Source organism: Myotis yumanensis, unplaced genomic scaffold (genome assembly GCF_028538775.1).
Source record: "Myotis yumanensis isolate MYYU_CA2020_CCGP unplaced genomic scaffold, mMyoYum1.0.hap1 SCAF_13, whole genome shotgun sequence".
NCBI lineage: Eukaryota > Metazoa > Chordata > Mammalia > Chiroptera > Vespertilionidae > Myotis > Myotis yumanensis.
Window position 1 is genome coordinate 9,683,310 of NW_027223764.1, and position 139,384 is coordinate 9,822,693.

Genomic DNA, 139,384 nt, shown 5'->3' on the forward strand with positions numbered 1-139,384 from the left:
CTTTACACAGTTCTCCAAAACAGTCTCCCAAGCTTTCACAGGACTCCTACTTCCCCTCTTCATGTTGTGCCTGGGAACGTGAGGTTCGAAAGGGGTGGGTGACTTGCCCAAGGTCACACAGCTAAGGGCTGGATGGGCTCGAACCCAGATGCTGAACTCTCCGGCTGTGTGTAAGCAAAGTCTTATTTTCTGACTCACATGATCATTTGAAGAATATGTCATCTCTATCTCTAGCTCATCTTCACTGGGCAGTGGCTTCCCCACATTGACTCTGGTTTCTCTCTCAGCTCACCGTGGCCTCTGTCCAGGGGCTGCTCTGTGACTGCACAGAGGGGACTGGGTCGGGGCTTCTGTCACTGCCACGACGCTCGTGACACGCGGGACGGACATCCGTGATCTTTTGCCTCCGAGGCCCCGAGCACAGCGACACCTCTTTGTAGTTTCCTTATAAGCACATGTTGGAAGGTGGGAGGGGAACCAGGAGAGTAAGCAGTGGGAAGAGGAAAAGTCTAGAATCTGGAAACAGAGGGGTATTTGATGTGATCTGGTACTTTTGGGGGGAGTAATTTAGGTGATCAGTTTCTTTCCCCTGAATTTTATTTTTAACTGTGGTGAAGTAGATGATACAGTTCAAAATAATGTGACAAGGATGGCAGGAAGCCACATTTTAATTCCTTGATTCACTCCTCCTTTTCTGAAATCAACAACTACAGGGGTGGGCAAAAGTAGGTTTCCAATTGTGAGTTTATTTTTTGTTTTTGTTTTTTTAAAGATTTTTAAATTAATTTTTATAGAGAGAGGAAGGGAGAAGAAGAAGGAGAGGAGGAGGGAAGGAGACGAGAGAGAGAGAGAGAGAGAGAGAGAGAGAGAGAGAGAGAGAAACATTGATGTGAGAATAAAATCATCGGCTGCCTCCTGCATGTCCCCTACTAGGGACTCAACTAGCAACCAAACTCCTCTGTGCTAGGTGCTGAGGATCCAGAAATGAATGAAACTGGGTCTCTGCCCGCCCAGAGCCCACAGTCTAGAGAGAAACAAATCCAGGGTGCACAGGCCAGACGTGTGTATACAGTACAGCCGCGTGGACAGGGTCAGTGTCAGAACAAAGTGGGTGGCCATCAGTGTTTCCTTGGGCGGGGACATGTGAGATGCTTGAGTTTCATGAAGGCCTGGGAGGCTGCACAGGCGGGGGGCAGGTGTCGGGCGCAGGGAATGGCCTGAATAAGGCTATTGCTGAAATAAGGGACCTGGGTACTGTACGCGGTGGTGTGTGTGGGGGGAGGGGAGTGGGGGGAGGGTGTAGTTGTTGGGAGGGCAGGTTTGGTTTTGAAGAGCCCTGTGTGTTATGGAAAGGAATTTAAATTGTCTCCTGGAGGCAAGGAAAAGCTATTGAAGAGGTTAAGCTGGAATGTGACATGCCAGGGTTTCTATTTTAGAAAGTCACTCTGGCCGCTGTTGGAGGATGGACGGGATGATTAGTGAGGCCAGCCTCCAGAGTCATTTAGGGGAGGGCGTCAGTGATCAAAAGAGGGTCAAACAGCACCAAGTGTCTGCAGAAGGCCCCGGTGGAGACAGAGATGAGAGGATGCATGCACTGAGATATTTAAGCAGAAGAAATAAAGGAGTCAAGAATGAGTACTAACATTTTCAACCGGGTGTTTGGGAGGCTGACATGCTAAGAAAAAAAGGGGGGGGGGGGTCTCTTAAGAAAAATGATAAATTATTATGGAATATAGGATGTTAGAAAAATAGAGAAAAGGAAAAAAGCATTAATCTTATTATCAGAGCGCAATCTGTACGCATATTTTTATTTACTTCCTTCCAATATTTCCCTCAGTTTATAACCCAAAGTCAATTTCGTAGGTGACAATTTTTCTTTTCTTCTTTTACTTGATGTGAATATTTTATTTACTTAAAAATGATTGTTAACATGCAGCATTCTGTTAGTTTCAGATAAGTAATCCTTTCTCTTGAGTGTGGGATGGTTATTAGGAAGCACTGTGCTTCTTCAAGCCTGTGGGAGACTCACTTTGAGACCCAGTGCTGGCGGCTCTGTCGCATTTCTTACTTTGAGGCGGGCCAAATCTCTCGCCTCTCTAAGAGCCATCACTTTGATGGAGGACTTAGTCATGAGCGTTTTACGGTTTTGTTTGTTCCATAGCTTGGTGCCTCCCATCACTTATTCCCTTTTACCTTCCCACCGACTGTTAAGATGACAAGATGGTGAAACAGCTCATGCCTTTGTGTCCTGGAAAATTCAGCCAGAGGCGCCAAGAAACGACAGTGTTCACTTTCATCCTGGCTGTGGCTTGTGAGGCCCACTTGTTGGAGAAGTCGGTGGGTAGAGCGGGAGGTTTTCATGTAGCCCTCTTGTCTTCTCCCTGACAGGATATTCTCAGAGCACAGTTCAGCTCCCAGCCTTGCTCCACGGGGAGTGTCCAGCTTGGAAAAGAAAAAGTCATTGATGGGAAGTCTCCAGAACAGTTGTCCTGGCTCTAGCTGGCTCTCGTGGGTCAGAAAAACTGGCTATTGGCAAGCTCTGGGCTCTGCATAGGCCCGGGGAGAAAGCCGCGGCCTTCTTTGGGAACGGTATTATGCAGGCTGTCAGCAGCCTTGGCTTTGAATGAAAGGCCTCGGGGGACAACCAGACAGTGGCCTTATTCTGTGTTATCAGGCTGAAGGGTGATCTTGGGCAGAATAGATATTCAGTGGAGAGAGGCGAGCTTGGAAGGGGAGCCAAATCCTTTTGCTGACCTGGAACGTAAGTGTGGTTTCAGTGGAGCTCGGCAAATATGAGGTCACTCAATTCATTCCTTGGGTTCTCCCAGCCCTCCATGGCCACCAGAACCTTCTCTCTCCGGGCAGCCACTGGGAGGAAATGTGACTGTCCGTGAATCCAGGGCAGGAGGGGGATTAGAAGCAGGAGAGGGATCGTGTGGAACTGGGAGAATGCTGAGGAGCAAAATCAGGAGTTGGAACCATTTTTATCTCTCACACGCCCTTGTGCAGGGGGAGCGGGATGGATTCCAACAGTATGTTCTCTGGGGCTCTGCCCAGGCTAATTTTACATGACAATGGCTGCTCTATGCTCTTTCATGGAGCATTCTAATCACTGCAGGCCCCATGTGACCTGGCTCTGGAGCTGGATTTCCGGCCCAGGCCAGCAGCAGGCAGGGGCCACAGGCTGTGTTACCCAGGCGGCCAGACAAGCATTTCCCCCAGTCGCTCCTGCTGTTCTTACAGGAGGGGACCTTTATCGGCCACAAGATCACTGTCCAGGGCATGGCAGGTCACTGTTCCTTACCGTGGACTGGAATGAAGGTTGACCTTTCCCTCCATGTGGGTCACTGAGAGATTTTGCAAGACAGTATGTGGCTTCCTGCAGGCCTGGCCCTTCACACTCTGTCCGTGTCCAAGTGCTGGGTGCAACCAGAGAGAAAAAGATGCTGGGGAGCCAGTGTGAGGGTGGACCAGGCTGGCAAGAGCAGGAGTTTAGTGGTAGGCCGAGTTGCAAGCTGGTTTTGAAATTTACTGGTCTCTTGGACAATAAAGGAAATCAAAAGACTTAAAAAAAAAAAAAAAAGCAAAGCACTGATAAAGGAATTATGACATAAACAAAGAGAAATGTAAGCACCCTGTTCTTTTGTGAGCAATAAAGGCAGCGGACAGGGAAATGCCAGAAGCCATGACCCGTAGTGCACACTCATCTCTATGTCCTTTCCACTCGCACACAAAGGGGAGGTTCTTGTTTTCCAGTCGCCTTCAGGAAACAAACGAGCTGTGATTATTATTATTTAGTTTGTTCTTTCAATCAAAACAGCTCTTAGGGTAGCCCAGTGCAACTTAATCTCTTATGTCAACATGGAATCCAAAGAGGCTGCCCGGGCCCCACACTCACACCCAGGGCATCGATGTCAGGCGGGAATCTCTCCAAACTAGGGAAATCAATCTCTATGAATCCCATGGAACCCTCCACTCACAGGGCTCCTGGGCTTCCTTTGTTTAAATGTGTGGTTCCTGAAGGTAGAGACAGACCCTAGGAGAGCCTTCCCAACTCTTTTGATAGCAATCGACAGAAACCAAATTGAATCTACTTTATATACTTGAGAAAAGGCTGGGAAGAAGTAGTGGGAGGGCTTGAAATTGATTAGGTCATGTAGCTGGGAAGATGCAACGCCTTTCCCCAGCCCAAACTTTTGTTTCCAGAAGAAAGAGAAAGAGGAACAATGTGGGCAGAAATACCTGTCATTCACCACAACCTTAGCACCAAAGGGGGCAGTAGCGTCAGCCTCCTCCAGTTCTCCCAACCCAAGATGCTACTGCTTAGCTGTTGTCACTGGGCCATCTCCCACTCAGGAACTCTTCTTTGATCTCAGGTCCTCTTTTCCTCCTTTGAGTATTTTGGTATACATCCCAGTGGAAAAAGCTGGTCTTTATAATGCATATTCTAGAAAAACCAAGGCCCTTAAAATAGTTCTGGACTTGTATTGATCCAAGAGTACTGAATGGATAGGATGCTGCAGTATTAGAATCTTACTACATCAGAGCTGAAGCGGGTGCAGCAAGCAGTGCAACCAAAAGTTCATCCCTCTCTATCTCAGTAAAATTGCCCTCATCCATTCTCAGGAGGTGGGCTTTTGACTATAGTCAATTTGCATAGATTCCAATCATCCCACACCCAGTAATTATTGACTTCTTCCTGTGCTGGTCGAAGTAAGCAATGGAAGACGAGACGAAGGGTTTTTGTTTGATTCCTGGTTGCAAGGAACAGAAACCTACTCAGATGAGCTCAGATAATGATTTCTGTGGTACAATTTCATGGAGGTCCAAGAATAGGGCTACATGAGCATTGAGTATCACAGACGGTGGGCATATCAATAGTAGGCTTCTTGACCAGAACCTGGGACCAGAACTTCACTGGCATTCCTGACCAGAACCTCGCTGGAGGTCCTGACGAGAACTTTGCTGGAGATCCAGACCAGAACTTCACTGGAGTTCCTAACCAGAACTTCTCTGGAGATCCTAACCAGAACTTGGCTGGAGACCCTGGTTAGAGGTCCTGGCTAGGCTGCTGATCAACTGAAGGCTGTCTCCGTGTCATTCCTTCTTCGCCGACTCCGTCCATACCTTTGGGGACCCCTGGACCTGCTGGGGTTGGACCCCAGCATCCATTGTTCTTTCTATTTATAGATGTGTACAGTACTTTACAGAGTATCTATACTGTTATCATAACTATTGGGTAGTATGTATGTGTTTATGATGTAATTGCAGTTTTTCTGTGTTTTTTTTTTAAAAATGCAGTGGGAGAGTATTTTATTTGTACCGAAATGTTATTGCATTAGTTGTGAATAGGTTAAATACTCTCATGTGAATTAGCCTGGACATCAGCCGTTAATGTTTACACATAAAATGCAAAGTGCAAAACAAATTTAACTCAGCTTAGCAGAGAGCATTGATCACAAATGTTGCAAAGGTCAGAAGAAAAAAATTTTTACCAGACTTTATCTTCAACGATTATTATTATTTTTTACTTCAAATCTGAAACTGGGGTTGTTCTCTCCTGCCTCTATCTAGAATTGATCTAATTTTATTTATAATATTATTAATTATTTTTAAAGAATACTATAATTTAATAGATAAGAAAACAGTCAAATAACCTACCTGAATGAATAAGGCCAAACATTTGCCTAGTTGCATTAATTAAGTCTGGATATGGAAAAAGCCCTCTACCCTAATCTTTCTATTCTCATTCTGGAACTAAGTTCCCACAAGTCATTTTAAAGATTAAGATATATAGGTTTTCACTTAGTAAAAGATTTGGGACCAGTTTTTCATTATAAAAAAAAATTAGTAGGCTTCTTCCTCTTTATAGTACTCACTGGAAATGTGTGTGTGTGTGTGTGTGTGTGTGTGTGTGTACACATGTGTTTATTTAGCTCTACACTCCTGCTAGGCTACAAGAAAGGTGTTTATCTCTTTCACAGCTGTATCCCGAACAAGCAGCCCAGAGTGTGCCACAAAAGAAGTGGTCCTTGTGTATTTTTGTTCAGTGAGCTCATGGATCCGCGCCTTATGCTCCACCATTTAAATGACAGCTAACTCTGTGCCTGCTTCTATCAGGTCTGATCTCAGTTGATTTCTCCAGTTCCTCCACTTACCCAAGTTCTTTTCCCATTACTCACGATTCCACCTGACTTGTTCATGTTCTTTTCAACCTCTTCTCCATCCTGACCTTTTGATTTTAGCTTCTACCACTAACTGGCCAATTCTATCCTAATTTATTAGTTCAAATTCTTAGGAGGGAGGGGGAGGGAGAGGAGAGGGAGAGTGATAGAAAGAGAGAGAACAAGCAATTATCCAGGTCATCTATTTGTACCAGGTCATGAGTCAACCAGAAGATTGACTGTCCTTGGGTCTGATGCTCACTTTGGTCATCAGCTGAGGTGGAGCAAAGGTCAGTGTTAACTAGTTCAAAACATAAGTTCCTAGTCAGCAGGGTCTGTGGACAAGGCAGTGTCTCAGAGAATGGAGTATGAGTGTGGAAGGCAATTTTTGACCTCTCTTGTAAAATAAAACAAATTCTCTAGAGAGCTTATTATAGATAGAGAGATGACTTCAAGGCAGATCAATATAAATCAGTATAGAATCTGTTCTTGTGCTTATCTAGCAACCCTTTCTTCCTTCCTGTAAGATCCATCTTCTCTGGCCACAGAAGAGTTCAGGTGACTTTAGATAGGCTAGTTACTGAATGTCAACTCCCTCGCTGTAGTGATTGGGTCAAGGGTGAGCATGGGACACAACCAAATCAATGAGTTATTTCTTAAAATTTTTAACAATAAATCTGGAAGAGAGCATTCCTTTTGTTCTCTCTGATGATGGAGCAGCTGGGTTATGAGGCTAAACTGCCAGTAACTGTGTTCTCCATCATGTGGAGGGAAAAATAAAAGTCTGAAGTGAGGACAAGATGCAGAGATATAAAGAGAGAGGGAGAAGGAGAGAGAAAGAGAGAGAGAGAGTCTTGAAAGCCCTCACTCCTAACAGCCTTAAGGTGAATCCCACCCTTGTTCTTATTATTGTTGTTGCCATTGTTTAGTTTAGAGGTCCAATAACCACTTCCCCCTCCTTCTTCCTCCTTTCTCTCTTTGCTTAAGCTAATTAAGTGAACTTTTTCTCTTTTGCAACAAGGTAGTTCTGAATTACAGCAAATGCTAAATTTGGTTGTTTAAATTAAATAAACATTTGTTGAATAAGCAAAACTCTGAAAGGTATATAAATTCCAAGGGAAGAGATAGAGAGAGCAAAGTAAAAAAAAAAAAATTTAAATCCAAATTGCCTTTGTTAATTGAGGTCAAACATTTCTGAATTCAGTACCTAACCCATAACAAACCTAACCCTTGAGATGTGAACTTTTTCTTCTTCTTTTTTCCCTTTTTATTTTTGAGAGTAAAGCACATGTTTCCCCCTGCGTCAGCAACCAGGGCAAACACCACGTTTAAGGCAACCAAAGGACATGAACTTGAACTAAAGGTTGAAAATATACACTGTCCTAGATAGAATCTCAAGATTAGGAGACATTTTGATATAGAGCTGAACATAAGTCTTTTCTCTTCCAAAGAACCAGTTACCCTTTGTTCTGGAAGCAGAAAGGAATAGTCCACATTTCCCAGAATGAAAAAAAAATGTAAGGCTCCAATTGAGCAAAATTCATAGTTTTCCCAAGGCTTATTTTGCTTCTTTATCTTGAAGCAGGGAAGACATGGAGGACATTAGACCTTGAGATGGAAGGTACACCTGTACAGGTGAAGGTGTTTCCAGGGATGGTACTAAAAGTACTTAGTCTAGAATTTTCTAGAAATGCACAATGACCCTTGATGGCTGTGGTCCCGTGGCATTGTGAATGAGCATGTGCAAAAGAGTGAAGCAGGCAATATAGCAACGAGCACAGTCACCGTCTCTGCACTGGTCCTTTGATGAGACAAAGGGGGTTCTAGTGCTTACTCTGCTCCAGATCAGGTCTGGAACCTTCAGAATGAGGCCTGAGAGAGTGGGACAGTCCCAAGGGCAGGCCCCAGCCCCAACCGGAAAGTCAGTCTAGAGCTGAATGGAACTTTGCAGAGCATCTGAGACACCATCGTTATTTCACAATAGGGGATGGTGAGACCTGAGAAGGAGCAGTGTTTTTTTTTTTCTAACTATATTTTTATTGATTTCAAAGAGGGAAAGGGAGCGGGAGAGAGAGAGAAACATCAATGATGAGAGAGAATCATTGGTCGGCTGCCTCCTACAAGCCCCACACTGGGGATTGAGCCAGCAACCCTGGGAATGTGCCCTGACTGGGAATCAAACCATGACCTCCTGGTTCATAGGTCAACACTCAACCACTGAGCCATATTGGCCGGGCAGGAGAAGTGTTTTACCCATGGCTTTGTGGTCACTGTGTTAATCCAGTTCTCCAATAAGCAGACTCCAAGATAGCATTCAACATGTAGGGATTCTACTAGAGAAAACACCTGAGTGTGGGAGAATGAGGAGAGAACTGGAGAAGGCCACAATGTGAGTCTGATCTGAGTAGAACATAGAGTGGAAGTGTCTTAGACTGCTGTGCACTCCAAGGACGGTTCGGCAAGGCAGTGCATGGGGTGGGAGTAAGGGTCCTCCAGACAAAGTCGGCTGAGAGAGGGGTCTTCCGTCTCTCAGGAAGGGGACTACCTTAGAATCCCTACCATGCTATCCACTGGCCAGGAGCAACCCATGGGATCCATGGGATGTGTGGCTTCCATGTGAGGCTAGCAATGGATGTCAGAGGCCCTTGGTTCATGACTCTCCCTGTATTTGGAGATTTACTGACATATTCTCACAGCCAGTTCAATGCAGATGATCTTGGAGTCACAACTGGTGACTTGTCTTCCTCCTCCACTCTCCATTCTAAATTTCTCTCACCCTCAGCTTCACCTCAGCAGGTCTGGATGGCTTACTTGTTGGCATGACCCACGCCTTCATCCCTGGGGGGATCTGAATGCTTGGTAACATGCCTTTTTCAGGTTGGGGTTGCTGCTCATAGTTACAGGGAGGCAAGGGAGAGCCAGGTGGCATCCACGTGGATCACCTGGATTCATACCTAATCCCTCTATGCCTCTATCATGTAAAAGCATCCTTCTGTTCTCTGAATTACCAAGCTCAAAAGTCCCTGCCAGTTTAATGATTTTTCTCCTTGTCTGCTGACCCTTGGGCACAAGGAATTCAAAGTACACTGGTGGCAGCCATAAATTATAGGCCAGTGGGACGCCTGCTGTGTCCCCTGCCGAGTGAGTCCCTTTGGGAGATCAGGACCTTCCATTAGGCAGAGTCCAGAGTTTCAGGGACAGGAATCACAAGATCCCCAGAGGGTCAAGGGAGTGATGGATGGTAAGTACGGCCACTGTTGATTTCTACCCCTTGGTTTCCAAACTCATGCATCCTTCCTACTAGAGCAAAGCGCCACAGAGGAGTCTCTGACTTAATAAACTCGCTGCATTCTGAAAAAGGTGCCCTATCCTTCCTGAGCATTTCCTCTGAGCTGGTGCTTCAGCAACACCTTTTGAAGGCCGTTCCAGCATTCTGAGAGGCAGCCTATTCCAGGACAAATCACCAGGCCAGCTGCTCAAGCAGATACTCAATTGGAGAATGACATGCCTGTCTCTCTGTAATGCAGGCACCCCCAGTTTTCAAGAGTGATTTGGTTGAATTCAGGGAAGGTGTTATATGATCTGTAACTTACTTTAAACTACTCTATCCTGCACAGTATGATACATATGATGGCATTAGTATTACACTCTGGGAAGCTAGTCAACATTCAGAATACACTAATTAGGATCCCCCTCTCTAGAGATGATTAATTTGCATTTGAAACCTCTAAAGGTTACCACAGCCTTCAACTATTTTCCATCCTTCACATTGCTGTATGTGGGCCCTAACCGCTGACCTTTATGACCTGCATCAACACAGCTCCCTTACCCCTGGCTTCCTGAAGGATTCAGCTAGTGGGAGGCACCACAAGAGACTGGAGGCTGGAAGGAGAGAGAGAAGCTGGGGTATTTATCCCTCCTCCCCAAGCACAGTCCAAGCAAGCCCTTTGGGGCTACAGATTGGCAGTGGCCGAACTCTACTATCTAAGGCTGCAGCTGCTGTTGGGAACCCTCTGCTCCAGCTCCAGCTTCTTCAGGTTCCTGGTATCTCTCCTTCCTATGTCCCTTCAGGCTTAGGAGAAGGCTCTCACAGTGGCTAGCCCTCGCATGCTTCTCCATCCTTTGTTATTTTCTCTTAACCCTTCCTCAAACTTTCTTCTGGTGCCCCCTTTGAGCAGGCTGTCTGTTTTCTGCCAGGTCGATGACAGATAGATGTACTTTTATCTCCAATCAATACCAAAGAGTTTATTAATTAGCATAAAGATTTTTATTTTTTAATATCTTTTTATTGATTTCAGAGAGAGGAAGAAAGAGGGGGAGAGGGATAGAAACATCAATGATGAGAGCAGCATTGATCGGCTGCCTCCTGCACGCCCCACACTGGGGATCAAGCCCACAACCTGGGCATGTGCTCCAACTGGGAATTGAACCATGACCTCCTGGTTCATGAGTTGATGCTCAACCATACTAGTCCGGCTAATATAGGGGCTTTTAGAAATAATTCTTATATTGGTAAAATGAATGATGTTCAAGCTATGTGCATTAATTGGCTAGAAATGGTGTACAGGCACCTCTGTCCTTGCATAAATAAAATAAGAACCCAGAAAGTTCAACAGCCTAGTCCTTTTGGATTGCCATTTGGGCCTAAGGTCCACTTAACTGTTTGGCCTCTTAACGTAGGAATCTTGAAGATGCCTAGACAGTTGGCTGAAACTTGCCAGGTGAATACTTCTGCATGTGCCTCAAGGGAACCCAAGGACAGAGTGCAGGGACGCTAGCAAGCTTACCAGCCAGTTGGGTGACTGTGTTGGGTTTGTTTTGCTATATCTACTTACTTATAAAAATTAGTATGTATGTCAGAATTTGGCTAGGACTTCTGGATTGTGGGGTGGAGAGACTTTTAGCCCTCCCCTATCTCAAACCTTTAAAAACTACCGATACCTGAAAAATCAGCTCAGTAGTTGTGAACCACCAAGCTGGCTTAGATCCGGCCATGAACGAGAGAAGCAATCGTCTTTCTTCCCCAGAGGGAGGGAAGAAAGTCACCTTTCCCAGACACTGGGCCTTGCCAAAGGCCAAAGACCACAGTGGCATTTCGCTTCCCATGCCCTTTGTGGGCTGAGTGTAGGAGGGAGTGTTTGCCATTTCTTAGTAAATGCTGGAGGGGGGAGCCTAGTCCCTTATCTGATGGCTCTTTTCAGAGGATGATGTCCATGGCAACTCTGTGTTCATCTCTCGGCCTCATTGCCCATTTGGGGCTCCAAGTCATGTCAACACATTGCTACAAGCTACATTACAAATGCGGCATTTCATTTCAGAAAACCTCCCGAGAGGTCATATGGATAACATCCTCAAATTGCAGGAGAGGAAAAAGAGGCCCACAGAGGCTGAGCACTTGTCCAAGGCCACTCTTATTTGGTGGACAGAGACCTAAAGGGAACCCAAGTTGCCTCCCAGATTTAGTGTTCTGTGTGGAGCTGAGCTGACTGTTTAGGGAAGCTGGTATAAGGAAGTTCAAGGGCAGGGATGGTATAGAGGCACATTGATCAATCACCAGGCATTCACTCAGCAGTTACTAGGTATCCAGGACAATGTTGTATGGGACAGAGAAATAAGAAAAGACACAGTCCCTTCCCTGGAGAGTTCAGTGTCTGATTGGGGGCTACAACTACCATGGGAAAAAGCCATGAACTAGCTCCCTGGAGTGGGATGGCTCTGGGAACTCAGGAGCACAAAGAATGAGCATTCACATGGTGGTTAAAATGTCCACTCCAGACTCAGACAGGCCTGGTTCAAACCCTAGCACCCCTTAGCCAGTCCACCTAACCTTTCTAAGCCTCACTCTGCCTATCTACATGGGAAGTATACATGCCTCTGTCCTACCACAGTGAAAACTAAATAAGATCTTGCCTGCTAACATGCTTTGTGTAGAGCTGGACAACATGGTAAAGGCTCTCTTGACTAATAAATATCAGTTCCTTAGTTTATTTAGTAACCAAAGAAGAGAGGGAGGGGCACCATAAGCATATACCTTGGTCAAATGCCCCAGGGCTTATAGTATTCCAAAGGCACGTGTGTGTGTGTGTGTGTGTGTGTGTGTGTGTGTGTAATAACCTTGAAGAATGCTAATTAAACGACTGTCCAAGTAAACATAATCTAGAGACAGGCTTAGCCAAGGGTCAGCCAATTCTGGTGGGATTACTTGGCCGCTGCTTTGTCAGGGCTGATTGAGTGCCACGTGGTGTTTAGGGGGCAGTAATCACCTGCTTTCGTACACCTTTCATCTTCAGCCTTTCCACCAGCCACACATGCAAGCACAGAGCTGGAAATGGCCAAGAAATCTGTGTTCAGAGTTGTCTGTGGAGCAACTGCCGTGCAGCTGTGTAGCAATGGATTAATTGTTCTTAAGGCTTCTGTTTGCTAATCTCTTTACCAGCTTCACAAATACCCCAAGGTCACATTTAGTTCTACACCAGTCAATTGTAACACAACTCCGGGGCAGTAACATCAGGAGACCAGCATGCACTCCTGTCCCTGAGTTCTTCATGAGTTGATTAAAAAAGCCGATCACCAGGGCACCTGTACAGAGGAAACCAGAAAGAGAATGCTTGTCTGTCCAGCCGAAGGACCCACATTTCCACATCAGGAACATGGAATCCAGAGCTCCAGGAGCCTGAAAGGGAACTGGCTCCAAAGCCAGCATGATTGTAACGAAAAGATGTTATCGCCAGAGAACAAAGCCCTAACCTGGTGTAAACCCTACAAGGAACCCCATGGTTCAGAGTCAGTTATAAATTCAGAATATGAAACCATTGAACTGTGGTTTAGTTAGGTCCATAGTCTCACTATGAATACAGAGATGGCGTGTATAGTTCTCTTAGCACCTGTATGGTGACAAATGTGGCCTTTTGTGTTTTTTTAAAATTTTATTTGTAGTTTTGTTTATTCTCACCCGAGGACATTTTCCCATTGATTTTTTTAAGGGGGTGGGGGTAGGTAGAGACAGAGAGAGAAACATTGATGTGAGAGAGACACATCGATTGGTTGCCTCCCACTAGAATCAAACCTGGGACCCTTCAGTGTGCAGGCCAGTGCTCTAGCCACTGAGCCAAACCAGCTAGGGCAATCTGTGGCCTTTTCAACCTACCTAGGAATTGACACTGATTTAACAAAAAATAAGAATGAAATTTACCATGGAGAGAAATTCCACCCCTAGATTTGTCCTGAGAGCTTCGAGACTTACCATCCACCTCTAGGAAGTTTTTACTTAGAATGGTTTAGCTTATTCTAGTCATTAGCATTGCAATTTCTCCCAGGAGTCCTTTTTTCTCAGTTACCTGGAATAAGGTTAACTTAAAAAAAATCGATGTAATAACCAGTTCACATCCATTGGGATGGATACTATAAAAACAACAGAAAGTAGCGAATGTCCGTGAGAACTGGGAGACACTGGAGTCCTTGGTGAGACTGTAAAATGGTGCAGCAGCCACGGAAAGCAGTGTGGAGGGTCCTCAAAAAAACTGAAAACCGGTTCTTAAAGAGATATTGACACGCCCATGTTCATAGCAGCGCCATTTATAATAGCCAAAATGCAGAAGCAACCCATATGTCCAACAGTGGCTGAATGGATAAACAAAATATGGTATATATATGAGACAGAATATTATTCAGTTTTATAAAGAAAAAAATAAATCCTGTCACATGCTACAACATGGATGAACCTTGAGGACATTATGCTAAGTGAGATAAACCAGTCACAAAGAGACAAATGCCGTATGATTCTACTGATATGAAGTGCCTAGAGTAGTCAAAAGATAAAAAGTGGGGCGGTAGTTGCCAGGGCTGGGAGCGAGCGGGAAGAACAGATATTGTTCAGTGGGTAGAGAGCTTCAGTTTTGCAAGATGAAAAGGCTCTAGAGATTGATTCCACAACCACGTGACTAAACTCAGCACTACCGAACTGTCCACTTAAAAATGGTTAAGATAATAGATTTTATGTTGTCCTTTTTAACACAATAAGAAACATCAATGTACTCAATGCCTGCAAAAGCTAAGATAAATGGACAGATGGAGAAATGGCCAGATAGGTGACAAAGCAACTATAATAAATGTTAATTGTAGGATCTAGGTGGTGGGTATATAGGTATTTTCTGTAAAACTCCAACTTTTTTGTCTGTTTGAAATTTTTTATAATGAAATGTTGGCAAACAATGAAAAAAATCAATGTAGTAATTAGAATTTATATACATGCATTCTACATGTGATACATATACTATATATATGTAGCTAATATTTTTAACTGTGACACATTTTTCTTTTTTTAAATATGTTTTTATTGATTTTTAGAGAGAGAGGAAGGGATAGGGGGAGAGAGATAGAAACATCTATGAGAGAGAAACATCATCTGTCTGCTGGCTCCTGCATACCCCCTACTGGGGATTGAGCCCACAACCCAGGCAAGGGCCTGACGGGGAATTGAACCGTGACCTCCTGGTTCATGGGTTGACGCTCAACCACTGAGTCACACCAGCCGGGCAATGGCACATTTTTCTTAAAAATAATTAAACCTCTCTGGAAGAGTAGAATATTATAAACATAAAAGAGGGACTCTTCATGACATACATCTGCTTAACTTTTTTTTCATCAGATAACATACACATTGGTTTTTAGAAAATCAATGACGAGGCCCCTAGAGTGAATATAAACTGACTTCTGCCCACCCCTCTGCAACCCCAGTCCTATCCCCCGAGCTAACTGCGTTTCCTCACTTCTGTTTTTTTGTTTCTCATGGTTGTTTCCCTATCTTTAACTAAAATGCTGATACCGCTATTTCTCATTTTATCAACTTTAGACATTGTCTGCTGACTTCCTGCCCTGAGAGATGTAGATTTGGCTCCCATACATGACCCCGCCCCAGACCCCCATCCACTCCACCCCTTGCATCACTACCCTCCCCCTCTCCTTCCTTCCCTGACAAATACACTACCCTCTGAAGACTTGGGGGTAGGGGGGTAGGGGCTGGGGGAAGAGGGGTAAAGCAGGGAGGAATGGGAGATATCTGTAATACAATCAACAATAAGAAATATATTTAAAAACAAACAAACAAATACACTACCCTCAGTCCCTCCCCAGTTAGCTCCCCAACTCCAAATGTATACCCAGGCCTTCATTTTTTTGTGCTATTAACCATGCCTGTCATCTCTTGAGCGTGTGTAAGGTGGAATTTTTATATTCCCATTCTCTCCCGTCCTTCTCCTCCCACGCACCTTCCACGCCTCAGATTGTTCACCATGCTTGTACTTTTATAGCATGACATCAGCTTGAATGTGTCAAAACAAGAACAAAAACCCCCCACAACAACTCCCTGTGGAAAATTCCATTCCAACATGGTGAGCACGCACAGTGCTCAGCATACAGTAGGCACTTTATAAACACCTGGGCAGTTGGGTATTCGTCATGTTTGCCAACACTAAGCTCACAAAGCAGGGGCCTCCCCATGGCCTCCTTACCCCTGGGAGGCAGATAGCAAGTCCATCATGATCTCGAGTGGGCACACAGAAGGCATTTCACAAACTCCTTTCAATGCTATTTAAACATCGACTCCGCATCCTTTCAGGGTTCTGGAAGGTCTATGTAACTGCATTCGAGTTTTTTAAAGGAGATTAAATACATGAAAGAAAGATAGAACCATGATGGACTATTGGAGGGAAATTAGGTGGAGTGGAGGGATGTCCTCAGTTTGTCTGAGCTGTCCCCCAACCTGTTTATTTGTGTGTCTGTATCAGAGAGAGGCACAGAACTGGACGGATTAGAGGCATGAACCGGGTAGCAGGTTCCTCCTGACATTGCAGCCCTATTTCATCCTGCCACGAGTTCGAGTCATACATGTGCTGATGCAGTCCCTACATTATATATAGCTTGAGTCCAGGGATTCAAGGGTTTCAATGATCTTTGCCTCCCCATCACAATCATCCTTCTCTTGCTATTACCGTTAGAGCCCAAGTCTCCTAAAATGCAGCCAAGTTCCCTCTACAACCTTGCTTGCTGATGTCAAACCCGACATATGGACTCAGTAGCTATTTTATCAGAGGTGGTTGTTTCTGATGTGTCCTGACATGACTGGGCCCCCTGTGCCCTGCTTTCCCCAGGACACTGCAAGCAGCCCCGCCCCCACGACTTCCTTTAATGCTTCACGCAATGCGACGGCCTCAGACTGCTGTCTGACATGGCGAGTGAAGTAGAGAACCCCTCCTGTGTTTCTAATTTGACCCAAGGAGAATGCAAAAGTTCAGAGCAATTCTGTGCCTTACTCTAGTCATGCAAGTGTCCTACATTCTGAAGGGTGTGTTGGCCTCGGTCAATCCAAGTCTAGAGTCCTGGCCTCTATCTTCCCCCGAGTGATAGCCACCTTCTAACCCCCCAAAGCTGTGAATATGTTAGCGTACAAGGCATGAGGGGCTTTCAAATATGATTAACGTTCGAAACCTTTGGCGTGGGGAGATTTTTCTGGATTGTCTAGGTAAGTCCAATTTAATCACAGGAATCCTTAAAAATGGGGAGCGAATGAGACTTCGGGAGGAAGGGCTCAGATTGATGCAGTGTGTGAAGGACTCGGCCAGCCTTTGCTGGCTTTCAAGATGGAAGGTGGAGGCCACGTGCCAAGGAATGTGGGCGGCTTCTAGTAGCTGGAAAAGGAGTGGAAATGGCTTCTCCCCTAGAGTCTGCACAAAAGAACACAGTCTTGCCAACCCATTGAGTTCAGTGGGACCTGTTTGGGACTTCTAATCTACAGAACTATAAGATAAGTGAGTGTTATTTAAATGACTTAGTTTGTCGCAACTTGTTTTAGCAGCATTAGACAGCTAGCCCACTGCCCTCGTCCGGATTGGCATGCCCTCAAAATATATGAAAGCAACCAGTTTTTCATAAGTGAGAGTATTAGGGAATTGCTTATAAATCACGCACGAGGACATCTCGATCACTGGGAACTCTTGCAAAATATGTCCTGGTGACAAATGAGTTCTTGTAAATAGCTGAAGATTTATTCCTTTAAGACATGACACATTTTTTATTTTAAACATTTTGTAAGATGAACATTTTTAACTTTTAGAGTGTTTAAATTTTAACATTTTAAATTAAACATTCAAGTTAACATTTTAACCTTTAGAAAGGTTAAGTCTTTTTTAATCCTATACATATATATCTCCATGTATATTCCTTCATATATATATATATATATATATATATATATATATATGGATATGTGCACATACATATATATTCCTTTCTACTTAGACGGAATACATTAAACTTCATTTAACATTTTCATGATGCATAGGGGGATTTTTTTTTATTTTAAGCCTTAATTATTACCCAATACTATAGCATTGCCCTTGGTGATGACTAGGTATTGGAAAACTTCCATGTTTCAGATTTTCTGGAATGACTCTAACTTTAAATATTCTGTCTTGCTCTCGTTTTCCTTGTCAGATTACCTTTGCTGGTTTTCGGCTCAGTTACTACAGTCATTATGGCTATAAGGGTACTTGATTTCGCAATAAAGGGCCCCAGGCACTAACCAACAGGGAATCCTAAACCATGTATTTGCCTTACATTTTTAAAAATATTTTGCATTTCCTGCTTGTTACCTTTCAACCCCGATAAATAATTTTCTGCACAAATGTTTCAGTTGGTGGTGTCCTCCACATGGGACTGCTGGCATGGCGAGCAGAGGTCACTGGGGCTGTGGGAAGTTAACCGGCAGTGATGTCCAGCAGTGGATCTGTAGCAGGAAGTTAACCGGCAGTGATGTCCAGCAGTGGATCTGTAGCAGGGAAGTTAACCGGCAGTGATGTCCGGCAGTAGGTCTGTAGCAGGGAAGTTAACCGGCAGTGATGTCCGGCAGTGGATCTGTAGCAGGGAAGTTAACCGGCAGTGATGTCCGGCAGTGGATCTGTAGCAGGAAGTTAACCGGCAGTGATGTCCGGCAGTAGGTCTGTAGCAGGAAGTTAACCGGCAGTGATGTCCGGCAGTGGATCTGTAGCGGGAAGTTAACCGGCAGTGATGTCCGGCAGTGGATCTGTAGCGGGAAGTTAACCGGCAGTGATGAACGGCAGTAGGTCTGTAGCAGGAAGTTAACCGGCAGTGATGTCCGGCAGTGGATCTGTAGCGGGAAGTTAACCGGCAGTGATGTCCGGCAGTGGATCTGTAGCAGGGAAGTTAACCGGCAGTGATGTCAGGCAGTGGATCTGTAGCAGGGCCCCAGAGAACACTCAGAATCCCTTAGGTCTCTCTGTTCCTTGAGCTGGTGAATCTGCCATCTTGCCTTTGACTTGAGTAGCAAAGTTTGCATCTCTCCTAAAAAGTTCTTCACATAAGACTAGAACCACCAGTCACCCAAACCACTGTGATTATGATCTTCCTCCTCAAAATAATACTTCCTTTCTAAACCCCTCTCGGATAATCTAAACCAGGGATGGGCAAACTTTTTGACTCGAGGGCCACAATGGGTTCTTAAACTGGACCGGAGGGCTGGAATAAAAGCATGGATGGAGTGTTTGTGTGAACTAATATAAATTCAAAGTAAACATCATTACATAAAAGGGTACAGTCTTTTTTTTTTTTTAGTTTTATTCATTTCAAACGGGCCGGATTCGGCCCGCGGGCCGTAGTTTGCCCACGGCTGATCTAAACCAACATAGGCTCCAAACTCCAACAGAACCATCTAAGATATGAGGCGTCCCATTTCTTAGCGCTCTGGCTGCTAAAGTCACCACCTACTCAAGTGGCTGATATAGGAGGCTCCTCTACAGGGGTGTGTGGCTAGAACCTGTTTTGTTTCAGGGCCCCCCGCAGTGTCTTGGCCTTGAGCCTTGGACCTATTTGATTAACTGAGACACCCTATGGTTACTAATCACTTTGAATACAAAGAGGTGTCAACAGCTGTGGGTACCAATCTAGTCTTCTTCTGAGGTTAACTTAGCCTGGCCTGCAGAGGGCAGGGTGAGTGTGGGTGTGCATGTGTGTGCACATGTATGTGCATGTGTGCATGATTTTGTGTATGTGTGTTACTCAGTATGAGTGTAAGCTGTGTGGGGTTGTGTATGTGTGTGCATGTGTGTATGGCATGTGCATGTGGGCATGCATGTGTGTATTCATGCATGCAGCCAAAGGGCAAACAGAGAGAGCGGGAGAGATGGAAACACAGAAGGAAAGAACCAGCAAAAAAAGTCAGAGAAGTAGAGACTTATAGGGACTAGAGAATGAGTGAGAGAAGCACAGGGGTGGGAGCGGGGGGAAAGTGAAGGGCAAAGGCAGAGAACAAGACAGAAGAGAAGGGACTAGAGGTGCTAGGCCTGCGTCATTTCCAGGGTGAGGAAATGCCCCTTCGGGGAGGCAGGCAGAGTCCAGCACTCAGAAGAGTGAGGATGTTCCCTGCGTTTGTCTGTCTCCTTGTCACAGTGTAGCTGGTGGTTCTCATCTCCTAGCCTCAGCCCGGCTCCACCCCTGTGGGAGACGGTACTGACCAGTCACACCTCAAGCCTCGGTGTGGAGCCTGTGGCTTTATTTTTTCTAAGAAGGTAGTAACATCAAACAAAGGAAGTCACACTGTCCTCTGCCTCAACGAGGCAAACAGTGGCTGCCAGGCCTGGCTGCCTCCCTCCCACGCACAGATGAGGCCGGGCCAGAGGAGCTTGCCGGGGGGCCTCGGGTGTGGCTGATGCAACAGGGGCCTCAGTCCCAGAACAATAAACACCGAGTCTGGCCCTTGGTGCCAAGCTGTGAAGTGGGGAGAGGAGTTGACCTGGGAAGGGATGTGGCCCTGCAGGAGCCGTCTCAAGCCTGTGGGACAGGCCATCTGCTTGGGGACGCAGGCGGGACTGGGCCCAGCATCCCCACAGATCATGTGGGAGTTGGAAATGCGGCTTCTCCATCAGGCCTGGGTATTTCTCATGTGCAGATGGAGTTGCCCTGGATCAGTGGTTTCCAAACGTCCCTGGGGGTCCCTGGGGATCCCAGGGGGTTCCATGGACCTCCCTCAGGGCCTGTGGATGGTGGTGAGTGACTGAGCAGGGTGTCAGGTCTGTCCTCTGCGCTGACCTAAGGGACTGGATATTTACACTTGACTTTGAAGACTACAAAGCAAAAGCAGGTGTGAGGCCCGTCTCCCCAACTCCAGCTGGATGAGGTCAGCATCCCTGCCAGCCTCAGCACATGACTCATCTTCCTACTGCAGGGGCTAGAGCAGGGGGTGGGTGGCGCTTTGGGGACCCTGGGACAGAGTTGGCAGTGAACTTTGGCAGGGGAGAAGACTCATTTATTCACGTGAACAGGGGGTCTAGACACTTCTTGGCTGGTCCCCAGTGCTGGAAACTCACCCACAGAAACGGATTCCTTGGGACTAAGGCACATCTGTACACTAGCTAGAGGAGGTCAAATGCTCCCCACTGAAAGGCACAGTCTGCTCACTTTGGAATTTCTGGGCTGGGCTGGTCACTTTGGAATTTCTGGGCTGGGCAGACCATTAGTTGACACAGTACTCGGCCATAAGGAAACAGAGAAGTGATTTCCTTGACATCCGTGCTACCTTGATGACTGTAAATCCTGCAGAAAACCAAGGGGAAACCCAGATGAGATGACTCGTCGGGTGAGAGAGTCAGATTCAAGCTCCATTAGATGGCAGTGGCTGTGCCTTCCTGCAGGCTGGCTCTGGTTTGTGTGCCAAGGCCAGCTCTGCCCTTCCACGGTCACCTCGCGGTGACCCACCCACGTTGTCAACAAGCAGATGCTATCCCTCAGGGTATGTCATGTAGGCATATGTCATTTCTGGGCTCCTGAGCTGCCCACCCAATGTCACAATTGGATTGGTCACTGCATGTTCTGGAAGGATCAGAAAGCAGTCCACTCGTGGGAAAACCAACCCTCCCCTGTTGGTTCTCTTTGAGCTTTTCTATTTATTTATTATGTATCTATTTATTTATATTTAATATATTTTTATTAATTTCAGAGAGGAAAGGAGAGGGAGAGATAGAAATATCAATGATGAGAGAGAATCATTGATCGGCTGCCTCCTGCATGTCCCTCAGTGGGGATGGAGCCTGCAACCCGGACATGTGCCCTGATCGAGAATCGAACCATGACCTTCAGGTCGACGCTCAACCACTGAGCCACGCCAGCCAGCCGGGCTCTTTGAGCTTTTCTGTTGGACTTGGGAGCTATAGGGGGACCTCCCTGTTTGCGGGAGGCGGGGCGGGGGCGCGGGGAAGCATTCACCACCAGACTGAAAAATGACCAACTGCTCAAAGGCCAGGTGGGTAAATCTGCAAGTCAGTGACATGGCATCCCGTTCCACGCAGAGGCTACAGCCAACACAGATGCACGAAGCAGAGCGGTAATGACACCTCAGAAGAAGATGCGAAATATTTAAATGCCTGCGATTCTTACGAGAGGGGATTTTTTGATATTGGGTTTTACAGGCAGTAAACTTGTGTCCTGAGTTAGTTTCCCCCTCTCTCTTTAGAAGTGCCATGTCCATGTTTTACATGGTACCAGGTTAATAGCTACGTTCCCCTTGTGTAAATCGTTAGCTACCGCCAACCTCAGCCTTCGTTCTCACACTGGAACGTTTGCTGCAGCTGTCTCTGCTCGGGGAAATGTCTTCATAATTGGGCCATAGTTTATTTCTGTTTCCAGGGGCAACCACTTCAGATTTCTAGCATGTGGGAGGTTTGCATACATGAGTCATGCAGATGTTTCTCCTAAAGAACCAGCTGCATCCTCTGATCCAGGTCAGGGCCTTCACCTCCAAGCTCTGTGCCACCGCAGGGCTCACCAAGGCTTTGCTTACCTCAAGGGCCTGCCCGACTGCCCTCTGGACACGGTCCAGTGGCCCTGGTGTTTCAGGTCCCAGCTCACCTTTACCTGCCAGCCACCCTAGCCCTGCCTTCCTTCTCTCACACCCACGGGGGTTTTCCCGCGAGGCACTCCTTCCATAAACCACATGCCTCAGATTCCTTCTCAGGCTCTGCCTTTGGAACCTAAGACACTAAGTCTCTACATCCATGGCCCTGAGAGGAGAGCCTGGCATCCCAAGGGGAAGATCCCCTTCACCAGCTAAAATTCAAAGCGATGAAAAGTATAAGTTGCCTTTTGATCACAACCCAGCGTCACGACTTTACGTAGGTTTCATGTAGATTAATTTCAGGATACTGATTCTGACTCCGCCCCACTGTACCCTTCATGGAAACATGACCAGCTTCCTTAGTAGGCAGCGGAGATTTTGGCAATGGCACAGGTTTTAGAATCACACCCTCCTCATTGCACCCTATTCAGTGCCAGCTTCTGTAATTAACATATTGTCATCAACTGGAATGTCTGCCCAAGCTGGAAAAACGCAATGTGTAATTCATGGTGACTGGTTTTCATAGAATGAAATAGAAAAGAAGTAAATGGGCCATACATTTAGAGAGATGGCACATGGCGAGGCTTGATGGAAACTATGCCATTGGCTGTCAGAGGAAAGGCCAGCTCCCAGAAACACACGAGTTGGGGGGGCGGGGATTTACTTCCTGGGACGCTGCCCCAGAACCTGGGAGTATGAGAAATGCTGCTGTGAGCTTCAGACGGGTAAGGACGGTGGTTCTAGTTTGTCTAAGGGAGAGAGAAATGACATGGTGAAGGCTCTGGGGTGCGCAGGGCTGAGAAGGGCTACCCCAGTCACGGGCACTCAGCAAGGAGCTAATGCAACCCCAACAGAGCTGTCTGGAATTCGTGCACGTGACTTGCCAGGGGGCTTAGAGGCAAGACCCCCTGAGAGGTTAGACCTTCAAGCCTGGCTAGTGCAATTATGGTTCTTAGCTCAGGCAGCTGTAACACAATGCCACAGACTGGGTGGCTTTAGCAACATGCATTGTTTCTCTCAGTTCTGGAGGCTGGGACGTCTAAGACCAAGTCAGATTCGGATCTTGGTGTGGGCCCTCTTCCTAGCCTGCAGATGGCCAACTTCCTGCTGTGTCCTCACATGGTGGAGAGAGGAAGCTCTGGTGTCTTTTCCTCTTCTGATAAGAGCACTGATCCCACCATGGGGGCCCACTCTTATGACCTCCCCTAAGTCTGATTCCCTCCCAAAGGCCCTACCTCTGAATACCATCATATTGGGGGTCATGGCTTCAACAGATGAATTTGTGTGTGGGGGGCGGGAGTGGGGGGAACATTCAGTCCATGGCTCATGGTATCTTTCCTGGGGCACAGATAACGGACCTTCTGGCGGTTGTTCTCCATACTCCCTCTTTGCCAGCACCGGGTGAGAATATTCTAGTAGATGGTGAAGAGGTTAAGACAGCTGTCTCCTTTCGCACACACCAGGCTTTCAGGAGACAAAGTGGGAGGGGCAAAGTGTGAGCAGTGGCATGATCGATGCGGGCCTTCAAATGCTATTTGTTGGGATGCGTGTGTCTGGTTCCAAAGAGCATTTAAGGTGGCTTACAGAGATAAAAACATTAGAAGTCAGTAGGAGAGATGAGGTAAAAGCACGACGAGAATAGGCACAAAAAACACGGGGCCAAGCCTTAAAATAGAAGGGAAATGAAATCTATTTTGCTTGAGCAGGGAAAAGTGCCACGTGTTCTGGGAACCCAGTGGCATTCTGTTCCATGTCTCTTAGAAATTAAGAGTAAGCAGTGTTTGTCTCAATTTAGGGACCTGCATTTTGATGAGTTTGTTCTGTTTTCGTTTTGTGTGGTTCCCTGACCTTAAATCTCCATTTCAATGAGAAAACTGGGCTCCATCACAGGGAGCTGACAGTGTTCTTGTAACGGCCTTCCTCTGGGGATCTTTTGGTGGGGAACTTGGCAACTTATGAGGGTAGCAGAGGAAGTCAAAGGTTGAGAAAGGATCGGAAGGCCTGTACAATACAGGAATTGAGAAAAGAGAATTCTGGAAGGAACATCCGTGTTACCTCTAGACAGGGGTTCACAACCTGTGGGTCGCGACCACTTTGGTGGTCGAACGACCCTTTCACAGGGGTCACCTAAGACCATCCTGCATATCAGATATTTACATGACGATTCATCACAGTAGCAACATGACAGTTATGAAGTAGCAACGAAAATAATTTTATGGTTGGGTCACCACATGAGGAACTGTATTTAAAGGGCCAGAAGGTTGAGAACCACTGCCTAGCATTTGGATGGCTCAAGATTTAATTATTTTCTAAAAGGAACGAGGACTAGGTGGGCCACCTCCACGAGAGCTGGGAGCTCCATAACTAAAGCAGGATTAGCTGGGTAATTGACTTGCCTTTTTGCTCTGGCTGTGTGGGCACAGGGAAGCCCAGGAGTGTTTATTCAATTCTGTGATATTTTTATTTGATGGAACAAAGGCTATCTTTTTTTTTTCCAACCTCAAGACTTGTTTGCCAAGATTATCTTTATTTGAATGCTCTGTATTAATAAGCAACACCTCTGAGGTCTCACGTAGAATCGTCATTTTTAGCCTCCAGAATGATAAAAAAAAAAACAAAGCAAATAAGAAACAAGGAAGTTACACTAGTATTATACCAATGCTGTCTAATGATTTTCCATTATCTACAGGGTCAAGTTCAATTTCTCTGCCACAGGGCTTAGAAAAGTGCAATGAGTTTCTTTTTGGAAGTCATCGTTTTTCTGATTATTAAAGTAATTGGGATCATTAAAGAATTTGGAAGACACATAGAAAAAGAGGGACTATGAAAATGAAAATCACTCATAAATGCCACTACTTGGGAAAAAATGACTGTTAAGGTTTTGAAGATTTTGCTTCCATTTTAGCAAACTGATACTGAGAACATTTTCCCTTGTTGTGAAGTGGTTCTTTAAAGCAATTTTTAATGCCGTAACAATATTCCATTGTGTGGATTTACTCTATTTATCAATCTTACCAGTCAGCTATTAATGGACATCTGACTCCAATTATGATTATTAATTATTATTACTATTAATTTTAAGTAGTTTGGCTTATTAACTCTGCATGTAAATCTTTGTTCAACTTTCTGCTAATTTCTTTCTGATGGATTCTAAGAAGGCTGATGGGAGATGAACTTTGCAGCTCTCGATAGACATGACCGAACTGCTACCCTGGGGCGAGTGCACAACCAGATATGGTTTTCATTATAAAACCATCAGGTACCTGCTACAGTCAGCCCTTCCACTGCTTCGATTTGATAACCCCAAACCGAAAAGAGGGAAAACCTTTATAAGGTAGTCAGAAAACTCCTACATAATATCAGAAAGTTGACTAACAAATAAGTTCTATTTTTAAAATGATTGCACCTTAGTCATGACACATCATTAAGCTTGCCATAATGAAGATGCAAGACTAAAAGATCCGGTGTTTCATTAAGTCAGGAATTTTAACTCTAGTACAAAGGGAAAAGGAATTTTAGAAACCCCCTGTCAACTTTGTAGATGACAAAATTGCAGGCCAGGGAAGTGGATTTCTCAGGTCCTGCAATTACTAGTCAGAGAGCTGGTGTTGGCATTCGTGTTACCCAAGGACCATAGAAAATTCTCTTAGGATATTCAAGTTAGGGCAGCACATAGCAATAAGGACATGACTTATTCTTAAACACTTCCTACCAGAGCTATCCCTAACAGCTGCTTCCCAAGCACCTTCTGTTAACTGGTTAATTAGGAGAGCAGTGGTTTTTACACAGAGGATTCTGGGATAATGAGTAAGAGGTACAGCTGGAAATGAAAATCATCCATTGCAGAAATTACCGTGGCTTGCCTGCAGAGAAAAATGAAAATGTAATTCCTTTCAGAGCTCCTGACAGATGGATGACAGCCCTGTGCTGCCCTCCATTCTCAGAGCTTCTGGGAGGAATACCTAGTGAGAAGTAAATGATTGCTCTTGCTTATCTTGCAACCTGGGAAAATGGATTGAATATCCAAGGAAGGTGGGCAAGGCAAAATGTTGGTCTTCCTTGTTTGAATTTAGAGAAATAATTCTAAGAAAACTAAGGGTGTGTGTGTGTTTAAATATTTTTATTGATTTTTAGAGAGAGAAAGGAAGGGAGAGAGAGCAACATGGATGTGAGAGCGGAACATCAATCAGTTGCCTCCTGCACCTCCCCCCCCCCCCACCCAACCAGGGTTTGAGCCTGAAACCTGGGCATGTGCCCTGACTGGGAATCGAACCCATGACCTCCTGGTTCATAGGTTGATGCTCAACAAACTGATCCACAGCAGTCAGGGCAGAAAACTAAATTTTATTTCAGCGCTAGAGGTCCAGTGCATGAATTTTTGCATGGGTAGGGTCCCTCCGCCTGGCCAGTGATCGGGGGGAGGGGCCACGGGAGGTTGGCTGTGGGAGAGCACTGGCCACCAGGGGGAAGTTCCTGTGTTGAGCGTCTTCCCCCTGGTGGTCAGTGCATGTCATAGCGACTGGTCAACCGGTCATTCTGTTGTTCAGTTGTTCGGTCATTCAGTTCCTTAGGCTTTTATATATATAGATAATCCAATAGAATGTAATGTGAGCCATTCATGTAATTTCAAATTTCCTAGTTGTCATTAAAAAAATTAAAATTAATTTTAGTAATACGTTTTATTTAACCCAATATATCCCAAACATGATCATTTCCATCTGTAACCAATATAAAAATTATGATTGAGCCAGTTTATATTTTTTGTCATATGCAGCCTTTGAAATCCAGTGTCTATTTACACATATAACCCTCTGCAGTTTGAACTCGCCACATTTCTAACGCTCAGCAGCCACACGTGGCAAGTGGCTTCCATGCTGCATAGCAGAGCCTTCGGCACAGAATTCAGTCCCAGGGTCCATGCCTGTGAGTTTTGTCACCCAAGTGGAAGAGGTATATTAGAACAGAAAAGATGATATGGTTGCTTTTATCTTTTAAGTATATATATATATTTTTATTGATTTCAGAGAGAGAGAGATAGAAACATCAACGATGAGAGAGAATCACTCATCAGCTGCCTCCTGCATGCCCACCACTGGTGATCAAGCCGGCAGCCTGGGCATGTGCCCTGACTGGGAATCAAATCTGACCTCCTGGTTCATAGGTCAACACACTCAACCATGAGCCATGCCGGCTGGATGTTTTTATCTTTTTAAATTGTCCAGCAGGCAATGTGCATAAATTGCTATTAAGAGAGAGAAAGGGAGAGAGAGCGAGCTTGGGAGAGAAGTTAATCAGTTTCAGCTGGGCAACTTTGCACACTTGGCTGACAGCTTGAATTCATGTCCCCGAGTCCCAAAAGTTCATCTACTGCTGACCTTGCAGCAACTACCCAAGGCCACCCAGCCCCCCCGCCGCCATTACTCACACCCAGAGCAGCCCTGAGGGCTCCACCAGGGAGAGGAGTAGCAGGGCGGGGCCAGAACAGGATGCCACACTTGGCAAAATGTTTTTCTAATCAAGGACTCAGTCAGAGAAAGAAAGTCTCCCTGTTCAGGGAGGGTGTCTTTTATTTGCTTTTCCTTTCTCTTTTAGCTGAAGGGAGTTCCTGGGAAAGATGAATGCCCCTGGCAGCGGAAATTCTTGGCAATAGGAGAAAAAAAAACTGCCCATGCAGACACATGCCCCACCCAAGCAAGGAGCTCAGCTTCAAAGCAGACAGCCAGGGTCCAGCCCTGCTGCACAAGGGCCAGTCCCCGGGGAGCCGGCCGGGCAGGGAGGCTGTTCCCTGCACTTCCTCTCCCTTGAGAGCAGAGCCGCCCTGGCTGGTTTGGATCAGGGGTAACCAGGAAGGCCAGGGAGGCTCGATGTTCGTGGGTTCTGCAAGTAAGGAAGCCGTGCAGCTGGGACTGAGGAAGCTGGGAGAGGCCTGGAGACCCCCAGGCCCACGAGAAGGGTCCAAAGAGGCAAAAGGCCTTGCCCATCACACAGCTGGGTAACAGCCACCCTGGGAATCAGACGTGGCCCTGCCTGGCAGCCCAGGCGTTTTCCTTCGAATTCAGGCAGTGCCTGCACGTGGAGGTAGAACCTTTTCTGCAATTTGCTGCGGAAGTGTCCCTGTGGATGTGTAGGTGTGGGAAATAGGGGCTTATAGAGGGGGGGCCGTTCACGGGGAGCCCCACCCCAGGTCATCACAGGGCCAGCATGTGGGGCTGCTCACAGCCACCGAGGCAACACTGAACCCCAGACTTGCCACTTCGTCAGTCAGTAAATAAATACACAGTGCCCACGGTGGACCAGGCACTGGGCATACGGCAGTGAACAAAATGGGCAGGGCCCCCGCCCTCGCTTTCCCCTAGTGAACAAATAACAAACCAAGTAAGTAAATTACACAGTAGGTTAGGAGGTGACCAGCCGGCATGGGGGATAAGGAGTATAGGCAAGGGGGAGGGTTGCCACTTAAATAAGGTGGTCAGGGGAGGCCTCACCGAGACATGTGGGCACAGTCTTCCTAGATACAGAATGCTTAGGCAAACTCCTCCCTTTGCTGGACTCTTATAACAATAGTAATCCTGATAATAGATACATCTATTCAGAATGCTTGCTCTGCACCCTTCATATGCATGAAACTCAGTCCCCATCACCCCATGAGACAGGTGCTATTATTAAACCCATTTGACAGAGTAGAAAACAGAGGCAGAAACAAGTGGAGTGAGTTTGCCTGAGCCCACATAGCTATTAGCTCAGGTGGGCGTGTTGCCTCCAGGGCCCGCCCCGTCCTCCGCCAGTGCTAACAGGGGAGATCTTCCACCGGGATCTCGAGTGACCGAATGCTGTCCAAACATCTCCTGTTTCTGAAGTGCCGTGCGGGACTTTGCAGAGGACACACAGGTGTGGCATCGGTCCTAACAAGCGAGGCCTAAGAAACAGATGCCCAGGTTGGGCAGGAAGAAGCCAGCGCATTAAGAAGGTAAGGCAGGAGGACATACCACCGAAAGGCTGTACAGCCGATGTCCCAGGGCAGATGCCGTGGGACGGTGGGGGCATCCGGCGAGGCTGACTCAGAGGCTTAAGGTTGGGGGAGGTACGAGGGTGATTGACTGCCAGGGGGATGTGAGTAGAGGGGAGGGTATCACACAGATGGGAACAGCACAGGTATTGGGGGGCACTGGGCATGGTGAGCTTGTTCATCAGAACAACTCTGTTCTGAAGTCTGTTTCCTAGAGGTGAGGCGGTTAGGAAGCACGAAATTGCTCCCAAGTCCTCATCAGCTGTTCTGGTTTAGGGGCTAAGAAGCGGCAGCATCAACAACATCAACAAGTCCCAACAAATCCCACAGTAATTCCAGCTGGTGTGGGACGCAGCTGACTTGACTTCCCAGTTACATTGCCGCCGTGGACGCACGCGCCTCGGCCGGGTGGGCATCCTTCGTGGGCAGCCAGAAGAGTCATTTCTGTGGAAGAGGGAAGAGCCGGGGGTCCGAGCACAGCCAGGGGAGCTCTGCACGCTTTGTTGTGTGTACCTATACCAAGTGTGTGAGTGACCTTGCCTACGGCTTTCCTTGCGTTTTATTTTTATTTTTCAATTACCGTTTACTTTCAGTGTTTTGTATTGATGTCAGGTGTACAGCACAGCGGTTAGCCAATCACATACTTTACAAAGTGTGCCCCCATGTTTCCAGGACCCACCTGGCACCGTACATAGTCATGGCCATACTACTATCTGCCCTATGCGAGACTTACATCCCTGTGGCTATTTTGGCTGCAGCTTGTTTTTCATCTTAGCTTCTCTGTTCTGTGAATGGCGGGCGGAATCCCTCCTGCCTCCTTGAGTTGTTTAGGGCCCAGCTGAGCTAGCCCGAGTGTAGCAGACGCGGTCGCTGCTGCACCCAGACCTGCTGGAGCCGCCTTACTGGTTCTGTGCGCCTGTCCCCAGTGTCTGAGTGCTTTGCTTCCGGGGGCTCCCACCTGAGACCTCCTTTGGAGATGGCGTTTGGGCTGCACATCCTGAACCCAGATTTTTAACTGCTCTGTGTTCTAAGGCTGCACTGCTTCCCCCACCCCCTTCTTCTCCTATGGAGGCACCCCCTTTGTAAACCTCTTGCACATGAATCTACTCTGAGGAACCCAACTGAAACAGTTTATGAAAGCATTGGGAAAATTTGCAACTGAAACAGACTTTTAAAGAATTACCTGGACAAATCTTTTTTTTTCTTTGTACACCTCACCTGAGGATATTTTTCTCATTGATTTCTGAAGAATGAGTGGGAGGGAGGAAGGTAGGGGAGAGGAGGAGGAGGAGGAGGAGAAGAGAGAGAGAGAGAGAGAGACAGAGACAGACAGACAGACAGACAGACATGGATTAATTGCCTCTCTGCCAGGGCTGGGGAACCTGCAACCGAGGTATGCGCCCTTGACCAGGAATCGAACCAGAGACCCTTAGGTCTGCGGGCCTAACACTAACTATTGAGAAAAACCGGCCAGCGCCAAATCTTCCATCTCTGAGTCACTGGGGTTGGATAGAACAAGAGGTCAAAAGGAGAGCTGAAGCTAGTTGACCCCTAACTCACTCAGCAGGATGAGCCTCCTCCATGACCAGCATACTCCTGACTGTGTTTGAGCCGCCCCATCACCGGATCAACTGGGAGCCTTCATCTTCCCGGCCTCTGGGGGCCTCTACAACTGCTCTGTGGTCTAAGGCTGCACTGTTTTCCACGCAGGGGTCTTCGGCTTATTCCCATGACACTCCCTGCGTGACCTTTCTCAGGGCTTCAAGAGAAAGCCGCAGCCCTGAGCGCAGGACGAGGGCCCTGGCGAGATGCAGTTTTGAGAGCTGTAGGAGGAAGGCACGTGCTTTGGGAAATTGTCGAAGGGGCACATCCTGGACCCAGATTTTTCATCAACAAAACTGAAATAGAAACTAAGGCCATTCATTCTATCGCCGGATTTAGTACTTTTAACGAGAAACATGCACTCTTTAAAAATAGGTCCACAAATTCAAAGTCTTGTTTAGCGATCTCTCCTATGGCTGATGCGTTTCCATGTTTCAGTGACCTTCCGGGGGCCTGGGGACAGGATGCACCCGTCGCCACTTTAAGATCCTCAGAGTTTTCATCTTCCTCAATTAGTGGGAACATTTCAACTCCCTTTCAAAGCCAGATCCCTCTCAGGCATTAGTAATCAAACTGACCTTCTGAGACCCAGCTGCCTTGTTGTCTGATGTCCAGATCCTTCGCACCCTGTCCTGTAGACCTCCCACGCCCCCAGGCAGAGACATCACGGGTGTGCCTGCGGGTTTGTGCAGAGCGCTGCTTTAAACCATGTGTGCCCAGCCTAGCCCCCTTGACTTTCAAAAGGGAGGATAGGCCTCCTCTGGAACCGGACTCAACCAAGGCTTAAAAGAGGAATGGGGGGTGACGGGTGGGAGAGCAGAGGGCAGAACTCACCAAGATTGGGAGGAAAGCCAGAGAGCTATTAAGGTTAGTAGTCCCCAATCCTGGTGCGGCATCAGCTTGGAAATGTGAATGTACCCCCAGGCACTTCACCCCAACCCGGCCCAGCCAGGAGAGCCTTCAACACTGGAGAGTCTAGCCCACGATTGTCCTGGGGTCCAAGAGGTGGGCAGGACACAGGGAATCCAGAACCCAGGACTAGGGAGGTCTGACATAGACAGGGTTATGGGGGACAGTGGGTGAGTGTGCAGATGAGAACAAGCCAAACCTGGTAGATGGTTCTGTTGCAGGTTACCCCTTGGGTGTGGAAGAGCAGAGCATGGATAGCAACCTACGAAATGGGCAGTTGGCCTGAGCGGAAGCCGAGAGCTTATATCCCTCCTGGCTTCTGAAGACCAGGCCAGGACTGAGCCTTTCTGAGGGAGCCAGGCAGGGGTTGAACGGACTCCAACTCAAACCCGGGTCCCCTGACTTTGGTTCAGTGGCTCCATCGAGCGAGGTCCCCAGGACCAAATAGAAAACACTCGTTCTAATCTGTTACCCAATCAGCCTGTCTGGGGACCAGAAGGTGTTTGTCTCTTGGGTCCTTTGTGGGGGTGCAGGAACAGGAGACATGGGCTGGGTGTTTGTGGAACATTTAACTGAGCGTGAATCTGGTAGAGGGGTACAAAACACTTCACCAGGGCGAGCTAAATAAACAGATCCCTTATAGATAAGTCAAAAATTTTTTTCCAGTTGAACACATCAAACCACATGAGTGCAAATTTCAAAATCTCTAGGTTCTGCTGGCATTTGGTTGTAACAAATATTGACTGATGTTGGGGGGCTGTCAATGTTTTGGTTCTCTGGAAACTCTGACGGGCAGGAATGGGAAGCCGCTAACCTAGGGAGTCAGGAGGCCCCGCTGGTTCTGGCCCAGTCTCTGTTACCAGCAACAGGCGTCCTTTGCCGACTCTTCAACTCACTGCACTTTCCTTCTTGGTAGGTTGAGGGTATTGACCTAGAAGATCTCTAAGATCCTTTTTAGTTCTAAAAATGCTTGATTTTGTGATATAAAGGGAGGCACCGTGAATAAAATCATCTGATGTTAATTTGGACTGAAAATCATTCTGATCAATGTTTTCAGGCTTGGGAGGTGGCCAGAGTCGCATTTGCCCGATGCAACTCGACCTCTTCCAAACCCCCTGTCCACATAAGACTCTCGGCCGTGGGGAGCTATTTGGAGTCTCCAGGCTGGGCAGATGGTGCAGAATTTGGTGCCACTGACAATAAAGGTTGGCTCTAACCTGCTGCAAAGAACACATCTGGTGTTTTATTTCCCTTTGGAGCTGGATGGGGCTCAGTGCAAACACAGACTGGGAACTTCAGACGAGGATACAAGTATTTTAATAGACAGTCTGTCAAGAACATTACAACTCCCGCCCTAACTGGTTTGGCTCAATAGATAGAGCGTCAGCTGAGAACTGAAGGGTTCCAGGTTTGATTCCAGTCAAGGGCACATGCCCGGGTTGCGGGCTCGATCCCCAGGTGGGGGCATGCAGGAGGCAGCTGATCGATGATTTTCTCTCATCATTGATGTTTCTATCTCTCTCTCCCTCTTCCTTCCTCTCTGCAATCAATAAAAATATTTTTTTTTTTTAAAAAAAGAACATTACAACTCTAAGGGATGCTCCAGACTCCAAACCACTCTGGCACAGGCCTCAGACCCTGCTTGGAAACATTGGGGAGAAGCAGAGCAAGGCACACATGGGAACTGTCTTGCAGAAAAAACTGGTCTCTGGCAACATCTGACCCTCACCTCAAATATCTGCTGCTTCCCCTGCCTTTTTTTAAAAGGGGTAAAGTGATAACATGATTTTCGTGGAGGGGGTGTCAAAGCAGCCATGACAATGAGTGGCCGTCCTTTTGCATGAGCCCTTGACAAGCCGATTAGTGCACAAACACTATTCACAAAATAAAGAGTAAAAGGGATATTTTCTCGCTTCTAAAGGATGTACCGCAAGTTCATTTAAGTAGGTGAGGTTTCCCAACAGGCTGCTCACAGGCAGAAAAGGAAGCCCATTTCACTAGGTGTGGTGCGTGGTGGTTGGAAGTGACAGGCATGTGCCTTGTGCCCCGGTAGAAGACTTTATTCCAGTTGTAAAAAGATTATACAGTGTATAGACTGTCCCAGAGCTAAAAGTGGGCTCACTGCAACATTTGGACACCTCATTAAACATACCTCTTATCCACAGTGAAGTGAAGGGTGACCCCAGTATTTCATTTATATCAGGCTCACATATGATTGTCTTGTATTGTGTCTAGAGTCCTGTCAGAGAATCACATAGTTTTAGAATGGGAAGATGAGTCTGTTTCCTTCCTTTTAAAAAAATGGTGATGAAAATAACAAATTTACCCTCTTAACAGTGTTTTTAAGGACAAGTAATATTCCATGGTGTGTACATACCACATTTTGTTTATCCATTCACCTGTTGGTGAACATTTAGGTTGCTTCCACCTCCTCACTATTGTAAATAATGCTGTGGTGAACAAGGGTGTGCAAATAGATCCTCAGGATCCTGTTGTCAATTCTTTTGGATAATTGCTCCGAAGTAGAATTGCTGGGTCATTGGTAGTTCTATTCGTAATATTTTGAGGAACCTACATACTGTTTTTCTGCACCAATTTACATTCCCACTAACAGTGCACGAGGGTTTCCTCTTCTCCACATCCTCAATAACATATCTTTTTTTAATAAAAGCTATTCTAATAGGTATGAAGTCATGTCTCATTGTGGTTTTGATTTGCATTTCCCTGATGATTGGTGATGTTGAACACCTTTTCAGGTACCTGTAGGCCATTTGTATGTCATCTTTAGGAAAAAAGCCTGTTCAGAGCCTCTACCCATTTCAAATTGGTTTTTTGTTTGTTTTGTTTTTGTTTTTTACTATTGAGTTGAATGAGTTTTTAAAAATATATTTTGGATATGAAACCCCTATTAAATATATGATTTGCAAACATTTTCTCCCATTATGTAGGTCACCTTTTAAATTGGTTGATGCTTTTTTTTTCTTCTGTGCAAAAGATTTTTAGTTTGATGTAGTTCCACTTGTTTATTTTTGCTTTTGTTACAAATCCAAAAATCATCACCCAAACTCACAACCAACTTACTGCCTAAGTTTTCTTCTACGAGATTTATGGTTTCAGAGCTTATGTCCAAGTTTTCGTTTTGAGTTAATTTTTGCATGTGGTGTAAGATAGTAGTCCAGTTGCATTCTTTTGCATGTGGCTGTCCAGCTTTCCAACACCATGTATTGAAGAGACTGTGCTTTCCCCGTTGTATATTCTAGTATGTTCTTGGCTCCTTTGTCATAAATTAATTGACCGTATTTGCATGGGTTTATTTCTGGGCTCTCTAGTCTTTTCCATTGCTCTATGTGTCTGTTTTTCTGCCAGTACGAAACTGTTTTGATTACTATATATTTGTAAGATAGCTGGAAATCAGGACGTGTGATGCCTTCAGCTTTGTTTTTCTTCCTCAAGAGTGCTTTGGCTATTCAAGAGGTTTTGTGATTTCATACAAATTGTAGGATATTTTTTGTTTTGTTCTATATCTGTGAAAAATGCCATTGGAATTTTGATAGCAATTGCATTGAATCTATAGATTACTTTGGATAGTTATGGGCATTTTAACAATATTTATTGTTGCAATCTTTGAGCATGGAATATCTTTCCATTTCTTTGTATCTTCTTCAGTTTCTTTTATCAGTGTCTTATAGTTTTTGTTGGTTAAATTTATCACCTTGGTTAAATTTATTCCCAGATATTTTATTCTTTTTACTGTAATTATAAATGGGATTTTTTCTATATTTCTGTTTCTGGTAGTTCATTATGAGTATATAGAAACACAGCTGACTTTTAAATATATTGCTTTTGTTTTGTGCAAATTCACTGAATTATTAGTTACAACAGTTGTGTGTGTTTTTTGGTGCAGTCTGTAGCATTTTCTATATATAATATTGTGTTACCTGCAAATAGAGATAGTTTTTAAAGACTTCTTCCTTTTTACTTTGTATGCCTTTTATTTCCTTTTCTTGCCTAATGGCTCTGGCTAGGACTACCAATATTATGTTGAATAAAAGTGGTGAGAGCGGGCACTCCTGTCTTTTTCCTGATCTTAGAAGAAAAATTTTTCAGCTTCTCATCATTGAGTATAATGTAGCTGTGGAGTTGTAATATACAGCTTTTATGTTGAGGTATATCTATTCTATACCCACTTGGTTAAAAGTTTTTATCATAATTTTTTTTTTCCCCTTAATGTACAAAGATGGATTCCTAGTTGGGGAGGGATTCAGAGAAAAATCTCTTGACATCATAAAGTTAGATGACTTGTGGTTTTCCCTTGGTGGATAAGGAAACTGGAGCTTTGCGAACCCCCAAACATAGAAATAAGAGTCCTGGTGGAGAGGGACCAAGGAAAAAGGACACAGAGAGAGTTCTGGTGATGGGAATGGCTGTATCAGGAAGTGATGCCTCATGTTGAATTATTGCCGTTTCAGTGCTGTTCTTCAGTCCATGCGCTTCAAGCCTTTGGTAAAGATGTATTGCTGTGTCCATAGTGCTGTGGGGAAAAAAGGAGGAGCAGTAGGGGCTGATGTGGGGCAGAAACAGGAGAGCAGTGGCAGTGAGAGGCCAGGAGCTAGAACAACAGTGGAGGAGACGGTGAAAGTATGAGCCCCCAGGAGGGCCAGGAAGCCTGGAGATGGTGCTGGCTCTCACGCAGGGGAGGGGAATGAAATTTGTTCAGTTATTTAAGGAAAAGGGGGCTCAGGAAGGCTAAAGGGGGCACTGTGCCTGCCCCTAAAAGTGGCAACAACTCAGTTATGGGGAGAAAAAGTGCATATACACGTGTACACACATACACACTCAGGAAATGACCTGGTAACTAAGGCAGCAAATGCTAAAATGCCCATTTATTGAGCAGAAAAGACAGGAAATGCTATGAGAGTTTAGAATTCAGAGAGATACTTTGGCTGGAGCCAGTGGTGGTGTTGGTAAATGTTTAACCACTAGCTCCCTGGGGAGAAAAGAAAAGCTCTATTTTGTAGCATGTGCCACTTGCCATGGTGTAAATACCACACTTCCACCATGATCAATTTCAAGTCACCAGGTGGGCTTCATGAAACGTGGAGTTGGAAAGAGATGCACAAGAGCACTCAATGTAGTTCCACCACAATGGTGCAACAGATATAAATAAACTCAAGCATAGAGTATAGTCAAGTGTATTATAATACTTCAGAAGGAATGAGTTCTGAGCATTTGCTACCCTTGTCTTTAATATAATTTATTTCATTGTACGTTTATATAATTTAACTTTTAATAATGCCTGAGTTCAATAACCAGCTCTCAAAATTCCTGAGAAGTTACCAATTAGCTTTTATGGACTGGTATGTGCACCCTATGGGCTGGAGTGTCAGGGCAGGCTTTCTGAAGAAGGTGGCACTAAAGCTGGGCTTTGGAGGATGGGTAGGAGTTTGATAGGCTTGACAGAAGGCATTCTAAGCAAGGTAAAAATGTAGTGAAGATGTGGCCAGTAAAGCAGATGGCATAAGTAACAATAATAAAGATAAAAAATTACTTTTTTTAACAAAAAATAAATAAGGATGAAAAGACCAAGTAGGTATTAAATAGTCATAACACACAATGTATACAAGGCACCAAATATTCATGATATATTAAATATGCACAAGTCATATGAGGCACTAAGGTCTTAACATAGGCACACATTGACATTATCCATGCTGGTCCCATGTGTTCCTGCCAGAAAAAACGAACAACAAACATACTGCTCAACAGGCTAATTGACAAGCGCTAGCTGTGGCCATGAGCACTTGTCCCTGCATCTCCTCTATGGAGTAAGTGTGTGTTATTGGCACAGCTGTGTACCTTCTGCCTGTGAGCCCCTTTGCTCAAACTCAACTCTGGTCCTGTAATCAAACCATCAGTTGGGGAGGCAGGTGTGGCTGGGAGATAGACTGGACTTGTGAATATTGCATAATCTAGGGCTCAGGAAGTGCGGTCCTTCATCCCACCAGCACCCTATGTCATCTCTTTCCTCTTGTTTCTCTCTCTTTTTTAAAAATATATTTTATTGATTTTTTACAGAGAGGAAGGGAGAGGAATAGAGAGTTAGAAGCATCGATGAGAGAGAAACATCTATCAGCTGCCTCCTACACACCCCCTACTGGGGATGTGCCCGCAACCAAGGTACATGCCCTTGACCGGAATCGAACCTGGGACCCTTCAGTCCGCAGGCCGGTGCTCTATCCACTGAGCCAAACTGGCTAGGGCTTGCTTCTCAATTTTTAAATTGATTTAGAAAACTGAATTAATGTCTTGGTCTGTTTGGGCTGGTATAACAGAATGCCTTAGATTGGGTGGCTTATAGACAACAGAAACTTATTTCTCACAGTTCTGGAGGCTGGGAAGTCCAAGATCAAGGTGCTGCCAGATGTCAGATGAGGTCCCACTTCCTGATCCACATGGTGGAAGGAGCAAGGGAGCTTTCTGGGGTCTCTTTTATAAAGGCATTAATCCCATTCATGAGATGAATCATCCCAAAAGTCCCACCTCCTAACACTATCACACTAGGGATTAGGTTTCAACTTAAGAATTTGGGGGAGAAGGGGCAGAAACACTGAGTCTATAGCAATTAGCTATCTATGGCTGTGTAAAAAAAATCACTCCTAATCCAGTGGCTTAAAATAATAAACGTTTACTATCTCATAATTTCTCTGGGTCAGGAATCTGGACAGAGTCCTCTGCTCAGGGTCTGTCCCAGGCTGTGATCAAGGCTAACGGGGAGGATCTGCTGCTCTGCTCACTTGGGTGGTATTGGCAGGATCCTCCTGTTTCTCGTGGGCTGCTGACCAGAGTTCCCCTCTCAGTTCTTGGCCATGTGGGCCTCGCCATAAGGCAGCTTACAACATGGCAGCTGTCTTCCATCCCAGCGAGGAAGTGAGAAAGCAAAAGAGAGATGAGCGAGATGGAAGCCAGAGTCATTTTATACCCTAATCTCAGGAATGACAGCTCATCGCTTTTGCCAGATTCACTAGAAGTAAGTCAGTAAGTCCACTCAATCCTCAAGGGAGGGACGTACAAGGGCGTGAGTAGCAGGAGGCAGGGAGCACTGGGGGCTGTCTTAGAAGCTGCCTACCACCTAATGTTCTGTGACTTCCTCTTTAGCTAGCCTAGAAGTAGACTTGGAGGTTGCCATAGCATCGAGGTCATTGCCACAATGTTCACAGTCACTGTCACTCTAGTCTCACAACAACCCCGAGATGTAGTTATTATTGTTGTTATTCCCATTTTATAGTAAAGGCATTGACAGGTTAGTGACTTGTCTAAGTCCACATAACTAAGAAAGAGTCCAACCTTGAACCCAGGTCTCCTGACTTTTAGGCTGTGGCCTTTGCCCTTTACTGGGTTGAGAGGTGTCCCCTCAAAATTCATGTCAACTCAGAACTTCAGAATGTGGCCTTATTTGCAATTAGGGTCATTTTATACCCTAATCTCAGGAGTGACAGCTCATTGCTTTTGCCAGATTCACTAGAAGTAAGTCAGTAAGTCCACTCAATACTCAAGGGAGGGACGTACAAGGGCGTGAGCAGGTATATTTAATTAAGATGAGGTCATACTGGATTAGGGTGGGCCTTACAACTATGGATTTGGGTCTTTGTAAGAAGGCCATGTGAAGACACAGAGACACATAGGAACTATGGCCATGTGATGACAGGGGCAGAAATTGGAGTGATGCAGCTGCAAACCAAGGAATGCCAAGAATTGCTAGTACCAACAGAAGGTAGGAAAAGGCAATGAAGAATCCTGTCTTGGAGCCTTCAAGGGAGTGAGGTCCTGCCCATACCTTGACTACAGATTTCTGGCTGCCAGAACTGTGAGAAAATAAATCTGTTGTTTTAAGCCACTCAGTCTGTGGTCATTTGTTATGGCAGCCCTAGGAAACGTATACATATATTATCTCCCTGGAAGAAGATTCTGGCCACAAACTTCCCCAATGTCTACTGTGTGTTGAAGGGCTGCTGAGAGTGGGTCAAGATGCACAGCTACCCCAGGTTAGGCCCCATTTATCAGCCCTTGAGGTTCCATCTGGAATTCAGTCTGCTGTTTCCCCTCCTGCTCTAGTTCCAAGCCAGTTGCCCTAACCCAGCACTGGGGGAGGAAAAGGGACATAGAGAAAAGATCTCAGATGATGAACGTTAGAGGACACAAGCGTGGTACATGAGGATTTTCTTTCTTCTTCCATGTGATGGGCCAAAGATTAGGACCCCTCTGCCTTTCTCCTCCTCATGCTCTTGAACTTGAATGCACTTGGAGCAATTTGCTCACAGCAGCTCTGTGTGTGGGTGTAGACTTTTTGGGAGTCTCTGCTGCCTCATAATTGTAATGGCTTATAATAAGGAGCAGAGGTCAGGTTTCAGATGGAAAGGAGGTGGGTGTGGTGGGACGGCTGTGGGACACATTGTTCTTTGCATCCAAGTTGGCAGGTTCACGCAGAGGAATCAGCAGCATTGTTTGAAAGGAGAGGGAGGCTAAAAGAATGCCGTTCAGATTCAATGCTATGGCACGGGGCTCATGCTCGTGTTTGCAGAGTTTTTGAAATACAAGCATTTCCTCTTGTAGGAGGACAAATAGCTCCTCATGTGAATTATGATTAAATTTAAGGATTATCCTCAAAATAGTAGTCAAAAATGCCTGCCACTCCAGCTGATCTCCTGGTGAAGGTAGCCTACCACTTGTGCTGACCAGAGCCTACTAACCAGATATTAACAATTTGTGGTTCAATAGGCTTTCAAGCTGGAAAGAGCCTTATAGATGACCTAAACTCACTCCTTTGGCAGGCAGAGAAGCAAAGGCACAGAAACTCTCTCCTGTCTACCCAGAGCCTTCTTGATTCTCCTAAACCAGGTGGCCCAAGGACCTTTGCTCTCCATTTCTCTCCCTACTTGCCTCTCTACTGTCTTCTTAAGTCTACATTGACCTGTGCAATCTCTGTTCCTACTACACCTATAGTTTAAGTTGTAGGTGCCACTAGGTTGTATCCATCCATCCATCATGCATTCATCCATCCACCCATCCATCCATCCATCTCTCCCTCCCTCCCATATTTATCAAGCAAACTGCTATGGGTCTGCCACTATGAACTATGGATGTTGAGATTATTGGGGCAAAATCCTTGCTATCAACGAATGTACAGTCTAATCAGAGATAAACCTTGTATGCAAATAACTAGAGCTCCAACTAGACTCCTTCAATGGAGTACAGACCAGCTCCCCATCTAGCAAACTCTTTGAAGAATTAGAGAAACAATTGTTAGTAGAGGACATGATTAGTCTTATAAGTAGAAGTTAGTGAAACATATATTTGTCAATCATGGGTTTTTCAAAATATCTCTGATTTAAACTATTCCATTCTCTTTTCCGTTGATGTGTCCTGACAGCTGGTCAGGAAAAGCTGAATGTCATGCAGGGTTTTCTGCACCCAATCCATTGCTCTGCCACCTTCCTTCTCTGCCACCGACAGGGTCATTCTTTGCCCTTCAGTCTTATGACAAAGTACCTGTCCTTGGAAGGGGAACATAGGCCAAATATCAGCTACATCTTCACCAATCACTTGAAGCCCTACTTCAGATGGTGTACTCTGTGGTTGACACCAAGACGTTTAAGCGTGTCCAGGAGCACTGGGCTGTGGAGCTGAATGGGAGACTGAATCTCACGAATCTCATGAAATAGACACCAGTAGAATGCTAGGGGGATGATATCACTGGGACTTGGAGCAAATATTGGGGATGATACTAGGAGAAGGCCCTGGGGAGTGGGACAGAATCAGAGAGATCCTCTCAGCCATTTTACCACTATACCCAGTGTCAGCCCTGCTAGGCAGGAGCTCTGGCTAAGGGGGGTGGGTGTGGGGCGGAGACCCAAACCTTTTAAAATCTTCGCACTTTAGTTTTATAAGTAAAGGGAGCCATGCTCTCTCTTTCCCCAAAAGCTTAGAGAGGAAAATAGGTCAGCATTGCTTTTCAGATCAGTGCAAACACCTTTTCTTTTGCGTGGGGACAAGAGGCAAATGTTCACTCAGGGACAGATTTAATCAGAAATTAGGGAGCATGTCAGGGAATGGCCTCAAGGCATCCAGGGCTTTTTCCAGCTGGTAGCCTGACATATGTCCCTCTGCTGTCACAGCTGTTCTCCCCTTTCTCCCCCACAAAGACTTTGCCTACTGGTGTTTCAGCTCCAATTGTCAAGGTAATTTAAAGAGATGCTATATATAATGTGCACATTTAAAGTGACCATATAATATAGAATAGATTTGTTAAAAAGGGCCATCTTCCCTCAATAAAACTTAATTTTGTTCATCCAAATGTTTTTGAGCACCAACTGTATACTAAACACTAATGGGGCTGGGAAGCCCCGTCCCTGAGATGAGGCAGGGCATATCAGCCTTCTGGGCATGAAGCAGGCATTGTGCCTCCTCCCTTCTCAGGGAGTTTCCTGTTTAGACCTGAGACATGCTCTCTAACCAAGTTCAACATGAGCTTCACGGCAAATGCCCTTCAAGTCCATGACAAGGAACCCTGAGGCATCGTCCCAATGCTCTCATTGATATTGTCTGAAATGAGATTAGAAAACTTCTGTTTGATCAATGTTTTGACTTCAGGCACGTGACCTACTGCTTTCTGCAGTGGTGCTTTAAGCACCTGACCGGCTCATGTTCTCCAAGGGCCCAATCTTGTCTGTGGATTCCAGGAAAGACCTCAGAGCAAGGCCGGAAGAAGTTCAGTGGCTTCCTCCAGACTGGACAGTGAGTTCAATGCTTGAGCATGGCCCTCAACATGCGCCAGTTTATATCGTCTCAGGCTGGAAAAGACCTTAGATCCCTACTTTGTGTCAAGGCCTCATTTTCAGAGAAGAAAGGGGAGACCTAGAGTAGGTTATTGATCACCCAGAGCCATGGAGTCCTAGATCCTTAGAGTGGGAAGGCGCCTTTAGCCTTTAGCTATCTAGTTTCATCTCTCACCCGAGGGAACTACACTTTCCACACGCTCTTTGCCAGTTGATCACCGAGCCTGTGCTTGAAAACTTCCGGCGATGGGGAGTGCATGATGTTTTTTTCTGTCCACTCTGTTTACAGACAAGTCTAATTATTGTCCAGCTCTTCTCTGTAACCAGGAGTCTGCTTTCCTGCTGTAGCCACTGGCTACCTTTCAGAACCACCAGAACAGAATCAGAGCCTTCTGTGTCCCAGGAGACTTACTCTCCCTATGGATCTCTTCACCCAACTAGACCATTCAGCTCCCCTGCCTTAGTCTCCTGGAAGGGTTCGGTTCACACTGACTTTCTTAGGGTGGCATGTTTATTTATATTGTTTTTATTCATTAGTAACAACCACCACCTTCTATAAGTCCCACCCATTCCCCCTGCCCCACTTTTTTGTTAATCCTCATCCAAGGATATTTTTTTTCATTGACTCTTTGAGAGAGTGGAAGGGGAGAGACACAGAGAGAAACATCAATGTGAGAGAGACACATCAATTGCTTGCCTCCAGCACATGCCCAACCAGGACTGGGGATTGAGCCTGCAACTGAGGTACATGCCTTTCAGTCCACAGGCCGACGCTCTATCCACTGAGCCAAACCAGCTGGGCCTCCCCGCTTTTTTTCCAGGTGCAGAAGCCTCTCATTAGAACATCAGTGAGTTCACTGCACCCTTTTAAATCAGGGCAACAGAGAAAGCATAAGTGTGCTTCCCCTGACAAGGCTGCTTAAATATAATCATAGATCTGTCACAAATTTTGCAGGCTTATGAGGGGTTGTCAAAGTATTTCCTGAAGTGGGAGATGTTTGGGGAAAAAACATTTTTTAAAGTGAACTGAAAAGGAACAAAGAGGACAACATCACAGTTAACTGATTCCATGAACTTTTTGTGTAGCTGCAACGTTGCAAGCTTTGCTTTGATCCATGATAATGATAATGCTGATGGTTCCTGAAAAAGAGTTCTGAGCGGTCTGTATAATTGGTTTTGACATTTCCGTCTATGAGGTGTTTATTCCCTTAAACTAGGGAGGAAGCAGAAGAAGTTCTTATTTACTGAACCTAGTGAAAGTGTTTCCGTCAATCATTTTCAATCAGATTCCAGCCTGTGGTCTGATAGGGAGAAGACCAAACTGCAGCCCCTTAATACACACCTGGGTTTCTATAGCCACGTTCTGCTCAAATGATTCCAGTTACTAGGTTGCATTCCACACCGTGACTCATTGGGGTTGATGGACTCAAGTATTTCTCTAAAAAGACTTAAACATTATTTCCTTAAGCCACTTGGATTTGTACATCAACACAAAGGAGGAGAATTCAGATCCTCTGGGCTCTGTAGGTGGGACCATGGAAGCTGTGTGAGTTTTCTTCGTTTCTCGGGCAGCCTCTTTGAGATCCTGTGGACATCTGCCCGACCTCCAAATCCTGGGCGGGTTCCTCCCTGGCCCAGGCCTCTGGTTGCTTCAGGGGTCAGCATCACCACGCCCCAGGTCACGTGGCATTTGGGGGAGCAATTTAAGAAGGACATGCAAAGAGTAGACCAGGTGCTGTGGCTCCTCTGTGGCTGTCAGGCTTCTCCGTGGGGCCTTATCACATCACTCCCTCCTCACCCTGTGCGGTTGGCTCTCCCAAGCACTCCGGTGACTTCAGAGCCTTCTGCCATTCCTCGGCATAAATAAGGCTTCAGAACTCTTCCCTGTGTAATCTGTGCTTTTATTTATTTATTTTTAAAAATCCTTCTCTGAGGATATTTTCCCATTGATTTTTAGAGAAAGTGGAAGAGAGAGTGAAAAACAGAAATACCGAAGGATTGGTTGCCTCCTGCACAAGCCCCAACCAGGGCCTGGGCCGAGGAGGAGCCTGCAATCGAGGTATGTGCTCTTGACCTGAATCGAACCCAGGACCTTTCGGTCCACAGGCCAACACTCTGTCCACTGAACCAAACTGGCTAGGGCTAAACTGTGCTTTCTTTGTACTTTCTCACCCGGCCTTGCCCCGAATCAGAAGTACATCAGCAGGCAGGGTCACAGGCCCTCAACGGTCCCTGTGGCACATCTCTGTCCTCTAGCTCCGCAGGGAGCGTCTCCTTCCCTTTTCTTCTGCACACGCCCGGGCTAACTGGGAGCACGGCATTCACACCCAGCTGACGGCCCTGCCTGGAAGGACGGCTCATGAAAAGGAGCCTGCCCTCCCTCCGATGACAAAGCAATCCCACCCTTGAAACTCAGTGATTGCCCAGAGGATGAGAGCAAGCGTGGCAAAGATCTGTTTATAGCTGAGAAGGAGGCACTCTTCCCAGGCCCTGCCCTAATGGGAGACCACAGCTGTTTGATTGAAATTGGTTTTAAAAACCAGGTCGACAATGCCTCCAATTAAATTACACTGTTCCCGCTCATGCAAAAGAAAGGGGCATCAAAGAGAAAATCCGTCTGGATGGCAAACAAGTGCTGGGCACAGACATTGACGACGCCTGGCTTTTCGGCAGCCAGATGTTCGGTTCTTAGGTGAGGACAGCGAGGGACTTGAATGGGTGCTGGGCGTGGCTTCGTGATGTCCTCTAACGGGACGGGGAGTCTGTTACTGAAACCTTATTTCCAGGCAGGAAAGATGTATTGATTGTCCTACTTGTTGCTCTTTAAGACTTCTTTCTTGTATTTTAGTAAAGATAAGTCATCTTTCAGAAAAGAAGTCAAGGTCTGAATGCCCATGAAGTCAGGGGTAGGCTATGTATTATATAGGAAATGTAGTTCCTTTACTTTCAATTGAGAGAAATAGAAATTTGCTTGGGCACGGGAGGTCTTCTGGCAGTTTGCTCAAATGGAAAAATGATAAGTATTTGTACTCTATATGTCATTTTTCTTTTTGTTAATCCTCACCCAAGGATATTGTTCCCATTGATTTTTTAGACAGAGTGGAAGGGACGGGGAGAGACAGAGGGAGAGAAACATCGATGTGAGAGAAACACATCGACTGGTTGCCTCCCACATGCACCCCAACAGGGGCGGGGGTTGAGCTGCAACTGAGGTACATGCCCTGGGTTGGAATCGAACCCAGGACCCTTCAGTCCGTGGGCCGATGCTCCAACCACCGAGCCAAACTGGCGAGGGCTCTCATCTATCATTTTAACACTGCCTCCCAAGATCTTGTTACACTGTGGTTTATGTCTATCTGAAATGCGTCCGATTCTAAATGGACATTTTAATGAAACGGGTTTTGTTGCCCACGATGAGGCATACTGCTGGCCCAGGAGCCGCAGGGGCCTGGGTTTGAGTCTTGGCTCCGCAGCTCTGTCTGGGTACCTCCGGGTGCGTCACTTAACGGCTCCTTGGTTCCGTTCCCTCCTTGGTCAGTGGGATAATGACCGTGCTCTCTTCCTGGTGGTGTTGTGCAGATAAGAGGGCAGAGGTAGCACGGCCACTTACACCAGGGCCAGGCACCAGCAGAAGAGCCTCAGCTGGTGTCCAGGGATTTCTGAGAAAAGTGACAGAGCAAATGCCTCCATCTGAGAACTCTCTGCTCTCCACCACCCTTCCTCGGAGGAAACCGGACGGCAAGGACACCTCCTGTGTGCCCAGGCCGAAGCCCTGAGTAAATACCAGATTTAATCTCGTGGGAAGCGAGCGCATTTTGTTATGGGCACACAAACATTTTATCAGTGTTGAGGCAGAGTAAACAATAGATGAAAGGACGTCATTTTTCCAATTTTTTTCTAATGTGTAGGCCCAGAACATGGCAGTGTGAGTCTCTCAGCAGGGGGGGGGGGGCGGGGGGGCGGGTGGAGACCCGTGGTACAATAAAGACAACCACGACGGGTTCGCTGGGACGAAGAGCCCTGGGCGGCCTATCTGATCCCCTGGGTTCTAAGCCAGTCCTGCCGTTAGCCATGGGACTGTGGGTCAGTCGCAGGCTCCCTGGGCCGGATCCCCCTGAGAACACGATGGATCAGCTACGCGGTCCCCACCATCCTGTGATCTCCTGAGTCCTCCGGCCAGCTCCCCAGGCTGTCCTTCCCCACCTTGGGGGCCCCCTAATACACCCGACCGTCCAAAAGGCCCAAGGCAAGATGTGCTTTACCTACATGGGGGGGCGGGGAGGGAAGCCCCCCACCTGGCTGTGCTCTGAGGTGGCATAAGGTGGGCCAGCCAGCTCTTCTGGAATGTTCCCTGCAAGGCACCACCCAAGAACAGGGTGATGGGAACCAAATGGAGGTGGAGGGGGGGAGGGAGAGGGTCCTCTGCTTGGAGAAGAAAGGATGGGAAGTGATTGATCCAGATGGCCAGCAGGATGTACCCAGTGCTCCTTCAGAGACGGATGGTCTTTACAGGGAGATTTAGAACTTTCCACATTTAGTTGCATTTTGCAAGTGGGCCAGCTGTCTCCCAGTGGGAGTGTGTGTTTCTTCCTGACGTGGGTTCACTTGACACTGTCGTGCGTGCTGCAGGTGAAAACACGCCCCACTCGCCCCACTCGCCGAATGTGAAAATCGAATGCGGGTCTCAGCCGCGCTTAGATGAGGAAGCCGCCGGTGCAGGGAAGGTGTACGTGTCGTTGCAAAGGGCTCCAGAGGCAGAATAAGAGCTTGGGAACACACCTTGAGAATTCGCACAAAGAACGCCTCCCCCCCCCCCCCCCAAACGTGCCCCCCCAAGCATGCTGCTGCCCTTCCGTTGGCTGGCAGCAACCGTGGCCTCTGTAGTCGGGATGCCACGGCAAGTTTGGGCTTTGTGGCCATGACGGGCTCGCTTCCCACAAAATGGGTGATGCTCTTGTGTTCTCTCAGTAATTGTTTTTACTCCACACAACAGACTGGAGTTTAAAGGAGAAGGCCTTTTCGAATCCACCACTTTTTAAAGCACAGGCTGTGTGACGGAACCCAAGTCTGAGTGCCTAATGCTTCAAATGGCCAAAATCACCCTGGCTGATGGGTGGCTCGGTTGGAGCACCATCCGGTACACTGAAAGGTTGCAGGTTCAATTCCTGGTCAGGACACATGCCTAGTTGCAGGTTCGATCCCTGGTCAGGGTGCATAGTTTCTCTCTCTCTCCCCACTCCACCTCCTTCCCTCTCTCTAAACATATCCTTGGGTGAGGATTTTTTTTTAAAGACTGAAACTCAAAACATCAGAGTTTGGAGTAAGATTTATTGATCAAGAAGAAGGCCTAATGGTGCTTCAAATCCATCTTGCTCAGTGGACTAGGTTTGGGGTTTGTAGGGGGTTCGAGGGAGCAGGTATGCAAAGTGCTGACGGGGCAAATTTTAATTGGAGGGACTTGGCCATTTATGGTAAAAGGGTGTCTTCCTGGATCTTCCTGGACAATGAACCCTTTGCTTCTGAAAGGGTTCAGGGTTCAATTCTGGTTTTGTCCCCGTCCTTTGGTTCCATTTGTGTGTGTGTGTGTGTGTGTGTGTGTGTGTGTGTGTGTGGTGGGAGGGGTGGGAGTGGGAGAGATGAGTGAGACTTTGGTTCCAGGTGCATCCGGAGGTCAAAGTTCCCTTCTGCGCATGCTTTGGCTGCATGACTGTGGCTTTGGTCTGTTGTCTCTGAAAAGCAGTTCAGTATCTCGTTTATCAGGATGGGGCCATTTTGAGTTGGTTCTGTGGTTACAGCTGTATTGAGACTTAATGCTGAATGTGTGGTTATAAGTGGCACACTTGGATATAGACAGTTTCTGACTTAATGATGATTCGATTTACAAATTTTGACTTTTCGATGGTGTGAACATGAAAAGCATTCAGTAGAACCCATACTTCGAATTCTGACCTTTTCCTGGGCCTAGCCAATTGCAGGAGGATACTCTCCCGGATGCTGGTCAGCCGTCGGTGGCTGCCAGTCAGGTGATCACAAGGATAAACCACCAGACTGTCAGTGCATGCCTTGCGTTAGATGACGTTGCCTGACCGAAGGCTCCTGCCAGTGTCCTGCGTGCGTTTAAGCTGTGGTGTTTGGTAGGTTAGGTGTATTGTTTTCAACTGGGTTGATTCGGGCTTAACCCCATTGTAAGTCGAGGAGCATCTGTACAGGGCGAGGGTGAATGCAGAATGATGGTAAGAAAGAAAACTCGAACTCTGGAAACCATGGCAACCTCAGGAATCAGTGAGTGCCTTCCGCCCGGCTGATATGGTCCAGGGAGCACACAGCCCGGCCTTCACTCACCTGACCAACCTCTGCAAGGAGAGGGACTCTGTAAGGTAGGCTGAGCTATTGCAGAAGGGACTCCTTTTCTTTTCTTCCTCCCTCCCTCCTTTTTATTTTTCTTTTTTAAACTAGAACTTCCTACCTGTATTAGTTTTCTGTGCTGTTGTAATAAATTACCACCATCTCGGTGGCTTCAAACAACACACGTTTACTGTCTCGCAGACCTGGAGGTCAGAAGTCCACCCGCCTAGTGGGGAGCCTGGAGACATGGGCGGGCTGCCTTCCTTGGGGAGCCGCGAGGAAAGAACGTTCCTGGCCTTTTCCAGGTCCTTGGTGACACATTCATGGTTCAAGGATTGGGATGCGGGCATCTATAAGGGGCGTTATTCTGTCTAACACACAGCCAGGACCACTGAGTGCTGCTGGGAGTGGGGAGGGGAGGGGAGGGCAGGACAGTGATTGCATGTGGCGCTGAGATTCCTATCACACTCCTTTAGCTAGGAGTCCAGGACTTCTAGAATGGATTCAGACCAAACCCATCACTCGGGCTTCTTTCTTGCAAAATCACACAGCTCACTGTGCATTTTTATCAGAACATGAACTCGACCGATGTGACAGAGACAAGGGTTTGTCAATATGTAAAGATTACCCAGCATCATTTACAGATGAAAAGGCACCCAGGAGACTAAAGGAAAAGATTTGCTGTCGCATTTATCTCTGACCTTCCTGGCTAGGCAAGCCTTCCAGGGGAGAGTTTAGGGAGGGGTGTGTGTCTAGGAGGAGAGATGGACAAGCCCCGCGTGCTTTCCAAGTGAGGAAAGGGAGTTTCACCAGTGGCTGCGTTTACCTTGGCCCTTCCCTGGTTCACATCGTCTGTACCTAGTCCTTACCTGACAGCAAATAACATTAGATGTTTCCTTAACCAGAGACCTTGCTGGGTTTCCCTCCATGGGACAGGGGGCCACCATTGCTCCCCAACACAAGAGCAAGAACACTATTCTATGCCTTTGGGACCATTTACATTTTTATTTCATTTTGTTATTTATTTATTTTTAATATATTTTTATTGATTTCAGAGAGGAAGGAAGAGGGAGAGAGTGTTAGACACCATCAATGATGAGAGAAATGCACGCCCCCTCTTCCCTCCCACTGGGGATCAACCCGAAACCCAGGCATGTGCCCTGACCGGGAACTGAACCGTGACCTCCTCGTTCATAAGTCGACACTCAACCACTGAGCCACGCCTGTTGGGCACAGTCTACATTTTTTAAAGGAAATATTTTGGGCAGGGGGACCTCAAGTTATCTTTAAAAGATCCCTTCTCAACCCCACCCCCAATCAGAATCACAACCTCCAAAGGAATATTCTGAAAGGAGGAGGTGGGTGGGATAAATGCTCATGAACCGTCCACGAGGCCGTTCTCACTTGCCTGGGGGCCAGCAGCCAGCCCTGAGTGAGGTCAGGTTTGGTTGTAATCAGGTCTGAGGCCAGGAAGAGGGGAACTAACAGTCCTTTGACAGCTATTCTGTGTCCTTGTTTTAATCTTTAATCTGGTTACCATATGTCGTCTCCAAAGGACTAGTTAATTAAAGGACCTTATTTCCAGAGCAGGCTGGGCTCGCATTTGGCAATAGTCCAGAAAATGAGAAAGAAAGAAATAAAAACAAATAGACTTGTTAACTGCTGAATTCCAGAAAATGAGAAAAAATTAAAATAATAACATTCCAGAAAATGAAAACAAACCTGTTAACTGCAGAAGTCTGAAGAAATGCTTAATAATGTTTTTGTGTATTTTTTATAAATAAATCTTTAGAAATTCATCTGGGCTGGAGAGAGTCTACAGAACTTACTCTGAATTCATGAGCATCTGACCCACAGGAGATGAGTACCCGCAATTTTGTCAGAGATAATTACCCATTGGCAATAATAAAACCAGTGCCTGTGGGGTTGGGACATCCCTAAATCAACTGTGTTATTTAGGTAAAATTTAGGCAAGTACCACCCAGTTAGAAAACACTATTGCATTGTTGTTGTTCTTGTTTTAAAACAGCGGTAAATATTTGCAAAGAGTTCATGTAAATAGCGACTGTAGTTTTTACCTAAGGTTTCTGGAGCAACCTTAAGACAACAGCAGTGTTTTCTCTCCATTCTGGAGGGCTGTAAGTACGAACTTGAGATATTGGTAGGTCCAGGCTGCGTCTGAAGTTCCAGCGTTGTTCCATTTCTTTCCCCCAGCTTCTGGTGGCTTCTGGAAGTCCTTGGTATTCTTTAGCTCTTGATGCATCTCTCAATCTTTGCCTCTGTCTTTGTACAGCCTTCTCCCTGTGTGTCTCTGTGTCTTGACATGGCCTTCTCACCAGTGTGTCTGTGTCCAAGTTTCCCTCTTTTTATAAGGACACTGGTCATTGGATACACCACTCTAATACATTATGACCTCCTCTTAATAAATTTCACATGCAAAGACCCTATTTCAAAATAAGGTCATATCTGAAGTTCCAGGTGGACATGAATTGGGGGGGAGGAGGGGACACTTTTTAACCTGGTACAGTCTCCATTTCACTGGCTCAGCTTCTCCATCCATACAATGGATGGCATCATATGGCTTGTTCATGTCTGTCTTTAGTGTAATGGATAAATTATTAATCATTCTTCAGGAAGGCTCATTCTTAGAGTCTTACTCCTGACATCTAGTAAGAATGGAAGCTAAGCTTCCTCTGGAATTATTTTTATGCAACCTGAAAATGATTAAGCAAGGAATCTCTTTTTCCATGTAATCTCTTTAGCATTTCCTGGAACATACGTTGGGAAACATCAATTTAATAATTTGGGCTCTGTGTCAAGTGGAATTAACAACTAGAGATGGAAGTGCCGTGGTCTGAATGTGTGTGTCCTGCCCACCCGAAAATTCATCTGTTGAAACCATACCCCCCGATGTGATGGTCTTAGGAGGTGAGGCCTTGGGGAGGTGCTGAGGTCATGATGGTGGTGCCCTTGGTAGTGGGATTAATGCTCTTATAAAAGACACCCCGGAGAGTTAGCTCTCCCCTTCCCACCGTTGAGGGTACAGGGAGAAACGGGCAGTCTGCAACCCTGCAGAGGTTTTTTGCCAGAACCTGACCCTGCTGGTACCTCAAGCTTGGACTTTCAGCCTCCAGACTGTGAAAAGCAAACTCCTGTGGCCTACAAGCTACCCATTGGCGATATTTTCTTACAGCAGCCTGAGCAGACTAAAGCAAAATAAGTAGAATTCTTGTTGTCAAGTCTGTGCCACACACACACACACACACACACACACACACACTCTTTGAACCATGGTCAGCCACATGAGTTTTTGGCCTCAGGAGGGCTGTTTTGGAATTTCTACAAGGGCCACTTGACTGTTCATCAGTGATTGGGTAAACGCCTTCTTTCTTTGACAACATTAAGAGACCCAGGAGGACTCTGGAGATGGCTAGAATGGACAATCATACAGGAAAGAAGTAGCTCATGAGTGTGAGGTCCTCGCCTAGAGTTCAGCGCAAGTATCCATGACTCTGAAATCACTGCATCAGAAGAGCGGGCTGACTTTCAGGAGGACTGCGTGAACCCTGCTGATCAGCTCCCAAGTGAAACTGGCGAAAATTTTTAAAAAGCAGCCATTTAAAGTCACTGGGAATGGTCCTAAGGCCAAGCAGGAAAGGAAGAAACTATGCAAGGAAGTCTACAAAAATCTGGTAAAAAGTTGAGAGCCTGTGACATTTGGAACAAGATGGCTCTCTCCCTCGTCCCTCCACCTCAGCAAGGAGAGAACTCCACTCTAGACCGACAGTCAAGAACAAAGAACCCCTCATCCCTCAGCTCCCAGATGGGGGGCTATCTTCCTGGGAGGAGCAGGGCCTGTGTTTCTGACCCCCAGCGACCTATTGCTGAGGCTTCGTCCTGGGCAAGTGTGGTTGAGAGGAGGGGGCTCCCTTCTGCCCGCTCAGCTCCTGGGATGAAGGCTCTCCTTGGGTCACATGCCCTGAGAACTACGGGGCGCCTGACTGCCCCGTCTCTGGCTGATTAGGTGGTGGTTCCTTGCCAGGAGAGGCAGGCCAAGAGGACCTCAGGCTGCTGCCTCCCCACTTGGCACTGAGCACTGGCCCCTAGAGCCGGAGTGTCACTCAGAGAGAAGCTTGCCTTTGTGCCATCCCAGTTCCAGAGCCCCAATGACTGGAGGAGAGGGGGAGAAGCAGGGTGTGAAAACAGCTCCTAATCTCTTCCCAGAGGAACTGAATTCATTTACAACAGAGGGTGGGAAAGCACAAAGGTAAAGGCACCCCCCAACGACAGTGGAGGTTGTGATTAAAGGCCATTGAGAGGTGATTCATGGATTTAATGGACAAGCCTGGACTTACAGCCTAGACCAGTGGTCGGCAAACTGCAGCTCGAGAGCCACATGCGGCTCTTTGGCCCCTTGAGTGTGGCTCTTCCACAAAATACCACGTGCAGGTGCGCACATACAGTGCGATTGAAACTTCATGGCCCATGCGCAGAAGTCGGTATTTTATGGAAGAGCCACACTCAAGGGACCAAAGAGCCGCATGTGGCTCGGGAGCTGCAGTTTGCCGACCACTGGCCTAGACTATAGGCTGGCTAGTCTGTAGGAGAGAACTGAGGAATCAGACATCTGGAAGAAGCCCTCCTGAGGTCAGAGTAAATATCAAATACTGACCTAACCAACTATTCCTTCAAAGGAGTCTCGATTTGATTGGGTTCATCTGCAGAGCAATTTATGCCCCAGGGTACTGTCAACAACAATAGAGCAATTAGCTGGAAGTTAGTATGAGTTTTCCAGCTGGATGTCATCAGCGAAAGAGGAAGGAACCCCCACCAGTACCAGAGTCCTCCCAGGGTGACTGTAGGCCAAGAAAAAGCTGTGCCTCCCTGGGGAGCAACATCGGAGGCTTCGCAAGGTGCGTGTGACTTTAATGAAATAATACAGCCAGTCACTAAAATTAAGCAAAGAATAAGCGGTGTGCCTGTATCCAGAGTTGCTACAATGTGTTATCTAAAATGATCATTTTCCAAAAAAAAAAAATAATTATGAGGCATGCAATGAAAAAGGAGAGCATGACCCATACACCAGGAAATAAGTAGGCAACAGAAACTGTCTGTGAGAGCAACCAGATGTTGGATTTAACAAAAAATGACTTCAAAATAGCCACTATAAATATGTTCACAAATCTAAAGTGTGATTAAAGCACTGAAGGAAGGTGGGTAGGATGACAATGTTGCGTTAAATAGAGAATATCAATGAAGAAATAAAAGTTGTAAAAAAAAAAAAAAAGCAAATTGAAGTTCTGGAGTTCAAAAAGACAGTAATTGAAATAAAATATGTACCAGTCAAGAGAATGAGAAGACAAACCACTGACTGGGAGCAAATAGTTGCAAAAGACATCTCCGATAAAGGACTGTTATCTAAGAACTCAGGTATAAGAAAATGAGCACCCCGGTTTTGAAAAAGGGAAAACATCTACAGACACTCCACCAAAGGAAAGAGACAGATGGGAAATAAGCATCTCAGAAGATGCTTATCATATGTCACCAGGGAAATGCAAATTAAAACAACCAGATGCTCCTGCGGAACTATTAGAATGGCCAAAAGCTAGAACACCGGCACCAACAAATGCTGGCGAAGATGTGGCACATCAGGAACTCTCACTCATTGCTGGTGGGAATGCAAAATGGTACAGCCACTTTGGAAGAAAGTTTGGTAGTTCCCTACAAAACGAAACATACCCTTACCGTATGATCCAGCAATTGCACTCCTTGGTATTTCCAAATGTGTTGAAAACTCATGTCCACATAAAAACCTGCATGTGGAGGTTTTCCACAATCAGCAGGTTTATTCACAATTGCCAAAGCTTGGAAGCCAACAAGATATCCTTCAGTAGGTGAATGAATAAATAAACTGTGATGCATCCAGGTAATAGAATATTATTCGGCACTAATAGAAATGGGGTATCAAGCCATGAAAAGATATGGAAGAATCTTAAATGCATGCGACTAAGTAAAGCAAACCAGTCTGAAGAGGCTGTGTACTGTGTGATTCCAACCATCTGACATTCTGGAAAAGGGAAAACCATGGAGACAGGAAAAAGATCAGCCGTTACCAAGGGTTAGGCAGGAGAGACGAAATAGGCAGATGAGAAAGGTTTTTAGGGCAGTGATACTATTCTGAATACTATAATGGTGGATACATATCATTATGCATTTGAATATACCAAGGGTTTTAGAAGCTCCATGCCAGGAACTTTGGGTAAATGTATTATTATACAAGAGTCATGGCATGTCATTCTTTTCATGTTGCTAGATTCAGTTTGTTAATATTGAGAATTTTTGCATCTATATTCGTAAGAGATATTGGTTGATAGTTTTCTTATGATGTCTTTGTCTTGTTTTGGTATCAGGCTCATAGGATGAGTTGGGCAGTGTTTCACTTTTTGGAAGAGTTTTTGTAAAGAATTGCTATTAATTCCTCTTTAAACATTTGGTAGAATTTACTAGTGAAACCACTTGTTTTTGGGAATATTTTTTTGTGGGACGTTTTTAAGTTACTAATACAGTACTTATTTTTATAAATCCTTTAAAATTTTCTATTTCTTACTGAGTCAGCTTCAATCATTTTTGTCTTTGTAGAAATTTTTCCATTTCATCTAAGTTATATTATTCATTCATAATCATTTTTATTTCTGTAAGGTCAGTAGTGATGTCTCCTCTTTCATTTCTGCTTCTCGGTATCACCCTTCTGAAGATGGGAGTGAGGATCGTGCCCTGCTTTCTTTGGACAGGCGCTCATACTTTGTGAGCATGGCACTGGATGGGGGTGATAGCCTCTGGTCTTTTTGCTTGTGTCTTCTGTTATGGAACCTCTTCCTTTTGAGTGATGTGAGGTGATGGTGTCTGTGGCCCCAGTATTCTTGGCTTGCTATGCCTGGGGTAGAGCCTCCACGGTCTGAGTGTGGCTGGGTGAAGGAAGGGAGCCCTGACCTCTTGGCTGTAGGTACCTGGAATTTAGCCTTTTCAACACAACAGGGGTGTGTGGAATGAGATTGCTGGCAGCTTGCTCCCCTGGGGAACTACTATACCCTTTACTGGGAAGGATGGGAGAGGGAATCTAGTTTTCTCAGCCACACCCACCTAGAGTGAGGCTTGTTATTCTGGTTTGGTGTAAGGAAGGGATTGGGTCATGGCCCTAGTGCCACAGACTTTCAAGATTTTAGATGTTCTTGAATAAATGTTTCTTCATTTGCTGTATGCCCTTGGGACAATGAATAATCCTATATAGTAAAAGGGTAATATGCAAATTGACCCTAACAGTGGAATGACCAGAACAACCGCTTGACCAGCTATATGAGGTGCACTGACCACCTCTTGGTCCCTTCTCCCAGCAAGCAGGCTCCCATTGCCCGACAGTGAATGGGGAACTGGGGGTGGGTGGTGGGGGATGCGGGCGGCGTCAGGCCAAGGTTCCCCGCCCCCCCGCCCCGCACCGGTCGCCCCACATGCAGAGGGCAACCCGTGGCGGGGCAGGAACGGCCAACCTCTCAGTCCTTCCCTCCCTACTGCTCCCACTGGCAGGCTCATATGGGGAACTGGGGGTAGGCGGTGGCAGGGGCCGGGGCTGGCTGCCAGCAGTCGAGGAAGATGGCCTTGATCGCAGGCCAGGCCTAGGGACCGTACCAGCACATGAATTTTGTGTGCCGGGCCTCTAGTTTATAAATAACTGCCATCAGTCATGGTCGTTCACTGGAAAGAGGTCCCCAGAGCGCCTTATGTGACATTCAGGAAGTATGCTTCGTTCCTGGCATGATTTATCTTTCCACAGAATGCATAGCTTAATGTGTCGCTTTATAAGTTTAGGTGGCCATGGACAGTTCAGGGAGGGCTGACAGAAAACAGAAGACTGAGAAAAAAGACTTAGGAGGCAATATGTGGGGACTTAATATTGAAGAAAATGTTAAAATATGAGATGACTAACTTTGATTAGAGAAGGTTAAGGTTATGAAGAGCTAGGGAGGAAGTGTGTCCACTGAGCAACCACCAAATGAAAATCTTACATGCAGCAAAGGTATGTAGATTAGACACAAGAAGTCATCTCTTTGCAAGGTTGTTAAATACTAGGATGCACGGCTCATCAAGGTTGCAGAATAGCATTTTAAGACAAGCTAGATCCTTTAGGTGGCTGCTCTCATGGGCGACTAACATGCAGCTTCTCTCTCACCTTATCCATTCCAGAATTTGGCAGGGGCACTTTATTAACACAAATTATGACAATAACTTCAGTTTTGTACCTTTCACCTACAATACTGAACCATGGCAAAACACCCAAGGATATTCTAAAGTTTGTAACAGCAGGTGCAAGTAAACCAAATAAGACTCTGGGCCACTCGGCTGATTGCCTTGCTCTCCCTTTCGAAAGGTAAACAAAAGCAGCTGTCTTTTCTACTTGACCTTCTGCAAGGCTGTCTAGGTGCCTTGCTGCCCAAAGACTGGGCACAGGGTAAACAGGCTCATCAGAGCCCTCGCAGTGCTTGGATTCCTAGGGCATGTCAGTTTCCGGAACAGGGGCAAGCTATTGTTTTTCCCTTTCCAGGATATGGAGATAAACTAGACTTCAAATATTTATCCTCCTTATCTTGCTTACTCTATCTAATAAGCTGGTGGTATCATTTCAAGTGAAATGCCAAACCCAGAACAATTTCAATTTAAAGAAAGAGCTATTATGTAGTGAGCTGACTCCTTTCAAATGAAAATCTTAACATTAAGGGACCTGAATGCTCTTCTTGTTGGCAGGATTACCCAAGCTGGCCTTTCTTAGGGATCCTCCCATTCTTCTCATGGTAGTTCGGTGATTGCCTCAAGAGGAAGAAGTAGCAATGGATACAGTGATACTATCCGTCAGCTTCTCTTAGCCACATTAAAATAGGCTGTATCTAGATTTAAATTGTGATTTGCAAAGTATGATCAAAGTTACCGCTTATGAAAGTTGTGATCTAAGATTGACTAGAATTTGAATTTAGGGTCCAAAAGGAGAAACAACAGGTCAAATACACACACACAAATTGTGCATACTGAATTATATATGTATGCCACAATTTTAAAAATGTTGATCTATTTTATATAGAGAAATGGATAAATATATAGTAATAGCTAATTTGGAGCAGTCCTGTTTGGAGGATTTATACCCCCTTAGAACATGATCAGCCAGCACTGGGCTGCTTCACAAATTGAAAGGTGAATTTCAGATTGTGGGAGCTTGGAAATTCATTTGCCTGTCATTTCGTTTATCCAAGTTCCTTGATTATATCTGTTCCTTAATAGCTGACAAGATAAGAATTGAGCACAAAATATCATCAATGTGTAATGAAAAAAAATCACATAATGTGGTTTTTTTTTAAAGCTTTAAGATCAACGTCACAAATCTGTAAAATAGCACAATCACTACAAGCTGGGTAGCCCATGATTTTTTTTTAAGCCTTCATTTTAATGGAGTTCAAAATAGTCTGAGTAAAGTTTTGTATATATAAAGGATATGTCAAATCTTTTTGTGGCATTTTCATACAGAAAAAAAGGGAGCAGGATGAATACTCAACCCCCCACCCCCTCAAAATCCTTTTCTTAGAAGTTTCTTGCCTAGTTTGGCGTTTAAAAACGCAATTGAATTAACCAGAGATTGGAGTTAACACAAAATTCTTTACACTAACAATGTTGCATTTGGTTAGCTAAAAGTGTTTTAAATCATTTTCTGAGCCTTACTAAAAATCTGTGAATGCACCAATACTTGAGTTGGTTTGTAGTGTGTGTTGCATTCTAAAAAATATCTTATAAAAGCCTGAAGAAATAAATAACAATTTATTATTTTGAAGTGAAACTAAACAAACTACTTTTCCATATATAATCCAAATCTCAGAATCCCAGAATGGCTCAGAACTCAGGTCATCTGGTTCCACTTCCCACCCACTGTGATAAATACTTGGATCAACTACCTCCCGGCCTCTGTTTGAAGACGTGCATGGGCGGAGGGCTCAGGGCTCTTCATGGCACGAATGACTCAGTGCTGGAGCGTTTACTGGTTGTTAGTCACTGGGCGAAGCACTTTCCTAACATTATCATAAAACAATTCACGAGGTATTAATATCCAATTTTACAGACGAGGAAACCGAATGTCGATGGAGGTGAAGTAACTTGCTCAAGGCCATTCTGTTAGTAAGTGAGGGTTCCAGGTCAGCTGGCACAGAATTGGTGCTTTGGGTATGATATTATGCTGTGTGACAAGGGTACTCCCATTTGACCTGATTTCTCTTCATATAGTCTAGAAAGCACCATAGGCTCCCTGAACAAACATTCATTTAATTCACTGCTTCTCGTTACTCTTCTGGTTATTTGTTTTGGGATGCACACAAACCAAGCACTGCCACTGTGGGGAACAGAAATCTTTTTCCCATTTTAGTTTGCTCTAAAAAAAGATCATCATATGCATTTGTAAAAAGTCAAACAATACAAATATATATGCTAAATAAATACTAGCCCCTCCCTATCCCCTGTATTCAACTCTATGTAGTCATTAGGTGTCTGCCGTGTCTTTGTTTTTCTATTTCATGCACAATTTCATTTACTACAGTTTAAATCAACACAATCCCAAATTCAGTTGCCACAGGATATTAACTTAGAAGCAATCATCCTTCTCTGTTACACACGTCACTGTTAGCTCTTCGGTCCACACATTACTATGTAATAACAGGCGTGTCCCATGATCAGTGACCAGTAAAGTCACTTCTTTCACAGTCTGTTGGTGACTGGCCACTGTGCACGTTGCTAGTGCCAACAGTGGTGTTGTGTTGCCTTCTTGTGTCCCAGTAATAGAGCCACGTAGCAATTTTACTACAATAGATAATCAAAAGAGGAAACTGGCCTACAAGACAAAAAGTAGAGCAAGAAATGAAAAGCAAAAACACTGGAAGGGGAATTTGAATTGAATGCAAAGCCGTATAGAGACAACAGCGGCCCATGGGGATGTGAGATAGACTCTAGGTCTGAACTGTAGTGAAGGTGAACTTATTAACATAAATCAGTGACATGGCTGCGATGAACAGGACGATGTCTCAGAGGAAGTGACTCTGGCAAAGCATCTAACGTTGAAGGAACTCTTGGAAATAGAGCACAGCGTTGAAGGCACAAAGGTTAAAATGTTAGCTGCTGCAAACTTGGACGGAGTATGACAATTTGCCAGGGCAGAGGAAAGATAGCTTGCTCTGTATCATACATTTTATGAGGAAAACAAGCATTGCTCCAATACCCTTGGAAAGTTTTCTTACGAAGAAGTAAAAACTTCAGTTCTCAATATTTGTACTATTTTAGAGTGTACTAGGTATTAGCTTCATTTTTTTGTCATTTTCCATACATTTATAATGGACAGTTTTTAATATTTTAACAAACACTTTTAGAGGTCATTGAATAATAATCATCCTGTTCTCATTGATCAAGATCGCTTTGCAGTTTCAGCTGCATGGTCGTTTTATGGTCTTTTCTGTGCCAAGCAAGGACCATCTATGTATGTATTTGTATAAACAAATATGCACATAGATAGGGCTGTTGTTTTTTTTACTGGAAGCTGTACCATTTTTTGCCCCCCTCCCGCCCTGGCAACTGCCAGTCTGGTCTGTGAATCTCTGAGCTCGGGGTGTTTAGATCCCCACCCCTATGCTCCTTTATTTCTTCTGGCATTTCTGTATTCTTTTTATGTTGTCATTAGTTCCTTTCAAGTTCTGGGTCCTGTTAAGTGGAGCTCTTCTTGTGTTTTTCAAATGTTCCCAATACCATTTCCTCTGAAAAGAGCACCTTTTCCAAATGTTTTCAGAAAAATCTATGGTAACTACGATTGATTTTATTTTGAGTTATTTGCTTGCAGTTTTTTGTTGTTGTTTTTTAAGCTAAGTATCAATGCCCATTTCCACAAAAGTTCAAACAAGAACTCACCACTTCCAGGTTTCTAAGCAGTAAAATTATCTCATAATTTACTTAAAAAGCGTACTGAAAAAACAGAAACATGGCTTTAGAGAGAAAATATTTAATCTGTTTCATGGAAAAAATGTACAAAGCTTTAGAAAACAGCTACTAGGCCTCAGTGCAGAGCATAAGCACATTCTCGCTTTCCACAGTCACGTTTTACACACTGATTCCATGACAGAGGCCACCGCACACTCGTTCCAAACAACCTTCTGTTAACACAGGTTCCTGAAAAAGTCACTGAAAACAGTCTTGAAATAAATGTAGAAATACAGTGTTGTATAAAAATATATTAATCTGGCTACACGAAACGCTTAAAAAATGCAAACCAAGTAAATTCTTTTAGAACTAGACCATGTCTAGAAATATCAATATATGTCCTTGTAAATTGGATTTTCATTGCATTTTTTCATCTTTGGAAAAAAAGAATAAATACAATCAAACCTTTGGAATGACAGGCATGAAGTCAGCACAGCAAACCAACTCTATTCTCAGAAATAAAACCACAACGTTATCAACACTAAAGAGGAGAAGCATTTGTCTTTAAAATTTGACAAATTTATGAATTGTTACAATTTGAAAGTAATTATATGTCACACAGAAAATTTGGATTTGTTCATAATCCACATGTCAAGTAATGACAGCAATTAAAACATTTCTAAACTGGCTTTTAATGGGCCTTAACAGTAAGAATTTAACATTTTTTTTATTAACCTACCTAAAATATAATTAGGAAGGTATACCTCAAAATACAGAAAAATTAATCTCAAAATCACATAGGATACATTTCCTTTGAAAACTGAGATATTAGGAATTCTAGGGGAAAAAAACTGACCACAGCAAAATCTGTATCTGTTATTTCTGTAACCACAGTTCCTCAGCGAAACTTCCATAGAAACTACTGTTGGTTTTAAAGAGAGGAAGCCTTAGGTGTGGAGAGGAAGTGGTAGGGTATTTTTTTACAGGTAAATGTGAATGCTGAATATCAGACGCATGCGTGAACAAAACGTTTCAACTCTATACACACAAAAACCTGTCAGCGTTTTGAACACTGTAATGGGCACAATAATGAACATCATGTACAGGTTTACAGAACCAAAAGGTTTCTGGTGGGACTCAGAGCAACTACAGGTTCTAAAAATAGAAGACTATTACATGACAGAACCCTACATTTTCAGAAAGGAACATTCTATTTTTATTCTTCATTATCACAATTTATCATGTTTTCTCCTACATACCTTAACATTTTTCATGAGCAGAGCATGCTAAAGAATCATACAAACAATGTTTACATTGAGCCTATTTAAATCTGAGAGCTAGTTTTTCTCTCCCCATCAGTATTATGAGGTCTTATCTTGCTTTATTTTGAATGTACTAGTAAATACATAACAAAGTATATTAAAAGCAAAAGAAAGTTGATCATTTGCCTGACTCGGTTTCAAATTTTGCATGTTAAAAAAATCTGACAATTTTGCTGAACTCTGTGTTACTGAACAACTCCTGGCCTGAAAATTGCTGCTTAGGGGAAGAATTCGTGCCACACCCTGGCAGTTACAGAAGTGCCCTGAGCACGGGTTTAGCTGCTGGTGTGGTGCTGTCCAGTGTGTGGGTGCGGGTACAGGCCGGGAAGGGTATTAGAAATAATTATGATTCCTCTTTTTTTTGGTTGTGGAACTTTCAACAGACTGGAACGTCCTTTGGTACGTAGACTTGAGAGGGACATGCCAGCAAAGAGGAGGGACACACCAAACAATGAATACCTGTAACTAGGCAAACATTCCACAAGTGTCTAGGGCTTTCGCTTTCCAACTCCAGCCCTGACGATAATTAAACTGAATCAGCAATGGAAGGGGTGCCGGCAGAGGCTGCCTCCTGTCCCAGCACTGAGGCGAGGCTCTGTAGTCAGAGGATGCAAAGCCCAAAGCAGCCAGGCCCACCCACAGTCTAGCACGGGAAAGAGCCAAGGCTGGCTGGGCGTGTCATACACATGGGGCAGATAAGCTGATCCCCTAACTTTTAACACCATTGGTTATAGTACCCTATTGCAAAGAAATGGGGGAAAAGCGAACTTTTATTTAGGAAAAAAGAGTGACTTATGGTAAGTGTGAATTCTTTATTTAAATTCTTTATGTGCCACACAAGAGGAGGAGGAATCTTGGTGACTAACAGTGAGAGGGGAAATTCTACTTTTAAAGGATGACAATACCCTTTTAAGTTGATGTACAGTTCCTTGTGGACTTTAGAAATAAGATTCAGCAAAATTAACAAATTCTAATATTACTTAATTTAAATTAACAAACTAACAATGAAAAGATGTTTATGTTTTTGTACCTGGATGACAATGAATCACTTGTTCCATTCCTTTAAGCTGGAATAATAGGCTGACTGGGGAGAACTTGACTGTAATGGAATTGCATCTATCTGAGTCACTGTTGGAGGAGAGGGTCTACATACCACAGTGTTATTTATGAAGTAAGCAGAGACCTCTGTGTGTGTTAACAGAATGACCAAATATTATGTTTCTAGAGCTCACTCTGCTTATTAAAACAAAATTTCCTTAAATATAAATGAGTATTTTGGGCTTGAGGCAGTTCTGTGCTACAAATTCAGTTAAACTTTATGATAAGGTCTTATAATTACCTTTTGAAAACCAATTAAAATGACATTGTTGGAACACTGAAAAGCTATTCAATCCTTTAATACACCCACCTGCCAAGAAAAAGTGGTTAGCATCTGGATTTGAGAATGATAGAGAAAATCTTTGGGGGAACAATTACAGATTGTTCCAAACTCTGAAAGATGAGTGCATAATGAAAAATCCCCAAAGCTAAAATAATTGAATGAATTTAATTTAAATATATATTTTTTTATTAATTTCAGAGAAGGGAGAGGGGGAGAGATAGAAACATCAATGATGAAAGAGAATCATTGATCAGCTGCCTCCTGCATGCCCCCAGTGGGGATCGAGCCCGCAACCCAGGCATGTGCCCTTGAACAGAATCAAACCTGGGACCCTTCAGTCCACAGGCCGCCACTCTATCCACTGAGCCAAATCGGCTAGAGCTAATTTAAATTTTAACCAATTATCAATAGGATTTTTTGGGTTCTTTGGATTGATTAGTTTCTAGATGTAACTATGAAAGATTTGTTAAGACAACAACTTTGAGAGGCAATACAGCCTCTTCCTAAATGGGGGATCTATTATGTTTGTGTAACGGTTTATAACTTCGTTGTGTCTCTGTTTCCTCATCAGGGAAATAAGAAAAAATAGTACCTCCCTCCTAAGGTGGTTGTGAAAATTAAATGAGTTAATACATATAAAGCACTTAGAAAAGTGCCAGGCACATAGTAAGCACTCAGGAAATGTAGCTATTATCCTTATTTACTTAAATACTGCAAAGGCTAAAGAAAGCATTCACAGAAGGAAACAAGTACTCCTAATTGCTCAGTTTATTCTCACTCTACATTTAGGAGTAGCGCTAGGAATGAGGAGACCTGTGTTCAAATAAAAGACCCACCAATCACCCCGTTCAGTCATTGGCGCCAGGCACCGCTGCAGCATCAGGCATGTTCTGGGGGATCTGACCTTGATATGCCACTGACATTCTAAAGCTGTTTCCTATGCTGCAAAATGGACATAACATCCACTTGTCTGATTCCTTAGGTTACCTGGAAGCTCAAATGAGGCAAAATGCATGAAGATTTTGTAAAGCACCATCCATAGTATGTTACAAGGATGTGGTTTTGGGTGAGTATGTCTAGACCCTCTCAAAAAACGTTTATGACTCTTAGTTCTAGAAGGTCTTTAAAATAAAAATTAAAAAACTGCAGATATGTTCCTTTATAACTATAATATAGTTTATAAAAGAGTAATATGCTTTATTATAAAACTGGATTTCTCATCTTGAATCCCAATTTCTGGTGAATATTAACATATCAGATAGTTGGTAGAGAAATTGTGGTTGCAGAGATAATGTCATTTGTTTATGGTCATAAATTATTACTAACTAAATCAATAACTAACAGCTTCATTAATTACTAAATGCTTTACAAATACTATTTCATTGAATCTTAGAGCAGCCCCATGAGGCAGGGGTAGTAGCCCCATTTTATAAGGTTAAGTCCAGTGACTGCAAAGTCCCTGCTCTTAACCACTACATCCCACTACACAGCAAAACACCAGCAGAAAAAGCCACAATCACTTCTGTCTTCACTGAGTCACATACTTAGAATTGGTAGATCCAAGAGCACTAAACTATGTTTTGATCTTTGGTAAGAAAAGTTATTTTATAATAAGTGCTTACTATTTAGCTCATTTAAAATCTTTCAAAAACATTTCCAGTTGTTTTTTAAATAACACATTGTTCACTGAAAAAAAGAACACAAAAGTAGAATTAAAATAAAAATATCAATAATTCCACCATTCAGAAAAACTAAGATGACATAGTTCCTCTGCATACATTTTTATGCAATTGTGAACTATGGAATTTAGGTTATTTTTTTGTTGTTGTTAATCCTCACCCGAGGATATTTTTGCATTAATTTTTAAAGAGAGCGAAAGGGGAGAAACACACAGAGAGAAACATCAATGTGAGAGACAACTGATTGGTTGCCTCCTGCACTTGCCCCAACCAGGGCTGGGGATGGAGCCTGCAACTGAGGTACATGCCCTTGACTGGAATCAAACCCGGGGGACCTTCAGTCCACAGGCTGACGCTCTATCCACTGAACCAAACCAGCCAGGGCAGAATTTTGTTGATTTTTGATGATGATTCTTAACTATGATGCCAATATAGTGGTTAGATTGAACATTTTTTAATTTCAATTAAACATAGTTTAATTGCAGATATAAACTAAGGGTAACTTTTGTATAAGCAGACAATTATTATATTACAGCAATAGTATTTTCAATATCTTTCCCAATTTTTTAACTATGGAGAAACAAGCAGAAAATATCTTATTTCAGTGGTGTTAGAGCTCAAAAATATATTGGCCATAAGAGAAACTTCTGTGAGAAATTCCTGAGTTGATCTTTGTATCTGTGTGTATATACACATACATATATACATATGCATACACTCATCCACACATATTAAACCCCTTTTGTAGCTGTAAGATTTATAGTTTTCTCCAGCCTGACAATACTATAACTAAATATATTATTATAATAGTTAAGGAGAAAATTTTTTTTAGTCAATGAACTTTGCCAAAGTTATACTTACGGGTGATTAAACTATCAACTTTTCCCTTGTGAATAGTTGTTAAATATTTGCTTGAGACAGCATATTCAAGATTAGCAAAACTCTTTTCAGGGATCATGTCAATCCAAAGTATAAATGCAGAAAAAAAATTCTACCATCTGTGAAATGCTATAAATAGTGGCAAACCAGTAGAATAATTTAGGGCAAAGATTCCAGGTATTATGTCAAAGTGTGTGTAATGCCACTCACCTGGCATCATGATTAAGGTGACTTACATTGGTTATCATCATTTATGCAGGAGAAAAGCAAAAGTTAAAAATATACACATTCCTATAGTAAAGAGAAAACAGACAAGGATCAAGAAATTTTTAAAAATAAACCTTCTCATACTTCCTCTATGTAAGAGGTTTATGTTAGTCACAAATTCTAGGAAGTTATTTCTATTGCTTTAGTATGATTTGCAAAAAATCCTGCTAATTATATAAATATTTGGAATGTGAAAAAAAAATGCAGGCTGGTGGCTGGGTAAGAATAAGAATGTTCATTAAAACTGTACTTTGAAAGTCAAATACTAACCTAAAACACTGTCTAAACAAATATTTTTGGGTTTTTAATGTACATGAAAATGCATACAATATGTCTGTGTACAATGTTAAAAAATTATTAGCAGATATATCTGGATTATCAAGTTAAAATTGTATAAACTTATTTTAGAGAGTGAAACAGTTTATATCCTTAAATAGGAAAAGATAAAGTAAAAATATTCTCATCCTATCCAACTGGCAATGAGATGTATCATAATCAAATGGTATTAAAAAATGGCCATGGCCTATTTGCCTTTTATTATAGAACTTTTTTTATTTTGAGGAAAGGTTTATGAGGTAAATACATATAATTTTAAACAGAATTCTTTACATTTCTACCTCTCTTTAAATAGCACTAGCAGGTTACAAATGAAGTCCAAGTCCTAATCTGTGCATTTCCTTACTGCAGAGATTTAGGTAACCTGAATAAAGAGAGGTAGGATGTTCAATTATATTTCAAAAAAATAACAGAAAATAGGTAGATGGTGGTGCTTAAAAGATTATATTTCAAATTTTAGCACTGTTTTTGAAGGGGGAAAGGGATACTGTCTATAAATATTTATTGAATGTGGTTCATCTGATTTTTAAAAAACTTGTAAGCTGATTAACCACAAACCTGTTGAATCAGTTTTAGTAAAAATAAGAATAGGCTTTTAAATAGTTATAAAGAGACATTATGATAAAAAAAAAACTTTCAATATCTTTTGGGGTTAAAAAAAACCCAAGTGTTACCAAATCCCTGTATGTTTCAACCTTAATATTTTAAAGAGTAACATATTAGGATATATATTATACATATTAATAGCATGAAAGTGCATTACATGGAATTCACTTTGAAGGCTTAGAAGTAATTTTAAAAAATATCACAATAAATGATCGTTAACTTAAATTCTGAGTATGGGACCTGAAAATCCTGGAACCCAACAAATCTGCATTTAATGCCTACACATAAAATGTGAATTTCTAAAACAGACCATGATTCAGCTGTCACAATTCTTTATCATTAAAAAATATCACAGGAATGTGACTCTAAATCTTTTCTCCTTGAAAGTCCTATTTCTGAGGACTCATTCATTACCTGGTAAGGTTGTTTATTCAGGAAACAGTTCAGGGAGTGAGTCTGTATGTCCTCAGAGACTTTTCTGTATAGAGTTGTAAGGCATTAACAATGGTAAGTTAGAAGAGCAAGTAACATAATAAAAATAGAAATTCTCTTTTCAATGTATTTCAACTGAGAAAACCACAGAAGAGAACGAAGAACACATTTACCACCCAGGTCCTCTAAGCTTCTACTCTGAGAAAAGATTTTGCGGGGAGGGAGAGGCTTAGAACAGACCTTATGCCCTGAATGTCAGGTGTCCTTATACGAACATGTGGACTGGATCTCGGGTACTCTTTAAAGTTATTGTGAAATTACACATTTAAGTGTGCTGCTCGCTATTAATAAAGGTAGAAAAAGTTAGTTAAAATATTTGATATCATTGTTATCAGCAAGCACTGCAAATTATCTCATGATAATATTCTATACTATAAGTGTGGACTTAAGTCATGTGTCAAATAGCAGCATAGATTACAACATAGTTCAGACAACAGTCAGTGACTTAGTTGGTACAGCCAGAACAACGGAATTTGCTTATAATAAATAATTAAATAAGGAGCATAGCTGTACTTTACTATCAGCTGCTAGAACTGAGAATTGGGTTTCTTGGTATCCAGAGGCAGGAGTGAAGTTTCTTGTCATAAGTTACAGTTGACAGTGAGGATGGAGAACAGACGGCTGTGGAGACCGGTTGCTAGCTTGCTTGCTAAAACGCGTACTTGAGCTCTACTGGAGCTGTGCAGCCTTGCTGTGCATCGCTTATCTGTAAAGGCTGACTGAACAAAACTCCCTTCATCATACAGGCACTGCTGTCTGCGCTGCAGTAATAAAGAAACACGCTGACAGATACAACGGCTTCAGGTGACAAGCAATTCCCAGGAATCTGCAGTGAGATGGTTGGTTGATTGGCGATGTTCTCTATTTCGCCAGATGGCACCTGTCCTTGAAGAAGCCATTCATTGCCTAAAAGGTAAAAAGGTAAATTATTAAGACTGTATAAGAAAGATAAAAAGTATTCAGGAAGCCAGAACCGGTTTGGCTCAGTGGATAGAGCATCGGCCTGCGGACTCAGGGGTCCCAGGTTCGATTCCGGTCAAGGGCATGTACCTTGGTTGCGGGCACATCCCCAGTGGGAGATGTGCAGGAGGCAGCTGATCGATGTTTCTCTCACATCGATGTTTCTAACTCTCTATCCCTCTCCCTTCCTCTCTGTAGAAAATCAATAAAACATATTTTTAAAAAAAAAAAAAAAAAAAAAAAAAAAAAAAGAAAAGTATTCAGGAATATAATATGAAAACTACAAAAAAATCTAGGGAATACAAATGTATGTTTAACTCTGCAGTGACTTGCAAATTGAGATTATGATACATTATTGTCTATCAAAAGGTAATAATAAAAAGTAACACTGATTTTTTAGAAATAGTAATACTGCATATATTATTCTAATGTAAAAACTAAGAGATTATGTCTACTTCCTTATTACATAAAACTCTTCCAAGACTTAATACATATAGATCTATATAACAGAAGTCTAATAAACCACTAAAAACTTTAATCTTCTAGTATTTAAAAACGTTAAATGTCTTTATTCATCTAGTGCCTTCTGTCAGAAGGAACACATGCACCACACTAGGAAGCACATGCTTACAGACACTCAGCTTTAGAGGGGGTTAGAGATCAAGAGCCAGCAGATGGGAAGTGCAGGGCAGGCTTTCCTGACGTCTTAGGTAGAGTACACTGAGTGTAATCTAATGACTGATCGATGGCTCCTGAAAAAAATGGAACCACCTATTGAGTAGTGATGAGGTTCTAGGCCTACTCTTTAGCTTTCCTGTCTCTTTCTTTTGACCTCAGGATGAGCCAACACTCAGAGCACCCGTCTTTAGTTTACTGCATCTATTATTCTGTTGACTAAAAAATCAAACTTGAGAAAAACATGCCAAATAAGAGTAAGGAGAAGGGGAAAGGTGAAAATCTAAAGAGTTAAATCCAGAGCTTTTATGCAGGAACTTTTAAACAATTATCTTAAAATGATCTTTAAAATTCTTTGGCCTCCTTTATTTCTGTACTGAGGAGTGTTTTATTTTATTGAATGTTTGATTTTGCTAAACAGCAGGCTGGTGGGAAACTTTTTATATCTTAAATCAAACAGCAAAGTAAACTGGGCCTTTTTAATACCTAATTCTTGAAATAAACACAGAATGTTTCTTTAGATATTTCTCAGATACGTCATACATGCGATTTGTGAAGTTATAATATGCTAGTGGTGCTTTGTTTTTATGCTGGGTATTTTTTGTTTGTTTGTTTGTTTTTGGCTTAAAACCTTCACATATGCTGAAAACTAAGATTATACAGACCAAAATTTAGTTAAAAATAAGTGATTCTGTTTCTAAATAACTGGCCAAGAAAAAATGTCCTTTAATCATAGGTGTATAAATGTACCCTATAAAATAATTTCCAAAAATCTTATTTGCTCCTATACAATAAAAATGGAACCAATATCTTAGACAAGTGGTAAAATAGCTAAGAATTTGCTCTATAAACTACTTCACTTTCCTTTAATACTATCCCTATTTATAGTCCAATGAATCAACATTAATTTGTGTGTTTGACAAAACAGAGTTAAACATGTCAATATCTTATTTTAAAAATCAATACACTGCTCTGTTTCACACAGAGAAGTTAACAGTGATCTCCAAATGATGTAATGCTTCCAGGCCAATGGACACAGGCAGAGCAGCTAAACTGGCTGTTGAGAACTTGCCTGAATTACGGAGGCATGAGGAGTGGTCACGGTCTGAGTACTCTTCTGTCTGCAAAGCCAGCTCCAAACACCCTCCTAGTACTGCAGGACTCAGCCCCCTCTGGTGTGGGGAGTAAGGAGATGTTCCACACAGGCTCAGATACCCCAGAGCCAGACTCCCAAGCTCAAACCCAGCAGTTCCTCCTGGCTAGCCTACCAAGATCTCTCTGTTCTCTTGGTATGGACACCAAGTGTGTTGTTGCAGGGCAGTAGTTGCTGCCTGAGAATGCACCAAGGTAAGAAGGCACAGAGCCTGGATCTGGGTAACGTACAAAAGAAAAGTGTGTGAGAGGGCACGAGGGAGGAGGGTCAGGGAGGAAATGGAAGATTGAGTGAGAACGTGTGAAAGAGCGTGGGAGACTAGGACAGAGGAAGATCATGAGAGACAAGTCAGCATTTAGTTCTGGACAACTAATATTTTACTTTAAAGTTAGGGTCCAGTCTGTTAGAGCGGCTAGAGAGCACTGCTGTAAGGCAGGCAGGTCACTGATTCCTTATTACAAACTGATAAGTTCACACTGATTGAAACACACACTCAAAGCTTCACCTAATTTACAGTAACTGAGTACTTTGAAAATAGGCTCAAACAAGAAGTATTCTTAGATTAAAAGGATACAAATTATTAGCCTGGATTCTGCTCATAGTAATTCATTTGTTTTCAATTACACACCCTCCAAAAATGTTGTATTTTTCTACTTGAATGGCATACTTTTAAAATATGGCTTTGGAACCTGTTTTCTTGTAGGAAGCGAGTAATGGAGCATTAATTCTGTCTGGCATCTCTAAAGAAGAAAATGTGGCTTCAGGCTTAGTAACTGGTAAGTCAAGTCTTAATGATACTATTATATTGAAATAAAATAAACAGCATTTGAAAGCTCTAAAACATTTCATAGATGCTATCTTGAAAAGCAAAAGATAACACAACCAAAGAACTGAATTGGAAAGAGCTCATGTCATTTCTTCAGTGAAAAGCAAGCATATGTTTTTAAAAATATATACTAAAGGGGAAAATCAACTTAATTCTTTAGAACAGAATCTGTGAGATTCTATTACTGAAAGGCATAGTGGCAAACACAGTGAATACTGGATAAGGACTGTGGAGACCCATGTGGACGGCACATGACCTGCCACTGTAGCAAACTACTCAACACTCACCTGCACTGCCTGCACCCTGTGGCTACACTTGGCTGGAGAGAAACAGCCTCCATGTGGACTAGTCTGGCTTTCCATCCTTGACGGGTAGCCTCCAGCTATTCAGCAATCACACTGCTTTTCCTTCATGTACTCACCCTCCCATCCTCCTGGATGACCCTCTTCTCTCTTCAAACCTCCAAAACCTTCTCCCCTCTCACTCACTCTGTTGATGGCCTGTGCTTCCCAAGAAAACAGAAGCATCAGAAAAGGGCCTCCACAAACCCTACCCCACAGCTCTGGGACACACAGGGGCTTTCTCTCCTAACTGTGCAAATGCCCACAATCTATTGTGCACCTGGTCCCACCACATCTCATCAACTCTTTCTCTATTGGATCTTTGCCATCGATAAACATGCTCTCTAACTCCATTCCCTCTTCTAGCAACTGCTCTATTTTCTCTTATCTTTGCAGCTAAACTCCTGAGTTATTTGGATTTGCTTTCTCTAGTTCTCCTATTCTGTTTTCACCTCCATCATTCAGAGGACATCAACTAACTCTCTGACATTAAATCAATGATCAATTCTTAGTCTTTATCTTACCTGATCTGTTAATAACTCTTGACGCAGCTGGACATTCTCTGGGTTTTGCTCCTGCTTGCTTCCCTGGTCCCTCTCCTCCCTCTGTGCTCTGCATGTTGGAGTGCTCTAGCATGGTGCCACTCCAAGGATAGTCCGTGGACTGTACTCATTCACAGACCATGAGGTAAGTACAGACACTGAGAGTAAGGTTTAGAAACTTCCAGAACATCCAAATGGGTAATTGGTGGGGTTTTGAACTTTCTTTTTAAAAAAATGAAATTAATTTTTAAGACTAACAACTCTATAGCTAGTTTGAGCGGAAGTAGCACAATGGAAAAGACAAAACCAATTATAAGCAGAACTGGGTTCAAATTCCATTTTTGGCCTAATTCCATATATGTCCTTGAGCATTTACCATAATTAGTACCAGCAGTTATTATAATCACTATTTCTTTGAGCCATCAGTCCTCCTCATAATAGAAGGTGCCTTTCACAGCTCTAACATTGGAGGACCTATCATTCTGAGACCACAGAGGTCAGCCTCGGGTGATGGACTTGCCTAGTAGCAAATGCAGGCAATTATGATTGAGTAATTTTGGATGAGTTACACTGTTTTTTAATAAAAGAGATAAAAATTTCAAAGACTAAAGAAAACTGCTAAAGTGGGGTTAGATCTAGATCTATTTTGTCACAAGACTTCCCTCAAATGTTGCCCAACTAGAGAGTAAAAATATCATATACAAATGAGAAAGATTAAACATCAAGAATTTATGGAATATTTGCATTTGCAAGATTATTCACATACCTTCAGCTGTTAGAAACCAGCAACTGGGTGCCCCTTCAGTGAGCTTTGTTCCTAACGGGAGGTCTAATCTCAGCTGGAACTGCAGAGTCTGTCCCGGAGATGCAGCCATGGGGGGGAGTTGAACAGCTGGAGCTGATTTCGGCAGTTTGGGTACTGTCTGTTTTTCTACTTTTTCTACTAGGAACGGGCCATCTACCACAGCATTTCCAGAGCTGAAGACCGGGAGCTAGGAAATAAGAAAATGTGTTTATTCAAGCACAGGTACTTTACAATAATTGTAGAGTGAGGGTTTATTTTTAGACTTCAGGCTGAAATGAGGTTTAGAAATATATTTTGTTTTGGCAAAAAAATTACCAACACTTACGAATGAAAAAGAAATTAATTGTTCAATATGTTTATAGATGGCAGAAAATTAAAACTATATCAATTTAAATGTAGTGGATATAATATACATCCTTTTATAATTTTCATTGCCAACTGTATGATGCCATTCATATATCAGCTCTGTATCACAAGAAATTACATGCTTTAAAATAAAAACAAATTGTCATCATAATATACCTTGGAAATTCCTAGAATTTTAGGAAAAACAAACTCTTGCATTTTTAAAAAATTTTATTGGAGACCATGTGTATATCTTTAAAAATTGATGAGAACTTTTTTCTATCTTATTTTCAATGTCTTGAGAAACATGGCTTCTACAGCTTCCTTGGGAAGACCATTTGGTAATGGATTCACCATAGGAAACAAGGATTACATGCTAATTTAAGAATCAATAAAAATAAGACTAAACAACCCAACCCACACAGTATGTGAGGGTAATTGTGTCAGTGTGTCCACATACTTAAAAACAGAGGAGTCCTTTTTTTTTTCTTTCCTTTTCTGAAAGTTCAAAATCTTTCCAACCCCCAGTATCTTTCTCAATCACTCTAGACACAAATGGAATTTTTACTTAAAGAAAATACGATATCCTTCACACAGACATTCACATACTCTTCTACCTACATGCTTCACTTTCACAACTGGAGACGGACTAACCAAAAGTGCAGTCAGTGCTAAACATCTTAAAGTCACTCATAAAATGGTACCTTTAAGATTACTTACCACAGAAATTGTTTTTGTTTCTAAATCCATCACTTTAATCTGATGATTATTAGTGTCTGCTACATATAGTAACTCGCCATTCTCTCCAATACACAGGCCCCCTGGTTCATTAAAGGTCGACTCGGTGAAACTGGAACTGACATTACTTGCATCTCCAGTTCCTGCTAATGTTGTACACTGTTTTGTTTTTGGATCCACAACTTTAATCTAAAAAGAATGAAAAAAAATCATATGTCTGAAACTCAAGCTCATGTTTGTAGTATGGAAAAGTACAGTATCAAGCAAGCCAGAGAATTTTTGCTTATTAGTATTCTTTAAAAAAATCATAGGAAAATAGGCATTTCCACATTTTCTTGAAAAAGCCAAACATTCAAATTATAGTCTAAGGGGAGAGCTGAAAACCATGTAAAATCCCCAGCTACATCTTACCCTCTGGAAATAAACTTGGATGAAATTTTTTTAAGTTTCAAAATATTATTCTCTTTTCTCAAAATGGGATACGGTTGGACTGACTTCTCATGAGCATCTAACATTGGCTGAGGATTTGCTACTTATGTGAACCTTAATGATTTCCTTTGTCTCAACTGTATTAAATTTATAGTCTTTCATCACAAAATATCAATATTAATTTTCCACGAACTTTATAAAAAATAAAAATAGGAATAGTTGGATAAATGAAATGCTTTTAATTCTGTTTTAACATAATTATTTGCTAATAGGTGCTACAACTATGCAACTAAAAAATGTTCATTTGTTAAATGACATATTAATTTCTGTACTACTTACCTTCTCCTTATTTACTGAATTTGTTACTAAGCAGCTTTGATGGGTTGCAATTCCCAATTTTGGCTATATCCATTGGAAGCATGTTTTATTTACTAGTCCTTTCCCCAGCTCAGAGTACCATCATACCCTCTTTGCAAAGAAAGGACCAAGAAAAGAAAAGAGGTCTTATATATAGTTGTCAAAGACTGTTACTCCTCTTTATGTTTTCGAGTGGCAACTGTAGGAGGCTCACAGGTTTTTCAGCATTTTAAATACAACAGATGAAAAACAAGGTGTTATATAATTCTGTCAAGACTCACCTTGTGATTATATGAGTCTGCCACATAAAGTAAATTCCTTTTCTTGTCCCACGTTACTCCAAGGGGGTGCTGAAGCTTTGCACTGATTCCTACTCCATCAACATCACCAAAAGCAAATAAGTTCTTTTTTAAAAAAGGAAAAAAAAAACCACAGCTCATATTAAGATTTCTACAGTGTTGTGTTAGCATATAAAGTGAAAATTAAGATGGTTGTAATGCTGCTTAAGTTAAAGGGGAAAAGGTCTGATTTCATACAAACAGGGCTAGGTATTTGATTCAGACTAGAATAAAAATGATAGAATTTTGAATTTGTATTATTGTGTGGTACTTTATAGTTTTATTAACAATAATCACACATCTGGTCAGGAACAGGCCAAGCTGACCAATCTGGTACTCTTTATACCATCCTGCCAAATATCTAATTTACACTTTCCTCTTATTAATAAATATTTTATCCTTCCTTTCTCTCTGAAGTCTGGACATCTATACATATAAAAGGCTAATATGCAAAGTGTCCCCTTGGGAGTTCAACCGGGAAAATGAGAGTTCAATCACTTGCTGTGATGTGTGCTGACCACCAGGGGGTGGTGTGGAACATGGCAGGCGACCGGCGGCAGGGTGCGGGTGGTGAGGGGAAAGGAGAAGCCAGGGGGAACCGCGCGCTGGTGGCACGTGGGCATTGAGGGAAGAGGAGGCAGGGAACCTGATGGGCCCTGATCACTGGACATGCCTAGGGACCGTACCAGTGCATGAATTTCGTGCACCGAGCTTCAAGTTTATACATAATCAACTAGAGTGAGTTTGCTTTTCTTACATGGTTTTGTTTGTGTTTCTTTATATTCACCTTTCCTTTGACTTGACTTACACTTTAACCTATGATAGGCCAAGAACACTCTCCCCCCAAATTTTACGAACTATTCACAGTTCAGAAAAGTGCATTTTTTTAAGTGTCTGGGCACACTGTGCAGGAGGGATTTCATTACCATGGGATCTCTTTCTCCTCCTACAAGGTGCTTCACTGCTCCGTCTTTTAGTGAAACAGTTCTCACAGTGCTGCTCTCACTATCAGCTACAAACAGACAGCTCCAGGGATCTTCGGAGGCCAGAGAGAGACCTGAAGGTTGGGCAAAACCTGCCTTGTGAGGATATGCATTATTTCGATTTTCTTCATTTCCACTTCCAGCAAACCGAAGGCAGGTTCCTTTTTTTAAGTCACTGAAAAAGACAATTCATAGGTGAAGTCAACATTGTTATATGTGTCCAATTTAGTTATTAAACAAATGAGTGTTAATGATGAAATCAATGGTGGTAAGCATTGTAAAAAAAATAAGATCTAGTGATCTTGGCTCAGTTAAATTGTGCAAGTCAGTTTTCACTGTAGTTTTTCTAATTGTTAACTAACTTATTTATCCACTGTGTAGGGACCTTTCTACATTTTTGAAATACATAAAACTGAAACTATTCTCAGTGGTCAGACAGGAAATCCCTAACAAGGTTAGAATTACAAGAATAGTGATTGTATTATTGATGGTATAGATTTTTTTTTTCCCCTCCAAATGTTCAGGGACAGGTACAGCTGGATCCCACTTTAACTTCTTCTTAGATTCATACAATATTAGGTCCTGAAAGGGAATTAAAAAGATTATCTAGCTCTTGATAGATTAAAGCTGGAGTTTCCATTTTAAAAAGTTTTGTTTTCTTATACATAGTAGACTGAAAGATTACTTCGACAGACAACCAGCTCAAGCATTACCCACTTTAAGAAACGAATACAGGATGATTATGCTGCTCTAACAAATCAATTATGCAAATCAATTTCTTATATACACTATGGAATTTTCTACTTCAAGGATTATTGCAGGATTCCTTATGTAATGCAGAGAAAGTTTTACACCATAGTTTCTGAATTTATGCTGGAGGGATTGTAAGGAAAAAGAAGAAGCTGACTTTGAAGCAAGATAATGAGATTCCATGCATATCACATCCAAATATGGCACAATATACAAAAGTCTAAAATGACCATCAGTCACTCTTTGGTTGATATGTTCCAAAAGCTCAGTTAGGCAGGGAGCAGAGGATGGAGGCAAAGGGATATAGAGTGTATAAAATATGGCCACTTACTCAAGGAACTGGGAAAAAAAAATCTAGTCAGAGAAATACAGGTAATAACTAACATGTCAAACAAATAAATTAAAGGTAATTACTATAAGGAGTCTTAATCTAAAAAGGAGTTCCCTTAAGAGGTAGAAAGAGTGGAAACAGTAACTTCTAAAATGTTAGGAGTCATTCCCACTCAAAGATCAGTAACAAAGATAAAACATCCTTAAAATTATGATACAGGTCAATGTGATCTGGGTGGATACTTTCCTAATAAGAATGAGAGTAAACACTCTACTTATTTGGTATTTAGTCAACTCTTGACCATTTAGGTCCAACACAGCCATCACTTAGAACATTCTGGCCATCTCATTTCTTTCTGCTGTTTAAAATTACGTGTCATGGAAAATGTTTGGTCACTTCACTGTTTAGGCTACTATCATCTCCTGCCTGGATTACAATAACCTCCTCACTTCTATCTATGTCTCTAGTCTTGTACCTCTCCAAATGTCCCCAGTGTTTTTAAAAAAACAATTCTTATTATGTTACTTCCAAGCTTAAAACTTTCTAGAAAGGCATGTAGAGTAATGTTCAAATCTCTTAAAAGGGCTCACAAGGCACTTTGTGATATGGCTTCTACTGATATGACTAGAGTCATTTCTTGCCTGAAAAACCTCCACTCTCCTGGTCTGTGTCCTACTCCTCTATCAGGTTTCAGCCTACTAGTTTCTTCCAGGAAGCCTTCCTTGATGGATATCAGGTGTTCTTATTTACACAAGGGACAATTTCAAGTTGAAGGACTGCTGCAGTAAATTTTTTTATACATAGCATCTTCCCCAACTGTCTTGTTTGTTTGCTAATCTGGTTCTTAGTCTGTAAGCTCACTGAGGACAGCAACCATATCTTTTCATTTTATTCTTAATCAGTGAGTATATTTCATTCCTATTGCCTAGCATAGTGCCTAGCATACAGTATGTTTAATAAATAGAGGAATTAACTGTTGCAAACATCATACAACACAGCACACACATACACACTATTTGAAATATATCTGATATTTTGGATTATGCATACAACTGCTCCTTTCTATTGATAAAGGTAATCAGGATGACAGGCATTTTCTATGGTGACTTGACAGTCTTTCTGGCTAATACTTTCATTCATTTATTTATTCTGCAAACCCTTACTGGCTCCTAATATGTAGTAGATACTGTGCCAGGTATGGGGAACACAAAAATGAATGAGAAAGGGTTCTTTCCTTTCAGAGGCAGTCTAGTAAGACAAAATAGTTAACAAATAAGTGCAACCAAAAACAGACAAGGAGAGTCAGAGGAAAAGAGAGAGGTGGGGAGGGGAAGAGAAGACGAACTTACCAGGGCAGTGACATAACTACGTAAGCAGTGCAGTGAAATCACAGGGAAGACTATGATCAGTTCTACCTGGGGTGTTAGGAAGAAGAGAAAAGGCTCTATCGAAAAAGATATAAGAAACTTTGTAGAGACACTACTTTTTCACCTTTATATCCCCACCAGTGACAACAAAGCTACAACCATTTGCTGAATATGCCAGGCATTAGGCTGAGCTCTTCACACATACTGATTCTCAAACAAACCTAAGAGGGAAGTATAAATAAGAACTCAGAGTTAAAGTGGCTCCCCTAAGCTCGCACAGATAGTAAATAGCAGACCAAGATTCAATCTCAGGCCTGACTACAACACCAAGCTATTAACCACGATGCTTTATGGCACTCAGATACCTGGACTAACGAGTGGGGATGCCTGCACTGTGAGTCAAAAGGAAGAGCTCACCAAATGCCTCCAGTCTTCTTTCTGGACGCTCAGTGGGATTGCTCATCCAGGGTCCCTGAAGTTAGATGAGGTGTGGTCGTGAGACTGACTGTGGCTGATGACATGTAAGTAGAAGTGATGTGTCACTTCTGAATAGAAGCTTTAAGAGGTATTAAGCGACTCACCGCCCCTCTCTCTCTGCCAGGATGACTGGCAGAGCTCTAGATGGTGGCTGCCGCATCAGCCTGTGTGGCAGAGCAGTGCTCCCGGTGCACCTAAGTGAGTGAGCAAAGGACCAAGCCTTGTCTTAAGCCACGGAGAATCTGGCTGTTTGTCATGGTAATGTATCCCAGCACCTCCTGACCAGTACAGTAAGTGTCGAGAGGATGGAGACTTGCAAAAGGGAATTCTGTGAACTCCAAGTTGTGCAGTTTACCCCAAAAGAGATATTGCCACTTACTTTTTCTTTGGTAGTTGGCCACAGTCCAGTAGGAGTGCCCATATCTGATGAGTCCCTGCCATGGCTATCCACAGAATGTCATCTCTTTGGACCTCTGAACCTTTATAAAAGTAAATAGTAAATAATATGTACATATTTTGGTTAATAGAAAAACACCAATTTTTTTGAGAAATTTAAGGGAAGACAGTAATATGTTTATAAATCATCTGATAGAAGAAAATAAAAATATTGCAATGTTTTAAGTTGTTTTTGAAAAATTTCTATTTTCCTTGTGAAAGACATACTTCTTTAGACTTATAAATGTACTGGTAAATTCACAGAAATCCAATGTATTCTTAATAGTAATATGCCCCTGCATCCTGGGCACAATGTTTTCAAACATCTGATTTTTTATTTTATGTGATAAAAGAAATGGATTGGCACATACTTTCTAAGAAATTGGTAGTCAAATAACCAGCACTAACCACCTAAATTATATACTTTAGTAACAGTTTCTCATGAAAACACTGTCTATTTTAATATTTTAAGAAATGTTTATATCTGCGACAATATCAACTTTTAGACTTAGATACACATCACAACTGCTATTTAAAAATCAACTGTTTAATTGGTTAGAAAACTTTTTCAAAAAAGCTCGAGTATAATATAGCTGTTTACTAAAAATTAAATAATTAAAATGAACAAATAGTTGTAAAAATTAATTTATAACTTATTACAATGTGACAAGGCTCTATTTCTCAAATTCATTTTGTTAAATATTTAAATATTTTAATTTTAGATGTATTCTAAGGCTACTTTTACATGTAAGTGAGATATTTTAACTAAAATCATTTGGTCAGACACATGCTCTAAGAAATTATCTTAGTAAGGCTATTTTATTTATATTTTCTTTAACTTCAAGTAGTTTGTATCTAAAAGAAACTTTTCTTCCTTAACTTGTATTACTTTCAAGTGCCTTTCAATTTAACAACAAAAATGATGACGAGGGTTCTCAATGAATGTGGTTGCTATGCGCCAAGCATTTTACAGAGATCATCACTGAACTTTTCTCAAAGCCCCGGAAGACAGGTAGTGCTATTATGTCCTTTTTACAGATGAAGAAACTGACGATGAAAGAGGGTAGGTAACTTGCTAGGATCACAGAGCTAGTAAATGAAGGAAGGAATCGGAACAGGCAATCCAACATAAAAATCTATTTTACATGTTGCCTTTTCTCTGCATTCTTAATTACTATCCTATTAAATATAAAGGAAAGCAGTTTATTTCAATTTAATTTTTTCATAGTCAAATATTGTTATAAACATAAATTGCATTAAAAGTGATAATGGCATTCCATATATTCTGGGGACTCAGTCTCTGTTTAATGTTTTAAAACTAGATCAAAGGCTTTACATAATTATTTTATTTTGCCCCTTCCATGAGAGGATAAAAAGGAAGGTGACTATAAGCCAAGAGAGAGTTCTCACCAGAACCCAGTCATGCTGGCACCTTGACCTTGAACTTCTAGCCTTCAGAACTGTCAGAAACTAAGTTTCTGTTGTTTAAGCAACCCCAGTCTGGTATTTTGTTATGGCAGCCTGAGCTGATAAAGACAGTCCCCTAAGAATAGAAATTAGACAAGGATATCTGCTATAAACACTTATTTAGCACAACAAGAAAAAGTAGCAAAAAAGTATGACGATTACACTTCATAGTATAAGTATTAGTTTGGTCCTGGTTTCTGTATACTTATTTCCTTTAAACTCCTAAGGAATGAGAAGAAGTGACCAGGCTGTGTCAGGTCAAAATTCAGTTGTTGGGATTCTATCTATCACTTGATGATGGTGGTGGGGATGGTGATGAAAACGATAACCATCCAGAACACTTCCTATGTTTAAGGTCCTGAGATGATAAACATTTTACATGAGTTATTCCCTTTAATAACTTAATAATGCCCTCCAACCTTAAGAAGTCTAGTATCATCTCTATAAAGAAAGTGAAATTCACAAGGGTTAAATAATTCGTGGAAATTCACACAGCTAAACCTGGAATAATCCATTAGGAAGTTGAATACAAATCAGCAGTGTTCTGATCAGAATGAAGGGATACAGAAGGCAGCCTATGCTCTCTGGCCAGTTTTTCTGTGGCCTGTTCTTTTCTTCCTCCCTTTTGCCTCTGCCCCATGGATTTAGCTCTGGCTTTAAGTACCCAACTGCAGTATCACGTGTGATCACAAATAGCCATCTGATCAAACTTAACCATGGCTTTCTTACTTCAGCTTCACTCCTTATGCCCTCCTCTCCCTATGGCCTCTGGCTGAGTAATCTTTTACAAGTATATTTTCCCAGTCCCTTGCCTTCCCATCTTTGACTTGGTTCAGCTTAGTAACATCTATTCGTGACTTTTATGAAATGACTCCATTCTTATGGCAAACAATGAAAATAACATTGATATATTAATCATTTCTTTGTACAAGCACTGTTCTAAGTGCTTTCCATATATTCTCAAAATTCTTACAATAAGCCTTTGAGATAGGTACTATCAGCATCTTCAATTTAGATGAGGGAATTGAGGCATAAAGAGTCTAGTAGCTTGTCAAAGTCACACGACCACACTAAGATGTAAAACTGGCTCCAGGCTCCATGCTCACAACCAGCATGCTACACTGTCTTTCAAGAAGTTTTTACTCTGCCTGATCATTTCTCTGAGGACTGAAGAGTTTTTACAAATAAAATGAGAATTAAAAAAAAAAAAAGGTAGTCTGGCATTTATAATGTCTATCAAACTAACGAGAGTCACTTTAACAATTTATACTGTTTATCCTGGATTTAAAAATCTAAAGCACATAACTGTATCACTAAGTTATATACATATATGCATAACCCATGGACACAGACAATAATGTGGTGCAGGCCTGGAGTGGGGGGCGGGTGTGGGGTGGAGGAGGTAAATAGGGAGAAAAAAGGGAACATCTGTAATACTTTCAACAATAAAGATACATTTTAAAAAATTTATACAGTTCATCCTGGTTTTTAAAATCTAAAGCACATAGTTGTATCACTGAGTAGGGTATTACTTTTGTTCCTTCTAACAATTACGAGCATTTCCATTTTAAGTTAAGAGCACACTTAGTACCACTGACTTTCAACAGTCACAAATTAAAAATAAAAAAGGATAATGCCAAAAGCTAAAAAGGTTTGGGAAAGTCAAAACCCCTCATAATCATCAATAAGGATTACTGAAATAGTTTCAGAAAGCAGAAATAAAATCAGCAAATGAAATATAGAAATGAAAAAACACCTTCAATCCAGCTTTTAGATATTCTGTTATTTTAAGTAACTATGATCAAAATAAAGTCCACTGACTAGAACCCTCATAATAGCATCTGTGAAATCATCCATTAGTGTAAATAGTTTTTCTCCATAGTCTCTAAACCTCCTATGAAGCAAAGCCTTAAGCCACTAGGAAAAAGCGACAAAGCCCTAGGCACAGGAAAAGACTAATTTGAGGACTGGAAGAGGGCAGAAGAAAAACATCTCTTCATCTCTGGGAGAGGGGCAGGAAATTGTCTTTGGTCAAAGACTCCATACTGACACCAAGCACGGGTTCCCCACTGCTGGAGGGAAAGGAGGAAACTCTTCAAAACCACTCACAGATTAAAGGCAGAGTTTGGCTGCCAGAGAGAAACAGAACAGAAACAATGAAAAAAAAAAAAAAAAAAGCTCCCATTTCCTTTCATGGACCACAGACACTGTACAGGGGTCCTAAGACTGAGACTGTTCAGAACAACAGAGAACACTCCCTTAGAGAATGACAAACAGCAACAGGTCACCTGTCATGCAGCTGCAAGAGTGAAAGAGAACCACTGTGGTTCAGCTGTACAGGATGACGGAAAGCCAAGGTGGAACCCCCCTCCCCCGGCCCCTAGGTCCCCATGCTTAGGCAACACCAGCCCACAGCTAAAGGAATTCAAAAGCTATGGTGAACTGACAGAACTCACAGCAATAATAACACCCAGACCCAGCCCAGCTTCTGACTACATTGACTCAACCTCCCATAATAGTTGGATAAATACTATTGATCTCAGCCCCTCTAATTCCACACACCTCCTCCCTGTCCCTGCCTCCCCACCCCCGCAAAGAAAAACAAACCCTCACCCAAATAAATACGCACCCAACCCTCATCAAAACCAAACACCAAAAACCCCCCACACATTTTCAAGAAACAAAGCAATCAATAGTAACAGACTAAAAGATTACCTGAAATCTGGAACTATATAACATGGACTTTGAAATTACTATGCTACTATGTTAGAGAATCTAGAGAAAAAGGTAGCATACCTAAATTTGTAAAAAAATTTCAGCAGATAGATGGAATCTAAGAAATAGTAATATGGAAATCCTATAAAAATATCAGATGAAAAATTCCTTCAACAATCTCATCAACAGACTGGACACAGTTGAGGAAACAATGACCCTAATGATAAATCAATAAAAATTATTCACACTAAAACACAAAGAGAAAAAAAGGGTAAAATAAAAAGAGCACAGTATATAAAAAGTGCTGGGTATAATATCAAGAGTCTAATATATGAGTAACTGAAATCCCAGAAAGAGGAGAAAGGAGCAGAAAAAAATATTTAAAGAGATAAAGCGTGAGAATTTTTTCACAGATAACGAAGGACATCATACCACATCATAGACTCAAGAATTCTAACAGGATAACTCCTAGACATATCAAACTGCTGAAAACCAAAGAGAAAATCTTGAAGGTGGCCAGAAAAAAAGCATACACTTTGTTTTGTTATATTTATTTTTTAAATATATTTTTATTGATTTCAGAGAGGAAGGGAGAGGATGAAAGAAACATTAATGATGAAAGAGAATCATTGAACGGCTGCCTCCTGCACCTCCCCTCCACACACACTGCGGGGGTCAAGCCCGCAACCTGGGCATGTACCCTGATTAGGATTCGAACCATGACTGCCTGGTGCATAGGTTGATGCTCAACCACTGAGCCATGAGGGCCGGGCAAAAGCACACATTTTATACACAAAGGAACTAGGAAAAGAAATAAATCAGACCTCTTATTTAATACTATGTAAGCTAAAAGACAATCAAATGACATCTTTAAAGTACCAAAGGAAAAAAGAAAGTCAACCCAGACATATATGGCGTAAAAATACCTTCCAAAAATGAAGGCTGAATACTTTTCCAGACACTCCCCTTCCCCTAAAAAAGGCCAAGAGAAATCATTGGCAGCAGCCATCTGCTACAAGAAATGTTAAAGAAGTTCTTTAGGCAGAAGCAATATTAACCCAGGACTCTTGGGACTGTTAAGAAAAGAGCAACTTTGGAAAGCACTTTGGCAGTTTCTTATAAAATTACACATTTATCATATGACCCAGCAATTTCATTCCTAAATATTTTCCAAAGAGAAATAAATACTTATGTCCACATAAAAACCTATACACATGTGTTTATACAGGCTTTAATAATTGCTGTAGACTAGAGGCATCTGGAATGTTTATCAACTGATGAATAAACTGTGGCACAGCCAAACAATGAAATACTACTCAACAATAAAAAAGAACCAACTATTGATACCAGCAACAACAGCAATGAATCTCGAAAGCATTGTACAGAATGAAATAACCAGGCATAAGAAATGCACTGCTGCCAATGGCTGGAGAGGATGTTGGAGGTGATGGGAGGAAGACTGAGCAAAGGGTCATGAGAGAACTTTCTGGGGTGATGGAAATATACTGTATCTTGATTGCAATAATAGTTATAAGATTGAATGTGTTTGTCAAAAGTCATATAACTCATACCTAACAAGGGTGAATATTACTTTCTGTAAATTATACCTCATTAATTGGACTTAAAAAACCTTGCAAACACAATTCAATGTGATAAGATAGTACAAGAATCATCTCTCAAATTTTAGGCCTATAAATACAACTGCTTTTAGTTTAAGCTTTTGTAACTTGCTTTTTTCACTCACCAGTTACATTGTATAAAATTTATTCCTCAAAAATTCTGTATCATCTGATTATTTTTAGAGGATAAATGTATTGTATAGTATTTTATAGCATATTAACGAAACTCCAAGAACCATATTATCTAAGCACTTAAGTACCAACACTGTAGATTATAAGACTAACATACTAAATAGTTACATTTTGATCATAAAAGGTTGTATAAGAACAGCTAAACTTCTATCTAGGGAAAACACTGATTAAAAGGCCAAGAAAGGTTAATGGGATTCAGGCATATTATCCTTTCTATAAATGATTCTAAATCAGGTAAAGTCTACTTAGTGACGAGTGGGGTTTTGAACTTTAGGATGAAAAATCTCTCCAGTTATTGTCTGGCAAGAGTGAAGTCATGCATTTTAGAAACGTGGCAGAGTTTCTGCTGAAAATGAATATATTGTACCTAGTAACTATTTTTTTTACATTGTGTAGTTCTGACCATATTTAGAGTGATAATGCTTTTATCACTGTAATGGCATAATTAGGTTAAGTATTCAGAATTAAAATACACAAACACATTTACATAGTATAATGGGTATTTCAAGTCCCATTATTTATTAACTGGGTCTCTTGATAGGGTATATATATTTAACTATGTATTGGTCCTTGTTATTTTTCATTTTATTTACCTAATCTATTTTGCTCCTTTGTAAGGTTTAATTTTTAATTAAATATGCATATGAATGGATGCATTATAAAGTTTAATAATTAAGCATCCATATGCAAACAACCTTGCTCAATAAAGAACATTCGTGCATCCTTTTATGACTATAACCCCTCCTCTTTCGGGAAGGAACCACCAGTCTAAAAAATTTTTTTTCACTTTCTTATTTTTCAGTTTTACCAAGTCTGGATTGATCTCTCAAGATATAATTAGTCTTGCTTACTACTAAACCTTCTGTAAAAAAAATATCATAGTGTAGGCTCTTTTGTAGCTTTTTTCACTCAACAGATTCCTTCTGATCCTTGGAAACCTTTTTCTCTTGGCCAGGAATTTGGAAGGTGTTGAACTTAAGTGTATTCAAGAATACGCCTCTTGCCAAGTACCTGAGTGAAGCTATTTTAAACTGTAAGTCAAATGAAGAACCACATGCTTATAAAAACCTGTTGAGCTAAGTAAGGTAGGACTCGCTTCCTTTACTGAAAACTGAGCTTAGTAATGACACAATCCTCAGATTGCATGTCACTCCAGCTGGAAGCTGAGGGAGTACTTGTCAATAGAGCCAAGATTTTCCTTGGAAAGCATTTTGGGTGCATTCTCAATACAAGACAACCAACCAGAAATTCCATGCTATAAAGTATGCCTGAAAAACTTTTAGCCTAGCAAAATATTTAAGCACTCCTTGGCCATTAAATAAATCCAACTTAGAAAAGCATCCAATAAAGTACATCCTGTTTATAAGCCCTATAAAGTCTGATATATGTGACAGATTGAATTACTGGTCTCAATTCTTTACTCCTCTGTAATAATATTAGATACCCACACCCTTGACATAGCCTCATTGTAGGCAAGGTGTCTATCCCTGCCCCATAACTTTGAGCTTAGTTATGTGTCTTGCTTTAATAACAGTAGGTAAGCAGACATGACATAGCTAAGGCTCAATATGTGTAGCTGGGCTTACTCTCTTGTGCTCCTGCCTTTTGCCAAAAGAATATCTCAGGAAGCTACTGGTCCAAGGAGAAGGAGAAACAAATGGAGATGTGCACCCAAAGAAACATTTTGGAACCAAGCCCAGACTCTGCCTTGATCCCATATGTGAGTGAGAAATAAGGTTTAGATTTGTCTAAGTTTTGGGATGATTTCTTATGAAGCATTGTGACAATTACTGACAGATACAGTAACTACAGGCTATAAGTTGCAAAATGTAAAAATTAATTACTGATTTCTATATGGACTAGTAGCTATAAATCATTGGGGGCTCATACACTAAGGGCAGACACTTTTCTTCCTTGTGGAGAGTAACAGCACACCAAAGTAACAATTCTCATCCACTTTGACTATTTTACTGCAGGTATGTTTCAGACTATTTTTCCATCTGTAAGGTTTATGTTGAAATAGCTCAGTGGCAAGGAGGCGGGAGTGGTAAATCCTAGTGGGAATGAATATTTTTAACCCTGAAATTATTTAGAATTGTTTGTGCATAGTGATGAAAAGACTGAGTTGTAGTTAGTTTTTTATCAGTTTTCAAATTCTATATATACTAGAGGCCCAGTGCATGAATTTGTGCACGGGTGGGGTCCCTCAGTCTAGCAGGCGATCGGGGGTCTGGGGGGCAAGGAGGAAGGGCTGCGGGGGGGGGACCCATAGGAGGTTAGCCAGTCACGGAAGATTGGCCGGCTGTGGGAGTGCATTGACCACCAGGAGGCAGCTCCTGCATTGAGCATCTGCCCCCTGGTGGTCAGTTCGCATCATAGCAACCAGTCGACCAGTTGTTTGGTTGCTTAGGCTTTTATATATATAGATCATCTATGTTCTTATTGATTGCACCTGTGACGTACTGCTCCCTCTACCACCCCAACTCCTTCCCCACTATGATTATTGTGACACAGAATTCCAAAAAGGAAAATCTCAAAAAGAACTTGTGCAAAATCTCCAAGTTATACATATTAAGTACAGGTAGTACCAAAAATTCATTCAGTTATTTTATGAATATTAAAAACTCTATAAAATGTTAAATGAAAAAAAATCAAGGTCTTTGAATTATAAGCAAATTGGCATCATGATAAAAAATTATCTCAGATGTAAAGCCATTCAACTAAACTGATGCTTATCCTATATAATAAAAGGCTAATATGCAAATCAACCGAATGGTGGAATGGCCAATCGCTATGATGTGCACTGACCACCAGGGGGCAGACGCTCAACGCAGGAGCTGCCCCCTGGTGGTCAGTGCACTCCCACAGGGGGAGTGCCGCTCAGCCAAAAGCCCTGAGCCTGGCTTACGGGTGGTGAGGAGCAGACCTAAGTCATCAGTTGGACATCCCCCAAAGGCTCCTGGCCTGCAAGAGGGCACAGGCCAGGCTGAGGGATGCTCCCCGCCCCCACCGAGTGCTCAAATTTCATGCAACAGGCCTCTAGTTCACTCTATAAATATAGTAAGACCATCCAAACCATTTAGTCCCAAATTCTATTTTCAGTGTATTCTACTAACTTACTTTTATTCATTACTCTGGTTGTAGATATGTAGATAACCATCCCTGTATCACTGAGGGCCAATGAGAAATATGGACTTATGCTCCTGGGTCATCTTATAGTCAATTAATGTAGGTAACAAAGATTGTAAAGATAATGTCAATCTTATTCATTATTAATACCTACATAATACAGTAGGGCAAAGTGTTTTTTTCAAATTGCTCAAAAGAAGCTATCATGGCTCAATACAAATTTTAATAATCTAAAAAAAGCAACTGTCACTTTTTAATTTCTTTTTCAAACTAGAAAAAAAGGGACATTGTTAAATGGTATAGTTCATGAATAATTGTTTGAAGTTCTGAAACTAATCCTAATTTAAGAATATTCACAGCTACATTAATTGAAAGCTGCAGCTAAACTGAGATTCTTTAACATTAATTCAGAATAATATATATACTATCTTGTGCATAAAACATAATGTGTAATGTTACATGTTATATAAAATATATTCCATCTTGTATACATTACTGCTGGCTTTGCTTTTATACAATAAATCTCAAGACACAGGCATAAAAGTATAAAATTACTAGCAATAGAATTAGTCCAAATGAATGTCCCCAGCATCTTTTTAAAATCTTACATTTATGAAACAATGTTTACTTATATTAAGTATTAGAAGTTTACATACCTGATGATCCCAAAATTACATCCCATGGGGAACTAATGGGCTGTTGCTCTCCTTTAGCTCCACCTTCTTTATCTGTACCTTGAATACCAATGCCAGCTACAGTGCTCACCGTCTCAGCTTCTAGGTCAATCTACAGAAAGGAATATGTTGTATGCAATGCATGTTACCTTTTATTTTCTTTTGTACATGAAGATTTTTAATAAAAACATATAGAAGGTATTAGCAATACAAATACTTTCTTTAAAAACAAAAAAGTATAAATCCCTGGGAATTAGGGGGAAAGAAGGATGAATAAGCGGAACACAGGATTTTTATGGCAGTGAAACTATCCTGTTTGATGCTACAATGGTCAATGGATACATGTCATGGTGCATTTGCCCAAACCTACAAAATGTGCCAACCAAGAGTGAACCCTAATATAAACGATGGTCTCTGCATGATAACGATGTGCAGGTTCGATAAGTGTAACAAATGTATCACATTGGTGTGGAATGGCTGATGGTGAGGGAGTCTTGCAGGGATAGGGGGAAAGAAGCTGTGTTTTATGTTCAATTTTGCTATGAATCTAAAACTGCTCTAAAGAATAAAGTCTACTATCTTATAAAACTTTAAAAGCTTAAAAAAGGTTTAATTAAGCATAGGGTGATCTTGTTATTCAAAAGCACAAAACTAAGTCCTTTTCATTATTAAAAAACAAGCACACAAAACACTACATGTTTTACAAGGTCAGATGCAAATAAAAACATATGAGTTGAGTAGAGAATGACTGCCTGCGGGTGTATTTATGCAGGGTAAATGGGAATGGGGATAAAGAGGAATTTATAAATTAATAAATAATATTCTGAACAAGAGATAGGTCTGCACTGAAAAATGTGAACTGTCAATGTAAGATTATGACCAATCCTCTGTTAATGAGGTTTAAACAAAAGTAAAATACAATAAACATTTTTTAAAAGAGAGGAAGAAATAATAATTCCACTTTATGTCCTATATTTGCAGACACTAAACTAAGCCATATAATATAAAAATAACTTAGGGTAACCTAAATATGTGATTATGCTACTTAAAAAGTATTTGAAATACAGTCAATACTTTAAAACCTGTGGGTTCTAAATCAGGAGATAAAATGGACAATTAAAAAAGGACAAGTATTCACTGAATATTGCAGGGTAAATATTTTACTACTTTAATACCCTGTTAGATATCTATGATATGATAAATTAAAGAAGCATACAACCCAAAATGATATTGCTAAATACTGACTTTAAGGACTTAGTAACAACAGAAAACCACTTTTTTTTCCAAAGTATATACCATGAAATCATTAGACCTATGAAAAATTCTGTCTAAAAAGTAATCCTTGATCAAGTAAGTTTGGAAATACTACACACATATACCCCCAGCAATGTATTCACAATACATTAGCATATTAAAGTCTCTAAAAAGACAGTCTCCAAGACTCGAAAAAGAACTAAATCTGCTTTATTTTATAAATCCATAAAATTCTTTTTTCATGGAACACCTTTTCATATTAAGAGAAATATACACTTTAGAAAATGCATCATTAAATAGATGTTCTTTGCTCAGAAATTCATTCAACAAATATCTATTGAACACCTGCCGTGGGCCAGGCCCTGTTCCAGGTGCTTAGGATTTCAGAGGTAAGGAAACCGAATTTCATGGCCTCATGGAGATTTTCATTACAGTAGATATTATATGTTCTACACATGTTTTTTTATTATATGTATAATAGGTGATAATATTGTCAAATAAATGGGCATAGGTATCAATAGACAAAGAAACAGCAAGAAAATCAAGAAAGTATCTGAAACAGTATGTTTAGGCATGATGGATTAGATCAACTTAGTAGACTTTAGAAAAAGACAGGAACCTACTAAAGATCACTGATTTATAGCCAAAAATCTTCATCAATAAGGAATGTTTAAAAAGGACTTCTACAATGGATATGATGCAGTCATATCATTCATGTGACTAATATAGATAAATAAGTTAAAAAGACTGCAGAAGATTATGTAAGTACAATAGGATTCCACCATTTGTTTAAAAAAAGATTGTCTAGAGCAGCAGTCACCAAACAGTGGCTCGCGGACCACTGTTGGTCTGCGAGGTCCAAAAGGTTGGCGACTGCTAGTCTAGAGTCAGTCTTTTTATTATAAATTTATTTGAGTAGGAAATTTCTGAAAAGACACAAAATTTAATAATGATTGGTTACCTCTAGGGAGCTGGAATAAATGATCAGAAAACTATTTTTTACCTTTATGATTAACTCATTTTTTAAAAACAAGATTCTTTACTTTTATTCAGATATAAAACACCTTTTAAGACTTATTGACTGATATGTATTTGTAGGCAAAGCAAAAAAGAGAAGGCAGGAAGAGGTATGATTTTTTTTCTAGGTTTCAGAAAATTTAACTTTTAAAAGGACAAAGCACCACTTTGTATATAGTGGTTAGGAAAATATCTCAAAACGAGGAGCTTTGGGGTGATTAGGCATGAGACTTTGAAACAAAGGGCAAAAAAAGGGGACTTGACTGAGGGTTTATCTTCTGAGACAACTATACGCTGACATCCAGAAAAACAAGATACTGAAGAATAAAACTAAAGCCAGCACCTGTGAAAACAGCTGAATATGAATGATTTGAGGAACTTAAGCATCGTCTTCTCACTCTAAATATTTAATGTAGCAAGTAAATATCCGTTTTTCTGATTGGAAATATAAAACTATTTAAAATGGAAAATTACCTTTCTTATAAGGTGGTTTTCAGTATCTGCCACATATATGATATTGTTCATTATGGCTACACCCTGTGGTGAATTAAAAGTTGACTCTGAAAATATTCCATCTTTTCTTCCAGGATTGGGCCCTAAAAGACAAGATAGCCATAAGACAAAATTTTTCCATTTGTAAATCCTCCAAAAGAAAATCTGTATTTAAAGCCGAGATTTTAATATAAATAACATGATGTTTCTATCTGAACACTAAAATGTTTCCTAATATATCTGTTTTTCTCAAGAGTAACAAGTGTTGTTAGTGACAGGGTGTATTAGATAATGGCTACTAGTGTACTTTACAGTAACATATATCGGAAGAAAATACTTTTAAAAGCATCTTAAGTATCTGTTACCTACATTTGAAAGAACTAAATATAATTTTAATTTTTAAGCATCTAGATGAGTGATTGAACAATTTGGGAAGATATGCTCATTTGATAATACTATTGACGGGTGAACAACATAGGTTTGCATTGCATGGGTCCACTTATATGAGGATTTTTTTCATTTGTTTTAAATTTAAAAATCTACTTGGCTTTATTGAATGATTCATGAATCAGGCAGCATTCCATCTAATAAACAAAGAAGCTCTCTACGTGGATTTTTTTCAATAAATACTGTAAATGTATTTTTCCCTATGATTTTCTTAATAGCATTTCTTTTCTCTAGCTTACTTTTTTGTAAGAATACAGTATATAACACATATATATATATATATATATATACAATATGTGTTAACTGACTTTATGTTATTAGTAAAGATTCTGGTCAACAGTAGGCTATTGGTAGTTTAGGCTATTAGTAGTTAAGTTTTGGGGAAGTCAAAAGATACATGTGAATTTTCAGCTGCACGGGGGAATGGCACCCCTAAACCCCAAATTGTTGAATGGTTAACTATACAATGAAAATCATGAACCCTTTCCTTATGGAAAAATACACATACCCATAAAATGTCACAAATAATTTCAAGAGGTTCCTAGATCCTCAAGTCCATTCAAGCATTTCTTAAGAGTCCATGAACCCTAGGTTAAGAATCCTCCATTTACTATTTCATTTTGCCACAAAGTTCTATACCTTATAGATACTGTAAAATAAAGAGTTTGATACTGGTCTAGTAACCTACTTCTCAGCTTTTGTAACACATGTGGAGTTTTAAGAGTGGAGAGTAATTAAAATATAATTGTTATTTCTTTGACCAGACAAGCCATTCAAAGCGTCTAAGTAAGCATTTCCAAACTATGTTTTGCAAAACTCCACTGTCCATAAGAGGTAAGACAGGTGGATAGAAACATAAACTCAAGAGCCCAAAAGACTTGATTTAAATCCCAGCTCTATATCTCTTAGCTGATGACCATTCTTTGTGTCTCAGTTTGTCTTCTGTATAATGGAACTAATAATATACCTAACTCACAGCACTATGAGGACTAAATAAATTAATACAGGTAAAGTACTTAGAATAATGCCAGAAGTTGCCTGGCCAGCTGGCTCAGTGGTTGAATATAGACCTATGAACCAGGAGGTCATAGTTCAATTCTGGTCCGGGCATATGCCCCATGTGGGGCATGCAGGAGGCAACCGATCAATGATTCTCTCTTACTGATGTTTCTGTCTCTCTCTCCCTCTCCCTTCCTCTCTGAAAGCAATAAAAATATATTTTAAAAAAGTAAAAAATGCCAGAAGTAAATGTGTTACTATCATATTAACATTATTACTATTATTGACAGTTTTACTGTTATTACTATTATTAGCAATATTACTATTGTTGGTGAGAGTTCCCTGCAGAGGAAAAAAGGGAGAGAATTGTGGTCACTTCAAATTAAGATACTGTGCACTATAAAGTCTCTTGGATATTCATGAGGTACATTAGCAGAGTAAAAGATATGAGAAGTACAGTAAAACCATCACAAACAAAAAATTTGTTAAACCACATCTAACTAGTTTTTCCTGGTGTAGCTGAACACAGAATTCTTTTTCAAAAATTCTAGAATAACTATTAATTTATTACAAGATAACAGTATTCCTAAAAACATGTTTGGGAAAGCTAGCTTGTTGTTAGTTTTCTCTATTTAACAACAACAACAAAAAGAATATTTACCTATACTATTTTGAAAGTTATAGAATCTATTAGAAACTCTCTTAACCATTTAAATTCAACCTGCTACAACATTTTGAGTAACAATTCTCATAACTGCATGCCATAAACCAAAATACTAAGTTACTAAAACAAAATAAACAACATAAAACACACACATACTCTAACAAAAACAACAAGAAATAAAAAAATTCAAGAGCTATAGGAATAATATCTTGGCATATGAAGGTTAGCACCAGAGTTTAGGAACATGATTAGTTTATTTGCACTAGGAGTGCAAGTATGTCTGTTTTATGCCGTATGTGTTACTCAAGTGGGCAGCAGAAATGAATTACTTTTCTCTCTAATTAATATGTTGTTAATAATAAATTATTTTTAAATTAATAAGACTTTATTAATTATGTAGATGTAAATAAGAGCCCTTTTTAGATTTAAGATCAGAGAGATATGAAACAAAATGATCCATGCTTGAATGATACTTATATTTTGCTAAACCCAAAGGGAAATGATCTAGATGTATGAGTAAGTTCTTATGGAAGGAAGAAGAAAATTATATACAAATCCTAGGTTATTTATTTTATAATCTAAGTCTCAAGTTCCTAAGGAATTGTCTTGGTCTTAAAAAAAAAAAAAGATATGGAAAAAAAAAAGATAAGGCTATATTTTGATGGAAAGTGAAATACAATACTTCCATTTAAAATGTCCCAAATCCAAAATGTATATAGAGTATACAGTAGGTCCTCAAATACATTCAGAATTGTTTTATTATAATGTTGATAGTATGCCACAGGCACTTAACTCTTCTTTATATCAATTAGCCTATGGTAAAATTTCTTTTGTTATATGTTTTTTCATTTGAAGCTGCAGAACCTATTGAGGATGTTAAGTGAGAATTTACTGTAATCTTATTTAATAAAAGAGAAACATGCAAATTAACCGTACCCTCGCTACACCCACCAGCCACGCCCACCAACCAATCAGGAGCAAGTATGCAAATAAACCCAACCAAGATGGCAGCAGCCACGGAGCTGGAGTGAACAGGCGGCTTGGATTGCCCCTGGCGATGGAGGAAGCCAAGCTTCCCACCTGCCCTGGCTGGCTGTGGGCTCCGCTCAAGGCTACAAAGTTTCAATTATAGAAGATAAATAAATCCCAGATACCTGCTTCCAGCCGCTGTGGCCTCCGGTCAAGGAGGGCCTGCAAACAGCCATCAGCCCCTCACCCAGGCTGGCCACGCCCCCCCAGTGGGGACCCCCACCCTGAAGGGAGCGTAGCCAGCCTGCAAACCACCACAGGCCCCTCGCCCAGGGCTTTTTTGAGGGAGAAGAGATTACTTTAGGTACCATACATTAAGAGATTACTTTAGGTACCACACCCCAAGGGAATCCCCACCCTGATCCGGGACACCCTTCAGGGCAAACCAGCCGGCCCCCACCCGTGCACCAGGCCTCTATCTATACTAATAAAAGGGTAATATGCTAATTAGACTGGGAGACTTTCCAGGAGACCTTGCGGACGTTCTTCTGGACAAAGCCACGGTGGCGGGGCCGAGGTAGAGGCGGTTAGAGGCCAAGAGGGGAGGGTAGTTGTGGGTGATCAGGCTGGTGGGGGGCGGGGCCGTTGGGGGGTAAGCAGACCAGCACGGGGACCAGTTGGGGGCAAGCAGGCCATCAGTGGGGGTCAGTTGGAGGTGATCAGGACAGCGGAGGGGGGGCAGTATGGAGTGAGCAGGCCAGCAGGGGTGCAGTTGGGGGTGAGCAGGCCAGTGGGGAGGGGAGGTGGGGGTGAGCAGGCTGGTGGGAGGGGCATTTGGGGGCAAGCAGGCTGGCAGGCAGAGTGATTAGGGGCAATCAGGCAAGCAGGCAAGCAGGTGAGCGGTTAGGAGCCAGCAGTCCTGGATTGCGAGAGGGATGTCCGACTGCCGGTTAAGGCCCGATCCCTGTAAGCTGGCTGTAGGACATCCTTTGAGGGGTCCCAGATTGGAGAGGGTGCAGGCTGGGCTGAGGAACAACCCCTCCCCCGTACACAAATTTCATGCACTAGTACTTTCATAAGATACATTAAGTGTGGTAGTTTTTTTGAAAAAACAAGATATACAAATATACTTTAAAAATTACTAACTTAAAGATTTCCTCCTTTTGATTTGAATGGGGTTTTGTAGGGGTTTTTTTGAGGGAGAAGAGATTACTTTAGGTACTATATATTAATTAACAAATTTCATGACGTTAAAGTCAATGTATAGTGCTATAATTAGTTCTTATTTATAAATTTCAATATATTTCTTTGAACTTTTTTCACTAAAAATACATTACATATCATAATTAAAAACAAACTTTACCTCCAATGCTGTACTGAATTTGTCCATTCTTCCAGACGACCAAAATTCTATGATGTCCAGTGTCTGCTATTACCAATCTCTTAGAGAGATGGTCTACTGTTACTTTGCCAGGAAACAGCAATGGTGAAGGTGGCAAAGAATCTTTATAGAGTTTTATTCCAATTTTATTAGCTCTGATCTGGCCTCTGTCTTTGTAATACTTTAAAGCTATTGAAGTATACAAAAACAATTTCTCTTTGTGTCCCTCTCCAATCAACGAAAACAACATGTTTCCACGGGGTCCAAGTATGACCACAGTTGGCCAGCAGGACACCTCCAGTTCTTGCCAAAGGCTGGCATCTGCGTCGTTAACCACAGGGTGGGTGATGTCATATCGAAGAACAGCACTCTTAATGTTATCCAGGACTTTTTCATTTGGAAACTTAGCCGAGTGAACACCAACAATCAGAAGACCATCTAAATGGAAGAAGTTAAATATTATGAAATATTAAAGCCTGAATAGCATCATCCACATATTAGGCATTGGCTCATTAAATATAAATAGTCCAGAGGAAAAAAACAAAAAAGGCAGAACTAAATTAGTGTGTGTATTGGACTGCATTTAAACACAGGTCTAAAAAAAATTAACATTCAAGGTTTCTTTTATTTCTAGAACATTTTCTTGGATTCTAACTTTAGATATTAGTTCCGGTCAGTTGTTTCGATTTTATTCTTCAGAGTCTCCAAGTAGTCTTATGTTGGACCTCTTCTGCTGTCTTCCAATCCAATCATTTTTTAACTCTTGTTACTTTTCTTTAGCTCATTTTTATTCCCCAAGTTTTATCCCCTGCTTTACTTCAATGCCCTTTACTCCATTTTTACATGAATTTATTGTCTGTTTGGCACAATTTAGTATTCATTTCTAATATAATTCTGACCTTTTCCTTCTATTTCTTTTCTGACTTCAATCAGGACATTTCCTCTTTTTTTTCTTTTTCTTTTTGGTCCATTTCTGTTTAGGTTTTGAATTTTGATACAAGTTGCTTTTTCATTATTCCTAAAATGTTTGAAAATATGTAATTCAATTGAAAAATTGTTAGTTTTTGCCAATATTGTGATCATTTTTTAGAGAATTTTCATCGGCATTTCAACTCTGAGTCATATTTTCAACGTTTTAAAGTTTTACATGGATATGATGTTTTTAACATTCCCTTCATGTTACAGACAGGGCTCTCAGTTTGAGAGCGCCCTCTTCTGACAGTTCCCTTTTTCTGTGTAGTTAATCATATAGAACAAAAGTAGGAAGGACTTAGCCCCAAGTGTCCTTTCCCTTTGCTGAAACCTGTGAGTGCTCCTAAACCTGGTGGTGGTTTTAGGAATCCTGACACAAAATGAAATTACATATTGACTCATTAAAAAGTTTAGTTTCACTATAAAATAAAAAATGCATTTTCTAATTTTTAATAAAGTATAAAAATAAATAGTATATGCTACATGATGAGAATTCCAGCATTTATTCAGGTGTATTATGGCATTTACGTTTTTAGAAATCTAATTTAAGTATATATTAACATATACTAAGTAATCACAGTTTAAAATATGCCAAGTTTTCCTAATTGTTTTCTTACAAAACAAGAATACTTTTCCTTAGATAAAAGCCATTCTGCTAAATTCGGGTATTCTATAATAACATACCATTAATGTATCCAGCATGAAAAGAAAAAGAAAAATTTAGAAACTCTAAAGTAGAAAAGGAAAGAAAACCACCAAGGCACCTGTTAGAGTAATATAAATGTGAACTGAACTGTTAAAGAATAACAACCTTAGGATATAACTACATTCTTACACAATGTTTAAAGACCAGACCACTCATTACTATTAAGTACAGTATCTTTTTACTTTAGACTTTGGCATTATGATTTCTCATATGCTACTGTAAACGTGATACTGATCATCATTACAAACCTGACTTTAAAAGCTGTTTTACAGAGGAAGGAGACTGGGTATTAAATTGGACCTCTTTCACGGAGTTTTGAATTAATAAGCACTCCCTCACAAAGCTAAGCAATTCTGGCTTACTGATAAAATGAACTGAACATTCCATGGAAGCTGAAATAGGTGGCCAAATGTCATTTTTAAGAAGTATTAGCATTGCTGCAAATATGTTCAGAAACATATCAGATAGTAGTGAGAAAAGACAGCCGCAAGAAAGCCAATGAAGTTAGAAACAGTTTATTGACCTTTGATGTAATCTCTGGGTATGCCAGCTTTTGTGACCATGAATTGAACTTCTAAAATTAAAAAAAAATTTTTTTCATATGTAGCATATTACTGAAATAATGTCTCTTTGAAATTATAATGTTGAGATCATTTACAAAGTATTTTACTTTTCAGAAGTGTATTTGTATGTAAAAATAAGGTGTTAATTACACTGTGCTATGAAAAGGAGCTTTTCAGTAAAGTGATAAAGAGATTACGAGGATCCATTCTAAGAATGTGTTCCAGGTATAGGGTTAACCAAGAAAGTTAATCAAATACAGTCTTCTAGGGGTAATCTTAAGTGTGGAAAAAGTTAACTCTGGGATTCTTAACCCAATCTGTAGTGCCTCTCTAAAACTCAAATGTTGTTATGATGTGATCATTCTATTAAACAAACAAACAACCTTTAATATCTCTGTATCTTAAATGGAAGGAAAAGCCTAACTATTAAGAATGTTATACCAAGCCCTTCGGTACTTGGTCCAAACCCAACCTACCTTCCTCTCCTTTCGCTTTCCCAGGAGCTCCAAGAATCTTGCCAAACTAAGCTATTTACCACTCCCCAAGAAACCCACGCTCCATGCTTTCCTGCTAGTTTCCCTGTTGCTTCCCCCACCTGTCCCATTTTCATTTTCAGCTGCACTGCCGCTCTTTTTCCCAGTTCCATCTAAATTGTCTCCTTCTCTGAGAAATCTTTTGCAATGCTTGTAGGCAAAGTCAGTCATTTCCTCAGGTTCCAAAATGCTTTTCATTCAACTCTGATACACTGATACATATTTCCCCAGCAGTTAAGCAGAGAACCTTACACCTAACACATGTTCAATAAATGTATTCATTTACAGGGGCTTGAAGAAGACACAGCATTCAAAACCTAAGAGATGAGATACTCATAGTTCTTAAATCAATACAGATGAATTTCTGAAAACATGATTTAGCTACTGGGACTTTTGAGTTCTTGGTAAATCTCATTGTTTAGCAATTTGAAGATATAACCTATTACAATTTAAAAGCAACTGAAGCTTCACTAGCACTGAAGATTTTATCTTTCACTCCTGTTTTTTAAGTTTCAAGATGTCCTTTACCTTGCACATGTATACTCTCTTCTCATCTTTATTCACAAGATCATTGACTCTTTCTCATTTTTATCTTTTATTAAGAGAAGAGCTTCAATTAATTTCAACCTAATTAAATGGAACCTTGAGTTTCATTTACCCCCCATGCTCTCTTTTAGGAAAAAGTAAACAGGAAAAAAAGTCTCTGAAAAAAATCTCAAACTTCTAAAGTAAATATTAAGATTAATCTCTTACATCTTCAGAATTTGAAATACCATAAAAGAGGATTTCCTAGTGTTTTGGAAGATATTTTTCATAAAGCAGGTCAAAGAAAGAGCATCTGTTATAGTATTCTGTATTGCACTGTTGTTCATGTCCATGTCATTCAAAATGAAAAGAATAATCACATTTCCTATTAAGAACTTTAAACCTTTTTTAAAAATATATATATTTTATTGATTTTTTAGAGAGGAAGGGAGAGGGATAGAGAGTTAGAAACATCAATGAGAGAGAAACATCAATCAGCTGCCTCCTACATACTCCCTACTGGGGATGTGCCCGCAACCAAGGTACATGCCCTTGACTGGAATCGAACCTGGGACCCTTAAGTCCGTAGGCTGACACTCTATCCACTGAGCCAAACCGGTTAGGGCAAGAACTTTAAGCCTTTATATCACAGTTCTTGAGAAGAGTATAAAATCAGAGTCACACATTTAATTTTTTTATAGACCAAACTCAGGTAAATCTAGATATATACAATTAACTTTTTAAAATACTTGATCCTGAGAAAAGTACATTATGTCCTATTCTTAGAGAAAAATATACTAAATTTACTAAATGCTGGTTCTAGTATCACTAAATTTAACGCTTCTGAAAAGGTACATGGAGTCCTTAATTCATAGATTAGAAATTATTTTAGAATTACTGAAGTCTAGCCAAACATTCATTCGCCTGTGAGGAAATGAGTCAGCTACTCTTCCAGTGTCTGTGTCTGTTAGAACCAATTGAAGGGCAATTACCTTTATCCGAGTAGGTGTGTTCTAAGGCATGGAGATCAGGCAGTAGGTGAATGCAGTTTATGCAGCAGTAGGTGAAGAAATCAAGGATGACCACTTTTCCGCCCAGGTCCTTATAAACAGAAATAGGCCCCTCCGTGTTCAGCCATTCTAACCCTGAAATTTACACAAAATAAATGATCATGACTAAAAGGACAATTAATCTAAAATCTGAACCACTTATTTCTTAGGAGAAGATGGGTGTGCAGAGAAGACGGGGGGAACAAAATGGGAAAGAGGCTGTAATGAGACAGCCCTGCAAATATAGTAAGGAAAAGCTACCAAATTCTTTCAGAAACAGTATAGCAGTCTGTGTAAGGAAGTAAGATCAACACATTTAGGTAAAAAACAAGAGGAAATATCAAATATTGTTAAGAGGGCCTAAGTACACAATAAGGTACAAAAGGGCTACTGAAAATGAGTCAACCTTAAAAATAGCAAGACATGACTAAATATCAAAAAGGAGCAAAGTGTTCAAAGGTTAAACATACAAAATGCTTAAACCAATTTCATAAAAGAGCAGAAATGCTTGATATGAAGGAGTCCATAAATGCAAAATATTTTAAATGCAAAGAAAAATATGCTGTTACAGATTTCATGTAAACATTAGTTCCCTTCCCTCCAAAGAAAAATAAAATCTCCTTAATCTGCACTTTTGCAATTCAGAATTTATAATTACTTGACCATTATTTACAATTTTAACTATGCACTATGAAGATAGATTGTTAACCTAACATTAAAAGTACTGCATTTTGCCCTGGCCAGTATGGCTCAGTTGGTTGGAGCATCATCCCGTGCACTGAAGGTTGTGGGTTTGATGCCTGGTCAGGGAACATACCTAGATTGTGGGTTTGATCCCTGGTTGCATGCAAGAGGCAACCGATCAATCTTTCTCTCTCTACCTTCCTCTCTTTCGAAAAATCAATAATGAAAAAAAGTAAAGCATCTTCATTTAACCAACTTAAGAAGACAAAGATAATGAGTTTGTTGCTTATAAATAAATAAATGGAGCTACTAAAACTATTAATTATACTTTTAAAGTATAATTGACATACAGTATTTAATTATACCTTAAAACAGGCATTTGGAAATATTTTATAGAAACTGAAAGCCAGAGTTGGGTGGAGTCAGTGCATAATAAGAACTAGTGACTAATAACAGTAACTGGAGTTACTCAAATATAACAAAATTCTAAAAACAAACCAACAAAAAACCAACAGACAGTTGGGGGGGTGAGGGCATATGTTGGGTAGTGGGAGCGGTCAGGGAGAGGTCAATGGGGGAAAGGAGACATATGTAATACTTTAGACAATAAAGAATTTAAATTTTAAAAAAAATTATTTTTTAAAAAAAACACACACCAGAAAACTGCTAATTAAATTACCACTTCTGCCAATTAATCCAACTTAAGGTTTTAGGGTGAACTCTTAATTATCCATTTTAATAAAGTGTTAATTATATGCCAGATCAAGTGATTATATACAATTTCAAGTTAATTAATGTATATTTTATATCCTAGTTGCAAAATATTTATGAACCTGTCTTTTAAATTTTTTTTCTGTAAACAGTCAAGAGTGACTTACATTGAGGGCAGAGAAAATATTATTACATGTCAGTTATTGTGCTAGGTGCCTCTCAGGCTTAATAATATCATACATTTTATAAAAACAATAATGACAATCAATATAATTTTAAGAACTGCTAACATTTACTGAACTCCCCTATGAACTAAGAACTTTAGGTATGTTACCTCCAGTCTACATAATAAACAGGAAAGGTAAATACTCATTCTATTTTGCAAGTGCAACACAGGCTTGGAGAAGTCAAGTAACTTGCTCAAAGTCTGCAGCTAACAAATGGAATAACTGGGATTTAATTGCAGGTCTGTCTGACCATCCATTATATCACACTAGTTCCCATAAACATGTGTTTCTTTTAAGAAATGAACAAAAACATACCATTTTTGAGACAGTTACGTTTATGACTTCTTGCTATCAGTTTACTGATAAAGAAACCAAGAAAAAGTCATCTCTAGCATTCTGTCCTCAATAATTAGGTCCAGTCGAAAATCTGACTATGTCAAATACGAAGCTTGAATATTTTGTTACATTATTTACCAGTCAAAGGTCAAATCTGATGGTAATAAAACACACTCATTATAAATACAAAGTCCAGAAAATAAAAACACTAGCCTAAATCCTAGCTGATTGCCTGCTCTTATAACAGTACTACATAACTTCTCATAAAGTTTTTAAAAAACATGCATATATATATCCTATAAATATGTGTGTGTGTGTATATATATGTATGTGTGTGTGTGTATACACACACATATATATTCTCTCAAAGTTTCTTTGATGGAATAAGCACTCATGTTTCCATTTTTTTTGTAAGAATTCCACAATATTTCAAATCCAGTATAGGATGAATAACAGAAAATAAAAAGCACTTTTCAAGGTGGGAGCAAAAGGCCTGGAAAGACACACCAGACTGCTGCCCCGGGGGTAAGGTTCCGATACACCTCCCTGGAGACACCGAACCCTGCCACATCCACCCAATTAACTATACATGTGGTGTCGGTGTCCTGCCAGGAGGCATGCCAACACCACCAGGTAGAGCAGTGGCAGTGCGGACCCAAGAAGGGAAAGCGGGTTTCATTTATCACAGCAAGTAGCACTGCCGGGCGGTCCAGCTCCCTCCCTCGTGTTCCGAACACTCCCAGCGCCCGCCGGGAGTCGGACCTTGGAGATGGGCCACCACTGATTCCGATTTTTTAAACGATCCGTTTCACGACTTGGAACGGAGACGTGTGGCGGCGCTAAGAAAGCATTGGCATCTGGGGTCTTCAGCATCCGACCCCGGCCGATGGTTCCAGCCGTGAGGCCCGGGGCAAACTCACTCAGCTTTCCCCGGCCTCCGTTTCCTCGACTGTAGAGCAGGGCTCGTGAGAGCACCTGCATGGGCGGTGGGGAGGCAGAGAGATCATTAAGATAACACCCCCGGAGGGTTCGGAACTGTGTGTCACATAAGAAGAGACGGGTAAAATGCTAGCTGGGCTGGAGCAGAAGATGCTGGGCAACCAGACGGAAAGGGCCGGGGGGCGCGGGCATTGTAATCACTGCCCCCCGGGGCCACTGAACAGTCCCGGCAGGTGCAGTGGGTGAACCTGAGGTCCGGACGGGGCTCAGGATGCAGGACCGACAGGCAGGCCCCGCCCAGCAGACACCCCCCGGGCGCCGCCGCTTCGGGGCACCTGGGTACGGCCGCGCCCTCGAACCACGGCTCCGGCGCGGGCCAGGAGCCCGGAACCACCCGCCGGGCACCACCCCGCCTCACCCACCAACTCAGGGGAGGGTGTCGTCCCGAGGAAGGGGAGGTTCCGGCGGGGTCCCCACCCCGAAGCCAGCCCCTCACCTTCCGGAAACTCGGGCACTGACAGGTCCTGCTCCCAGCCGTCCACCTTCTGCAGATACTGGTAGACCAGGCTGCTCTTCTCCTCCTGGGTGACGGCGTCGAGCAGGGCGTACTCCAGCGAGGTCTGAGCCGGGAGCAGGCCCGCGAGGCTGCGGCTCCGGACGCCGGGCGCCGCCATGTTCCCTCCGGACGGTCCTGGGGCGGCCGCGCCGCGGGCCACGGGCCGCGCTTCTCTGGGGACAGCGAGGCAGCGTTTCCCGTCCTTCGGTTTCAAAACGGCACATTCACCTTGCTCTCCCCCAGCCCCAGTCCACACTAAGGGCACTTTTTTCTGTTGTAAACATGCATTCAGGTGCTCAAGTCCCTATAAAACGCCGCCAATTCCCGGCGCGTAATTAAACTACCGCCCCGAGCCGCCCCGCCCCACCCCTTGGAGCCCTCCGGCCATCGCCGAGGCTGGGCGTTCGGAACGCCAGATTCGACAGGAAAGGGCCTCGGGTAGCATTCTAGAAGCTGGAAGAGAACCATTCCCCCCACCTTTCGCCTTAAAAACAGAAAATAAAATTCAGTGAGTCCGCAGAACTATACAAGGACACATACTTTTTTTCCCCATTCTTTTTGAAGTCCGGCTCTTAGACCGGAACCAGCCGATTCGACACGGCCCTGAGGGCGGGAAGCAGTCCCGCCAAGACTGGAAAGGTAAAGGAGAAGGGATATATATATCCTCAGGCTTTTAAAAGTTGGGGGTGACTGTTCATGGCTTTGGCTTGTACACAAATGCAGTCATTTGTCGCCCTGCCGTGCTGAAAGTGCGGGCGCGAATGGATTGCCAGCAGAGCAGGGGGAGGAGGGGAAGGGGGGCGCTCGGGGAGCGGACGCGGCTGTTCCCCGGGGTGGCAGGTGGGCTGCGGCGAGCATCCCCGGGGGCCCGACTTCCGTCTTCAGAAGGGCAGGGCTGTGATTGCTTTTATGGGGCGGGCTGTGCTGGCAGCTCATTCGCTCCCGGCCCTGGAGTGGGGAAAGCCCCGCTCTCTGGCCTTGCAGCCTCCCGCGTTCCCAGGGAAGGTAGAGCCCGCGGGAGGCCATGGGCAGGTGAACCTTGTTCTGAGACCGGTGGAGAGAGGGCCGGCCGCCTCCAGGGCGGACCACCCCTGTGGTCTGGAGTTAGGAGGGTGGCCTCCGTGCAGGCAGGCACGACTTCACGTGTTTGGATGTTTGTTTATCGTGCAGAGTTTGTTCATTGCCGCTGGAGGAAGACGGTAGACTGACCCAGGAAGCTGGAGTTGTTGAATATCCAGGCGTCATGGACGAGGGCAATTACGTTTACTGGGAATCACACACTGCTTTGATTATGGGGTGACTCGTCTTAATGAGCAAACTGAGGTAGCCATTGAGTGTTTGCAACACCTGCCGAACCAATTGCCCAGGGACTGTCGGTGGATTTGAGAATTATTTGGACAGTTGTCCAGTGGAAAGAGAACTGGTAGCAGCTTTATAACGCTTTTGCAAAGCTCGTTCGAAGACTCCCATTAATGCTTAATTTTCAAAGTATTACTGATTTTTATTTTTATGAATCATAAAAGGCCCAGTGTCTGAATGAAATAGTAGCCACAAAAAAATAGAAAACTTATCAGATGCTACCCCTGTGATAGTTTCTCTTAATCTTATTGTAGTAGGTGGTCTCAGGTATAAGGTGTATAGTTTGCCAATATACTCATTACCAGACCTTTAGATTCCCATCAAGTTAGTCAGTTTTAAGTTGTTTTTATTTTCCCCAGCAAAATAATTTCATTGAAAAATTTTTGTAACAACAAATAGACTCTCCGTGTACTTAAGATTAGTGCTTCTTTAATGATAAAAATTATTTTACCATGTTAGAAGACACTTTTTCAGAAGAAGACATCTGGGAATACAAATCCAAAAGGAAACCAAAACCAGTACATGCAAATAATTGCCCTGAGAATACTCCAAAATCTGTAGAAAAAGCAACAGATGGAAAATACCGGTCAAAGCGTAACAGAAATAAAAGAAAAACTGTGGAAGCTAAAGAGAAGGCAGAGGACCCTGAAGTGTGCCTTGCAGTAACAGGTAGTCAGACTTCTATTACTTCTAGTCAGGGTTCGAGTTGTGGAGATGGTACCCAGCAATCCCAAGGCAAGACCACACCAGGAAAGCACTGCAGGACTCACAAAACCAAACAGGTGTCTCCAAAGATCCGTCCAGTGTACGATGGATACTGCCCAAACTGCCAGATGCCTTTTTCTGCGTTACTAGGTCAAACACCTCGATGGCATGTTTTTGAGTGTTTGGATTCTCCGCCACTCTCCGAAACAGGTAAGATTACAATAAAAGATAGCGGTCTTTAAATGGACCTGCTGTAGGCCAGTCATATCAGTGCAGTCAAGCAAGGGAAGCAATAAACTGAGAGGAGACACTCTAACCCTAGAAGCAAACAAGATAAAAGCATGTGTACTCTTCCTGAGAAGGTAAAAATACAACAGCCAGAGGTATAATTGTAAAGAATGTTGCAAACTTGAAACCAGTCCAAATGAATTTTATTTTATAAAAGTCCCTAAACATCTCAATTATTTTTCATAAATGCTAATTGAGCACGTATGCTAGATACTTTCACTTGCTTCATTTGATTCACAACAACTGCACAGGTAGGTGGTATTGACATTTCATAGATGAGAGTTCTTAAAAGTTAAACAACTTGTCCATTCTGTTATCTTTTTATGAAGCAGACTTTTAGAGACTTACGACTATAACCCACTCTTCTAACTGTGGTTATGTTGACTGCATCATTCTAATGTTCAGGAAGAGGAACTGGGAAGGAATCTCAGGTTATTAAGTTCTGATGATAAAAATGTGCCAATTGGTAATCAGTGTTTTTATCTTTTAAAATCTCTAATAAACGTCATGTTTAAAAGATAGAGTTTCAACTTGGAGCATATGGAAAATGGGTTTTGATGATTTGTGTATTTTAAAGTTATGTATGCGGTATACAGATTTTTAAATCTCAAAGAATTAAAATTCAGTAAAGTAAAAATAATATTCAGTATGGCTTTCCTGATAAAAGTGATTCAAAAGCCATTTTCTTATTCTGTCATTTTAAAGTCCTGCATGAAGATGCAAAAGAACTCTTAAAATTTGCCATTAGCCGTTCTTATAAAAGTAATAGCAACTGAAAGCCTCACCAAATGCTAGTAATTTGCTTTTCAATGGCTTGAAATCCAGAAATGGAAGTTGGAGTCCCATGGTGAACACCTCAGGGTGAAATGTCTTGTAGATGAAACCACCTCAAAGATATTTATCTTTTTTCTTTTCTGACTAAACTTTTGATAGTTTCAGGTGGACTCTTCTTGAATTGAACTCTATAACAAATACTTTTATGAGGCGGTTTTAAGTTAAGTTTTAAGCAAAGAAGTCTTCTAATTTAATGGAACACCCTGGGGGGGGGGGGTGTCCCTATTTAATAAACCAGGAAATAAACATACAAGGGGATATACCAAGATGGTTTACAGAATGTTACCCAATCACAATGGTATGGTGGGGAATGGTTTCCAGATCATCATTAACCAGTGTATCAAACTGAATTTCTAATCTTAGAACAGAATCTAAATGGCCCAGGGTATGGACAGCTATAACTAATTAAGATTGTTATTACTAAATAATGGAAGCTAATTCGTTACTACAATTGCCATACATCTGTGTTGTTCCATAAGAAAAATTGGAGTAGAACTCTGGTTCTGAGAGATATATTGGTCTTCTTTATTCTTTATTGCCTGAGAAACAGTGAATGAGAGAAAGTGGTGGTATCAGTTTATATAGCATCTGTTTAAAAAATACGTAATGTAAGGATGATATGGATTTTAAAGGAGCTCATATTTGTTTGATTTAAAAATAATAACTAGCAGTTAGCAAAAACATACTGGGTTACTGTTATTTTATGCTGACCTTTTGATTTGTATTGCTAAGGCCTCAATATGGAGCTGATGACTACACTTATGTGTTGATTTATCCGTTGATACTGTCAAAATGTAGTCTGTGCTATGACACTGTAATACTTTTTTTCTTTATTACAATTTTCAGAGTGTCCTGATGGTCTTCTGTGTACCTCGACAATTCCTTCTCATTACAAGAGATACACTCACCTCCTGCTAGCTCAGAGCAGGGCTGGTCATAGTCCTCTTAGCAGTCCATCCCATGGGGTAGGCGGTAGTTTCAGTGAGACTAACTCAGGCTTTCTTTGTAGCCTTGAGGAAAGTTGGTCTCCGGATCAAAAACAAACTGAGAACTTCAAACATGTTTCAATTGATCCTTTGTTCGTGACACAGTGTCTAAAAAACTCTCAGTCTCCAACTGAAACCAAGAAAAAGATTTCCTCTTCAACAAATATCCAAACGTCCCAACGAGCTCCACAAGCTACACAATGTGTTAATGATGACAAACTGGTAGGAGCTGGTTGGCCTCTTGCCGGAAGACTAGACAGCCAGAACAACTCAGGACACACCAATTTGCTGTGGCCAGAAAATGACTTGAGCGACTGTGAAATCTCCTACTCTCCTCTTCAGAGTGATGAAGAAACTTATGATATAGATGAAAAGCTGGATGATTCACAACAGGAGCTGTTTTTTACAGAAAGCTCTAAAGATGACAGCCTAGAAGCAGATGACAACAGCTGTACTTTGTTTAAAAATGTCCACTGTCCCTTACTGAGGAGTCAGCAGGAGAGTGGCTCCGAAATGAACAGCTTCTTAACTCAAGAGAGATACAATGAAGAATTGTATACATACAGCACTCTGAATGATCCATCTCAACTTCTTTTCCCAAGTGAGGGTATTATTTTATGTCATGATCCGGCATATTCTGATGATGGTTTCTTGTTGTTTCCACCTGCATTGGCAGGGGGACTTGCTTCTTCTAGTTGTCAAGCCACTACCGCAAAACCTGATGAGCCAGAAGTTCACGCCTCTCCATCAAATAAACAGAAACAGATAATGGAAGCATCAGCTGTTTACAATCACATTTCTCTTCCACTACTTAAGAGTAAAATGCCAAAACCTTTTGAAAGCGAGGCCCGAGGAGGGTGTCTTTCTTTCCATCCAACCCAAAGTAAAATTAGAGAATTATCGAGTAAGAGCCTCAGTACTAAGAATAATGCTAACTCAGCATGTTCCTGCAGAAACGCATTAGGTGGTATGCGAGACAGTCAAGTTACAGTGTTAAATACAGAGACATTTTCGAGTACAGCGACTTCTGCTAAGTCTTTGAAAATGTTGCCATCTGGTTCTCAGTGCAGTGCAACACAGACTTCTACGAAGGTAATGAAGCAAATGGATATAGGTGTGTATTTTGGTCTACCACCTAAAAGAAAAGAAGAGAAATCGGTGGGGGAAAGTGCATTAGAAGGCATGAACTCAACTCCAGTGGTCAGTCCTAATAAAAAGAGGCCCAGGCAGTGCAAGAGGAAAGCAGAAAATTCTTTAAGTGATTCAGAATTGGACGCAAAGAATTTAAGTGAGAATTGGCAATCCGTGGAACCTTCTAGTAAGAGGGCACGGCATCAAAGAAAGAGACTTAAAAAGTCAGACTCGCCACAGGAAGGAACGCCTCAGTCGAGGTCAGATTACCTGGTTAATAAGACCAAAGCTGGAGTCAATTTAAGTAAAGACGAAGTTTTCATAACGTCACCTTGTGGCAGGCTGCAGAGAGGCAACAGGAAAAGCCCATACTCATCTCCTGCAGGAGAATTAAGAAAAAGGACGTGTCCATTCTATAAGAAAATCCCTGGTAAGTTGAAATATCAATGCTTGTTGTAGCTACAAAGAGGCACCTTTTCTGAATTTCATGTTCATTTTCCAGTGTGTGTGTGTGTGCATGAAACAGTTTTTTTGTATCTATTTCTTTTATTTTTTTATGCCACTTCACTGACTTGTAACATAGATTTGTGTGTGTGTATGTATTTAACCTTTCTTGCTCCATTCAGTAAAGTTTTATTCAACATATTCTGTACACAAGATACTGTACTGATAGGTTGGTATTATAGATTTGACAAAGACTACTAAAGCTCAGCTTAATACAGGAGGAGGAAAAGCTTCCTATAAAATAACTATAATAAAACACTGTCTCTAAGCATTTAAGAGAAATGAAAAGTACTAAATAACTTCAAAGATGGAAAATGTCACAGGTTATATAGGTCATTGTAAATGCCCAACATTTTTAAGCCATATCATAACTTAGTTTCTCAGTTTTTTCATAACTGTAATTTATCATGTCTTCATAGATGACTTAGTAGAAAAATGTGTGTTAAAATGAATTTTGTTATTGAAGGAACTAATAACTCTTCTTGTGGAAAGAATACAAAAGAAAACTGCCAAAATACACTTGGTTTCAGAAAGATTTTTTGAAGTGCTTTATTGATGATTTAGAGCTATAATTTGTTCAAAGTATTTATGTGGAAGATAGCATTTTTGTACCCATAGCACCAGTTTTGTTTTTAATGATTATTTTTATTGATCTTCTGTATTTTAAATGTCCATTATGCAACGTGTTAATATGTCTTAATAGAATCATTTGCTCGTTTATTTGCGTATAATTGGGTATTTCATGAACCCACTTGGGTATTTCTTTCATGAACACATTTTAGAACAGTTCAACTTTTTTTTTGTATTGCTTCTCTAGGGAGACATTTTTTTTTCTTGTTTCCCTCCCTCCCTCTCTCTCACCCCCTCACAATAAAATTCAAATTCTGCTGATATATTGTTTATCTGTAATTATACTGTAGTAGCCCTTTGACGGCCAAAAATCATTATAATAAGAAGGATTATTTGGGCCTTCAGTTATTTTTGCCCCCTTAGAAGCATATCACTATCGCCCCCATTGAGCATTCTTTTTTTTTTTTTTTTTAAGAAGAAAGTTAGCATTCTCCTTTGGCTATCTTGCAGAAATAAAGGAATTTAGGTGCCCCAATAAGAATTGGGAAAATATTCAAAGAAGTAATACTCAAAATAAAACAAAGAAGTAATTGATTTGTAGTTTAGTATTTTGATTTTTTTGGTATAATTACTCATTTTTTTAAAAAGCCTATGCTGTAATATTTAGTGGAAACTTACAAGACTCATTTTCATCTCTAGTATCACCTTTTGCTGAATTAATTTACCATAAATTTTAAATTCAGTTCCAAAGCTGGGTTAGCAGTGAGATGTGAAGATGTTAGAGGGTTCGGTATTTGTAACCAAACCGGGTCTCTTTCCCTCTGTTGGCGTTGCTCAAGCAACTGTGCTGGTGTTTTCATTGCAGGAACTGGCTTTACAGTTGATGCCTTTCAGTATGGAGTGGTGGAAGGTTGCACAGCCTACTTTCTCACCCACTTTCATTCTGATCATTATGCTGGATTGTCTAAAAACTCCACATTCCCAGTTTATTGTAGTGAGGTAAGTTTTAGTGTTCTAAGTTATAAATTTGTAGAATGCAGTGAATTTCTAAACAATTTGGTTAAAAGGGAATAATTAAAATTGTAAGATCTCTCATTCTACTAGACAACATGTGAGAAAGCAGACTCCATATTGAGGCTCTAAAATCCAATGCGCTATCAATAGTTATAAACATTTTTTATTTAGACATAATAGATAAACTACACAATGTACTAAAAAAAAATCTAAGTTTCATTTAGTGAACATTTATTGAGTAAAAGATAATTTAAGGACAAGGACCTAACTTTAGTGTACTTACAGCCTTAAGGGACGCTTTCACAAATAATGCCAGGATGGGATCAGTATTGTAACAGAAAAGTGAACTGAGTGCCCAGAAGTTTGGAGGAAGAAGTGCTTTATTCACTCTGTCCCAGGCTACGGGTAGAAAAGGTTCCATGATGAAAGAGCTAGCTTGAATGAATTATTGAAAGGTGAACATTTCATTGCCTGCTACTAAGGGCTTTGGCTGGAATTTGATTTAATCCTCACAACATTCTTGAGTTGTCCTCTTTTGATCAGTGAAATAACTGAGGCTTGCAGAGGTTGAGTCACAGAACTAGTAATAGCAGGGCCAGAATTTGAAGGCAGGTCTGTTTGATTCCAAAACCAGTCAGAAGAGAGGATTCATGGTAGAGAGTGGAGTTGGTTATAAAAAAGCAGACACCTGAGAAATAGACCCATTCCAGGCACTTCAGGTATTTCAGAATGGCTAAACACAAGATAGGGAATAATGGGAGACAAAACCGCAGAAAGGGGCAGGGGCCAGATCATGAAGGGTTTTGTATGTCATGCCAGGGATGGGCTTTTCACAGGTGGGACAGAGCCAGTGACACTATGTAAGCAGACCTGTGACACATTCATCGTAGGAAGTTCTTAGGTGACGGTACTTAAGCAGAGCTGTGACACAGCCATCTTCTGGCATTCTGGAGGGTTTACATTGGATGTAAGTGGGAGAACAGGAGATTATTAAGATGCTTGGGTTCTAAATTAGATATGAAATAAAATACTTTAATATTTTACTGGAGCAGCAGTAAGCACATTCTGTTTTGCAGATAACCGGCAATTTGTTGAAGAGCAAACTTCATGTGGAAGAACAGTATATCCATCCATTACCAATGGACACCGAATGTATGGTGAATGGCATCAAAGTTGTTTTGCTTGATGCCAATCAGTAAGTATTAAAAGTTACCTTAATAATAGCCTATTTTTTAAAAAAATTCAAAAGGAAGACGCATTGGCATGGTTACTTAAGAACTTTTATATTGGAACTAAAAGGCTTGATATTTCTTAAAACTTAAGTTAAACATATTTCTCCTTTTAAAACAAATGATGTACCCAATTACAGAATCAGAGAGTAAATGTAGAGATCCTCTAAATGTTATCTAACCCATTTTTCATCCAGTTTAAATTACCGTGTTCGACATATGACTCCTTATTTCAAATATGTTAACATGTTGCTGCTGTTCTTTAAGAGAGAATCTTTTGGCCCAGCCAGTGTGGCTCAATGGTTGAGTATCAACCCATGAACCAGGAAGTCAGGGTTTGAACCAGTCAGGGCACATACCCGGGTTTTGGGCTCAATCCCCAGTAGGGGGAATGCTGGAGGCAGCCAATTGACAATTCTTTCTCATCATTGATGTTTTTCTCTCTCTCTCTCCCTCTCCCTCTCCCTTCCTCTCTCTGAAATAAATAAAAACATATTTTTTAAAAAGAGAGATAACCTTTGGCATTTTAAAAAATACCACATATAAATTAACAGCTTGTACTCCATTCAGCTACTAGAAGGATTTTTTTTTCTCCCTTTAAGTAATTTTTCAGGCTTTTGATACTAAAGAATGAAGATTTTTGGGGGGAAATGGTTTCCCTCTCTTTTTAAAATCACTACTTACATGGGAAAAATGCAGCTATTGACTTGTTTTCTTTCTACTTTTCATAGAGTGTCAGCCTCATGTGCCTTAGCGATCACAGATGCTTAGAGAATTAAAATTAAGACTAAATCTAGGTCTCCTAAAATCAGGGCCAGTGTTCTTTCTTCAGGTTGTCTTTAAGTTTTATCTGCTTACTCTGCTGCTGATTCTTTCTTTTAACCACTAATTATAACAACTCAAGTTCTAATATTTTTTAGTCAAACTTATTGAGGTGTAACAACTTACATAAGTAAAATGGATCTATTTTAAGTGTTTGCTGCCTGTGTTAAGACGATTTCTTTGAAATGTTTGTGTTCAGCTGCCCAGGTGCTGTCATGATCCTTTTCTACCTTCCGAATGGTAACGTCGTATTACACACTGGAGACTTCCGAGCGGATCCCACCATGGAACGTTCTCTTCTTAAGCGCCTGAAAGTCCACACGCTCTACTTAGATACCACGTAAGCGAAGCTTTGCTTGTGTGCTTCCTTTTCCCACAGACAGCATTTGCCATGGAGATTGTGAATAATTTGAGCATTTGCTTAGGTGATCAAAACTATGGCATTTTATTTAGGACTATTTATCAGAGGGATGCTGTTTAAGGACAAATTTGGGATCACATGTCCTAACTGACTACAGCTCAGTTATTTTTTATAATTTCCTTTTGAAAATATGGTGCATGTGAGAATCCTACTACTGAAACAAGGAAGAATAATTGGGGGCAAACGTTAGGAAAACACCATTTTAGGTTATCCTTTCAAAGTATCTGTAACTACAAAGTACAATTGTGAAGAGAAAATTGAGACCAAAGTCCGATTCTGTTTCTGAGTATTTAGAATTTGTGGGTTTGTTATATTCCTATAATGCTGTATATATTTCTGTATCCCTGAGAAGAGAAGACAACCATGTGAATATTAACCGTTTGATTTAAAACTCCTTCATTAAGTTCATGTTTCATTTCATTATTTTAATAATGATTATTTTCTTACTGTGGCAGAATTCTTTAATCCAAAGATAATCCCTATCTGTAGATTTTCTTTGCTAGTGATGGAGTTAAAAAAAGGTATTGAGGTTTAATTTTAGAGCTAAAAAAAAGCTGGCTGGCTAGAAATAATCTTGAAGGGAAAACGGCAATTTCTTTATTTAAAGGTGATAAAAGAAACATAATGAAAAAAGCATACTGAAAATGCATAATCCCATCATAAATTATCAACAGCTGGTAACAAATACTGTCCCCACCGGCAGTGAGATGACCTGCAGTGGTGTTAATATATGATACTGCTGCTGTATGTAATTTTGCTGCAGCTTATTTTCTTTTTAAAAAAAAGCATCCAATTTAAATGCCATGGCTTTCTTGTTGCTCTTATTTTATAAGTACCATATTTCCATATTACAGATACTGCAGCCCAGAATACTGCTTTCCGTCTCAGCAGGAGGTTATCCAGTTTGCCATCAACACTGCCTTCGAGGCTGTAACTCTAAACCCACGTACTCTTGTTGTCTGTGGCACTTATTCTATTGGAAAAGAGAAAGTCTTCCTAGGTGGGTGTTAGCTGTATCTAATTCACATTAATATAATATAAAGACCAGCTTCTTTTTGCATAAAGCCCTTTCGGTCTCTTCTAGTGCTTGAAATTTACTTCCTGAAATGGTACAATATTACCTTTGAAGCTGAAGGAAAATTGGACAGAGTCTGATTCATTTAAACTTTGAAAGGCTTAACTTAACGGAAACATTTGATGTGTGGTTATGGTAGCCTTTACAGCTACAGAGTGTTTACAGAGCAAATGCCCATGGTCCATTGGTATTTTAAGACACTTTAAAGATGTCTAGTATATAATTGTGTCACTGTATGCCTTTGATGCTAACCATCAATTAATTACCTTAGAGAATAGTTGTAATTTTTGTTCCTAAATGATTTCTGGGTATGTCATTGTAGTTCATCTAAAGAGTACTGAATTGTTTTGCGAAGTACTTTCCATTTCTTCTTACCAATCGTCACATAAGGTCAAGCATTAAGATATGAAGTGATGAAGCCAGGGTTTTAGTTCTTCCAAACTTGGTTTCTTCCCTTCTTCTACCCCTTTCTATACATATTTTGCAGTTTTTAAATACTAGATTTTTAAAAATAAATTCTTTGGTTTTTCTCACAATTTATTCCACACAGTTAACCAAAAAAATTATTCCGCCTTTTGAGATATTATGGCAAACGCATGAATGTTTTGAATTTATTTTTATTTGGTAAATTCTTATTTTAAAATTTGGTTAAGTTGTAATATTTTTTACATAAACTGTAATTTTTCTATCTTTAATCTTTTTCTTTGCCTATAGCCATTGCTGATGTTATAGGTTCAAAAGTGGGCATGTCCCGAGAGAAATATAAAACCTTACAGTGCCTCAATATACCAGAAATTAATTCCCTCATCACTACAGACATGTGTGGTACACTAATTCACCTTCTTCCAATGATGCAAATTAATTTTAAGGTAAGTATCCAAGAGATAAGTGTTTTAGGCTGAACTAGAAAAGATAATCTGATAACTATAAACTAGAATTCCACTTACCTGCATTTAATGCAGTGGGATTCCATTACAATGAAGTCATCACCTATAGTAAATTTGCCCAGAAAATCTTTTAAGGGGAATTTAAGATGTTTTTCATTTTTTGTGTGTGTAGCTCTATACTGTAATTCATATATGCACCAGGAGTGTAGGGACTAGAAGGCTGGCATAAGGGAAGAAACATATGCAGAAAAGTATACAGCTATCTGGTCATTCAGACTTTCTGTTCATAAGATCACTTTCCAGTTCTTCCTGGGTGAGTGGTGAAATGAATGGAGAATTCTAAGGAGGTCTTACCTTTTTTTTCAGGCCTATTCTGTATTAATATCAAGCCCTTATAACATTGATATATGTTGAAAATTTACTTGAGAGGATTAAATAAAATAGTGGAAGTGCAACATAAGAGGAAGTCTGAGCTATAAGTTAAGATACATAAGATATGACCTCACTGTGACTTGGGGAGCTTGTCAGATTTATTCATATACTAAGATATTTTTCCATTTGGTAACATTTTGACACCTAGCAATGGAATACATCAAAGTTGTGTATTAAAAATGATTCAGAACATAATATACACAAAAAGATGTATTTTCCTTTTTCTCTGTAATGTTCATGAAATAAACTTCTTATGGAGCTTTTTGAACTAACTTGGAATTACTGTATCTCTCTTATAAATAGTAACACTTGTATTTTGTAAAGAAAATGAACACTTTAGGTCTATCACTTGAGTAAGGAAATTCTAACTGGTATAACTAACTCCTCTGTTCATAAGATTAAGGTAAAATGTTTATGGCCTGTTTTCATGAGTATATAATTAATAAGAAATGTTAGGGGTGACGATGTCAGAGTTTTGTCCATTGGAAACATTTTAAATTTGGGAGGCATCCAATTTGTGTGGAGGCTAATGAGATGGTGATTAATTATAAAATGAACAGATATCTTGGAGAGGGTATAGTATTTTAAAATTATTTTACAGCTTTCTTTTCTGCTTTGTTCCATTTGAACAAATTATCCATTTAGGAGGACGGTGGGGGTGGATGAGTTGGGGTATTATGAAAAAGAAAGGACTAGAGTGTTTAAAAGTGCCATATGCTGCAGAGAGGTCTTATAAGGAAGAATGGCAATCAGAACACTTTTGGTGACCTGTATAAGAACTGTTGTAGTGAAGTGATATTGGAGGAAGCCAGATGGCTAAAGACCAAGGAATGAATGAGAAAGTATACAAATGACCAAATGAATGAGAAGATACACATATGGCCAATAAGCACATGAAAAGAGACTCAGCATTGTTAGCCATCAGGCAGTTGCAAATCAAAACCACAGTAGATACCACTTCACATTCACTAGAACAGCTCTAGTAAAAAAGACAGGCAATGCCAATTGTTGGTTAGGATTTAGAGAAATTAGAAATCCCATTCATTACTGGTGAGATTTTAAAATGGTGCAGCTGCTCTGGGAAACAATTTGATAATTTCTTAAAAAGTTATTAAATGTAAGAAACGTAATTTCTTAAAAAGTTAAACATATCACCAAGCAATTCCAGTCTTAGGTATGTGCCCAAGAAAGTTGAAAACATGTCTACACACAAAAACTTCTAAGTAATGGCATTATTCATAATAGCCAAAATATATAAACAACTCAAATGTCCAACAAAGACCAATGAATAAACAAAATGTGATATATCCACAAAATAGGACTATTATTCGGCTATAGCCCTAGCTATAGGCTCAGGGGATAGAGCATCATCCTGTGGACCGAAGAGTCCTGGGTTCAATTCCAGTCAAGGACAGATGCCTGGGTTGCAAGCTGGATCCCCAGTAGGGGGCGTGCAGGAGGCAGCCAATCAATTATTCCCATCATTGATGTTTCTCCCTCTCTCTCCCTCTCCCTTCCTCTCTGAAATCAATAAAAATATATTTTAAAAAAAGTAATGAAATACTAAATATGCTACAGTATGACTTAGCCTTGCAAATATTATGCTACATGAAAAAGAAAGGCTACATTTCTTTTTTTTAATCCTCACCTGATGTTTTTCCATTGATTTTTAGGGAGAGGGAAAGACAGAGAGAAACATTGATGTGAGAGAAACATATCGATTGGTTGCCTCCTACACAAGCCCCAACCAGGGCCTGGGCTGGGGAGGAGCCTGCAACCAAGGTATGTTCCCTTGACCGGAATCAAACCCAGGGACCTTTGGTCCATAGGCGATGATCTATCCACTGAGTCAAACCAACTAGGGCCAAAAGGCTATATTTTGTGTGACTCCATTTATATGAAATGTCCAGAACAGGTAAATCTGTAGAGATACCAGGTAGATTAGTAGTTGTCAGGGCTTGAAGAAGAGGGAATGAGGAATGGATGTTTCTTTTGGGGATGATGCAGATGTTCTGGATTTAGATAGTGGTCATGGTCATACAACTTTTTGAATATGCTAAAAACTACTGAACTGTAATAGGATTTAAGTGATTTTTGGGGGGTAACTATCTGAATTGTAGTTTTTAATATAATTACTTATGATAATATATATAAACAAGTAATTATATTAAAAACTACATGTTTAATATATAAACATAAGTAATTATATGTTTAAATATAATTACTTATGTTTAAAACTGTCCCATCTTAACTTTTTTCAGACTGTACTTCAGCATGCTTAACTTTATATAAGGTGAAAATATATTTTTTCAGTTTTTTATTTACTTTGGAAGCAAGGCACTAGATGGGCGATTTTCAACCTTTTCAACTCATGGCACACATAAACTAATTACTAAAGTTCCGAAGCATACCAAAAAAGTATGTTTTTTGCCGATCTGACAATAAAACACAGGTAGAATTTTGATTCATTCACACCAGATGGCTATGGGGTTGACTGTTGTCATTTTTTATTTGACAGTCTCAGGAAAAAGAGGTTAATGCCCTTGACTAAATAGTTCAGGTACTGCATGTTTTAAAAATGCTTGTGGCACACCAGTTGAAAATCGCTGCACTAGGTTGTGGTAAGCTAAAATTTACCAAGTGAAAACTTCCTGTGACTGTGCCATGTAACACCTTTAATCATTGTTTCAGTGCACACAACCCATGTTCCTTGACCATTAGGTCCATATCCTATTTTTATTTAACAGGGTTTACAGAGTCATTTGAAGAAGTATGATGGGAGATATGAACAGATTTTGGCTTTTCGACCTACAGGATGGACACATTCTAATAAGTTAACGAGTATAACAGATGTCGTGCCCCAGACCAAAGGAAACATTTCAATATATGGTATACTTATTAAATGTTCTCACTTTTAATATTTGCAATTACATGTTTTAGAATTAAAGATGCAAGAAAAACAGGCATGGCAATCTTTAACGATTCAAGAGTTTCACATTTCTCTGTGAACTCTAACCTGTATCTCTAATACATTATAAGCTGATGTGAAGGAGTATGACCATAGTAGGTAGACATTGACTGACACAGATCATATTGTTTGCGAGATCAGTGATATGTAGGGGGAAGTTTGGAACTACTTGAAATGGGGAGGGGGCACAGATGTGTGCTGCAAGGTTTAATGGTGCTGTGACGCTCAGAACAGATAGACAGTGGGTAGATGTGGTGGCAACCAGAGTCTCAGAGTGGACTTGAATTTTTTCATCTCTTGGAGGAGGTTTACTGTTGTCCTCAGAAATGGACTAATTACAATAATAGCTGATGGAAACATTATTGATATGTCGCTAGTCCAGTGACTGACTTTCAGCTTTAAAGACCCTACTTTACGCAGAACAAGACCCTTCTCCCATTCCTATGGGACTTGATCTTCAGGGAAGAAGATGAAGGGAATTTTAAAAATTTAATTTGTTTCTTTTCGCTTATTTTTTGTGTGTGCAAAGCATGGGGATTGGAATCTGCTTTCTTACTCTGGAAACCAGATGTCTCCTGCTTGTTCTTCAAATTTTACTCATTCTTCTAGGATTTCTCTTGAAATTCTTAGCTGAGCAGAGTGCTTAAGGAGAAGAATTATTTTAAAAGAAACCATAATTATAAATAAGAATCTATGGAAATGCATATTATTACCTACATAGGAAAATAATAGAATGTTTTAATGTTCAAAGTTTTTGTATCATTTTAATGTTTTCATCTTTATTTTTCCTAAAAGGTACATTTTATTATCAGAAATAAAGCACCAGGGAGTTTTTGACAAAAACACTCTGGATCCTTTTATTTTCCTTTTACCATTTTGGGCTTGGATTTTTTTTTTTTATTAATTTGATTTTTAGTAGGCAATCTTTTCTTTTGTGTTCTAGGAATTCCTTATAGTGAACACAGCAGCTACCTAGAAATGAAACGTTTTGTTCAGTGGCTCAAGCCCCAGAAAATCATACCTACCGTGAATGTTGGCTCCTGGAAATCTAGGCACACAATGGAGGAATATTTTAAAGAATGGAAATTGGAAGCTGGATATTGATGTTGTTACCTCAAAGGACTCCGAATTAGTTAAGTAACTTAGGTGTAGCTTGTGAGTAGTTAAATCTTTAGTGATATGAAATACGCTTTATGTGGAAAACCTCGCAAAGGTCACTCATGTGGCTTATTTTCTTATTTACATTTGAATAACTTGGTGCTCAATGCCTCTCAGCATCCTCAGTGATCACTGAGGCTGGTCTCCGTGACACCCTGGATCCTTGCCCCTCCCAATGGGCAGTTATGCTCTCCATCCAGCCTTCACAGAGGAAATAAAGGCCAAGTCTGGGACCACAAGGATTCATTATAATGGATAATTAGATTGAAAACATTATATATAAATAATTATTTGTCTTTAAATTTATTTAATATGGGGCATATTTTATGAGATAAAACTTTTATATGATATGTATACTTAAATAAAAAATTAATCTTAAATTTGCTATCTAGTGTCTTGGTTTTTAGGATTTATAACTGCGCCTTTCATGCAATTTTATAAAGTTTCAATTAAAAAATTCAGCATTTTACTCTGAAGATGTTTCAAAGAGCTTAGATAATCACCCAATAAAGGATGGAGGAAAGTTTGCATGAATGATGTTTATCTCAAGATAGCAGATAACTGAAAGTTTAAGATTGCAGTGTATTTTTAAGTAAGATTATATAATTTATTTATGAATCTTGATCTCTCCAACACAGATTCAATAACTGATCCAAAATGGAAATTTTAGACCAAAGCATGTGAAAAATGTATTTATGGGGTTTAAATATGATAATGGTCAGCGTATATGCATGTGTGCATATGTGTATTCTTCATCACCCCTAGCAGTGAAATTAGTTTTGGGAGTTCTTACTAAATGTTTTCAGGGAAAAGTATTTTCAGTATTGATTTCAGTTACCAGAGGGGTAGTATTCTCCATGAACTTTATTTTCATAAGCTTTGACTTTGTTATAGAGGTAAGGGTTATAGGGATCACATTTAGGGTAGGAAAAGCTCTTAGGGGCACAGTGGTAATCAATTCAGTTTAACTATGTTCTCAGTTTATTTCAATTAAATATTTGAAATAGTTTAACTTGTTTGGGTTTGGCACCATAAACTCTTTATAAGTAATTAATTAAGAGTCATAATTAGAAAAAAAAACTAAAGATTTTACAAATTTGACATTTTTAACAGAGGAAATAGATGGTCAGATCATGTGGGGTCACTTTTTGTTTATTATTTGAGTACTAGGGTTTTTTTCTTGAATTATCATTTTTCATTGGTTAAAAGGTTTTTAATGATTTTGAATGTTTTACTTTGATAATCCAGGCATGTTATTTAAGAGCAGCCACAGCCTTTACAAAAACATCTTTCTACACAAACAGCACCATTTATGGTGGCTTGGAATGATTTTGTTTCGCTGCTATTGGCTGAAGAATGTACAAAACCTCATTTAGGGACCATCCCAAATAGTTTTAAAAGTAAGTCACAATCACAACCAAACTTTTCGAGGCTCTGCTGAGTGCTGTATATGAAATTTTTAGTTCTAGTACCTAACACTTTGGTAGATAAAAAGTTTCCATTTTAAAGTGAAATGCAAGAAGAATAAATCTACTTTAATTAATCCAAAATAAATGGATGATAACTCCTGAGCATCCTAAACATGTGTATAGAAGGAGAAAGAGAATTAAACCAACATAGGCGAAAATGTTTTACCATATATATATTTGGAACTTCTCTGAAAGCTTTTTTACCATCTTATCTGACATTGAACATTGAATTACCAGATGCAGGGACAACAGGCAGACTTCAAGTTCTCATTACTTTGATGTAATAGGAAAATATTTTCCACTTGATGTCAATGTCTTTTAAATATATTTATTGATGTTTTGGTTTTCAGAGTAACTAATTGAAATTAATGTCTTGTTCAGTGATTGAGTTATATTCCTGTGAACCAAATACTTTCAGAATTTCCTTATTTGGTCCCGAATAACCATCAATAGCTAGACTAAGGAACTAAGAGGAGAATCATCTTTGAGTACTAATCCCCAAAATGATCTGTCTTAAAAGAGTATTGATAGTGTCTTGTAACTTTTCTGGTGGACTTATGTTCATTCAATTTATTTGGTATTGATCTTAGAAAATTTCCCATAAACAAGTTGTTTGAGCCCAGCCAGTGTGGTTCAGTGGTTGAATGTCAACCCAGGAACCAAGAGGTCACCAGTTCGATTCCCAGTCAGGATACATGCCCAGGTTGCAGGCTTGATCCCCAGTGTGGGGCATGCCAGAAGCAGTCAGTCAATGATTCTCGCTCATCATTGATGTTTCTATCCCTCTCCCTCTCTGAAATCAGTAAACATATTTTTTAAAAAAATTTGACTTCCTAAATTTTCTTATGTGTTTTCTTTAAATGAAAAGTCTTATTCCAGAAGAACCATTGACAATAAAAATATATTGAAACTGCTTAGTTGATCATTTTGGTACATTAAAATGTCTGTTACTTAATGTTCATTTCAGCATAGGAACAATTTAGAGAATAAACTTATCTTTTTGGTCAAGCTATCACTTTAGTTTGTCACTAAAATCCATCAATGAACATTGGAATCCTGCCTTCAGGAAATTACATCCTATCAATCAACATTACTTACTGATTATCTAAGCACACTATTTGCTTTGTTCTAAATATGATAAACTTGTTTTTCAAGGAAAAAAGATGTTCCATAAAGTCCAGTTACATTATCTGTATAAGCCCTTTTGTTATTTCAAAATGGAAAGCAAGAGCTTAAGATCATAAAACGGTATCAGAGCAGCGCTTTAATACACTATTAGGTAATGGTATTAAGCTGCTTTTTAAAGTTTCTTTGAAAAAACTATTTTGGACTTCCTGTTGTGGCTCTGAGCCCTGCTTGTGTATCACATGGGATAAGGAGATAAAATTGTAAGTGAACTAAAAGCAACAGCATCTGGAAGGGGAATAAACGCCACATACCCTTGTTTTTTTGCTAAATGTTTTTTTTTTTTAATTAGTGTCTTTTATCCATGAAAAGGGTGCCAAAATCTGTTTTATTTTTTTAACAGTTTGATTGAGATAATTCACATACCATATAACTCACCCATTTAAATAGTGTTGTGCAACCATCACCATAATCAATTTTAGATTAATTTTATTCAAAAAAGAAATCCTACACCCATTAGGATCTTGGGTCTAAATTTGCTAGAAATAGTGGTGTTTAATAATGACAAGCCTACCGTTTTAGTCCAATGAGAATTATGAGTTAGTAACAAGGTAAATTTAAAATACATGGCAGTAAACCAGGTTATATGCAGTGTAGGTAAGAGACTTTACTGCCTTGGCTTGCAGGAGGAAGCTAAATGATCTTTATAATTATAAGTCAGAAAGGAAGATGAGATAGGAAGGTTTTAAATATTGGGGTGGATAACACCAGCTGACCTTGAATAAGCAATGTCATTTATGAAAATGGCCCACAATGGTGATATGAATATATAAATGTAACTCTATCCAGTTTTTAAACTTTAAAATTTCAGCTTGCTATTTGAGATCTTGATAGTGAAATAAATAACTTACTGGGTTCCGTTTAGCCCTAAATCCTATAATTATGTAATTCCTGGTTACCATCAAGTTTTTTAAAAGTACATAATGAAAACATAGTGCTTTAAACAGCTTCGCTGTTCACATGTCATGAGAATAGATGATCAGCCAAGAAACTTATCTTTTTGTTTCAAAGCTGTTAACTTTTATATAAGAACTCTATACTTATTCTAGGTTGTGTCCTAGTAATTTATTCATATGTGTTAAAATTTTAAACACATGTCTGACAAACAGGTGATATAAGTCAGGAGTCATTAGAAGGTCAGCATGAAGTTCTTTTTATCACCATTGGAAATCCCTGGCCTAGAGGAAACAGATGGATTTGGTTACATTATCTTGCCCTGCCAAATAAACAGTTGAGGAAAATGTTAAATATCCTTTTGCTATGTGTCTACGCCTCGGGTAGGAATGGTGCTTGATGTTAACCGTGCTAGTCTCTTCAGCTGCTTTATACTTAATGACAGAAACTTGAGCCTGGCCAGCATGGCTCAGTGGTTGAGCATCGACCTATGAACCAGGAGGTCATGGTTCAATTCTGGGTCAGGGCACATACCTGGGTTGCAAGCTCGATCCCCAGCAGGGGCTGCAGAAGGCAACCAATCAATGATTCTCTCTCATGATTGATGTTTCTATCTCTCCCTCTCCCTCTCTGAAATCAATAAAAAGATATTAATGATAGAAGCTTGAAAGCTTTTAAAATACATAATATGAAAATTATTTGATTTCTTATTGGGTGACTTAGTTTATTCCCTCAGGAAACATTTACTGGGCGTAATTGTGTGTAAGACGCTGTGCTGGGCAGGGGAAGGGGCTTGGGTTCCTTAGGGAAATCTTCAGAGACCAGGTGTTATTGAACTAAAGGGGTCCATTGGCCTGCATGCTTCAAAGCCCAATCATATGCAAACAGTAATTTGCAGCCAAGAAAGGAAGGGTTTATTACTTGAGGAAATGGCACCAAGCCCGGAGTCACAGGTAAGCTAGTGCACAAAGGCCTGGCCCCCTGATGGTTTCCAGGGGATGGGTTACACAGGAAGAAAATCATGAATCATGGTGGCTGAAGGAATTGGGGTCATGGGTTCTACTGTGTAGGAGCCACTGAAGTATGTTAAGCAGAGCTGGTGTGCTAAGACCGGTTTTAGGCAGATTCCTCTCCCTGTACTGTGGAAATCATTTGAAAGGCAAGCCTAGAAAGGCAAGCCTAGAATCAGAGAAAAGAGTTGAGAAGCAATGGAAGCAATCATGGCAAGAAACAATGGTACCCCAAGTAGGAAAGTGACAACCCCAAACTATGGTACCCCAAGTAGGGGTTAGAGAGAAGGAGGCTTCTGAAGGGCAGTGTTGGCAGGATCGGTGAGAGTGAGGGCGTGTCCATGAGCATCAGCTCCAGCAGGGCCAGGACCACTTTGACCTCATTTACCATTCCATCCGGGGGCCTGCCTAGCACAGTTTCTGGTACATGTTGACACTCAGTAAATATTCATGATCTAAAGAAAAGGGAAGAACCAAGAATGAGGCTTGGAAGTCTGACCAACTTACCTGGGGGAATGATGAGTTGTGTCTGAGCAGTAGCACAGGGGTGAGGGGAAACCAATGAGTAGCTTGGACTGGTTGGGTTGTAGATTCCTGGTACTCATTCACATGAAGTCATTCAGTGAACAGTTGGATCTCCTGGGCTGCAAAATCTTGGCTAGAATAGGTTTGAGTGTCACCAGTATAAAGATGGTACCTTGGGTCAGAGGGAGAATAATATTTCCTTAGAATATATACATAGGTGAGAGGAGACAATAGGACAGAGCCTCTCAGCATCTCCCAAATTAAAGGTCAGAGGTCATGTAGTTTAGTAAGTAGGAACAGCCAGAGAGAAAAGGGGAAAGCAGATGTCACAAAAAGACAGCAGAGAGGAATGTTGCCAATAGAGCATGAAGATCAGTTCTGGAAAATGCCTATGTATTTAGAGCAAAGAGATTGTTGGTGACAATCTTTTGGGGAGTTTTAGGATACACAGGGAAATTAGAGATTGTGAATCATTTTATTGTGTTAAGGAGACGGATGGAGTGAGCTACCGTCCTTTCCTCCTTCTTAGTCCTCCCCTTTCATTTTAATGCATCCCTGAACTTGTACTCACTGCTAAATTGTCACCTTCTTATCAAAGTTCCAATGACTAGTTGGCAGTGGGAAGGTTTTTCCACTTGGTCGCATTTGTAATCAGTGCACTGCCAGTGAGCTGACAGGGACTTGTTTGTGGCTCCTGTGAAAACAGTCCTCCAAGTACTTGGCTTTCCCTACTTTATGATCACATCCACAGTTCCTGTGTGTCTTGTTCGTCTTCCCTAAAATAAAGATACACACACACACACAGATCCAAAAAAGGATAATAGATTTTATAACTAAAAATTATGCTGCTGTCATATTCCTGGTGATTGATTGACATTTGGATTGTGTATGTTTCCACATTTTCTTGGCTAAGGATAGTGTCAGCCTTGCTTATTTTCTGAATACAGCTCCCACCTCCTTTCTTCCCTTGAGCCATCAATTCTCTTTTTATCACAGCTCCATAATATTTATTACTTTTTCTCTATCATCAACCAGCCCTGTTTCGTGCTTCTACTTAAACAACATGGAATCTCTCTCTCTCTCTCTCTTTCTTTCTTATCTTTCCTATCTTGTATTTCATGATTTTCTCTTCATAATATCTCTTGGAAGCAACCAATGATTTGGCAAATTGCATAGGAATATTAAGGGCATGATATTTTGTGGTAGAGTGTACTGTGTTCAAACAAAATGTTTCTCATTGTATACCCCCCGCTTTGTCAGCAAAACATTCATTCAAAAAACACCCTCCTGAGCACCTTCTGGGCAGTGGGCACCATGTATGTGCTATAGATTTCAATAGCAAATGGGGGCCTTAGAAGCTATTCAATAAGTTTGTGAATGAATGCGAAACCTCAGGCAACCACTAATACTGATAGTTTTGGGGAAGCAAATGAGATGAGATTAGACATCATACCTGTAAACCCCTAGAGATAACATGGAAGCATTCCACAGAGGGTGGTGGTCCCTGCCATAGCAGCCCAGATAGAAGCAGACTAAGTGATGGATAGCAGGACTTGAGTAGCTTTTAGAGATAGTGGATAAAACACCTCACTCCCAAGCATGGCTCTTTGATGATGAAAAACCTTTTGGTTGGAATGGCCACCAAAGAAAGAGGGGAATTTTCTAGCTCCAATTAAACATGATGAAATTATCCAAGTGAGCTGGGAGTACTAACACCATTTTGTGATGATTGGAGGGGTCAAGAGTTAGCTCTGTAAAAACACCATTGATATCATCATCATAGAATGTTATAATTAATTTAGAAATTTTTGAGAAGAGATATTGCTGATACAGCATGTGTTGTAATGGAAACTTTTGGCTTAGTTTCCAGAAACTATAATTTAGGCCTGGTTCTGCCACTAATTTTGTGACCTTGATCAAATTAATTCACTTCCCTGAATTACTGAAAGAGGTCTGTTTCCTCCACTAGAATGAGAGAGCTGATTGATCTCTAGGTCATGCCTGTATAATTCTCTGAGTCTGTTAGCTCAGTTGCTTTTTCCCCTGAGTGTTTCATGCCTTTGCAAGACTTGGACAGGATGGTTTGGATCAATCTACTTATCACAATGGCTATGTTCTATAATATTAAAATATGTTAGATGAGAAAATGTTTTGAATCATTTTATTTTGTTTATTATTTCACTAGAGGCCCAGTGCATGAATTTGTGCATGGGGGTGGGGGTGGGGAGTCCCTCAGCCCAGCCTACACCCTCTCACAATCAGGGACCTTTTAGACATCCCTCTCGCAATCCGGGACCTCTGGCTCCTAACCACTCTGCCTGCCTGCCTCAAGCTTCTTCTTTTTTTATTTTTAATATTTATATTTATTCTTTATTTTTTATTTTAAAATTCAATGTTCTTGAGAACATGAGGCATTTAACATTATTCCATATTCCTTACAGAGAGCTAAGCATGGTAAACACAGCCAATACTTAGTACTTATGGGCTTCTATACAAACACTTTCCAACCAGGAATGTTTATTTTATTTTATTTTAAATATATTTTATTGATTTTTTACAGAGATGAAGGGAGAGGGATAGAGAGTCAGAAACATCGATGGGAGAGAAACATCGATCAGCCGCCTCCTGCACACCTCCCACCCGGGATGTGTCCGCAACCAAGGCACATGCCCATGGCCAGAATCGAACCTGGGACCCTTCAGTCTGCAGGCCGACGCTCTACCCACTGAGTCAAACCGGTCAGGGCCAACCAGGAATGTTTAATACGCAGTCTCCAAAAACTTGAACTGGAAAACCTAAAAGTAGAGTGCTCAGATTTCAGGCATCAGGTGCTATTAGCAGGATTTCTATCCCAATTAAACTCTAATTCTGAGCTCTCAACAGTCGGGACAAACTGCCCTTCACTATCTCCAAAGTTTCTTATTTGTCACTATCCCATTTTCTTCCGCTTCAAACCAAGGTAACGAACGAAACCTTCAATTCTAATCTTCCTCACGGCAAAGGAACAGCAAACCTCAACTGAAACAATTTCCCGCCAGAAGTCACAGCCAAATAGTGAGAGGCTGAGGACTACAGGGCTGGCTATGTACATGCGCAATAACAGGCTCACGTTGCAGCCGTAGGCGTCCAGGCGTCCTCCACAATCCCACAATCCTCTAGGCGCCCAGGTGTCCTCCACAATCCCACAGTCCTCTAGGCGCCTGGACGTCCTCCACAATCCCACAGTCCTCTAGGCGCCCAGGTGTCCTCCAAAATCCCACAGTCCTCTAGGCGCCCAGGCGTCCTCCACAATCCCACAGTCCTCTGGTCGCCCAGGCATCCTCCACAATCCCACAGTCCTCTGGTCGCCCAGGCATCCTCCACAATCCCACAGTCCTCTAGTCGCCCAGGCATCCTCCACAATCCCACAATCCTCTGGTCGCACACTTCCGGTTTTTCTAGCTCCTCCTTAAGTGGTATTTCCTTCAGTCCCGTTGCAACGCCCAGGGCCTCTAGTTGGAGAGGATTTTTCTGTTCTTTGAGTTGATAGCTGTTTACTATTTGGAATATCAATGAAGTTTTGGGAGCACAGCCGCTGCCATGAACATGTCGGTCCCGAGCGCACTCTTGAAACCACTGCCCATTCAGTCCCCGGCTGGCGCCCTGCGGGTTCGCAGTGAGAAAGGTACTGTGCTGAGCTTTTTCCAATCGGATCTTCCTCTTCCTTCCCCAGCACACTCCAAACCTACCCCGGGCCCACCACCCCAACCCCGCAGACCCTTAAGACCTTCCCTTCTATTTCTTTGACTTGCCCCCATCAAACTCACACCTGATCGCATTGCCTAGGGGCACCCCTAACAGCTCCCTGGGGGGCGGGGCCAGCCTGGGCGAAGGGCCATGGTGTTCTGGTCTCTGGTTGTTCTGGCCGTTATGGCGTTCTGGTCGCTGGCTTTTTATAGATTTTCTTGGCTATAAATAGCAGCTTAGGTTTGGGATCTTGGAGATAGAGCAATGGGAGAATCAGTCCCTTACAGTGGTATTACCAGTAATTAGCTAAAATGGGGCCAGGAGACAATGGTATCAAAATAGCCTGTCAGTACTAATAAGAGCAAGCATAGCCCATTCATTTTTTAGCATTCTCAAGGTAGAGTGAGCACCTGGGATCAGAACAAATCCACAGATGCAGGTGTTTCACTTTGATAAGGTGCTGATGCAAATAATTGGTAGGACCTATATGTTACATCAGTTGCCAAGTAATGCCTTACAGCTCAGAACTGCAGGTCCCAGAGTCAGCCTAGTGACACCCTACAGTAGGAAGGCTTTGGCAGAGCTGTGGAACCTCTTTGGTGATTCCATTGGTTGATCATACACTTCAGGATTTGCTCCTCCCCTGCACTTAGAACAAATTCATAGTCCAAGAGGCATGAACAGAAAGGTTGAGGTGGCTTTGAGGAGACTTGGAAGTGAAACATAGAGAAGCTGAGTAACCCTGAGTAAGGACTGCCCGTTTCCTGCTCAAAGGAGAGAACTTTTGCATCCCATTCCCTTCCCTGTACTCAGCATTCCCTCCATAGGCTTATGAAAGCCAGGTTCCCAGATGGAAGAGTAATTCCCCACTGGGCAAGGCAATGGGAGCACAGGAAGAAAAGCTGTTCTGCTTTTGGAAAAAAGAATAACTTTTCAAAGTTCCATTCTCTTTTCTTTTTTCTTCCTTTTTTTTTTTTTTTGAGGGTGTAATTTATCTTTATTTTACATTTTTAACTCCAAATGTTTCATCAGCTGTCTTGAACCTTGCTTTTAGTTTGCTGTATTTTGAACACTTTTCTTTTTTTTTTTTATTAAATCTTTATTGTTCAGATTATTACATTTGTTTCTCTTTTTTCCCCCCATAACTCCCCTCCACCCAGTTCCCACCCCACCCTCCGCCCTCACTCCCCACCCACTGTCTTCTTTCATAGGTTCGCGATTTTTGTCCAGTCTCTTCCCGCATCCCCCACACCCATTTCCCCCCCAAGAATAGTCAGTCCATTCTCTTTCTATGCCCCTGATTCTATTATAACCACTAGTTCATTCTGTTCATCAGATTATTTATTCACTTGATTTTTAGATTCACTTGTTGATAGATGTGTATTTGTTGTTCTTAATTTGTATCTTTACCTTTTTTCTTCTTCTTCCTCTTCTTAAAGGATACCTTTCAGTATTTCATATAATACTGGTTTGGTGGTGATGAACTCCTTTAGCTTTTTCTTATCTGTGAAGCTCTTTATCTGACCTTCAATTCTGAATGATAGCTTTGCTGGATAAAGTAATCTTGGTTGTAGGTTCTTGGCATTCATCACTTTGAATATTTCTTGCCACTCCCTTCTGGCCTGCAAAGTTTCTGTTGAGAAATCAGCTGACAATCGTCTGGGTACACCCTTGTAGGTAACTGACTTTCTTTCTCTTGCTGCTTTTAAGATTCTCTCTTTGTCTTTTGCTCTTGGCATTTTAATTATGATGTGTCTTGGTGTGGTCCTCTTTGGATTCCTTTTGTTTGGGGTTCTCTGCGCTTCCTGGACTTGTAAGTCTATTTCTTTCACCAGGTAGGGGAAGTTTTCTGTCATTATTTCTTCAAATAGGTTTCCAATATCTTGCTCTCTCTCTTCTTCTGGCACCCCTATAATTCGGATGCTGGTACGCTTGAAGCTGTCCCAGAGGCTCCTTACACTATCTTCGTATTTTTGGATTCTTTTTTCATTTTGCTTTTCTGGTTGGGTGTTTTTCGGTTCTTCGTATTTCAAATCTTTTACTTGATTCTTGCGATCCTCTGGTCTGCTGTTGGGAGTCTGTATAATATTCTTTATTTCAGTCAGTGTATGCTTAATTTCTAGTTGGTCCTTTATCACAACATTGAGGGTCTCACTAGATTTCTTGAGGATCTCACTACATTTATCGGCGGTTTCTAGAAAATTTTTGAAAAACCTTAAAAGTGTGGTTTTGAACTCTATATCCAGCAGTTTGCTTTCCTCCATTTCTGTCATTTGTGTCCTGTTTCTTTGTCTCCGCATTTTTTATGCTTCCTTGTGTTGATAAAGTGGTTTTCTGTGCTAAGTGTCCTCTGGGGCCCAGTGGTTCAGCCTCCCCAATTACCTGAGGAGGACACTCTTGGTGCTCTCCCTTGTGGTCTTTGTGCACATTCTTGTTGTAGTTAAGCCTTGATTGTTGTAGGTAACACTGGGAGGGATTGCCCTCCAGGCCAATTGGCTGTGAGAATCAGCTGTGTCTGCAGTGGGAGAACTTCTGTCCTGGAGCTCTAGGGAGGTGCTAATCTAGCCTCTGCCTGAGGCTGTCCAGCAAACGCCTCCGTGCAAGGCTTGGGCGGGGCAGGGCGGGTCCCAAGGGATCAATAGGGTGGCCGGAGCGAGCAGTTATGGCTGCTCTCAGTCCTGCCTTCAGAGGCCCTGCTTCTCAGTGTCCCAGCAATTGCTGCAAGTACCTCCAAGAGAAAGCTGCCCTTGAGTTCCGACCGATGCCAGACAGTCCTGCTTCTCCCTTATGAGTCTAGGTCCCCAGAGACTCACCTGAAACTGGAGCTCAGAGCCTGAGACTCCCTCCCGATTGAAAAAGACAACCACACCCTCAGCCACCAGCCTGCTCCGCGTGCGCCTCTGTACCTTAGTATTTTACTTCCGCACCGCACCTCCTCTGAGTCTCAGTATGCTTTTCTCTTTCCTTCTAGTTGTAGAATTTCCACTCAGCCAGCCTTCCTGTGGTTCTGGGTGGTGTCCATTGCGTCTTTTAGTTGTATTTTTGAAGTGATTGTGCGAGGCAGTAAACTCCAGTGTTTACCTATGCCGCCATCTTGGTTTCTCCCCCATTCTCTTTTCTTTTTCTGGATTATTCTCTGCAGACAGCTCTTCAGCCACAAGGAAGATGGATACAAACTACCAGGATACAAACCCCACTGTTAATCATTCATCATGTTTGCAGCTTCTTTCCTCCCATCACAACAGCCAAATGTTCAAAAGATACTAAGCATGTCCCCCTGTTTATCCCTAAAGGGGTCCCTGGAGACATCTTTTCATCATTTCCTCATTTGGTGAGAGGATGTTGTTAACCAATTGCCATTTTACTGGTCAGATTACAGTGTCAAGACTAACAGGGCAGCTGCTTTGCTTCACCGATAAAAGAATGAAAGACCTTGCTTGTAAATAGCTTTGTTTGTGTTAACCACCTCTTAAATTAGTCCTGCTACCCTCGCATTCCCCAACTGCTACTTCAAAAGCTCTGCTCCATTCCTAGGCTGGGAGTTACCCTGGTGACTAAGCTTGATCATTAGTTCCTGGAGGTTTCTATTGGGGCAGTTGGTTTATAATTTGGTGGGGCAAGGTGACTTTTGTGGACTGCTGTGTGTTTGCCGGTTCCTGGTAATGTTGGAGGGGGTGTCTGTGTAGAGTAGAGTGGAGGAGGAATACTCCCTTGCTGGGATCTGAGCAATGGGGTGCTACTGAATTTCCCCACCACTTTACGTGACGCCTACCATAGTCATCTTAAAAATAAGGTGATTTATTCCCAGCCAACGCCAAAACTCTGGAGAGAGCGGCCTCTTGGCCTTTCTGAAGTTCTGAGGCGCACCTTGAAGTGCTGCTAACAATGGATAGTTACCTACTCCATCTTCTTAAAAACAGTCCTCTAACAACATTGCAACAGCTTCTGAAAAGGAGGTTGGATAATAGAGGAGAAAAGAACTTAGTGCCTAAGTGAACCAAAAAAGGAGGAGGAAGGGGAGGAAGGCATGGAGAACAGGAAGGAGGAGGAGGAGCAGGGGAAGGCAACCAAATGATGGAATGAGGTCATTTTTTGAAACAAAGCATTTGCCTGTATCTCTTCTGGAGGCATCCAGAAACTTCCCGCTACAGAATGGTTGCTTCACTCACAGGACTTTTTAACTCTTCATGGGTGTTTTTCTGAGATGATAGCTTAATAAGTGGTTGAGAATAGCTAAAACCGCTCTTCATTTTAGGGTTTCTCAGAGCACAACCTGTGAGCCTCTCTCATAATCACTTAGAGCCCTAGTTAAAAAAGACAGATTCCTGGACCTACAACAGTATCTTCAGGGATAGGGCCTGGGGGGTTGCAATCTGCAAGGTTTTTCGCTTTTGTGTTTAAGGAGGAGGGTTCCAGATGACTTTTAATACCAACAAAAATGTGTGCATCACTACTTGAATTCATGGGCTCTGTTTTTCTCCGTTAAGATAAAATTGAACAGTTTTTTTTAGCACTTGGATCATCAGCCAAGAATGTGGGTGTTCCTTAGCTCCAAGCATCCTGCAACATTAAAGAAATATGTGTGTACAAATATTGAAAGAGAAAACAGTTGCTGCATGGCTACGATGCACAGTCAGATATCAGAAAAGATACCAACATCCTAGGTCATGAAACAAAAAGAATTAGGACCTAGTAGGCATGGCTCAGTGGTTGAGCATCGACCTATGAACCAAAAGGTGAGGGTTGGATTGCGGGTCAGGGCATATGCCTGGGTTGTGGGCTTGATCCCCAGTGTGGGGGTGTGCAGGAGGCAGTCAATCAATGATTCTTCCTCATTATTGATGTTTCTCTCCCTCTCCCTCTCTCTCTCTCTCTCTCTCTCTCTCTCTCTCACCCTCTCCCTCCACCTCCCTCCACCTCCCTCCCTCCCTCCCTCCCTCCCTCTCCCTTCTTCTCTGAAATCAATAAAAAATATAAAAATATATTTTAAAAAATTGGGAAGCTCATCTGCTGGTGGCTTAAGAGTATACGTATGTGTAAGGGAAAGATGGCACATCTGGAAACACGGTTTGAATGGGGAAGTGGCTTTGTCGGGGATCCCCCTGCAGACTGAGCTGCGGGTGAACTTCCAGCACAAGCTGCCTTCTGTCCACCCTGGAAGTCCATCTCTGCCTCCTGGAGGGCGCAGGCCCGTTCCCCACAGTCTGCATGCTGTGGGCCAGGGGATGCGCTGACTTTTAGCGGTACCCTAATCTAGGGCGGAAAAACACTGGGATCTCATGCCTCGCCACTCTCTCAGAGTTCAACTCGCTCTTCTGCCATTTATCCTTATTAGCTTGGCATCCTGCTTCTGGGAAAACGTAGGGTGATGTACACCCTCAGAGATGTCAAGCCTGGATCATTTACAAAAATTCAGGACTAATTCTGGCACGGATGCCAGGGATGGCATTCATATTTGCAGGTTTGTATTCAGAGAAGAATCATCCATCTTTCCCTAGTCTCTGCTTGAGTTTCCAGTTCTGCTCTGGATTTATTTTATTTTAGGACTAAATCCATGCACCTTGGCTAATTTGCCTGTTAGCTTTAGATGGTCATTCTGTATCTGAGACCCATTATTGGGGGTAAGTTAGCCCCCAGTTGGAGAGGAATGTTCTTCTCTGACCCTCAAGAACCCAGCCATGGTAGCTGTTCTGCTAACGCGCCTGGCTAGGCATTACGCCAATACATACCTGCTGGGTCTGCACTAGGGGGGTGTGAATGACAATTCTAATTGTTTTATTGTCTTTGCTACCCCCAGAGCTTTCTTGTCATGGAGCAGTTAACATAGCTGAAATTATTACTTAACTTTGTAAACTTCACGTGCCGGATGCCTGAAATCACTATATTACACAAGGGTTGCTCACAAAACTGTCGGTCTTTGCAATATTAATCATGTGTAGATTTGAGTCCAATAAAAGACATGTGCTTCCTATGGGCCTTAGAATGAGGAAATAGCCAGGGAACTTCACTTAGAGCAGGTTGGAGCTTTTCTGTGATGAAAGGAACATGTGTAGCGATTCTGCATTCTAAAAGCCAAGATTGAATTCCATAACATTCTTAACGCACTGTTTTGTTCTGACTCCAAATTCCAACAGTACAAACGAAAGCCAAGCCTTTCTTGGATTCAAATAAAAGATGGGCAGTAATCCCCTGTTGCTTCTCTAATGCTTTATTATTTACAAATTCCTGTCCCACTCAGCTCACCAACCCAAGTCCAGACCACTATGTGCAGATGTCCCGAAAGCCCTTACTCAGAGCTTTGGTGAAACAGTTTGTTCTCTTGTAAGAACCCGGTCTGGACAAGCTGGGAAAGTTCCTGGAGGCAGGTGGGGGTAGAAGAAGCCTCCACTTCCTGTCCATATCTTCAAATCCCCCCAAATGCCACTACTTCTGCTGTCATGTGTTCTACTCAGATGTGTAACCTTGGTGTCCTTATAGCACAGGGGACCTGCCGGGAACTGCAGGGAGTAGAATAACTCCATACCTTTCACTCCTTTTCAATGGCAGCCTTTCATAGGTCTTCTGTGAGCTAGTGAATGCTTCTTACTAATTCATTCAATGAATCTGGAGGTTAGGAGTCCTAGGTTCAAATTCTTGTTTTGCCCCTAACGGAGTTACCTTGGGTGTGTCTTTCAACCTCACTCTGTAGAGGAGAATGTTAGATCAGATGGTCTTCCAATTCCAGCACTCCATGTCTTCTAGAGAAGGGTTTAGTGTCTTCTCCAAATGAGACATTCAGGCATGGGGAAAAAGTAGGTTTATAGTTGTAAGACACATAAATAATAGAACAATCTATATAATAAAAACCGAGTGGTCATAACGCCGTAATGACTAAAGACTAGCCACCAGGAGGCTGCGTGCGTGGCGAGGGGTGCGCGGGTGGGCGGGGCTGCGCGATTTTGCGTGCTGGGCTTCTAGGCAGTAAATAATAATGCGAGAATAAACAGTGCTTTGTGTACTCACAGCTGTAAACCTATCGTGCCCAACCCTGTACAGGAGACTGTGAGGAGGGCCAGCCCTTCAGTCACTACAGTAAGGATGGGGAGTGGAGACATAGAAATCAGAGCTTTTCGGCCCAGCTGGCCTGGCTCAGTGCTTGAGCGTCAACCTAGGAACCAGGAAGTCGTTCTATTCCTGGTCAATGCACATGCCTGGTTGTGGGCTCGGTCCCCAGTGTAAAGCATCCAGCAGGCAGCCAATCAATGACTCTCTCTCTCATCATTGATGTTTCTATCTCTCCCTCTCCCTTCCTTCCTATCTGAAATCAATAAAAATATATTTTAAGAAAAGAAATAAAGTAACAAGAGCTTTGAGTCTAAGGCTGTGTGTTAAATGTCCCAGCTGCTGACTGCTCAGGCTCTCCATTTTGATGGCAAAGCTTGAAAATAATACTCAATGTAGTTTGTAAACAAATCTGTTAGTTCTTGGAAGGCCAAATATCATCAACAGTCTTTTGCAGTTTGTTGGAGGAGGGACACTCCGTAAATTGTAGATATTTATAGAGATGAAATACAGTGTTCTAAAGGGCTTAGGCTATGTCTTCAGGAAAAATGAAAGTCCCGCCACCATATTGTAAATTTAATTCCAACCAGAATCTTTATTAAGCCTCTTGGGGAAGGAGAACATGGGGACATAAACATTTTAAAACTTGGCCACTCTCCAGAAGCCGGCTGTCAAAAATGCAGTGGTGCTCTCTCTTCCCCTTTGCTGAGACAAGACTGTCCTATTTTAGCCATATTTAAGTAATTTTAATTGAACTCTAACTCTTCATTAGCTAGTTCTTGAGATACCAAGACGAAGTTAAGGTGTGTACAGGTATGTAGAACAATGACTACATTTTTTGGTGAATATTCCTAACCAAGCTTGATAATGAGTCAGGGTCTTCATTAGACCACGGACCTCAGTATAGCGCTCTGTACATGGGAGACCCTTACGAAATCAAGGGATTTACTTGAAATTTCAATATATCTGAGAGCCAACTTATTTTTTGCAGTTAAAACATTTTTATTTTTGTTATTTATTTTTCATTGAATTTATTGGGGGTGACATTGGTTAATAAAATCATATGGTTTCAACTGTACAATTCTATAATATATCATCCATATATTGTACTAGAGGCCTGTTGCACGAAGAGATTCGTGCAATAGGCCTTCCCTTCCTTTGGCTGCTGGCACCGGTTTGCCTCTGGCACCCGGGACCCAGGCCTTCGCTCTGGCCAGGCTCTGGCCGGAGCTGGCCCCAGAACCGTCTGGCTTCGCTGCTCCAGCCCCGGGGCCGTCAGGCTTCGCTCCGCCGCTTGGAGCATACGTATGCAAACTAACCGCCATCTTTGTTGGGTTAATTTGCATACTCTCCTGATTGTCTGGTTAGTGTAGTGAAGGTACGGTCAGTTTACATGTTTGTCTATTATTAGGTAAGATTGTGCATTCATCACCCCAAGTCAAGTCTTCTTTCGTCACCACTTTACCCTTTTCTACCTCCCCCAACCCCCCTTTCCCTCTGGTAATCACCATACTGTTGTTTGTGTCTATGAATTTGTTTCTGCTTAATGCCTTTACCTTTTTTACGCAGCCCCTTAACCCCCTTCTCTCTGACAGCTGTTCATCTGTTCTCTGTATCTATGAGTCTGTTTCTGTCTTTGTTTGGTTGTTTATTTTGTTCGTTAGATTCCACATGTAAGTGAAATCATATGTTATTTGTCTTTCTCTGACTAGTTTATTTCACTTAGCATAATACTCTCCAGGTCCATTCATGCTGTCACAAAAGGTAAGATTTCCTTCCTTTTTTACAGCCAAGTAGTATTCCATTGTGTAAATGTACCACAGCTTTTTTATTCACTCAGGTTTCTTTAGGTATATTCCCAGAAATGGAATCACTGGCTCGTACAGCAGTTCCATTTTTTATTTTTTGAGGAAACGCCATATTGTTTTCCATACTGGCTGCAACAATCTGCATTCCCACCAACAGTGCACAAGGATTCCCTTTTCTCCACATCCTCACCAACACTTGTTGTTAGTGGATTTATTGATGATAGCCATCCTGACAGGTGCAAGGTGATATCTCACTGTGGTTTTAATTGGCATCTCTCCGTTGATTAGTGCCATTGAGCGTCTTTTGATATATCTATTGGCTTCTGTATGTACTCTTTGGAGAAGTGTCAATTTAAAATTGGGGTGTGTGTATGTGTGTGTGTGTGTTGAGTTTGATATGTCCTTCATAAATTTTAGATATTAACACCTTATCAAATGTATCATTGGTGAATATGTTCTCCCATTCAGTGGGATGTCTTTTTATTTTGTTGATGGTTTCCTTTGTTGTGCAAAACCTTTTTAGTTTGATGTAGTCCCACTTGTTTAGTTTTGTAAAAATATTTTATCTGCCTTAAAATTTTTTTCTTTTTTCTTTTTTGATTTTCCTATATTTTAGTTGTAATTCCAGTGTGGTCCTGAGAGAAGGAAAGTGTAGCTTCTACCTACTCTTTCACAAAAGCCAACGTTAAAGAAATTAATTAACACTTGCACAGTGGAAAATTTTATAAGTGATTTGTATTTCGTTGCTTTTCTATATGACCCCATTTTACAAATGAGGAAACTGAGGACTAAGAGATGAACTTGCTCAAGATCACATTGTCATGGCACCAGATCCCCACCTTAGATTTTAAATTCCATAGTTCTTTCCACAGCTCTGAAGGTTTAGAACATAGACATAAATATAGACAGGTATAGATATTTCTCCCAAGAAAATTTGTATTTTTTGGAGGCAAAGTAATCCT

General features: G+C 41.4%; 2 protein-coding genes and 1 long non-coding RNA gene across 5 annotated transcripts; 2 read left to right on the forward strand and 1 right to left on the reverse strand.

Moving 5' to 3' along the window:
- Window positions 1-60,813: 60,813 nt before the first annotated feature.
- Window positions 60,814-104,738, reverse strand: NHLRC2 (NHL repeat containing 2). Of its 2 annotated transcripts, XM_070432223.1 has the most exons (11): window positions 104,322-104,738; window positions 100,872-101,024; window positions 96,563-97,018; window positions 92,103-92,224; window positions 89,340-89,469; window positions 79,506-79,605; window positions 76,145-76,376; window positions 75,162-75,284; window positions 74,077-74,283; window positions 72,973-73,198; window positions 60,814-68,615 (listed from the first exon to the last, which is right to left on the reverse strand). In XM_070432223.1, the coding sequence occupies exons 1-11, from the start codon at window positions 104,497-104,499 to the stop codon at window positions 68,359-68,361; spliced, it is 2,184 nt and encodes a 727-aa protein (XP_070288324.1). In that variant the 5' UTR covers window positions 104,500-104,738; the 3' UTR covers window positions 60,814-68,358. The 2 variants fall into 2 exon arrangements, with proteins under 2 accessions (XP_070288324.1, XP_070288326.1); XM_070432225.1 differs by lacking the exons at window positions 100,872-101,024; window positions 104,322-104,738 and adding an exon at window positions 97,480-97,996.
- Window positions 68,461-74,667, forward strand: LOC139021720 (uncharacterized). Of its 2 annotated transcripts, none has more exons than XR_011473541.1 (4): window positions 68,461-68,630; window positions 71,201-71,273; window positions 73,154-73,233; window positions 74,173-74,667. It is a non-coding gene; the product is annotated as an uncharacterized lncRNA (long non-coding RNA). The 2 variants fall into 2 exon arrangements; XR_011473540.1 differs by having other exon boundaries at window positions 68,461-68,622.
- Window positions 104,739-104,967: 229 nt separating the features above from the next.
- On the forward strand, window positions 104,968-121,106 carry DCLRE1A (DNA cross-link repair 1A). The gene is made up of 10 exons (XM_070432226.1): window positions 104,968-105,020; window positions 105,552-106,655; window positions 108,414-110,114; window positions 111,624-111,757; window positions 112,849-112,967; window positions 114,023-114,163; window positions 115,099-115,244; window positions 116,034-116,188; window positions 119,386-119,527; window positions 120,550-121,106. The coding sequence occupies exons 2-10, from the start codon at window positions 106,193-106,195 to the stop codon at window positions 120,708-120,710; spliced, it is 3,162 nt and encodes a 1,053-aa protein (XP_070288327.1). The 5' UTR covers window positions 104,968-105,020; window positions 105,552-106,192; the 3' UTR covers window positions 120,711-121,106.
- The last annotated feature ends 18,278 nt before the right edge of the window (window positions 121,107-139,384 follow it).

What these genes read in the sequence shown, in the direction of transcription:
- DCLRE1A (XM_070432226.1), top strand. Translation starts at nt 106,193, where the DNA reads ATGTTAGAAGACACTTTTTCAGAAGAAGACATCTGGGAATACAAATCC. An exon ending in ATTCTATAAGAAAATCCCTG is followed by an intron (nt 110,115 to 111,623) that starts GTAAGTTGAAAT and finishes TTTTCATTGCAG; the next exon opens with GAACTGGCTTTACAGTTGAT. An exon ending in AAAAGAGAAAGTCTTCCTAG is followed by an intron (nt 115,245 to 116,033) that starts GTGGGTGTTAGC and finishes CTTTGCCTATAG; the next exon opens with CCATTGCTGATGTTATAGGT.
- NHLRC2 (XM_070432223.1), bottom strand. Translation starts at nt 104,499, where the DNA reads ATGGCGGCGCCCGGCGTCCGGAGCCGCAGCCTCGCGGGCCTGCTCCCG. An exon ending in GGCCAACTACCAAAGAAAAA is followed by an intron (nt 76,377 to 79,505) that starts GTAAGTGGCAAT and finishes TGTCTTTTTCAG; the next exon opens with TGACTTAAAAAAAGGAACCT. An exon ending in CTGGTTTCTAACAGCTGAAG is followed by an intron (nt 68,616 to 72,972) that starts GTATGTGAATAA and finishes TTTACCTTTTAG; the next exon opens with GCAATGAATGGCTTCTTCAA.